The 144,179-nt window shown below is 36.8% G+C and overlaps 1 protein-coding gene, 1 long non-coding RNA gene, 3 other non-coding genes and 1 pseudogene across 9 annotated transcripts; all 6 read left to right on the forward strand.

The window, feature by feature from the left end:
* Positions 1-24,659: 24,659 nt before the first annotated feature.
* Positions 24,660-28,871, forward strand: LOC136232172 (uncharacterized). Of its 5 annotated transcripts, none has more exons than XR_010690356.1 (6): positions 24,660-24,775; positions 25,018-25,171; positions 26,311-26,448; positions 26,711-26,776; positions 26,873-26,953; positions 27,133-28,549. XR_010690356.1 is itself a non-coding variant. In XM_066021212.1 (6 exons), the coding sequence occupies exons 4-6, from the start codon at positions 26,884-26,886 to the stop codon at positions 28,649-28,651; spliced, it is 516 nt and encodes a 171-aa protein (XP_065877284.1). In that variant the 5' UTR covers positions 24,782-25,171; positions 26,311-26,448; positions 26,711-26,776; positions 26,873-26,883; the 3' UTR covers positions 28,652-28,871. The 5 variants fall into 5 exon arrangements, 2 of the variants coding, with proteins under 2 accessions (XP_065877284.1, XP_065877283.1); XR_010690357.1 differs by having other exon boundaries at positions 25,129-25,171; XM_066021212.1 differs by lacking the exon at positions 24,660-24,775 and adding an exon at positions 28,645-28,871 and having other exon boundaries at positions 24,782-25,171; positions 27,133-27,571.
* Positions 28,872-39,105: 10,234 nt separating this feature from the next.
* On the forward strand, positions 39,106-39,212 carry LOC136234291 (small nucleolar RNA R71). The gene has a single exon (XR_010691182.1). It is a non-coding gene; the product is annotated as a small nucleolar RNA R71 (small nucleolar RNA).
* A 7,838-nt stretch (positions 39,213-47,050) lies between these two features.
* On the forward strand, positions 47,051-47,157 carry LOC136234281 (small nucleolar RNA R71). Its single transcript, XR_010691172.1, has one exon. It is a non-coding gene; the product is annotated as a small nucleolar RNA R71 (small nucleolar RNA).
* A 7,838-nt stretch (positions 47,158-54,995) lies between these two features.
* Positions 54,996-55,102, forward strand: LOC136234282 (small nucleolar RNA R71). Its single transcript, XR_010691173.1, has one exon. It is a non-coding gene; the product is annotated as a small nucleolar RNA R71 (small nucleolar RNA).
* Positions 55,103-57,714: 2,612 nt separating this feature from the next.
* On the forward strand, positions 57,715-71,321 carry LOC136232171 (uncharacterized; annotated as a pseudogene).
* A 4,854-nt stretch (positions 71,322-76,175) lies between these two features.
* LOC136233569 (uncharacterized) lies at positions 76,176-79,441 on the forward strand. Its single transcript, XR_010690901.1, has 4 exons — positions 76,176-77,453; positions 77,536-77,594; positions 77,796-78,276; positions 79,243-79,441. It is a non-coding gene; the product is annotated as an uncharacterized lncRNA (long non-coding RNA).
* The last annotated feature ends 64,738 nt before the right edge of the window (positions 79,442-144,179 follow it).

The following is a 144,179-nucleotide window of genomic DNA, read 5'->3' on the forward strand; positions in this document are numbered from 1 at the left end:
TTGCATGTGTTGCATTCACGAAAACGGTTTTCGAAAAAGCACACACGTCACTCTCAAAATGGCAAAGTAGGGGCAACTGTAGACACTGGGGTCGGAGGATCGATGAAGAAAAATTATAGAAAAGGATCTAAATCAGTCGATTAAAATAAATGATGATTCAATAAAAATAATAAATAAAAACGTCGTTCGAAGGAACCGTGGAGGCCGGCTTGATCGAATTCGGAAATCAAATCGAGATGACGGGCGAATCGGTTCCGCGAATGAAATCTTAAATCGTCTCGCCTAATTCGGGGTATTTCATACCATTTTCTTATTAATTTTATTATTAATAAAATCTCGGGTCGATAAGGGTTTTGTTTTAGTATTCGAAAAATCCAAAAAAGTAAAAAGATTGATTTTATACATATATACATATTTAGTTTTTATATACATTAAATATATAATTAGTTTTTTACTCTATTTTAATCGTTTAGGACGTATGGGTATAATAGTTATTTTCCTTATACATATATGTATATGTTTACTAAGTATTTTCCATCCTTTGGGTATATATATATATCTATACTTAGATATTATAGGATAAATGATTTTTGGGTTGATATGGTGACTTTATGGTTGCATTTTAGTGGTCGGAGATATTAAGGGATTAAGTCAAAAAGGGAAAATAAGATAGTAAGTAAGGAAATGTTAATTTAGTTTTTCCTAATAAAAAACATTTTAAATACTTCCAACTATAATTAAAAGTTTTGATTTCCTTTTTTTTTTATCTTCAAACAAATTCCAAAAATCTCACGTTTTGAAACCTTAGTCCATTCCAACAGTGGACTAGGCGAACATGTAAATAAAAAGGTTTCCTTAATTAAAGTTTTTTTTCTTAAATGTTTTTCCTAATGCAAATAAAAGAGGTTTTAGACTTGATTTCCCTTTCAAAATGATTTTGTATAAAATAACCGACTTGTATGCTTGATCACGTTTTCATGTAAATGTTTCTTTTTTTCTTACTTCACGTTTTAAAAACGCTTAAGTCGTTCCAACGTGACTTAAGCGAGAAGCATGTAAATTAACGGGGTTTTGAAACGTGCCTAAATCGTCCCAACGACGATTAAGGCACGAACCATGTAAATAAATAGTTTTTTTTAGAGAGATTAGCTTAGACTTGATGTATATAGCTTAGGAGAATGTTCTTTTGTTGTAATCTTCATACTTATTCCTCTTCTTCTCTTCCCCCTCTAACATATATTAATTCACAAAATGGGTGATTCTTTAATAAAATGGCTTTCAATAATATATGCTCAAAACGGTTTTCAAAACGAGAAAGAAAATGTTTCAAATGAATTTTAAACTTAAGGAAATATGTGATTAGTCCGTTAGCGCCTAAGGTGTTAAGTAGGAGGCCGGTGGTTCAGAACCGGGCGATGTCGAGGTGTCTAGTAGCCTTTCTTCGGAAAGGAGCTAGCCTTCTCGGCTCGTACCCAATTTTCCGAACCCTCATTAGTCTCCCGCAAGGGATCGGTGTTCATTTCCCATCCGTGGGTGGTGACTCTTCCATACTCCGAGCTCCAGTCCTGCCGAGTATCTTGGTTCCTAGATTGGTTGCTTTCGACGCTAATCACAACATTGTCGTCAACAGTGTCTACCCCTCGAGTCCTCCGGGCGAGGCCTAGCACCTATGATAGCTCCCTATTTTATAGCGTTTTTAGGGTTGTTTTAGATTGTTTTCGCTTTGTTTCCATTCGATTTCAGTATCATTTTGTTAGTTTTTAGTTAAATTCAGCATTTTCCGTTATTTATGGCATTTTCGGTATTTTTAGGGATTTTCAGGACTATTTGAGCATTTTCGAACCAGACCCAAGCCTTTTAGAGCATTTCCGGACTATTCAGAGACCGTTGGAGCACTTTTGGGATTCGTCAGGGACAATTAGAGCATATTTCGGAAGCCCAGTGACCAAAACGGATAAAAATCGGAAGTTTTACCCCATTCTGGCGGCTGTCTCATTGAGACACTTATATGTCTCGTCGAGACAGGTCCTCGTCTCGACGAGACACTGTCTGTCTCGACGAGACAAGGTGGGGAAAGGCGTAAAAATGCCTTTCCCTTTCCGAAATCTCGAATTATTAACCTGGAAACCTTTTTTTAAGTGTACGAAATGTCTATTGTACCCTCGGGAGACCTAGGGTTTCGCCCTATCTCTATAAATAGAGAGCTACTCTCAGTTCTTCAGGGGATTAGACAATTAGATTTTTACTAGCTTTCAGTACATTATTTTCCAGCTTTAAATTCAGTTTTAGTTGTAGGTTAGCTTTATTTTCAATTGAAGGACAAGCTCAATGGGTGGAGGATCTACCCTTGTTTACATTGTAATCAGATGAACGGGTTCTAGAATTTCTTTCTCATTCCCTTTTAACTTTATTTACATTTAATCAAGAATGTCTTCAATTATTCGTATTTGCATCTTAAATATGATTAGTTTGTCTATGAACTAATCCCCATCCAATCTAGGATGGGGATGAAATTGGCTAAATGAATATGTATGATTAGGACTTAGGGTTTATTGTATTCGCTCTTGATTCATCAGATTATGCATGCTTAATGCCTAGATAATGCCAGGAATAGGATTATTGCTAAAATGAGACTCGATGACGATGAACTAGCCTGTTCTGTATATAATTGTGCCTAATGCCTATAAACCTGACATAGATAGGATTATAGATAGATAAGAACCCAACCACGGAATTGTCTATACTGAATCTGTGTTAATCTAACCTCGCTAGAGACCACTAGGAGTGTGGCTAAGTGACTGGGCTACGGCTTTAGTCTTAATTGTCAAAGAAACTAATGCTTTGCATGACCTAGGGTATATGCCTAATCAAGCCATCACCCGAATGCATGTGAATAGGTTAGATGGATATTGATCACATTTGTCTTTCTTGTGAGGACAATTACCAACAATCACTAGTAGAACATAAACCCGAAGTCCTAAAACTCATACTTAGGAGTTAACCAATGAATTCCCAATCCTAGGTTGTACCCTCCACTGAATCACAATCCACCCTACGACTTGTTCTGTTTATTGCTTTCTTTAGACAGCTATTTATTTTATTTGTTTCACAACCAACTTGTTATCAACTCCGCTAAATAGATAGATTTACCCTTCTAATCTGCTAATTAGGATAATAGTCTTTGTGGTTCGATCTCGTGCTTAACACAATATTACTTGTTGCCATAGGATACACTTGTCCTATTAACTGCTATATATTTTACGAGCATCAACCTACACTTGTCCATATTGCTCTTATCAATTCTTAGGCACGAGAGTTGCTTCGATTGCATGTTGTTCCATCCCGAGCTTAGGGACGTAGAGATTGAAAGGCTAATTGGTTATCGACCTATGAGCGTTCACATCCAACCGAAGACTGTCATCACGTTTGGCAGAAGCGCGAGGGCCTCTGACAGTTATGGACATTGAGAGGTACGCTAGGTGCTTTGTCATAACATTGCTGTATACTATCCTTTTTCTGTATGGGTAGTCCAGGTTTGGTGCTGTCTATCCTGCCTACTTTATCTGACTTGGATGCAGTGGCATCACTTAATTGGGATAGACCTGCTTTAGCCCATCTATTTCACAAGCTAGACATTTGCATCCGTGATGCCTTAAGGGAGCTCAAGGGCATGGGTGTCCTTGTTCAGGTCAGATTCCTAGACCTTGATTGATTGATTCTGACTATTCTCTTGTAAGTGAGTTGACACACATATTTATTTTTCGCATATTTGGGCTTATGAGCATGGGTTGGTACCATCGCCCATATTGAGTAGGCGTGTTGCCGCTACTCCAGTTCTAGGAGGGTATCTTAGATTTAGCTGGACTTGGACTGTGGACTTCTTGGTAGATGGTATCAGAAACTATTTAGCTGCACTGACCTGGGATCAGGTACACAAGGAAATGAACTTGTTAGTTTAAAGTAAATTCACTAGTTTGAGTGCTTACCCTTTTTCTCGTGTATGATAGGTGCATGAATCCCCCTAGGGGAATGAGGTTGGCTAGAATGCTGACATGAGGAAGGCCTCCCGGTTGAGCATCCGGAGATTCGTAGTTGAGTGCCTATTGATTTGGGTATATTATTTGGGAGATAGAGTATGTTGCTGCTAGTAAGAGGGACTTATTGGGTGCTTCACTCATTTGCCTCCGCCTGCGGAGACGCTTTATATTGCATGCTACACTGAGGACCCGACCTTTGCAGAGCTAATCAGGGGAGAACGTGTGACTGAGCATGTGGAGGGTGACTATCCCACCTTTATTGATGTGTTCCTACACTGGACTCTAGTTCGTCGTGGGGATGATGGCTATGTCCCCGAGGCACTTTCGCAGGTATGAGTGGTTTACTTGTGTTGCATTCTATCTGCTTGAGTGAATGCATTGTTGATACTTTGGGTGTTGTAGTCATAGCGTAGGATCATAGTCGAGTAGTCTGTTCAGAGTGCTGAAGTGGAGCCTTCATCCGGGCCTTCTGTAGTTGCTTATGCCTCCATCTCAGGTGCGTGTGCCCCTAGAAGAGATACTATGATCGGTGAGTTAACCGAGCATTTTCATTCTGGCATATTACTCTCACGTGCTGATGGTACGTATAGTACCATGGAGTATCCTCTAAAGCTGTCATAGCAGCTATCCTTTGACCCATCGACCACCACTCGTGTAAGTTTAATTCCTTCATAATTTGGTTTTCAATCATTAATTAGGTCGTTTAAGATGTTGATGTTGTGATATTTGTGTATAAATATACCCCCCAAGCTACTAGTGTTAGGATGACCCATCTCATCCGAGGGATAGAACATCGGCTTCAGAAGGACAATGCCTTGTTCTCGATAAGCCTATTTGACATGTTAGTAGATGTATGCGCGGATGCATGTATCTATATCTTAATGACTCTTTTGTATACAAGACGCATGATGCTCTGTCTAGGAGACAGTTGTAGACACTAGAGTCGGAACCCTATGATGAAAACCTTTTAAAGATGATTGGAAATATGATCGAAAATGGATCACGGAAAACTCCGTCGTTAAAAAGTCAAAGTCAACCCCTTCCCATTCAAAACCAAAATTTTCAGAGCATCAAATTGAATTTTAGGATATCTTAGTGAGTCATCCTCCAAGATTGTCATAACGCACTTTTCCGAGGTCAATTCGAAGGTCTAACAAAGAATCTGTGACTAGTTGAAGTTTTCGGATGAAATTGAGGATAAAATGGGCAATAACCTTAGTTCAGGTCAATTTTAGCCTTAGGCCAAGATATAAAAATGTATGTCTCATCAAAACAAGTATAATGGCACAAGAATCGTCAAAATCAGATATAAAAAAGGTCGAATTTTGTATTAAAAACGACAGCTCGCGTTCCGTCGGTAATCTGCCCCTCTCCTCTTTTAGGTTTCGCTGGAAACCTTTTTCTTTTTTGTTAAAAATGTTGAAAAATCCTATTTAGCCCTGCCTCATTTAATTAATTCCAAAATTAATCCTCAAACCTAATATTCATCTATAAATAGCAGCTCTTTAGATTAGTTTAGGGGGACGAAAATATACTGATAAATAGCTGAAACTCTACCAAAACACTCTGAATAAATTCTAGTTTTTTACATTCATTACCCGTGTTTTATTATTTGTGATTTTTCCAATCATCCCACAATCTAGATAAAGGTTTCTGAGGGACAAATCATGTCTATTATTTAATTTTTTGCATTATAAAATATTGATTGTTCATCCTTTTTTCTTATTTTCTTTTTCATTGTTGATTTTTATTGTCAATAGGCTGTTAAATATATTTTCTGTATATATTTGATTCCTAAATTGATTTAATCTAACCCTAAAACAATGATTTACCAGTTAAATCATTTGTTTTTTAGCCTTTTTATTTACTCCAATTAATTTGCTCTTTTTATACTTTTATTTTTGAATCTAATATTAATAATATTACAAGTTAATATTATTGATCTAATTGGTTCTTTTTGTTCAGAACGATGATTTGGGATAAACGAACCAACTCGAGATAAATATCTCACAATCGTTTAAGTGCCAATAGTTATAATAAAACTTTCTTTTCTATTTATTTTTATCCCTAACATAGTAACTTTATTTTTATTAACTTTTAATTTATAACCTAATAACTTTATTTATATTCTCTTTTAATTTCTTACCTAATAACTTTATTTCTATTCTCTTTTAATTCCTAATCTAATAACTTTATTTTTATTTAATTTAATTTCTAACCTGATAACTTTTTTATTTTATTCGTTTTAGTCCTTAATTTAGAACTTATTGTTTTATTTATTTTAGTCCCTAATTTAGAACTTCTTGTTTTATTCATTTTAGTCCCTAATTTAGAACTTTATCTTTTATTCACTTTGGTCCTTAATTTAAAGTTTTCCTCTTTCTTTCAATTAGGTCCCTAAATAAACTTTTTAAGTTTATTTAATTTAGTCATTTGTCCATTTTTACACCATAATTAATTATATATCTATGTTATTTCTTTCTAACCTTCTATTTTGGTGGATATGAGTATGTGAGAATATTGTTTTGGTGCGGAGTGAAGACCCGGGAATCCCCGGATGTAGTTATATTTAATTTTGTACCTATTTCATTGCTTTTGGGTTGTAATATTTTGTTGTGTTATTTGATTTCGTGTATAAATATGTAATATGACATAAAAATGATTTTTTCCAAACAAATCAAGCATTCAAAATGAATTTAAAAAGCCTAAAAGAGTTATTAATAGCTTGGGTGTATTTAGAAATGCTAAGTGGGAGGCCGGTGGGTTCATCTGACAATTTTGGGGGTGCTTAATGTTGAAACACATTTCCACAATGATTTTGATTTGACAAAATTATTTAAATTAGATTTAAATCCATATGATAAAATATTCCAACACATTAAATTTAAATGCTTTGATTTATTTATTACTAATGTGTTTGTTCAATGTTGAGTGTTTAATTAATAAGTATTAAAAGACATTAAAGACCAAGGCCCAAAAGCCCACAAGAGAATGTCAAAGCCCAAGTCAACTGATCCAAGCTACTTGAAGAACACGGCCCAACACGAAGAAGGATCCAGAAGCCTTCCCAACTACTTCATGCTGAAGCTGCTAAGTCGAACAGATAGAAGACAGGTTAGCAGTTGACCTGAACAACTTGGAGATAAAGCTATTCCACTTTGGGAAATATTCAGACGACGTAGAAAGCTGTCTAGAAGACTTTACCATAAGTAGAGAGACAATCTGACGCTTACCGACCAGAAGTACCTGATACCTGAATCAGACAGAAAAGGCAACGTTCTCATTGGCCGAAGACACTGAGTACTGACGAGTGAAAACGACAGCAAGCCGTTTCCCTCCAACGGTTATTTTGAAATTCGAAATAACTGGAGCCTCAGATGTCACTATAAATAGGCCTCTCATTTGCTTCATTCGATGCAGATCTTCACCAAGTCGAAATGCTGAGCAAATTGCTACTTGAAGTTCTATGTCAAACCAAAGCAAAGAAATCTTACACCCACTCTCATTTTGTGTAAAAGTCTAGATTGTAAAATCATCTAAAGTCTTCTTTGTATTTAGAACAAATCTTTATCATTTATAGAGATTAGAAGGAGATACTGAGTTGCTCGATTATAGCACTCAGTGGTAGAAATAGTACTGGGTATAGGATATAGAGGAAGATACTCTGTATACTCACTGACTATATTGTAAAAGGTTTGTGCTCTACCCGAAAGAGCTCAGTAGTGGATTAAAGCTCATAAGGATTCCGAGGACTCAACGCAGGCAGGAGGCCGAACCAGGATAAATCTACTGAGTAACATTTTCTAACTCTTAACTCCTTATCTGCTTGCTTTGAACTGTGCCTAGCAAAACGCTAAAATATATATATATATATATATATATATATATATATATAATATAAAATAGTAACGATGTAGTTGAGGTGTCGACTCCTCGATTTTTATTGATTAAAAATATTATTAATTATTTATCTCTTTCTTATATCTTTTGCTAATATTAATGAAAAAAAAATCCAACTTCAATAAACTACTTTCCTAGATAATATCTAATTTCAGGCATTATGTAACTATCTACAAGATTTATATAATTATTTAATATGTATAATTACTAAAGCTTTTTCTAAGAGATAACTACTATTACTTTTCTTAAGAGATAATTATTAATGTTGTAAATTAGATTTTCACAAAACTACTCATTTGTGAAAACAATTCTTTTTCTAAAAGATAATTACTAATGTTTTTTTTAAGAGATAATTACTAATGTACGTAAATTAGATTTTCACAAATGAGTAGTTTGAATTGTAATTAATTCGAATTGGCCCAACATCTCTTTCAATTAAAATTAAATTTGAATTGTAATTAATTCGAATGGTAATTAAACCAATAACAATAACAGATTATATTATTCAACTCTTTTCCAATTGGGATTCTAACTCCTCTTTTAATTAGTTCAATTTACACATTCCGTTCAACCTTTCTTTGAGGTAAACTCTAAATTTTCTCTCACCTTAATCAAACTAAGTATGACCAGTTTGCTCGAATCAACTTGAATAACTTTGTAATTTCTTGGCAATTCAATGTGACTATTATTTTGCGTTGTTAATTTTATGTGTTTTATTTTCTTTCAGGTAAACTTTAGCTTTTCTCTCGGTCTCTCTCTTCCTTTCTGGTACACGATATGTATAATAATATTGTCCTAAATATTATAAATATTCCTTTCGGGTGCATATTCTCATGAGCAGCTTTTGTTATGTTTTTAAGTATGGCTGCAATTTTGTAGGATGGCTAGAACATACGATTTTCTTAAAAATATTACGGATGCCAAAGATAAATGGAAAATAAAAGTTAGAATCATGAGACTATGGAAAGTGCCACCGAGATTCACCAATAAATATCATTCTATCGAGATGATATTATTAGATGAAAAGGTATTGAAATTTTATATTTTATATTTAATTTTTCATTCAATTCATGAATTTTGATCCTTATTTTATTAAATATTTTGTAGGATACAACAATTGAGGCAAAAATTAAACCAGATTTATTTATGAAATTTGACAAAGTTTTGGAAGAGCACAAAACATATGTTCTTGAGTACTTCAATGTTGCAAAAAATAATGGAGACTACAAAGCAACTAAACATTCATTTAAACTGAATTTTTTGTACAAAACATGTGTCACGAAACATGAATGTACAACCATTAAAAAGAATTTGTTTGATTTCACGTCAATTGAAGACATCATGTCCAATTCTACCGATCAAGCATTTTTAGTTGGTAAGTATGTAATTTATTAATGCTATATTATCATCTAATTATAGCTTTTGAAAATAGTTATATTTTGGTGTAGATGTAATCGGAGAGGTAAAACAAATTCAAGATATTGTAGAAACTAAAAGAGATGAAAAGATTGGCTATAGACTCTCTTTTACATTGTTAGATGCTGGGTGAGTTAAAATATATATTTATCTCTTATATTTAATTTTTTTTTAATTCTACCATAAACATATTTTTTCTCTACATGGTAGAGAAAATCGAATCAATTGTACTATATGGGATGACTTTGCTCTAAACTTAAAAGCATATATTACTACGGCTAATCCTCCATATGTGATCATTTTGCAGCATGCCAAGATTAAAAAGTTTGGAGGTAAAATAATATTATTATATTTTATTATAATTTTTGCATTTAATATGTTTATGGTAAATTCTATGGCTACTTTGTTGGAAAACAAAGTAGTTATACTTTGTTTTAGTATCAAATAGTATTTGGACATGTGTTAATTAAAATTATATTAATTAAAATTAATAAAAAAGGTAACCTGCTATAGCAGGTAATATTTAATTATGGGAATTTTAAAGATTATTAATTACAAGGTAAATAATATATGAGTCCCTATATTTTAATTTAATTACTATTTAGTTATTATATGTTAATAATACACTATTCAGTCCTTAATTTTAGCTCAATTCAACAGTTTAGTCCCTTATAAAGGGACTAATCTGTTCACTAATTTAAAATTTTAAGTGATAAAACTGTTGATCAAAATAAAAAATCAGAACTAAACAATAAATTATTAAAATACGAGAAATAAACAATATGTTAGATATTTAACATAGGGACTGATAAAATAAAAGATTTACGTAAAATTCATAGGTTTTACGTAAAACTCTATTTTCACAAGGTTTGTGAATTTTTTTTCTCCTAAATAAAAAAGGTTACGTAAATTATCTAAAAATAAAAGATTTATGTAAAGTTCAAAGGTTTTACGTAAAACTCCAATTTTCACATGCTTTGTAGATTTTTTCTCCTAAAATAACAAGGTTACGTAAATTTAGTCAAACCTTACGTAAATTATGTCAAAAAATAAAATATTTACGTAAAATTCATAGGTTTTACATAAAACTCTATTTTCACAAGGTTTGTGAATTTATTTCTTCTAAAATAAAAAGATTACGTAAATTTAGTCAAACTATACTTAAATTATATCTAAAAATAAAAGATTTACGTAAAGTTCAAAGTTTTTAGGTAAAACTCTAATTATCACAAGGTTTGTGGATTTTTTCTCCTAAAATAACAAGGTTACGTAAATTTAGTCAAACCTTACGTAAATTATGTTTAAAAATAAAAGATTTACGTAAAATTCATAGGTTTTACGTAAAACTTTATTTTCACAAGGTTTGTGAATTTTTTTCTCCTAAAATAAAAAGGTAACGTAAATATAGTAAAACTATACGTAAATTATATCTAAAAATAAAAGATTTACGTAAAGTTCAATGGTTTTACCTAAAACTCCAATTTCCACAAGGTTTGTAGATTTTTTTCTCCTAAAGTAAAAGGGTTACGTAAATTTAGTCAAACCTTACGTAAATTATGTCTAAAAATAAAACATTTACGTAAAATTCATAGGTTTTACGTAAAACTCTATTTTGACAAGGTTTGTGAATTTTTTTCTCCTAAATAAAAAAGGTTACGTAAATTTAGTCAAAATATACGTAAATTATATCTAAAAATAAAAGATTTACGTAAAGTTCAAGGGTTTTACGTAAAACTCTAATTTTCACAAGATTTGTGGATTTTTCATCCTATAATAACAAGGTTACGTAAATTATGTCCAACTTTATGTAATTTATGTAAAAAAAAAGATTTACATAAAATTCATAGGTTTTATGTAAAACTCTACTTTCACAAGGTTTGTGAATTTTTTTTCTCCTAAATAAAAAAGGTTACGTAATTTTAGTCAAACTATACGTAAATTATATATAAAAATAAAAGATTTACGTAAAGTTCAAAAGTTTTACGTAAAACTCCAATTTTCACAAGCTTTGTAGATTTTTTCTCCTAAAATAACAAGATTACGTAAATTTAGTCAAACCTTACGTAAATTATGTCAAATAATAAAAGATTTACGTAAAATTCATAGGTTTTACGTAAAACTCTATTTTCATAAGGTTTGTGAATTTTTTTTTCTTAAAATAAAAGATTACGTAAATTTAGTCAAACTATACGTAAATTATATCTAAAAATAAAAGATTTACGTAAAGTTCAAAGGTTTTACGTAAAACTCCAATTTTCACAAGCTTTGTAGATTTTTTCTCCTAAAATAACAAGGTTACATAAATTTAGTCAAACCTTACGTAAATTATGTCAAATAATAAAAGATTTACGTAAAATTCATAGGTTTTACGTAAAACTCTACTTTCACAAGGTTTGTGAATTTTTTTTCTCCTAAATAAAAAAGGTTACGTAAATTTAGTCAAATTATACGTAAATTATATCTAAAATAAAAGATTTACCTAAACTTTAAAGGTTTTACGTAAAACTCTAATTTTCACAAGTTTTGTGGATTTTTTCTCATAAAATAACAAGGTTCCGTAAATTATGTCCCACTTTACGTGATTTATGTCAAAAAATAAAAGATTTACGTAAAATTCATAGGTTTTACGTAAACTCTATTTTCACAACGTTTGTTAATTCTTTTCTCCTAAAATAAAAAGGTTACGTAAATTTAGTCAAACTATACGTAAATTATAACTAAAAATAAAAGATTTACGTAAAGTTCAAAGATTTTACGTAAAACTCTAATTTTCACAAGGTTTGTGGATTTTTTCTCCGAACATAACAAAGTTACGTAAATTATGTCCAACTTTACGTAATTTATGTCAAAAAAATAAAAGATTTATGTAAAATTCATAGGTTTTACTTAAAATCTATTTTCACAAGGTTTGTGAATTTTTTTTCTCCCAAAATAAAAAGGTTACGTAAATTTAGTCAAACTATATGTAAATTATATCTAAAAAGAAAAGATTTACGTAAAGTTCAAATGTTTTATGTAAAACTCTAATTTTCACAAGGTTTGTGGATTTTTTCTCCTAAAATAACAAGGTTACGTAAATTTAGTCAAACCTTACGTAAATTATATTTAAAATAAAAGATTTACGTAAAATTCATAGGTTTTACGTAAAACACTATTTTCACAAGGTTTGTGAATTTTTTTCTCCTAAAATAAAAAGGTTACGTAAATTTAGTCAAACTATACGTAAATTATATCTAAACATAAAAGATTTACATAAAGTCCAAAGGTTTTACGTAAAACTCTAATTTTCACAAGTTTTGTGGATTTTTTCTCATAATATAACAAGGTTACGTAAATTTAGTCAAACCTTACGTAAATTATGTCAAAAAATAAAAGATTTAAGTAAAATTCATAGGTTTTACGTAAAACTATATTTTCACAAAGTTTGTGAATTTTTTTTCTTAAAATAAAAAGTTACGTAAATTTAGTCAAACCTTACGTAAATTATATATAAAAATAAAAGATTTACGTAAAATTCATAGGCTTTACGTAAAACTCTATTTTCACAAGGTTTGTGAATTTTTTTCTCCTAAAATAAAAGATTACGTAAATTTAGTCAAACTATACGTAAATTATATCTAAAAATAAAAGATTTACGTAAAGTTCAAAGGTTTTACGTAAAACTCTAATTTTCACAAGGTTTGTGGATTTTTCATCCTATAATAACAAGGTGACGTAAATTATGTCCAACTCTATGTAATTTATGTCAAAAAAAAAGATTTACGTAAAATTCATATGTTTTACGTAAAACTCTACTTTCACAAGGTTTGTGAATTTTTTTTCCCCTAAATAAAAAAGGTTACGTAAATTTAATCAAATTATATGTAAATTATATCTAAAATAAAAGATTTACGTAAACTTTAAAGGTTTTACGTAAAACTCTAATTTTCACAAGTTTTGTGGATTTTTTCTCATAAAATAACAAGGTTGCGTAAATTATGTCCCACTTTACGTAATTTATGTCAAAAAATAAAAGATTTACGTAAAATTCATAGGTTTTACGTAAACTCTATTTTCACAAAGTTTGTTAATTCTTTTCTCCTAAAATAAAAAGGTTACGTAAATTTAGTCAAACTATACGTAAATTATAAATAAAAATAAAAGATTTACGTAAAGTTCAAAGGTTTTACGTAAAACTCTAATTTTTACAAGGTTTGTGGATTTTTTCTCATAAAATAACAAGGTTACGTAAATTTAGTCAAATCTTACGTAAATTATGTCAAAAAATAAAAGATTTACGTAAAATTCATAGGTTTTACATAAAACTCGATATTCACAAGGTTTGTGAATTGTTTTTCTTAAAATAAAAGGTTACGTAAATTTAGTCAAACTATATGTAAATTATATCTAAAAATAAAATATTTACGTAAAACTCTAATTTTCACAAGGTTTGTGGATTTTTCATCCTATAATAACAAGGTTACGTAAATTATGTCCAACTTTATGTAATTTATGTCAAAAAATAAAATTTACGTAAAATTCATAGGTTTTACGTAAAACTCTACTTTCACAAGGTTTGTGAATTTTTTTCTCCTAAAATAAAAAGATTACGTAAATTTAGTCAAACTATACGTAAATTATATCTAAAAATAAAAGATTTACGTAAAGTTCAAAGTTTTTAGGTAAAACTCTAATTTTCACAAGGTTTGTGGATTTTTTCTCCTGAAATAACAAGGCTACGTAAATTTAGTCAAACCTTACGTAAATTATGTCTAAAAATAAAAGATTTACGTAAAATTCATAGGTTTTACGTAAAACTCTATTTTCAAAAGGTTTGTGAATTTTATTCTCCTAAAATAAAAAGGTAACGAAAATTTACTAAAACTATATGTAAATTATATCTAAAAATAAAAGATTTACGTAAAGTTCAACGGTTTTACGTAAAACTCTAATTTTCACAAGGTTTGTAGATTTTTTCTCCTAAAGTAAAAGGGTTACGTAAATTTAGTCAAACCTTACGTAAATTATGTCTAAAAATAAAACATTTACGTAAAATTCATAGGTTTTACGTAAAACTCTACTGTCACAAGGTTTGTGAATTTTTTTTCTCCTAAATAAAAAAGGTTACGTAATTTTAGTCAAACTATACGTAAATTATATGTAAAAATAAAAGATTTACGCAAAGTTCAAAGGTTTTACGTAAAACTTCAATTTTCACAAGCTTTGTAGATTTTTTCTCCTAAAATAACAAGGTTACGTAAATTTAGTCAAACCTTACGTAAATTATGTCAAATAATAAAAGATTTACGTAAAATTCATATGTTTGACGTAAAACTCTATATGCACAAGGTTTGTGAATTTTTTTTCTTCAAATAAAAGATTACGTAAATTTAGTCAAACTATATGTAAATTATATCTAAAAATAAAAGATTTATGTAAAGTTCAAAGGTTTTACGTAAAACTCTAATTTTCACAAGATTTGTGGATTTTTCATCCTATAATAACAAGGTTACGTAAATTATGTCAAACTTTATGTAATTTATGTTAAAAAAAAAGATTTACGTAAAATTCATAGGTTTTACGTAAAACTCTACTTTCACAAGGTTTGTAAATTTTTTTTCTCCTAAATAAAAAAGGTTACGCAATTTTAGTCAAACTATACGTAAATTATATATAAAAATAAAAGATTTACGTAAAGTTCAAAGGTTTTACGTAAAACTCCAATTTTCACAAGCTTTGTATATTTTTTCTCCTAACATAACAAGGTTACATAAATTTAGTCAAACCTTACGTAAATTATGTAAAATAATAAAATATTTACGTAAAATTCATTGGTTTTACGTAAAACTCTATTTTCATAAAGTTTGTGAATTTTTTTTTCTTAAAATAAAAGATTACGTAAATTTAGTCAAACTATACGTAAATTATATCTAAAAATAAAAGATTTACGTAAAGTTCAAAGCTTTTACGTAAAACTCTAATTTTCACAAGATTTGTGGATTTTTCATCCTATAATAACAAGGTTACGTAAATTATGTCCAACTTTATGTAATTTATGTAAAAAAAAAGATTTAGGTAAAATTCATAGGTTTTATGTAAAACTCTACTTTCACAAGGTTCGTGAATTTTTTTCTCCTAAAATTAGAAAGGTTGTGTAAATTTAGTTAAACTATACGTAAATTATATCTAAAAATAAAATATTTACATAAAGTTCAAAGGTTTTACGTAAAGTTCAAAGGTTTTACGTAAAACTCTAATTTTCACAAGGTTTGTGGATTTTTCATATGTCCAACTTTATGTAATTTATGTCAAAAAAAAAGATTTACGTAAAATTGATAGGTTTTACGTAAAACTCTATTTTCATAAGGTTTGTGAATTTTTTTTCTCCTAAAATAAAAAGGTAACATAAATTTAGTCAAACTATACGTAAATTATATCTAAAAATAAAATATTTACGTAAAGTTCAAAGATTTTACGTAAAACTCTAATTTTCACAAGGTTTGTGGATTTTTTTCTCCGAACATAACAAAGTTACGTAAATTATGTCCAACTTTACGTAATTTATGTCAAAAAAATAAAAGATTTATGTAAAATTCATAGGTTTTACTTAAAATCTATTTTCACAAGGTTTGTGAATTTTTTTCTCCCAAAATAAAAAGGTTACGTAAATTTAGTCAAACTATATGTAAATTATATCTAAAAAGAAAAGATTTACGTAAAGTTCAAATGTTTTATGTAAAACTCTAATTTTCACAAGGTTTGTGGATTTTTTCTCCTAAAATAACAAGGTTACGTAAATTTAGTCAAACCTTACGTAAATTATATCTAAAAATAAAAGATTTATATAAAATTCATAGGTTTTACGTAAAACTCTATTTTCACAAGGTTTGTGAATTTTTTTCTCCTAAAATAAAAAGGTTACGTAAATTTAGTCATACTATAAGTAAATTATATCTAAAAATAAAAGATTTACGTAAAGTCCAAAGGTTTTACGTAAAACTCTAATTTTCACAAGTTTTGTGGATTTTTTCTCATAATATAACAAGGTTACGTAAATTTAGTCAAACCTTACGTAAATTATGTCAAAAAATAAAAGATTTAAGTAAAATTCATAGGTTTTACGTAAAACTCTATTTTCACAAAGTTTGTGAATTTTTTTTTCTTAAAATAAAAGGTTACGTAAATTTAGTCAAACCTTACGTAAATTATATCTAAAAATAAATGATTTACGTAAAATTCATAGGTTTTACGTAAAACTCTAATTTTAACAAGGTTTGTGGATTTTTCTCCTAAAGTAAAAGGGTTACGTAAATTTAGTCAAATCTTTACCTAAATTATGTCTAAAAATAAAAGATTTACGTAAAATTCATAGGTTTTACGTAAAACTCTATTTTCACAAGGTTTGTGAATTTTTTTCTCCTAAAATAAAAAGGTTACGTAAATTTAGTCAAACTATACGTCAATTATAGCTAAAAATAAAAGATTTACGTAAAGTTCAAATGTTTTATGTAAAATTCTAATTTTCACAAGGTTTGTGGATTTTTTCTCCTAAAATAACAAGGTTACGTAAATTTAGTTAAACCTTACGTAAATTATGTCTAAAAATAAAAGATTTATGTAAAATTCATAGGTTTTACATAAAACTCTATTTTCACAAGGTTTGTGAATTTTTTTCTCCTAAAATAAAAAGGTTACGTAAATTTAGTCAAACTATACGTAAATTATATGTAAAAATAAAATATTTACGTAGAGTTCAAAGGTTTTACGTAAAACTCCAATTTTCACAAGGTTTGTGGATTTTTTCTCCTAAAATAACAAGGTTACGTAAATTTAGTCAAACCTTACGTAATTTATGTCAAAAAATAAAAGATTTACGTAAAATTCATAGATTTTACATAAAACTCTATTTTGACAACGTTTGTTAATTTTTTTCTCCTAAAATAAAAAGGTTACGTAAATTTAGTCAAACCTTACGTAATTTATGTCCAACTTTACGTAATTTATGTCAAAAAATAAAAGATTTATGTAAAATTCATAGGTTTTACGTAAAATCTATTTTCACAAGGTTTGTGAATTTTTTTCTCCTAAAATAAAAATGTGACGTAAATTTAGTCAAACTATACGTAAATTATATCTAAAAATAAAAAATTTACGTAAAGTTCAAATGTTTTATGTAAAACTCTAATTTTCACAAGGTTTGTGGATTTTTTCTCCTAAAATAACAAAGTTACGCAATTTTAGTCAAACCTTACGTAAATTATATCTAAAAATAAAAGATTTACGTAAAATTCATAGGTTTTACGTAAAACTCTATTTTCACAAGGTTTGTGAATTTTTTCTCCTAAAATAAAAAGGTTACGTAAATTTACTCAAACTATACGTAAATTATATCTAAAAAATAAAAGATTTACGTAAAGTTCAAAGGTTTTACGTAAAACTCTAATTTTCACAAGGTTTGTCGATTTTTCATCCTAAAATAACAAGGTTACGTAAATTTAGTCAAACCTTACGTAAATTATGTCTATAAATAAAAGATTTACGTAAAATTCATAGGTTTTACGTAAAACTCTATTTTCACAAGGTTTGTGAATTTTTTTCTCCTAAAATAAAAAGGTTACGTAAAACTACAATTTTCACAAGGTTTGTGGATTTTTCATCCTAAAATTCATAGGTTTTACGTAATATTCTAGTTAAGTTAATAGTGGAAAAATTGCCATTAAGGGCCATTTGCATCAACCATTGGCCGATGCAAAAGCCCTCGATGTAAATGCGTTCGCATCGGCCGTTGATCGATGCAAATGATGTAGCATTTGGCTCACATTTTTTAAAGGACCGACGCAAATGTTGTAGCATTTGCATCGCAATTTTTAAAGGGCCGACACAAATGACTTTTTTTTTGACAGAATTTGTGACGGATTTTTGTAAATAGTAAAATATTTAAATTTGTATTGAATGGAGCTCTATATAGACAATAATATCATCAGCTTACAAGAAACATAAAATTTAAATTTTTGACCAATGCATTTGTGAAGCACATGAGCGATATTCACCTATATTCTGGAATTGACAAAAATGCCTCGAGTAGGAACTCCAACAGGACAAAAATCCTAGAATAGAATTACGTTACTGAAATTTTCATTGTAGTTTTTGTCTTGTAGTTACTGAAAAAATAGTAAACAATTAACCAAACAAAGCTTCAGTAAACAAATTCTGCAAGAGAAGTGGAAGACCTTTTTATCCTTGTATTAAAAAAAATGAAGTTGAAATTATGTTCTTGTGTGATTTTTTTATATGCAATCAAGAGAAACGTTATCCACACAAACTCCTATTATACAAGATATAATTGAAACTGCTTATAAGCATATTTTTCCTGCATAAATCATCTATGTTTGTATTGCCTTGTAGCATTCAAGGCTACACAATGGCAGCTTCTGACTTCGAATCCCGATATTTGTATGGATTACTACAGAATGGCCCGACACCTTTCTCCCGGGGCGGATAGCTGGAAGATCCAATTCGCATCAAAAATATATTAATCAGGGATGAGAACATGTATAAAAAAAAGGTAGATGTGTACATCTAGTACCAATGTCTATCGTAGTATGTAACCAAATCCAATAGATCACGAATAATATTGTCACGATTTAGCATTTATTATATTTTTATTTTAGAGAAACGGAGAAGTGGAATTTTCGACAGTAGGAAAATGTTCAAGATGCATTATATGATACCTGAGCTATTTCTTCTTGCGGTTTCTTCATTTTATGGTCACGCTTCTTCCTAGTGGATTCTTGTCCCAGAATTTTTCTGATTGCCTCAGCCTACAGATGCGGTAAAGTTTCTCTGAGTTTGCAATAGTGCGAAAGGAATAATACACATAAAAAGTAATAGCAAAAAGTGTATAAACCTTTGATTCTCTAGCTGCCTTCTCGACTTGCAGCTATTGTAACTACCCAATCATTTTGAAAATCACTACCTGACCATAAACAAACATGCAGCTATTGTACCCAAACATGCAATTTTCCACCATAGGCAGCCCATCAACCCTGAAAAGTGTTTCCTATATCTTTATGTGTCATTACAATTCTAAAACTTGTAATGGTAATTCTTTCTATACTAAAAGAAAAAGAATTGAAAATGAATAGATGAATTGGGAGACCTATTTTTGTAGTATGAAAACATGCATGGAAATAGACTAAAATTTTAGGATAATCACTAACTAGATTAGATGTTCACTTGACATATACTTAATATGAAACCACCGAAAATCTTAATCTAATTGACTACATGTAGAACTAACATCATCCATCTATTAAATTGTGGTCTCCTATAAGAGAAATGAGTCCTCTTGGCGATATACTAAATACTGAAAAACCAAAAGTAACTTGACTCGATACCTGCCAATACAATCTCAGTGCACATCGATGCTGATATGAAAGGAATCTGGATTATCGTATAAGGTTTAATAAGTTTGAGCAGCACTTAACTTCAGGCATTCTTCAATAGAACCTCAATTTAATTTCATATAAATGAATCATCCATTACTGTATTGTTTCTCTGGAGAATTTTCTCAAACTCTAATATTTCGTATAAATGGAGCCTTTCTGATCCAGTTGCTGAGCTTCATGGGATTGGTATAGTAGCCTCATCAGTTGGTCCTATGTCTTTGTTTTGCCTTGCTACTTCTCCTACAAGAAGTGTATTGATTTCGACCATGATTCTTTCAACATCGTATCTTGTTATGTCAAAGTTCGTTACGACATTAACTCCCTGAAATTTTATTGATGCTGCATCATAAGCTCCAGCTGCTTCCTCTTGAGTGCCTAATCAGAAAATCACATGTCAAACTCTTCAATTAAATGTCGAGCTTTATGTATATATTAAAAGAACAAGAGATGGTCATAGGTAGAATGTGAAAGTAATTTTCAATCTAATGAATCTCGGACTGATCAATCTGAAAAATAAAGTAATTTGAGAAGGCTGAATGTTCCTAGACATGAGTAAGAAAACCATAAATAAAAAAAATGGATCTAAACCATTTTTAGCAGCCATGCTACAAGTTAAAGAATGAAGAATTGATTTTGGTCTATTAGGCGGAAGGACTTAGTAAGTATGATAACCAATGACCAATGTATAATCTAAGATATGGTATACATTATGAATGTGATATAGACTAAGATCAATTGACATAAATATTATTTAGACTAATAACATCAGAAAATTCATACATGAACTTGATATTAGAACAAATGAAGCCAACTTGATAGCTGATTGAGACATTTTAGATTACTTAGTCATGCGACTTTTGCAAATAGAGGGATAAGAAGAAAATAATTTGAGCAAATATTTACATAATAACACAAAGACCAATCGTAGATTCTCATGTACATATATTTACATACGAACTACATAGCTCAAATAGATTGAATTAATAGTTTACGCCATATCAATGTCATATTACATTAAAAGAGCAAATGTTGATATTAGTCTATTATATTCGGTGGAAACTTGCTAGTAAAGGGAAAATGTCATAAAAAAAAGAGACTACATATAAATGACCAAACAACAAAATAAATAGAAGGATTTAGCTTTCTAAAAGCACCACGCGTTCCGCGCGCTCACGGTTTCCAGGACGCGCAGAGCGTGCGATCTTTTCGTTTTTGATTCCTTGGCTCGTCGTGCACCGGGGTTTTGTTAGGAGGCCTCGGACGGAGGTTTCCGTAGGTGAACCTGCGGAAGGATCATTGTCGAAACTTGCACAGCAGAACGACTAGCGGACGTGTTTGCAGAACGGGGGTTGGTGCGGGATCCGTCCGGCATCCGCCCCCACCCCCACGGAGGCGCGGGATACGGGTGCGGGCTCTCCGCATCAGTTGCGAATCCATATATCTCAGTTGCAAAACAAAATAGCTAAATTGAGAAAGAATTGTATTTGGGTGTTGCAACAGGTGAATGTTGTACATTTTGTGACCATAATTTATCTTTTTTTTTTCTTTCTAAAAAATCAAGATATATTAACAGAATGCTTAAACTTGACTAACATAAGCAAATCCAAAGACAAAGCAAAATCAAGACAAAAATTACAATCTACCAAAGAAAAGAAAGTGATGTAATTTTTCTACTGGTCCTAGTATGATCTACTAAAATAAGGAGTGTAATTGAACATTCAATTTCATTACAAATGAAGCCCCTACATTTTAAATTAATTGCTCACCTATGATTTTTTCTGTTGGAGTACGAGATGACTCAAAAGGGCCTTTTTCTGGCTGAAACTTTGCTTCAACCTCCAGTCGCGGTGGTATTCATTGTCGAACCCTCTTTATTCCGGCGAATTTCTTCCTAGGAGGGGTAAAAGCTTTGGTTCTAAAGATTGATGGAAGATGAAGATGGGGTTCCAAAACTTGATAATTACTGGAGTTTTGGCGCTGAAGTCGAACGTAGAAGATGGAGATGTTTGGCGGTAGAGTTGAATGTTGAAGATGGAGGTGTAGAGGAGAGGAAGAAACAAAAGGTCAGTTAGAGAGGAAGAGGCGTGGCAATAAAAATTGAAGAGAAAAGTCTTAAGACTGGAAGAAAAGGTAACCAGTAAAATCTACTGAATACGTTTAGAATAATTGAATGGTTTATATTAAGTCTAACTGTGATGGACGGTAAATTAGGCAAAGTAACTCTTACTTTGTTTCTCAACAAAGTAATTGTAGCCTGCACCTATGTTTATATATATAATTAAATAAGTTTATTCGAAATCTAATTAAATAAGTTTATTCTTAGATGCATTAAAAATATCCAATACGCTTTATCAGACAAGACTTCTACACAATGATCATATTGATGAGATTGTCACATTTAAACAAAGGTGGCTTTTTAGTTTTCCAATTTAAATGTTTATTTTTATTCCCATTCCCATTTAAACTTATCGCTAACAAAATTTATTCGAAATTATTTTTGGAACATATATTGAACAGCTTAAAGGAGGATAGATATGACTCATCCATAATAAGTCATTTTTCTACCAGCAATATCAGCACTACAACTAATGATTTCCAATTGTCCGGTGTAAGAAAAACTTTGAGCAATATATTGGATTCCACTGAGGTATATACTATAAATTAAATTTGATTAGTTTTTATTTCAAACTATTATAGTTTTAATAGTATATTTATAAATTTAAAAATGATAATAAAAAGTTCAATCTATTGATATATAAAAAAATTGTAGAAATTTTGTGAAAAATTAATGAATTTCGGTTTTTACCATTACTATTCCATGTTATTTTATACTACTAAATTTGGTTTTTATTACATGTAGGAGTGTATTTGTGTTGTAATGGCAATTGTGCATAACATTGAGACAACATACGGTTGGTATTATATATCATGCAGTAAATGCCGAAAGAAAGTTAAGATAGAAGATGACAAATATTGGTGCGGTAAATGCGGAACAGTTGTTAAATTCGTTATCCCGAGGTAAGTTGGATATAAAAATACAAACAATTGAATTCTCTCTTAAAAATCTATCTTTCTTTGCTAATAAAAAAGTAGAACTTAGACAAAAGCTACGATAATTTGTGATATGCATATCTAATACCAAATAAAATAAATTTATAGGTACAAGATTCAATTTTGTGTTGTTGATGATAGTTCAAGTGCTAGCTTTGTTTTGTTTGATCATGAGGCTGCCCAGTTGATTGGAAAAAGTGCTTTAGATCTCATTTCGAGCCAAACAAAGGTATTATGTATTGTATTAGATTTTACTTTGAATGATATAATCTAATTTTTGCTTCTCAATGGATTTAGGATGATGATCCTGAAGTTTATCCGGAAGCCTTGAACATTTTTTTGGATAACAAATATGTTTTCAAGATTGAAATCACTAAATTCAATCTCAAAGAAGGATTCTCAACATATAGGATTGTTAAAATGTCCAACGACACTGGAATAATACAAGCATTCAGTATAGATGGTGATGATAATATTGTGAGTCTAATTTTAAAGTTAAAAAGTGAAAATTTCAATTTCAATTCTTTTACTTATCAATGGGTTATTAGGTTGACAAAATATTTCATTATTCGTCCAATTAACTATAATTTGTTTGTTGTGAATTAAGGAATCTATTGGTGGTGTATGCGATGAAGAAAACAGTTTAGTAACATCGACTACTTCAAACGGAAAGCGAACTATTGACGTTGGAATAAATGATGAGACTATTTATATCGAAGATGGATTTTCCACCAGTAAAGTGTCGCTGAAAAAAATCAAAATTGAAGAGGATGCTTGATGGATTTAGTTTTGTTTTTTGTTTTTTTTAAGAAATTCATTTAGTTTTCCGGATGTTACTTTTTCTTTTACAATAGTTTTTATTTTCATTTTTATGAAATATTTTGAATGAATGAGTTTCTTTATTAAATAGTTGAGAATTTTAAACATAAAAAAAAACTGTTAAATTTTGTTAGAATTTTAAATAAAATTTAAAATCGGCTAGGTTCCATCATAACATATGTTTGTATTTTTTTAAGGGTTAAGGTGTAAAAATACTCTAATATTTTGGATCAGGGGTAATTTTATTCATAACATCTAAAATGGTGCAATTTTTTTCCTAATATTGGTAGCCAAGAGCAATTTTGCCCATAACATTGATAAGTTTGGTCAATTTTACCAACATAAGGGATAAAATTGCACCATTTTAGACGTTAGTGGTAAAATTGCTCTTAACTTCTAAAGTTATGGATAAAATTGCTTTTAACCTCTAATGTTAGGGTTAAAATTGCATAATTTTAGACGTTAGGGGTAAACTTGCTCCTGACCCAAAATGTTAGGGGTATTTTTACACCTTAACCCTTTCTTTAATTATTTGTACCCATAGAAAAAGGTATAATATCCATTTGGATCCCTAAACTACGACTTCAATGTCGATTAAAACCTTAAATTATTAAAACCATCAATCAGATCCCTAAACTATAAAAAAAAAAAACAACACTCCATTCTAAAAAAACTGTTAAATTGTGTTACGATTTTAAATAAAGTTTAAAATTTTATATGGATTCAATTACAAAACATTTATATTTATTTAATTAATTTTACAAAAAAACAAATGAAATATTTAATTTATTTATTTAGAAGGAATCAAACACTTATTTTTAATTAATTGTGCTATGGATAATGAAAAAGTACATTATCAATATTTGCTTAGCAAAGCACATTAATAGATAGGTTCTACGAAAGTGTATAATTTATCCATATATAACAACTTCTTTATTTTAATATTATTAAATATAAATTTTATTAAGACTTCCAGCACAAGTACAATCTCTAAATGGTAATCAATTAGAACTCTACCTCATACAATTACTTCTCCGATCCAGCCACTAACTCATCCTCTTTAAATACATTTGTTTTTTAATTTTTTTAAAACAATTTGAAGCTCTAGCTCTGCATCTGTTTCAGGTATTCTCAAAGTTTTTTCTCAGCCTCTCTCATGGATTATTTTGTTGACTCTATATTTCTATCTCTTGCTCTCACTTCCTTAATTAATTATTGTTCTTCAATTTTGGAAGAAAGATCTTTGATCTGTTCTCTCTTCTCTTCCTATTAATTACCCTTTTATTTTCATCCTTTAGTTCTTCCCTTTTTAATTAGTAATTCCCCCAATCTTTGCTTAATTTTCGCAATTTCCTAATCAAACTTAGGGCTTCAGCAGTTGAGTGAAGCTCTGGATAAGAGAAAAAAACAGTGTTCTAATCTTCGTCTTCCTCAATTTGATCGTTCTTTTTTTCTGTTTTTCTCTACAACAATGGCAGAGAAAGTATCAGTGGAGTCTGTGGGAGAGTTTTTACCGAGAAGGTAAAGTTTATCCCTAGTGCATGCCTCAAAAATACACACTTTTCATGAAAACCCCCAATTTTCCATCTCAACCGCCTGCTTCATCTTTTCCAATGGCGGGGTTGAATTTATTTAGTAATATGACAAAAATACTAGATGGCGTAATTAGTGGGTTAATTTCATCTTTTTTAATTCAATTTCACCCCATCTTTTTAATTCAATTGTTTATTTGATCATGGTTAAGACACACTTTAATATTTGAATTGTTACATAAAGATTGATTTGGACTAAATTGAATTTTTATATCAATTTTAAGAGTCAATTTGAACCTTTATTAAAAAGAATGAATAAAGTGCCAATTTTAACTCCTAATATTTCAACAGAAGTGCAAATTAACTCCTATTATTTCAATATAATTACAAACTTAACTATAATGTTTTAAGAAAAATCAATTTAAACCCTGTTCAAATAATACCATATGGATAATAACAAAAAAAAATACAATGGGTTAATAATAAAAACTGTTAAATTTTTTTACGATATTAAAAAAAGTTTCAAATTTGCTATAGGTTCGATTACAAAAAAAATGTATTTCTTTAATTAATTTTACCTATAAAATTATTAGTGTGGTCTGGGATATACTACAAGTAGATAGCTTACTTTATTGATTTTGATAATATCAAGAATATACCATTACTATTATAAATAATATAAAATTATATTCCTAAAAGGAACCAAGTATTTCTAGCGTAATATACACTTTTTCAATAATCCATTTAGTCTTCTATATGTTAATATTAGAAATAATATAAAAATCATATTCCTATAAGGAATCAAACACTTCATTTAAGTTCGAATTTATTTATAATTTTGTTCCACATTCTTAAATTCTAATTTTTTATTCTGTTATTGATCGCTAATATTATAGTTACTTTTTGGTTTTCTGATTTGATTTATAAGATCCTTAATTCTATTTAATTTAATTTAAATACATTTTTTATCTAGACATTTTTATAATATTCATACTTAAAAAACTTAAGTCTAATAAAACCGAAACATTTAATTTTTATTCTGAATGCTTTATTGTAATATTCTTAATTCTATTTTACTTTATTGATATATTACCACTATTGATATAAACTTTAACGTGGTTTATATAGATGGATGAAAATAATCCTAATTTTAATTTGGGCAATGAATTGGGTTCACAAGCACGTCTAGCAAGGTTGAAAAGGAAGAACAAAATGATTGAAGACGATTTCCTAATAAGCTTCCAAGGTCCCATGGTGTTGGTGGAGGTAATTTTTAATCATTGAATTATTTGTTACCAATCATTAAATATTTTTTATTTTTTCAACTCATATAATTTGAACAATAGTATGTTGAATAAATATGTAGAAAAATAAAATATTCAAATCAATCAAATAGTTTTTTTATCTTGGTATATTTTTAGAGTCACTACAATTTTTAAGGATCTCATAAATTTTAAAATTTACAAATAAAAAAATGATTAAAATAATATTTATCTCTTAAAATTTTAACGTGATAATTCCAATGCAGCTTACAGTAGTAATCATATTGACGAAAATAATAACAGAAGATTTCACCTTCAAGACAGTGCTAATGGTAAAAAGTGTATATATATATATATATATATATACATGTATAGATATCGATTGAGTAATAAAATTTTTTTATATTAATTATGATTTTTTTTTGCAGTTTCCTCTATAATGAACTCAACATTTGAACAAGTTATTGATGGTAACAATATAATGCTCAATGATCTACAAAATAATAATGGTATAAAATTTGATGTTATAAATTAATTTATGATCTATTAACTAACACATAATTTGGTTTTAGACTTGATAAAATTTTATTATTCTATGATTAAATTTTTATTGTTGTGTTCTATTATTAGTTTAGATTAATATAATTATTATTATATTTTATTTTATTTTTTACCTTTTCCAATTTAGATGTTTTGGATATGGGCGATCCAGATTTTGCATGTTCATTTTGTGGTGCACTAATGTGGTATCAAGAACGAATTCACAAGGATCGAAATAGTGCTACGCCTTTATTTTCACTTTGTTGTGGTGCTGGTAAAGTCAAAATTCCATTTCTGAAAGATCCACCTGCTACGTTAAAAAATCTACTATTTCGGGTTGATAGTAGAAGTAATAATTTCTTAGAGAATATTCGGAGTTATAATATGATGTTCTCATTTACCTCAATGGGTGGTAAGATCGATACATCTGTGAATAATGGAAATGGTCCTTACGTATTTAGACTTCATGGCCAAAATTGTCATATGATTGGAAGTCTCATGCCAGAATCTGGATCAAATCTGAAGTTTGCACAACTGTATATTTATGATTCAGAAAATGAGGTTTCAAACAGAGCCGGCGCTATAAGGTATCCTGTTATATTATTTTTTATTTTTGTAAGTAATTTATGGTTTTATTCACCAAATAATATATAAGTGTATTTTTAAATATTTTTTTGGCACTTCACTGTTGAGCGATTTCCGTAAGTGCACGGTATACGCTTGTAGTAATAAAAGATATCGATCCCACGGGGAATGTTTTTTAACAAAACTTATTTACAATCGGTTAAAATTACTTTAAGGTTTATAATATGGAAAAAATCGTTTAATCGGTTTTGGTTTTGAAATTGCTAGAATAAGAGTTAGATTAGAATGTGAAGATGTTAGAAAATATCTGATTAAAAATAAATTTGCAAAACAGGAACGTTTTAGTACTTTAGAAAAGTAAACAAGTATATTCGTTTGCATTAAGCAAAGAAAACAACTTTAAACTTTGTATGAATTATAAAGATGAAATAAATGACGGAACCTCTAATTAATTGGCTTTGAACGCGACAAAACCCTTATCCGGGATAATTGCCCTTAATCAAATTAAAACTCTACCGAGATAATAATTTGCTTAAGTGTTCAACAAAGTTTCCTTGTAAAGATTTTGGATTAAATACGTTTTAATGAAAACACCAGCAGTCACTTTAGTGGATTGGTTACCATAAGTGCTGCATAAAAATCTATCGAATAGAACGGACTTTATTAGATGAAATATAAATTGATACAAGTTTACAGAGAACATGGAGCATTGAATTCTTCGACGGCGTGCAAGTGAACGGGTTGTCAATCCTTTCCTTGGGTTTCGTTAGAGTTTGTCAGGCTCAGGGGCGAATCCTCTACTCAATCTTCTCGCTGAATCTTCGTAATAGAGACTGGGTCGGTCCACTACCAAAATGTAAACTAAACTGGAACAATGTCTAAACGCTACTGAATTTGTTATTATTTTGTAAACAATGTGTGTACATCATATTGCTTTTGAACAGAATCGAAATCTAACTCCTGAATCACTTGATTCGGAATTTCTGCATAAATTCTACACTAATCTCTTTCTTCTACACATATAACATTCTATATCATTGTTATCTTCAACTCTCCATCAACTCTTTATTTATAGATGTTGAAGAGTCTTGATTGAAGTGTCGTGTCCGTTGTGAAGGATCGTGTCCACTGCGAAAGGACGTCTTTATCCACCCGAACGATCGCGTTTCGTCGAAAACGAAAGTGTGTAACTAGGCTCTAAAATCTCCTGCTCGTACCGAGAATTATTAAATTCTCTACCGAGAATGGGGGAGCATCAATTGTACTTCGGACGAAGGGAAAAATGGCTGACGGACGCGTGTCGCGACCGTGAATAGCGGGGGCCGCGGTCACGGCACGAAGCTTTTTCGGTTTTTCAGCTTTCGTTCATGTCCTCGATTTAGCGTTATTAATTTCTGTCGTCTTTGACTCCTTTTGTAGGGCTTTTCTTCTATTTTTGAGCTCTTTTTACTCATATTTGGATTTTACCAAATATTTATGTACCTTGCACGAAAGAAACATATTCGAGAGTAAAAGTATTCTAAATAGGTATGAATAGCATAAATTCGTAGCAATATTGATGTAATTATTGATGATATTTTAGGTATATTTTGGGCTTAACAAATCTCCACACTTAATCTTTTGCTAGTCCCGAGCAAAATTTCACTGAATTTATTTTTTAACTAATCTCGTTATGAAAATAAAACATATATCTTGGTATTTATCTCTTAAATTAGTTAAGCCGAAAAGACTAACTTCGCATGACAAATTTATACGCAAAATATCAAACTAACTTAGTATAAATACGATATATCATTCGTCTTGTATTTCCAATTTTGAATTGAAGCATTCGGGACAATGTAAGCACGCATGTTTTTGAGTCTTTCATCTCAAGGCATTTCAAAGCACAAAATTTTCTTTCCCAAACCTAAACTAATATATAAGATATATTAAAATGAATAAGTACTTGTTTTTATTTGCTTGGTTACGCCCGAAATAAGGGTGGTTTCAACCGTAACCTTATACGTATTTTATTGCTTTGTGTTTGCTTAAGAGGTACCGACCATGCCATGGGTGGACGCAATCGTTACTTTAAACTTATACACGCTTATTATTATTTTTTAAACGTTCCTTCCATACCTCGATTGTGATAAGGGTGGTCGCAACCGTGGCCAAAAGTAAACGGTACTTAATTTTCTTCCCTTTCATATCTCGATTGTGATAAGGGTGGTCTCAATCGTGGCCAAAAGTTAAGAATTCAACTAATTGATTAATTAATATGAAACATGAAATTGTAACTTGGGAAAAAGAAAAATAGCACATTCATCCTATATTGACTTTAAAATTCAACATGTATTATGGCTAAAGTTTCCTTAAAAACTTCAATTGGTGTTAATGTAAGACGAAATCAAACCGAGCTAAAATTGTTAGTTCAATTTAATGCCTATAAACCTAATTGAAAATTTAAAATAAGATTTATTCTATCATGAATTACATGATATAAAAATAGAAATTGAATAAAGAATTTTTTTACTTAAATACATTCACTCGAGACAATTTTCTTAAAATCGTAACGGAGATTTGTAAAAAAAATTTGAAAAATAGTACCCGTATAGAAATATTATTTCTAACGATAATAATAACCTAAACAAATAATCATATTAACTTATGATTAATTTATGAACATATGAAAAATGAAAAATGTGTTGCAATATATTAGTGTTGTAAAATAAAATGTGTTGCATTTATTTGTTTGCAAAATAATATTTTCGTAGCATTTATTCGTATATATGGAAATGATATATGTATATCTCCTCCCACACTTAAATTGGACCATGTCCTCATTGGTGCAAAAATGGAGAAAACATAACAAATAAATACGAAATAAGGCATACGAAACAAAGATTGAAATTGTAGGAAATGAAACATTCAACATAAAATTAAAAATAGAAAATGTACCAAACATAAGAAAATGAAAATTGTACCAAATATAACAAGATAAAAATAAAATGAAAGGAAAACAACCTAAGCTTGAGGTGGTGAATCGGGAGGTGTAGGTGACGTCTCCACATTGCGGCGCCGGAAAAAGGAAAACATCCGATGCCGAGTCGAACGATGTTCACGCCTCAAAAGGTTGAGGTTGTCATTCATCACCATATTGTTGTCAACCAAATCATCAATTCTTAAATTCATTTGACGATTGTTGGAATTGATTTGGTCCAAAATCCTCCGCAAATCTACCGGATCATCCTCCGCTTGAGGTGCTTGGGGTTGTGCTTGAGCCGGTGGTTCATCTTCCTCTCCTTCCGCATCTCCGCCGCCTTCGGTACCTACAAATTGAGAACTTGAAGCGCCACCACCCATAGTGCCACGAAGATGGGCAATTCGGGTAGCATATGAAATAAAGACGGGAGGTCCTTGGGGAAGCAATAAATGAGCTCGCTCAAGAGCCGAGATGTCCAAAAGCGGAACATACCCACGGTAGGTGGACATGTCATAGTCGGCCAATTCACCCCGAGCTCCCAACACAATACCGGTGATAAAATTACAAAGAGGGATTTGAATGGTACTAGCCCTCGAAGCACGGAACAAATTATCAAATATTATGCCAATGCTATCAATCCGCAAGCCTTTGAGCAAACTATCCAAAACATATAAATCCCGAACCTGAACCTTAGAACTCTCAACACGACCAAACAAGGAGAAACTCAAAAACTTGTGAAAGAAGAACACACAATTGTCCTTAATCAACTTGCTTGAAGTGTTTTTTGAATTAAAATAATCTTGGTCCGAAAGAGTTTGCCAAACCGCATCATTATCAAAATCTTTAGGCTTATCATAAAAATCAGAAGTAGGGAAACCAAACATATTTCCCATTGCTTCATAGTTAATGGTGTAAGGTATACCATTATTCCTAAAAGAAATTGAAGTTTTCTTCTTGTTCATGGACAAAGTGACCAAAAATTCCACCACATATTCATTAATACGCGGAAAACGCATATTAACGAACGCTTGCCAACCCAATGCTTCAATAAAGGCATCAATTCGAGTAGAGAAATTTAATGCTCTTACCGAATGGAAGTCTAAGAAGTGCATATCAACAAATTGGCGGTCGGTCTTGAGAAAAATGTTTGAAACAAGCGGCTTCTTCCTCCGAATAGATGTCAAAATAAGCTCCACATTGAACCCGAAGGCGATTAGCTTCCGTAACGGCGGGCTTGTTACCAACACGCTTAGTCCTAACCATGGTGATTGTGTTTTGTGTGTTTAGGGTTTGAGAAGAAGAAGAAGAAGAAGAAATTGAGAGAGAAAGCAAAGCTTGAAGATGAGTTTGGGGGTTTGGAATATGGGATTGATTGAATAGAAAAGAGGATAGAAATTGGAGTGAATAAATTGGGAAGACAAAAAGTAGATTTTTGGGGAAGAGTTTAGAGTAAGGGATTGGGTAAAAATAGAGGTGATGTGAGGTTTGTGTAAGAGGTAGGTTTATATAGTGTTGTATAGGTAGGTGAATAGGTAGAATAGGAATAGGAATAGGCAAAATTTAGAGTTAAAATCGGATTGAAAAGGGCAAAAGATATGCGTGTCGCGACCGCGAATGGCAAAGCCACGGCCGCGGTACGCGAATTTCAGGCAATATTCGCCTTGAAATCTTGCCAAAGTTGCTGCTCATACCGAGAATTAATAAATTCTCGGTAGAGAATTGGTAAAAATGCCTATTTTGGTGCCTTTTGACATGGTTTATGTAATTTTTGTTGAGAAAATGGTTCCTGAACTTAATATGATGTGTTCCTGCACTTAAAACTTAAATAAATGTCATTAATTCCAAGGAAAACCAAAGGTTTTACCTTAATAAATTGAATTAAAGTATAATAAATTGATTTATGAGTAATTAATGAAACTTAAATGTTCATTTATGCATATAAGTTAAGAGAACCATATTAAATGCATAATAAGTGCATGGTAATACATATTTAATACATGAATTGAATTGATTAAATGATAACTTAATTCATTAAAAATAAATTGAGTTACAAAGTGGATTAAATGTGGATATACGTGTGGAAAAATAGAAAACCATATTTGTTCAAGTGAATCCTTTTTATCTTAATTTGATTATGAAAAATTAGAAAGTACCCATATGAAATATGCTAAGTATAGATTATGGATCAAATGGATAAAAATTAAGAATTGAACTAAATAAGATTTTTATTATCGTAACATATGTACAAATAATGAAAACAAACCAATAATTAAAACAAAACAAAACATATACAAAAAAAATAAAAAATGAAAAACAGAAACTATTCTACATATTCATCCCTATCTAACGGGATATTTCTGGCCTTAATACGATCAATTTGAAACTGCACGAAAGTTTCACGTTCTGGTGCAGACAAAAATTGAGGCCCTGCTCGAAAGACACGTTTCACAAGTCCTTCGTGCTCGAGAAATTCATACTCAATTGTTGGGAAGAATTCATCATCACTCCAGGGAACATCAATGGTACCCTTTGAACCGAGAATTATTCCACATATTATATTGCCGAACCCAATCTTCTTATCGTTGGATCGAGAAGCGGCGACAAGACCTTCCATCAGAATTTTGGAAGAATCCACTGCATTGCCCTGGAATATATCTCCAAGAACATACAAATCTGTGTCACAGACCACACTACTGAATGTGCGCCCGAATAAACTGTGACACAGAAATTTGTGTAGATACAACATGGAGTTGGAGCGAAAAGAGTGATTATAGGCGAGTTTTGAATTGAATCGCCAGAATCCAGTGAGCATTCTCCAAATGTCCGAGGATGTCATGTCTCGTCCAGGATGACGTTTGATTGTATCCCTCGGGGGAAAACCAAACCAAGCATGCAACTCGGGATAGCCGAAAGTGAAGATTTTGCCTTCTCGACGAAAACTGAGACGTACTCGTCGTTTATTAGTAAAACGCACGGTACAGAAGAATTCGAGTATCCAGTCGCCTATTATTGGAAATCGCATTTGGGCGAATTTTGTCCACCCTAGGCGCTCCATATAGCGGCTCATGTCATCAGAAATGCCTAATTGGCTATTAAGAAATTCATCCATATACAACATTCCGGTGAAGAATTTGTAACGGTGATTCCAATAACGCCTACCTTCATCGTGATTGAAGATAGGAAAAGGCGCCCCATATCGCTTGGATAAGTCTGGGCGTTTGTTGATTGAGGCAGCATTGTGCCTAGGTGATTTGTATTTGGTAGGCATGGTGCAAAGTTAGTGTTATTTTAGCAAAGGACGGTGTTTGCGAAGAAAATCAGAGTTCTGACAAAGATGAAAAGAATTGTAACAGAACCTGAATCCTCTAAGACTAATTTATAAGAGTTTAAGATGAAAAGAGGTATCGTTTTAATTATGAAAAGGTATAAATTGCACCTTTCGGGAATGAAAAAACTTAATGTTTCAATTGCCAAGAGGTTCGTCGAAAGGGTGAGAGTGTTTCAGACTTGATAGTGCAGAAAACACGTGTGTCGCGACCGCGAATGGCAAAGCCGCGGTCGCGACACGCTGATTTCCTTGCGGAAATCAGGCATCAAAGCTACCTTCTGATTCACGGTAGAGAATTTAAAAATTCTCGGTATGAACAGAGAAATCCGAACCTGTTTGTGACATTCTTAAATAAAGGGATTCTCGGCAGGGAATTCTAAATTCACGGCAGAGAATTGCCTGAAACTTCAAATTCATCTTAATTTCCTAAAAATTAAATCTAAAATCATGAAATATAAATATTTTATGTATTTAAATCATAACATAAAGTCATCTAATTATAAAAATGGAATTTTGGAAAAAATAAAAATAAAATAAAATAAAATAAAATAAACAAAATCATAAAAACAATAAAATAAAATAAACTGTGTAAAATAAACTGAATAATTCATATATCAGATAATCTTGTTACGAATTCAATTCCTAGTTGGGAAATATTTTCGTAATAGATTTTACATCGATTACCATTAACTTTGAATCGAACTCCGGTAGGACCTTCCAGTTCTAAAGAACCGTAATCGAATGTTTTGACGACTAAATATGGTCCTAACCATCTGGACTTAAGTTTTCCTGGAAATAAACGAAGTCGTGAATTAAATAACAACACTTTATCCCCAACATTAAAGTGTTTGACTTTAATTTTGGAATCATGCCATTTTTTCACTTTTTCTTTATAAATCTTTGCATTTTCTTAAGATAGATGACGTAACTCATCTAACTCATTCAAATGGAGCAAACGTTTCTTACCTGCTTGTCGTAAATCAAAATTTAGTTCTCTAATAGCCCAATAAGCTTTATGTTCTAATTCGACTAGCAAATGACATGCCTTACCATACACTAAACGGTACGGAGTCATTCCTATTGGCGTTTTAAATGCAGTACGGTATGCCCATAGCGCATTATTGAGTTTAGAAGACCAATCTTTTCTAGAAGATGAAACTGTTTTCTCGAGAATCCATTTGAGTTCTCTGTTTGATATCTCCGCCTGACCATTTGACTGAGGATGGTACGGCGTTGATACGCGGTGGCGTACTCCATATTTTTTCATAAGTGTTTCAAAACTCTTGTTTATAAAATGAGTACCGCCATCACTAACGATAGCTCTTGGACAACCAAATCTACAAAATATATCGTCAAGAAAATTAACGACAACTTTAGAATCGTTCGTCGGGGTTGCAATTGCTTCAACCCACTTCGAAACATAATCAACGGCGACTAGTATGTAAGTTTTACCATTGGAAGGGGGAAAAGGTCCCATGAAATCTATTCCCCATATATCGAAGACTTCAACTTCTAATAAGGTTGTGAGGGGCATCTCATCTTTCCTTCCTAGATTTCCTGTTCTTTGGCACTTATCACAACGAGTAATAAATGAACGGACGTCCTTAAACATCGTAGGCCAAAAGAAACCGCTTTCAAATATTCTAGCAGCTGTCTTGTTAACTCCATTATGTCCTCCATAAGAACTAGAATGGCATTCCGACATTATGGATTCGTATTCATTTTCACCAACGCATCTCCTAATTATCCCGTCACCACAAGTCTTGAACAAAAAGGGATCTTCCCAAAAATATTGTTTAATATCGAAGAAAAATTTCTTCTTTTGCTGGAAATCTAATCCTTCCGGAACAATATTGGCTGCAAGATAATTAGCAATATCTGCATACCATGGTGACATGGCACTTTTTATTTGATAGAGGTGTTCATCAGGGAAATCATCTCGTATACCGGTAGTTTCACCTATAGGACCGTTTTCATCTTCAAGTCTCGATAAATGATCGGCGACAAGGTTTTCAACTCCCTTTTTGTCTTTTATTTCTATATCAAATTCTTGCAACAATAAAACCCATCTAATTAGACGTGGTTTTGCATCCTTTTTAGCAAATAAATATCTTAATGCTGCATGATCAGTATAAATAATAACTTTTGAACCTAATAAATATGACCTAAACTTGTCACATGCAAAAACTACGGCTAACATTTCTTTTTCTGTTGTGGTGTAGTTTAATTGTGCACCGGAAAGTGTGTGACTTGCATAATAAATGACATGAAGTTTCTTATCTTTCCTTTGACCTAAAACACATCCGACAGCTAAGTCACTTGCATCACACATAATTTCAAATGGTAGATCACAATCAGGTTTAGCAATAATAGGTGCACTGACTAAAGCTGTTTTCAATGTTTCGAACGCTTTAACACATTCTTCGTTAAAATCAAAGGTTGAATCTTTCATGAGTAAATTAGTAAGTGGTTTGAAAATTACAGAATTTTTTTTAATAAATCTTCTGTAAAAACCAGTATGTCCTAAGAATGATCTTACTCCCTTAACAGTAGTTGGAGGGGGTAATTTCTCTATTACTGAGGTTTTTGCTCTATCTACTTCTAATCCTTTTTCAGATATTTTGTGACCTAAAACAATTCCTTCGTCAACCATGAAATGACATTTTTCCCAGTTTAATACCAAATTTGTTTCTTCACACCTAGACAAAACTTTATCCAAATTTTCTAGGCACGAATCAAAAGAATCTCCATAAACTGAAAAATCGTCCATAAAAACTTCCATGATATCTTCAATGAAATCATTAAAAATTGCAGTCATACAACGTTGAAATGTTGCAGGTGCGTTACATAGACCAAAGGCCATTCTTCTATATGCAAATGTTCCGTAAGGACATGTGAAGGTTGTTTTATCTTGGTCATCCGAGTAAATGTATATTTGAAAGAATCCGGAGTAACCATCAAGAAAACAGTAGAAAGCATGACCAGCTATCCTTTCGATCATTTGATCAATGAAAGGAAGAGGAAAATGATCTTTCCTAGTTGCTTTATTTAGATTTCTATAATCTATACAAACCCTCCAACCAGTGGTGGTTCGCGTAGGTATTAATTCACCTTCTTCATTCCTTACAACTGTTATGCCTCCCTTTTTAGGTACACAATGGATAGGACTAACCTATTCACTATCCGAAATAGGATAAATGATTCCATTGTCAAGAAGTTTAGTAATCTCATTTTTTACTACTTCTTTCATGTTCGGATTTAGGCGTCTTTGCCTATCCGCTTTAGGTGGCTTATCTTCTTCTAAATGAATTCTATGCATCACAATACTTGGATTAATACCTTTTAAGTCAGAAATTTGCCAACCCATGCTTCCTATCCTATTTCTAACAACTTCTTTCAATTTCTCTTCTTGGACTTGTGTTAGTTTGTTAGAGATAATAATAGGTAGAGAATCGCCTTCGCCTAAGAAAGCGTACCTCAAATGACTTGGTAATTCTTTAAGTTCTAATTTAGGTGGAACTACAATTGAAGGCGGAACTGGTCCATCTTCACGAATCAAAGGTTCTGGGTCCTTATCTTCTAGTTCCTCACTCATTATAGGTTCTATTATTTCTTCTTTTTGAACAATGTCATTTACACATTCTTCAATTAAATCAAGTTTCATACAAGCAAAATCTTCCATAGGATATTTCATTGCTTGGTTCATATCAAACTCAATCTTATCATCTCCTATTTGTAAAACTACTTTCCCTTCCGACACATCAACTAGAGCACGTCCCGTGTTCATGAACGGTCTACCAAAGATTAGCGGACAATTTACATCATAAGCAAAATCTAAAATAACGAAATCGGTAGGAAAAATAAATTTGTCAACTTTAACTAAAACATCCTCAATTATACCGTATGGTCTTTTAGTGTTTGATCCGCTAATTGCAAAACCATATTGGTACGTTTGATGTCTTCTTCTAAGCCTAACTTATTAAAAATAGATAATGGCATCAAGTTAATGCTTGCTCCTAAATCACAGAGACAACTGGAAAATTCAATATCTCTCAATTTACACGGAATGGTAAAACATCCGGGATCCTTGAGTTTTGTGGGCAAATTTGCTTGACACAATCGAACTACAATCTTCAGTTAGTGAAATGGATGAAATTCCTTCCCAACTGATTTTCTTTGAAATTAAATCTTTGAGGAATTTTCCATAATTGGGAATTTGCGTAATCGCATCCATAAATGTCAAATTAATATGCAAATTTTTAAGTTTGTCTAAAAATGTTAAAAGTTGTTTATCATAGTCCTTGTTGCGGACTTTGTGTGGAAAAGGTGGTTTGGGTACAAAAGTTTTTTTACTAGAGTCAATTGGTGCATCTTTTTGTTTTAATGTATCTTCTTTGGGCTTTGGTAAATCAGTTCCAGGTAAAGTCGAATTTCCGGGCATTTCCGGGCCTAAGTAATTTTTCCCTGAACGAAGAGTGATAGCCTTAACATGCTCTTTCGGATTTTCTTCCGTACGGCTTGGAAGACTTCCCTCTTTGCGGGATGGAATTGATTTAGCGAGTTGTCCAATTTGAATCTCCAAATTATGGATGCTAGATGATTGGTTTTTAATAAGCTGATCGAATTTATTCTCGATCCGTTTAAAACCATCGTCGTGATTACTTATTTTTCCGCTCATCGCATCAATGAATTTGTCGATTTTAGAAGATAAAGTGCTAATCGAATCTCTTGATTGATTTTGATAATTAGTAGTACGATTTTGATTAGCATTAGCATTATTATTGTCTCTCCAGTTAAAGTTAGGATGATTTCTCCATCCAGGATTATATGTATTGGAATAAGGGTTATTAGTTTGGTTTTGTCCTTGGACAAAATTTACCTGTTCAATTTCACTCATACCTTCGTAATCCACATCTGTTTGGATTGGTTGACCATTAGGATCACACGGTGCCATAAACCTATCAATTTTGTGCGATAAGGCAGAAAATTGGGCTTGCAACATCGCTACTGGATCAAGGTTCACTATACCTTGAACTGATTATGTTGTTGAGGATGATGGTTTCACTACTGGTATGTGTCCACGTTTCGCGGGCCACATACTGTTGTTGATTGCCATTTCCTCTAAAAGTTCTCTTGCTTGGGCAGATGTTTTCTTCATGAATAACCCTCCAGACATAGCGTCCAATGAACCTCTAGTTGTAGGATTTAGTCCATTATAAAATGTTTGCATTAAAAGTTCAGCGGGCAATTGGTGGTGTGGGCATAAACGTTGAAGTTCTTTAAAACGTTCCCAAGCCTCATAAAGAGTTTCATTATCATTTTGAGAAAAAGATGTTAACTCTTTAATGACTCTTGCGGTTTTTGCTAAAGGAATTTTTTTTGATAAAAATGCTTGGGCTAATTGCTCCCAAGTCTCAATTGATGCGGCTGACATAGAAGTTAACCACTCTTTGTCTCGATCCTTCAAAGTAAAAGGAAAAAGGCGAAGTTTGATTGCTTCTGCAGTTACATCAGTAATTTTAAAAGTGTCACAAATTTCTAAGAAATTTGTCAAATGGGTATTACGATTTTCGTTAGGTAACCCGTAAAACGTTACATTATTTTGCAACATATTCATTAATACGCGGAAAACGCATATTAACGAACGCTTGCCAACCCAATGCTTCAATAAAGGCATCAATTCGAGTAGAGAAATTTAATGCTCTTACCGAATGGAAGTCTAAGAAGTGCATATCAACAAATTGGCGGTCGGTCTTGAGAAAAATGTTTGAAACAAGCGGCTTCTTCCTCCGAATAGATGTCAAAATAAGCTCCACATTGAACCCGAAGGCGATTAGCTTCCGTAACGGCGGGCTTGTTACCAACACGCTTAGTCCTAACCATGGTGATTGTGTTTTGTGTGTTTAGGGTTTGAGAAGAAGAAGAAGAAGAAGAAGAAATTGAGAGAGAAAGCAAAGCTTGAAGATGAGTTTGGGGGTTTGGAATATGGGATTGATTGAATAGAAAAGAGGATAGAAATTGGAGTGAATAAATTGGGAAGACAAAAAGTAGATTTTTGGGGAAGAGTTTAGAGTAAGGGATTGGGTAAAAATAGAGGTGATGTGAGGTTTGTGTAAGAGGTAGGTTTATATAGTGTTGTATAGGTAGGTGAATAGGTAGAATAGGAATAGGAATAGGCAAAATTTAGAGTTAAAATCGGATTGAAAAGGGCAAAAGATATGCGTGTCGCGACCGCGAATGGCAAAGCCACGGCCGCGGCACGCGAATTTCAGGCAATATTCGCCTTGAAATCTTGCCAAAGTTGCTGCTCATACCGAGAATTAATAAATTCTCGGTAGAGAATTGGTAAAAATGCCTATTTTGGTGCCTTTTGACATGGTTTATGTAATTTTTGTTGAGAAAATGGTTCCTGAACTTAATATGATGTGTTCCTGCACTTAAAACTTAAATAAATGTCATTAATTCCAAGGAAAACCAAAGGTTTTACCTTAATAAATTGAATTAAAGTATAATAAATTGATTTATGAGTAATTAATGAAACTTAAATGTTCATTTATGCATATAAGTTAAGAGAACCATATTAAATGCATAATAAGTGCATGGTAATACATATTTAATACATGAATTGAATTGATTAAATGATAACTTAATTCATTAAAAATAAATTGAGTTACAAAGTGGATTAAATGTGGATATACGTGTGGAAAAATAGAAAACCATATTTGTTCAAGTGAATCCTTTTTATCTTAATTTGATTATGAAAAATTAGAAAGTACCCATATGAAATATGCTAAGTATAGATTATGGATCAAATGGATAAAAATTAAGAATTGAACTAAATAAGATTTTTATTATCGTAACATATGTACAAATAATGAAAACAAACCAATAATTAAAACAAAACAAAACATATACAAAAAAAATAAAAAATGAAAAACAGAAACTATTCTACATATTCATCCCTATCTAACGGGATATTTCTGGCCTTAATACGATCAATTTGAAACTGCACGAAAGTTTCACGTTCTGGTGCAGACAAAAATTGAGGCCCTGCTCGAAAGACACGTTTCACAAGTCCTTCGTGCTCGAGAAATTCATACTCAATTGTTGGGAAGAATTCATCATCACTCCAGGGAACATCAATGGTACCCTTTGAACCGAGAATTATTCCACATATTATATTGCCGAACCCAATCTTCTTATCTTTGGATCGAGAAGCGGCGACAAGACCTTCCATCAGAATTTTGGAAGAATCCACTGCATTGCCCTGGAATATATCTCCAAGAACATACAAATCTGTGTCACAGACCACACTACTGAATGTGCGCCCGAATAAACTGTGACACAGAAATTTGTGTAGATACAGCATGGAGTTGGAGCGAAAAGAGTGATTATAGGCGAGTTTTGAATTGAATCGCCAGAATCCAGTGAGCATTCTCCAAATGTCCGAGGATGTCATGTCTCGTCCAGGATGACGTTTGATTGTATCCCTCGGGGGAAAACCAAACCAAGCATGCAACTCGGGATAGCCGAAAGTGAAGATTTTGCCTTCTCGACGAAAACTGAGACGTACTCGTCGTTTATTAGTAAAACGCACGGTACAGAAGAATTCGAGTATCCAGTCGCCTATTATTGGAAATCGCATTTGGGCGAATTTTGTCCACCCTAGGCGCTCCATATAGCGGCTCATGTCATCAGAAATGCCTAATTGGCTATTAAGAAATTCATCCATATACAACATTCCGGTGAAGAATTTGTAACGGTGATTCCAATAACGCCTACCTTCATCGTGATTGAAGATAGGAAAAGGCGCCCCATATCGCTTGGATAAGTCTGGGCGTTTGTTGATTGAGGCAGCATTGTGCCTAGGTGATTTGTATTTGGTAGGCATGGTGCAAAGTTAGTGTTATTTTAGCAAAGGACGGTGTTTGCGAAGAAAATCAGAGTTCTGACAAAGATGAAAAGAATTGTAACAGAACTTGAATCCTCTAAGACTAATTTATAAGAGTTTAAGATGAAAAGAGGTATCGTTTTAATTATGAAAAGGTATAAATTGCACCTTTCGGGAATGAAAAAACTTAATGTTTCAATTGCCAAGAGGTTCGTCGAAAGGGTGAGAGTGTTTCAGACTTGATAGTGCAGAAAACACGCGTGTCGCGACCGCGAATGGCAAAGCCGCGGTCGCGACACGCTGATTTCCTTGCGGAAATCAGGCATCAAAGCTACCTTCTGATTCACGGTAGAGAATTTAAAAATTCTCGGTATGAACAGAGAAATCCGAACCTGTTTGTGACATTCTTAAATAAAGGGATTCTCGGCAGGGAATTCTAAATTCACGGCAGAGAATTGCCAGAAACTTCAAATTCATCTTAATTTCCTAAAAATAAATCTAAAATCATGAAATATAAATATTTTATGCATTTAAATCATAACATAAAGTCATCTAATTATAAAAATGGAATTTTGGAAAAAATAAAAATAAAATAAAATAAAATAAACAAAATCATAAAAACAATAAAATAAAATAAACTGTGTAAAATAAACTGAATAATTCATATATCAGATAATCTTGTTACGAATTCAATTCCTAGTTGGGAAATATTTTCGTAATAGATTTTACATCGATTACCATTAACTTTGAATCAAACTCCGGTAGGACCTTCCAGTTCTAAAGAACCGTAATCGAATGTTTTGACGACTAAATATGGTCCTAACCATCTGGACTTAAGTTTTCCTGGAAATAAACGAAGTCGTGAATTAAATAACAACACTTTATCCCCAACATTAAAGTGTTTGACTTTAATTTTGGAATCATGCCATTTTTTCACTTTTTCTTTATAAATCTTTGCATTTTCTTAAGATAGATGACGTAACTCATCTAACTCATTCAAATGGAGCAAACGTTTCTTACCTGCTTGTCGTAAATCAAAATTTAGTTCTCTAATAGCCCAATAGGCTTTATGTTCTAATTCGACTAGCAAATGACATGCCTTACCATACACTAAACGGTACGGAGTCATTCCTATTGGCGTTTTAAATGCAGTACGGTATGCCCATAGCGCATTATTGAGTTTAGAAGACCAATCTTTTCTAGAAGATGAAACTGTTTTCTCGAGAATCCATTTGAGTTCTCTGTTTGATATCTCCGCCTGACCATTTGACTGAGGATGGTACGGCGTTGATACGCGGTGGCGTACTCCATATTTTTTCATAAGTGTTTCAAAACTCTTGTTTATAAAATGAGTACCGCCATCACTAACGATAGCTCTTGGACAACCAAATCTACAAAATATATCGTCAAGAAAATTAAAGACAACTTTAGAATCGTTTGTCGGGGTTGCAATTGCTTCAACCCACTTCGAAACATAATCAACGGCGACTAGTATGTAAGTTTTACCATTGGAAGGGGGAAAAGGTCCCATGAAATCTATTCCCCATATATCGAAGACTTCAACTTCTAATAAGGTTGTGAGGGGCATCTCATCTTTCCTTCCTAGATTTCCTGTTCTTTGGCACTTATCACAACGAGTAATAAATGAACGGACGTCCTTAAACATCGTAGGCCAAAAGAAACCGCTTTCAAATATTCTAGCAGCTGTCTTGTTAACTCCATTATGTCCTCCATAAGAACTAGAATGGCATTCCGACATTATGGATTCGTATTCATTTTCACCAACGCATCTCCTAATTATCCCGTCACCACAAGTCTTGAACAAAAAGGGATCTTCCCAAAAATATTGTTTAATATCGAAGAAAAATTTCTTCTTTTGCTGGAAATCTAATCCTTCCGGAACAATATTGGCTGCAAGATAATTAGCAATATCTGCATACCATGGTGACATGGCACTTTTTATTTGATAGAGGTGTTCATCAGGGAAATCATCTCGTATACCGGTAGTTTCACCTATAGGACCGTTTTCATCTTCAAGTCTCGATAAATGATCGGCGACAAGGTTTTCAACTCCCTTTTTGTCTTTTATTTCTATATCAAATTCTTGCAACAATAAAACCCATCTAATTAGACGTGGTTTTGCATCCTTTTTAGCAAATAAATATCTTAATGCTGCATGATCAGTATAAATAATAACTTTTGAACCTAATAAATATGACCTAAACTTGTCACATGCAAAAACTACGGCTAACATTTCTTTTTCTGTTGTGGTGTAGTTTAATTGTGCACCGGAAAGTGTGTGACTTGCATAATAAATGACATGAAGTTTCTTATCTTTCCTTTGACCTAAAACACATCCGACAGCTAAGTCACTTGCATCACACATAATTTCAAATGGTAGATCACAATCGGGTTTAGCAATAATAGGTGCACTGACTAAAGCTGTTTTCAATGTTTCGAACGCTTTAACACATTCTTCGTTAAAATCAAAGGTTGAATCTTTCATGAGTAAATTAGTAAGTGGTTTGAAAATTACAGAATTTTTTTTAATAAATCTTCTGTAAAAACCAGCATGTCCTAAGAATGATCTTACTCCCTTAACAGTAGTTGGAGGGGGTAATTTCTCTATTACTGAGGTTTTTGCTCTATCTACTTCTAATCCTTTTTCAGATATTTTGTGACCTAAAACAATTCCTTCGTCAACCATGAAATGACATTTTTCCCAGTTTAATACCAAATTTGTTTCTTCACACCTAGACAAAACTTTATCCAAATTTTCTAGGCACGAATCAAAAGAATCTCCATAAACTGAAAAATCGTCCATAAAAACTTCCATGATATCTTCAATGAAATCATTAAAAATTACAGTCATACAACGTTGAAATGTTGCAGGTGCGTTACATAGACCAAAGGGCATTCTTCTATATGCAAATGTTCCGTAAGGACATGTGAAGGTTGTTTTATCTTGGTCATCCGGGTAAATGTATATTTGAAAGAATCCGGAGTAACCATCAAGAAAACAGTAGAAAGCATGACCAGCTATCCTTTCGATCATTTGATCAATGAAAGGAAGAGGAAAATGATCTTTCCTAGTTGCTTTATTTAGATTTCTATAATCTATACAAACCCTCCAACCAGTGGTGGTTCGCGTAGGTATTAATTCACCTTCTTCATTCCTTACAACTGTTATGCCTCCCTTTTTAGGTACACAATGGATAGGACTAACCTATTCACTATCCGAAATAGGATAAATGATTCCATTGTCAAGAAGTTTAGTAATCTCATTTTTTACTACTTCTTTCATGTTCGGATTTAGGCGTCTTTGCCTATCCGCTTTAGGTGGCTTATCTTCTTCTAAATGAATTCTATGCATCACAATACTTGGATTAATACCTTTTAAGTCAGAAATTTGCCAACCCATGCTTCCTATCCTATTTCTAACAACTTCTTTCAATTTCTCTTCTTGGACTTGTGTTAGTTTGTTAGAGATAATAATAGGTAGAGAATCGCCTTCGCCTAAGAAAGCGTACCTCAAATGACTTGGTAATTCTTTAAGTTCTAATTTAGGTGGAACTACAATTGAAGGCGGAACTGGTCCATCTTCACGAATCAAAGGTTCTGGGTCCTTATCTTCTAGTTCCTCACTCATTATAGGTTCTATTATTTCTTCTTTTTGAACAATGTCATTTACACATTCTTCAATTAAATCAAGTTTCATACAAGCAAAATCTTCCATAGGATATTTCATTGCTTGGTTCATATCAAACTCAATCTTATCATCTCCTATTTGTAAAACTACTTTCCCTTCCGACACATCAACTAGAGCACGTCCCGTGTTCATGAACGGTCTACCAAAGATTAGCGGACAATTTACATCATAAGCAAAATCTAAAATAACGAAATCGGTAGGAAAAATAAATTTGTCAACTTTAACTAAAACAGCCTCAATTATACCGTATGGTCTTTTAGTGTTTGATCCGCTAATTGCAAAACCATATTGGTACGTTTGATGTCTTCTTCTAAGCCTAACTTATTAAAAATAGATAATGGCATCAAGTTAATGCTTGCTCCTAAATCACAGAGACAACTGGAAAATTCAATATCTCTCAATTTACACGGAATGGTAAAACATCCGGGATCCTTGAGTTTTGTGGGCAAATTTGCTTGACACAATCGAACTACAATCTTCAGTTAGTGAAATGGATGAAATTCCTTCCCAACTGATTTTCTTTGAAATTAAATCTTTGAGGAATTTTCCATAATTGGGAATTTGCGTAATCGCATCCATAAATGTCAAATTAATATGCAAATTTTTAAGTTTGTCTAAAAATGTTAAAAGTTGTTTATCATAGTCCTTGTTGCGGACTTTGTGTGGAAAAGGTGGTTTGGGTACAAAAGTTTTTTTACTAGAGTCAATTGGTGCATCTTTTTGTTTTAATGTATCTTCTTTGGGCTTTGGTAAATCAGTTCCAGGTAAAGTCGAATTTCCGGGCATTTCCGGGCCTAAGTAATTTTTCCCTGAACGAAGAGTGATAGCCTTAACATGCTCTTTCGGATTTTCTTCCGTACGGCTTGGAAGACTTCCCTCTTTGCGGGATGGAATTGATTTAGCGAGTTGTCCAATTTGAATCTCCAAATTATGGATGCTAGATGATTGGTTTTTAATAAGCTGATCGAATTTATTCTCGATCCGTTTAAAACCATCGTCGTGATTACTTATTTTTCCGCTCATCGCATCAATGAATTTGTCGATTTTAGAAGATAAAGTGCTAATCGAATCTCTTGATTGATTTTGATAATTAGTAGTACGATTTTGATTAGCATTAGCATTATTATTGTCTCTCCAGTTAAAGTTAGGATGATTTCTCCATCCAGGATTATATGTATTGGAATAAGGGTTATTAGTTTGGTTTTGTCCTTGGACAAAATTTACCTGTTCAATTTCACTCATACCTTCGTAATCCACATCTGTTTGGATTGGTTGACCATTAGGATCACACGGTGCCATAAACCTATCAATTTTGTGCGATAAGGCAGAAAATTGGGCTTGCAACATCGCTACTGGATCAAGGTTCACTATACCTTTAACTGATGATGTTGTTGAGGATGATGGTTTCACTACTGGTATGTGTCCACGTTCCGCGGGCCACATACTGTTGTTGATTGCCATTTCCTCTAAAAGTTCTCTTGCTTGGGCAGATGTTTTCTTCATGAATAACCCTCCAGACATAGCGTCCAATGAACCTCTAGTTGTAGGATTTAGTCCATTATAAAATGTTTGCATTAAAAGTTCAGCGGGCAATTGGTGGTGTGGGCATAAACATTGAAGTTCTTTAAAACGTTCCCAAGCCTCATAAAGAGTTTCATTATCATTTTGAGAAAAAGATGTTAACTCTTTAATGACTCTTGCGGTTTTTGCTAAAGGAAATTTTTTTGATAAAAATGCTTGGGCTAATTGCTCCCAAGTCTCAATTGATGCGGCTGGCATAGAAGTTAACCACTCTTTGTCTCGATCCTTCAAAGTAAAAGGAAAAAGGCGAAGTTTGATTGCTTCTGCAGTTACATCAGTAATTTTAAAAGTGTCACAAATTTCTAAGAAATTTGTCAAATGGGTATTACGATTTTCGTTAGGTAACCCGTAAAACGTTACATTATTTTGCAACATATTCATTAATACGCGGAAAACGCATATTAACGAACGCTTGCCAACCCAATGCTTCAATAAAGGCATCAATTCGAGTAGAGAAATTTAATGCTCTTACCGAATGGAAGTCTAAGAAGTGCATATCAACAAATTGGCGGTCGGTCTTGAGAAAAATGTTTGAAACAAGCGGCTTCTTCCTCCGAATAGATGTCAAAATAAGCTCCACATTGAACCCGAAGGCGATTAGCTTCCGTAACGGCGGGCTTGTTACCAACACGCTTAGTCCTAACTATGGTGATTGTGTTTTGTGTGTTTAGGGTTTGAGAAGAAGAAGAAGAAGAAGAAGAAATTGAGAGAGAAAGCAAAGCTTGAAGATGAGTTTGGGGGTTTGGAATATGGGATTGATTGAATAGAAAAGAGGATAGAAATTGGAGTGAATAAATTGGGAAGACAAAAAGTAGATTTTTGGGGAAGAGTTTAGAGTAAGGGATTGGGTAAAAATAGAGGTGATGTGAGGTTTGTGTAAGAGGTAGGTTTATATAGTGTTGTATAGGTAGGTGAATAGGTAGAATAGGAATAGGAATAGGCAAAATTTAGAGTTAAAATCGGATTGAAAAGGGCAAAAGATATGCGTGTCGCGACCGCGAATGGCAAAGCCACGGCCGCGGCACGCGAATTTCAGGCAATATTCGCCTTGAAATCTTGCCAAAGTTGCTGCTCATACCGAGAATTAATAAATTCTCGGTAGAGAATTGGTAAAAATGCCTATTTTGGTGCCTTTTGACATGGTTTATGTAATTTTTGTTGAGAAAATGGTTCCTGAACTTAATATGATGTGTTCCTGCACTTAAAACTTAAATAAATGTCATTAATTCCAAGGAAAACCAAAGGTTTTACCTTAATAAATTGAATTAAAGTATAATAAATTGATTTATGAGTAATTAATGAAACTTAAATGTTCATTTATGCATATAAGTTAAGAGAACCATATTAAATGCATAATAAGTGCATGGTAATACATATTTAATACATGAATTGAATTGATTAAATGATAACTTAATTCATTAAAAATAAATTGAGTTACAAAGTGGATTAAATGTGGATATACGTGTGGAAAAATAGAAAACCATATTTGTTCAAGTGAATCCTTTTTATCTTAATTTGATTATGAAAAATTAGAAAGTACCCATATGAAATATGCTAAGTATAGATTATGGATCAAATGGATAAAAATTAAGAATTGAACTAAATAAGATTTTTATTATCGTAACATATGTACAAATAATGAAAACAAACCAATAATTAAAACAAAACAAAACATATACAAAAAAAATAAAAAATGAAAAACAGAAACTATTCTACATATTCATCCCTATCTAACGGGATATTTCTGGCCTTAATACGATCAATTTGAAACTGCACGAAAGTTTCACGTTCTGGTGCAGACAAAAATTGAGGCCCTGCTCGAAAGACACGTTTCACAAGTCCTTCGTGCTCGAGAAATTCATACTCAATTGTTGGGAAGAATTCATCATCACTCCAGGGAACATCAATGGTACCCTTTGAACCGAGAATTATTCCACATATTATATTGCCGAACCCAATCTTCTTATCGTTGGATCGAGAAGCGGCGACAAGACCTTCCATCAGAATTTTGGAAGAATCCACTGCATTGCCCTGGAATATATCTCCAAGAACATACAAATCTGTGTCACAGACCACACTACTGAATGTGCGCCCGAATAAACTGTGACACAGAAATTTGTGTAGATACAGCATGGAGTTGGAGCGAAAAGAGTGATTATAGGCGAGTTTTGAATTGAATCGCCAGAATCCAGTGAGCATTCTCCAAATGTCCGAGGATGTCATGTCTCGTCTAGGATGACGTTTGATTGTATCCCTCGGGGGAAAACCAAACCAAGCATGCAACTCGGGATAGCCGAAAGTGAAGATTTTGCCTTCTCGACGAAAACTGAGACGTACTCGTCGTTTATTAGTAAAACGCACGGTACAGAAGAATTCGAGTATCCAGTCGCCTATTATTGGAAATCGCATTTGGGCGAATTTTGTCCACCCTAGGCGCTCCATATAGCGGCTCATGTCATCAGAAATGCCTAATTGGCTATTAAGAAATTCATCCATATACAACATTCCGGTGAAGAATTTGTAACGGTGATTCCAATAACGCCTACCTTCATCGTGATTGAAGATAGGAAAAGGCGCCCCATATCGCTTGGATAAGTCTGGGCGTTTGTTGATTGAGGCAGCATTGTGCCTAGGTGATTTGTATTTGGTAGGCATGGTGCAAAGTTAGTGTTATTTTAGCAAAGGACGGTGTTTGCGAAGAAAATCAGAGTTCTGACAAAGATGAAAAGAATTGTAACAGAACTTGAATCCTCTAAGACTAATTTATAAGAGTTTAAGATGAAAAGAGGTATCGTTTTAATTATGAAAAGGTATAAATTGCACCTTTCGGGAATGAAAAAACTTAATGTTTCAATTGCCAAGAGGTTCGTCGAAAGGGTGAGAGTGTTTCAGACTTGATAGTGCAGAAAACACGCGTGTCGCGACCGCGAATGGCAAAGCCGCGGTCGCGACACGCTGATTTCCTTGCGGAAATCAGGCATCAAAGCTACCTTCTGATTCACGGTAGAGAATTTAAAAATTCTCGGTATGAACAGAGAAATCCGAACCTGTTTGTGACATTCTTAAATAAAGGGATTCTCGGCAGGGAATTCTAAATTCACGGCAGAGAATTGCCTGAAACTTCAAATTCATCTTAATTTCCTAAAAATAAATCTAAAATCATGAAATATAAATATTTTATGCATTTAAATCATAACATAAAGTCATCTAATTATAAAAATGGAATTTTGGAAAAAATAAAAATAAAATAAAATAAAATAAACAAAATCATAAAAACAATAAAATAAAATAAACTGTGTAAAATAAACTGAATAATTCATATATCAGATAATCTTGTTACGAATTCAATTCCTAGTTGGGAAATATTTTCGTAATAGATTTTACATCGATTACCATTAACTTTGAATCGAACTCCGGTAGGACCTTCCAGTTCTAAAGAACCGTAATCGAATGTTTTGACGACTAAATATGGTCCTAACCATCTGGACTTAAGTTTTCCTGGAAATAAACGAAGTCGTGAATTAAATAACAACACTTTATCCCCAACATTAAAGTGTTTGACTTTAATTTTGGAATCATGCCATTTTTTCACTTTTTCTTTATAAATCTTTGCATTTTCTTAAGATAGATGACGTAACTCATCTAACTCATTCAAATGGAGCAAACGTTTCTTACCTGCTTGTCGTAAATCAAAATTTAGTTCTCTAATAGCCCAATAGGCTTTATGTTCTAATTCGACTAGCAAATGACATGCCTTACCATACACTAAACGGTACGGAGTCATTCCTATTGGCGTTTTAAATGCAGTACGGTATGCCCATAGCGCATTATTGAGTTTAGAAGACCAATCTTTTCTAGAAGATGAAACTGTTTTCTCGAGAATCCATTTGAGTTCTCTGTTTGATATCTCCGCCTGACCATTTGACTGAGGATGGTACGGCGTTGATACGCGGTGGCGTACTCCATATTTTTTCATAAGTGTTTCAAAACTCTTGTTTATAAAATGAGTACCGCCATCACTAACGATAGCTCTTGGACAACCAAATCTACAAAATATATCGTCAAGAAAATTAAAGACAACTTTAGAATCGTTTGTCGGGGTTGCAATTGCTTCAACCCACTTCGAAACATAATCAACGGCGACTAGTATGTAAGTTTTACCATTGGAAGGGGGAAAAGGTCCCATGAAATCTATTCCCCATATATCGAAGACTTCAACTTCTAATAAGGTTGTGAGGGGCATCTCATCTTTCCTTCCTAGATTTCCTGTTCTTTGGCACTTATCACAACGAGTAATAAATGAACGGACGTCCTTAAACATCGTAGGCCAAAAGAAACCGCTTTCAAATATTCTAGCAGCTGTCTTGTTAACTCCATTATGTCCTCCATAAGAACTAGAATGGCATTCCGACATTATGGATTCGTATTCATTTTCACCAACGCATCTCCTAATTATCCCGTCACCACAAGTCTTGAACAAAAAGGGATCTTCCCAAAAATATTGTTTAATATCGAAGAAAAATTTCTTCTTTTGCTGGAAATCTAATCCTTCCGGAACAATATTGGCTGTAAGATAATTAGCAATATCTGCATACCATGGTGACATGGCACTTTTTATTTGATAGAGGTGTTCATCAGGGAAATCATCTCGTATACCGGTAGTTTCACCTATAGGACCGTTTTCATCTTCAAGTCTCGATAAATGATCGGCGACAAGGTTTTCAACTCCCTTTTTGTCTTTTATTTCTATATCAAATTCTTGCAACAATAAAACCCATCTAATTAGACGTGGTTTTGCATCCTTTTTAGCAAATAAATATCTTAATGCTGCATGATCAGTATAAATAATAACTTTTGAACCTAATAAATATGACCTAAACTTGTCACATGCAAAAACTACGGCTAACATTTCTTTTTCTGTTGTGGTGTAGTTTAATTGTGCACCGGAAAGTGTGTGACTTGCATAATAAATGACATGAAGTTTCTTATCTTTCCTTTGACCTAAAACACATCCGACAGCTAAGTCACTTGCATCACACATAATTTCAAATGGTAGATCACAATCGGGTTTAGCAATAATAGGTGCACTGACTAAAGCTGTTTTCAATGTTTCGAACGCTTTAACACATTCTTCGTTAAAATCAAAGGTTGAATCTTTCATGAGTAAATTAGTAAGTGGTTTGAAAATTACAGAATTTTTTTTAATAAATCTTCTGTAAAAACCAGCATGTCCTAAGAATGATCTTACTCCCTTAACAGTAGTTGGAGGGGGTAATTTCTCTATTACTGAGGTTTTTGCTCTATCTACTTCTAATCCTTTTTCAGATATTTTGTGACCTAAAACAATTCCTTCGTCAACCATGAAATGACATTTTTCCCAGTTTAATACCAAATTTGTTTCTTCACACCTAGACAAAACTTTATCCAAATTTTCTAGGCACGAATCAAAAGAATCTCCATAAACTGAAAAATCGTCCATAAAAACTTCCATGATATCTTCAATGAAATCATTAAAAATTACAGTCATACAACGTTGAAATGTTGCAGGTGCGTTACATAGACCAAAGGGCATTCTTCTATATGCAAATGTTCCGTAAGGACATGTGAAGGTTGTTTTATCTTGGTCATCCGGGTAAATGTATATTTGAAAGAATCCGGAGTAACCATCAAGAAAACAGTAGAAAGCATGACCAGCTATCCTTTCGATCATTTGATCAATGAAAGGAAGAGGAAAATGATCTTTCCTAGTTGCTTTATTTAGATTTCTATAATCTATACAAACCCTCCAACCAGTGGTGGTTCGCGTAGGTATTAATTCACCTTCTTCATTCCTTACAACTGTTATGCCTCCCTTTTTAGGTACACAATGGATAGGACTAACCTATTCACTATCCGAAATAGGATAAATGATTCCATTGTCAAGAAGTTTAGTAATCTCATTTTTTACTACTTCTTTCATGTTCGGATTTAGGCGTCTTTGCCTATCCGCTTTAGGTGGCTTATCTTCTTCTAAATGAATTCTATGCATCACAATACTTGGATTAATACCTTTTAAGTCAGAAATTTGCCAACCCATGCTTCCTATCCTATTTCTAACAACTTCTTTCAATTTCTCTTCTTGGACTTGTGTTAGTTTGTTAGAGATAATAATAGGTAGAGAATCGCCTTCGCCTAAGAAAGCGTACCTCAAATGACTTGGTAATTCTTTAAGTTCTAATTTAGGTGGAACTACAATTGAAGGCGGAACTGGTCCATCTTCACGAATCAAAGGTTCTGGGTCCTTATCTTCTAGTTCCTCACTCATTATAGGTTCTATTATTTCTTCTTTTTGAACAATGTCATTTACACATTCTTCAATTAAATCAAGTTTCATACAAGCAAAATCTTCCATAGGATATTTCATCGCTTGGTTCATATCAAACTCAATCTTATCATCTCCTATTTGTAAAACTACTTTCCCTTCCGACACATCAACTAGAGCACGTCCCGTGTTCATGAACGGTCTACCAAAGATTAGCGGACAATTTACATCATAAGCAAAATCTAAAATAACGAAATCGGTAGGAAAAATAAATTTGTCAACTTTAACTAAAACATCCTCAATTATACCGTATGGTCTTTTAGTGTTTGATCCGCTAATTGCAAAACCATATTGGTACGTTTGATGTCTTCTTCTAAGCCTAACTTATTAAAAATAGATAATGGCATCAAGTTAATGCTTGCTCCTAAATCACAGAGACAACTGGAAAATTCAATATCTCCCAATTTACACGGAATGGTAAAACATCCGGGATCCTTGAGTTTTGTGGGCAAATTTGCTTGACACAATCGAACTACAATCTTCAGTTAGTGAAATGGATGAAATTCCTTCCCAACTGATTTTCTTTGAAATTAAATCTTTGAGGAATTTTCCATAATTGGGAATTTGCGTAATCGCATCCATAAATGTCAAATTAATATGCAAATTTTTAAGTTTGTCTAAAAATGTTAAAAGTTGTTTATCATAGTCCTTGTTGCGGACTTTGTGTGGAAAAGGTGGTTTGGGTACAAAAGTTTTTTTACTAGAGTCAATTGGTGCATCTTTTTGTTTTAATGTATCTTCTTTGGGCTTTGGTAAATCAGTTCCAGGTAAAGTCGAATTTCCGGGCATTTCCGGGCCTAAGTAATTTTTCCCTGAACGAAGAGTGATAGCCTTAACATGCTCTTTCGGATTTTCTTCCGTACGGCTTGGAAGACTTCCCTCTTTGCGGGATGGAATTGATTTAGCGAGTTGTCCAATTTGAATCTCCAAATTATGGATGCTAGATGATTGGTTTTTAATAAGCTGATCGAATTTATTCTCGATCCGTTTAAAACCATCGTCGTGATTACTTATTTTTCCGCTCATCGCATCAATGAATTTGTCGATTTTAGAAGATAAAGTGCTAATCGAATCTCTTGATTGATTTTGATAATTAGTAGTACGATTTTGATTAGCATTAGCATTATTATTGTCTCTCCAGTTAAAGTTAGGATGATTTCTCCATCCAGGATTATATGTATTGGAATAAGGGTTATTAGTTTGGTTTTGTCCTTGGACAAAATTTACCTGTTCAATTTCACTCATACCTTCGTAATCCACATCTGTTTGGATTGGTTGACCATTAGGATCACACGGTGCCATAAACCTATCAATTTTGTGCGATAAGGCAGAAAATTGGGCTTGCAACATCGCTACTGGATCAAGGTTCACTATACCTTTAACTGATGATGTTGTTGAGGATGATGGTTTCACTACTGGTATGTGTCCACGTTCCGCGGGCCACATACTGTTGTTGATTGCCATTTCCTCTAAAAGTTCTCTTGCTTGGGCAGATGTTTTCTTCATGAATAACCCTCCAGACATAGCGTCCAATGAACCTCTAGTTGTAGGATTTAGTCCATTATAAAATGTTTGCATTAAAAGTTCAGCGGGCAATTGGTGGTGTGGGCATAAACATTGAAGTTCTTTAAAACGTTCCCAAGCCTCATAAAGAGTTTCATTATCATTTTGAGAAAAAGATGTTAACTCTTTAATGACTCTTGCGGTTTTTGCTAAAGGAAATTTTTTTGATAAAAATGCTTGGGCTAATTGCTCCCAAGTCTCAATTGATGCGGCTGGCATAGAAGTTAACCACTCTTTGTCTCGATCCTTCAAAGTAAAAGGAAAAAGGCGAAGTTTGATTGCTTCTGCAGTTACATCAGTAATTTTAAAAGTGTCACAAATTTCTAAGAAATTTGTCAAATGGGTATTACGATTTTCGTTAGGTAACCCGTAAAACGTTACATTATTTTGCAACATATTAAGCAACGCAGGCTTAATTTCAAAATGATGTGCATTAATTTGGGGTCTAACTATACTGTTTGTTACACCGGCCACTCCTGGCCTAGCGTAATCCATAAGTGTGGCCATAACTTCTGGCTCGGTAATTTTAGTTTTTATTGGGGTTTGGTTTTTCTTTTTCTTTTCTTTCTTGTTCTTTTTAAGAGTTCTTTCAATTTCTGGGTCAATAGGATCTGGTGACTGCCCGAACTTCGAGAACTGCGCATGAACTTGAAATTTCGCACGAACCGAAACTACCTATAAAACAGAATTTGAAAAATAAATATGTTAGTAATTGAAAATAAATAAAATGTAAAAGTTTGAATAAGTATGAATAAACCTAGATTCGTAATAAAACACGAAAAATTTAAAATTTTGTCAAAAATTTTGGCACTCCCCGGCAACGGCGCCAAAAACTTGTTGAGCGATTTCCGCAAGTGCACGGTATACGCTTGTAGTAATAAAAGATATCGATCCCACAGGGAATGTTTTTTAACAAAACTTATTTACAATCGGTTAAAATTACTTTAAGGTTTATAATATGGAAAAAATCGTTTAATCGGTTTTGGTTTTGAAATTGCTAGAATAAGAGTTAGATTAGAATGTGAAGATGTTAGAAAATATCTGATTAAAAATGAATTTGCAAAACAGGAACGTTTTAGTACTTTAGAAAAGTAAACAAGTATATTCGTTTGCATTAAACAAAGAAAACAACTTTAAACTTTGTATGAATTATAAAGATGAAATAAATGACGGAACCTCTAATTAATTGGCTTTGAACGCGACAAAACCCTTATCCGGGATAATTTCCCTTAATCAAATTAAAACTCTACCGAGATAATAATTTGCTTAAGTGTTCAACAAAGTTTCCTTGTAAAGATTTTGGATTAAATACGTTTTAATGAAAACACCAGCAGTCACTTTAGTGGATTGGTTACCATAAGTGCTGCATAAAAATCTATCGAATAGAACAGACTTTATTAGATGAAATATAAATTGATACAAGTTTACAGAGAACATGGAGCATTGAATTCTTCGACGGCGTGCAAGTGAACGGGTTGTCAATCCTTTCTTTGGGTTTCGTTAGAGTTTGTCAGGCTCAGGGGCGAATCCTCTACTCAATCTTCTCGCTGAATCTTCGTAATAGAGACTGGGTCGGTCCACTACCAAAATGTAAACTAAACTGGAACAATGTCTAAACGCTACTGAATTTGTTATTATTTTGTAAACAATGTGTGTACATCATATTGCTTTTGAACAGAATCGAAATCTAACTTCTAAATCACTTGATTCGGAATTTCTGCATAAATTCTACACTAATCTCTTTCTTCTACACATATAACATTCTATATCATTATTATCTTCAACTCTCCATCAACTCTTTATTTATAGATGTTGAAGAGTCTTGATTGAAGTGTCGTGTCCATTGTGAAGGATCGTGTCCGCTGCGAAAGGACGTCTTTATCCACCCGAACGATTGCGTTTCGTCGAAAACGAAAGTGTGTAACTAGGCTCTAAAATCTCCTGCTCGTACCGAGAATTATTAAATTCTCTACCGAGAATGGGGGAGCATCAATTGTACTTCGGACGAAGGGAAAAATGGCTGATGGACACGTGTCGCGACCGTGAATAGCGGGGGCCGCGGTCGCGGCACGAAGCTTTTTCGGTTTTTCAGCTTTCGTTCGTGTCCTCGATTTAGCGTTATTAATTTCTGTCGTCTTTGACTCCTTTTGTAGGGCTTTTCTTCTATTTTTGAGCTCTTTTTACTCTTATTTGGATTTTACCAAATATTTATGTACCTTGCACGAAAGAAACATATTCGAGAGTAAAAGTATTCTAAATAGGTATGAATAGCAGAAATTCGTAGCAATATTGATGTAATTATTGATGATATTTTAGGTATATTTTGGGCTTAACATTCACGAAGTACTATGACAAATTTTGATCATTCTATAATTCATGACTTGAAAGAAATGCTTGATGATAATAATGCTTTGGTTCAATCATTTAGATTGGCTAGAGATAGAATGTCTACTCAAGAATGTAGAGAATTGAAGTTAAGGTTGATTGGAGGCAGAAAATCGGATGGACGAAGGTACAATATGGCCACTGCTTCAGAAGTAGCTGGTTTAATTATTGGTGACATTGACAGTACAAATAACTTCAGAGACATAATCGTTGAGACCAAGACTGGTATGCTGAAATGCATCAATGAGTTGCATCCTTCTTATCTCCCAATGCAATATCCTTTGCTTTTCCCACGTGGTGAAGATGGTTTCAGAAAGGACATTCCGTTCAGTGAATCAAAAAAGGGAAAAAGGGAAACTATAAGCATGCGTCAATTTTTTTGCTTTAGAATACAACAGAGAAATAATGAACCAGCAACCATTTTAAGTTCAAAGAAGTTATTTCAACAGTTTATAGTTGATGCTTATACAATGATTGAGGCAGAAAGATTATCATACATCAGACATAACCAAAAGAATCTTAGGGCAGAATTATACAAAGGATTAACTGAAGCAGTATTGAGAGGGGAGGCAAATCCATCATCGGCTGGTAAAAGGATTATCTTACCATCATCTTATACAGGTGGTGCAAGGTGTGTTTTGTTGAAACTCATATTGCAAACATTTTTTTAAGACATGTAAATAATATAAGTCACACGCACCTTGATAATTTTATTATAATAAATTTGTGACAACTTTTTGATAACTTGCCGGATTTGATTTGATGATCCTCGTCTTAGTTACCTGCAAAACAAAACCGGAGACAAGATATCCGGGAAAACTCTCCGACGATCAAGTCAGTTTTGTGTGGAATTTAGTAGATCGATAATCGTATTGAGGAAAAGAAATGTGAACTTACCCCTCTTTTGGCTTTCTTATCTCTTTTATAAGCCTTTCTAGGTAACCGCCGAGGGCGGTTACTCTTTCTGTGCCACGTCCTCTACGTGGCCACAAACGTGGTCTCGTTTGTTTGAGTGGGTGGTTTAGTGCCTTGTTAGGATTTCGGGGCGGTTAGCCTCCTCCTTTATTAGGAGCCCATTTAATCTTGAACCGTGGGCTTAAGTTTAGGTTGGGCCCGTGTTTATGATTCGGCCCGGTTGGCTTCGCGGATCATCACATGCCTCCCCCCTAGTTTGACAAGAGCCCTTTAGGGTCTTTTCATATGTTTTAGGCAACTCTTCATCTTTGTCTGGGTATTCAAAATTCGAAAGTGGTCTTTTCGTTTTCTGTCATTTCCTCTCCGGCATCAACTCTTTTGCGTTCGTTTTTCTCTGCATTCTTTCTCACATGTAAGTTTCCCTTTCTGTAACTTGTAACTCGTTCAACTATTTTCTTTCTGTTCGTTCCTCTTACCGATATGTCGAACCCTGAGCTTGATTTCACCCCCTTCGACGAAAATTACAATCGCGAGGTGTCTCATGAGGTTGATGAGATGATTGATGAAGTTTCAACTAGCTCTCCCAGGTCTGATTCTCATCCCGTCGAGTTTCTCCATCTGGCGAATACGACTGATGAGGGCCTAGGTTTCGACCCTAGGAAGTTGATTCCACCACCTATCCCAACTCTCCGCTTATTACCGAAGAAGGATAGGTCGGGAAGCTTAGTTTGCCGCGAGACGATTGACGACTTGCGGGAGCAGTATCCCTGGCTTCAAGGCCTGGAAACAAGCATTCCCGGGGAAAATAGAGGTCCCGGCGACTTCCCAAAGGGGTATTTTACCATTTTTGTCGCCCAAATTATCTGCGGTTTCACGTATCCGCTGGGGGATGAGATTGCTTCTATCCTTGGTGGTTATGGAATCGCACCTGGACAACTGCACCCTAATGGATGGGCCTACTTGTCCCTGGATAAATTTTTGGCAGATTGTCTAGAGGTCCCCTTCTCGCTCAAGATCTTCTCCAAGCTTCATCACTTCAAAAGTTCGGGGGAGTATTTTACCTTCATCCGACAGAGCGGTTACTACGGCTTTGACGAGAAGTCGAACAAAATCCGCGAGTGGGATAAGTCTTATTTCTTCATCAAGTTTAATGAAGAGAATCCAAATTTTCTTCGCCGCTGGGGTCGACCTAATGTAAAGAGTTTGAACTTTGGTTATCCGAGCAAGGAAGAATCCGCCATTATAAAATTCTTGAAGAACACTCCCCCTTTCATATGGACGTATGATCAGGCATTCCATATGTTAAGGAGCCGAGTGGCGATTGCCTATCGCGAGGGAGATCATGTTGTCTATATCCCTTATCGCGTTTTCGTACAAGGTATTGTTAGTTTATTTCCCTTTTGATGAATTCTTTTAACCCTTTGCAGGGGTGACCCTTTATCCCAACTCGCTGCAGATCGAGAGGCGAAAGCTTTGGCGAGGAGGAAGAGACGGCTGGCAGAAGCGACCTCTTCCGCAGGGGCGAATCCATCTGTGGGGGCGTCTCTTTCTGTCGAGGCAACTTGTACTGCCCTTGTTTTCGTGCCACCGGACCCCGTTTCTGAGGACCTTACATTAAATCGGAAACGGAAGAACAATGCGGATGTAGAGTCTTCCCGCCCTAAGAAGAAAAACACTTCAGTGATCTTGCCTGTTGGAGGTACGCCCGTATCCTCCCCATCAAAGGAAAAGTACTGCACTCCCATCCACGAGGTATTATAGTTTTGCCTTCTTTATTTTCCCGTTTCTCGGTTTCTTTACTTTTCGCCTCATCGTATTCTCCTGACCCTTTTCCTTACGCATTCGCAGCCGATCCCCGATATAAGCGGATGGTGGACTAGAACCTTTGGTAAGGCTGTGAGCTTTTCTTGTAAGGACATTGTTTCGTCTATAGGCAATGTCCTTGGACGACTCCCATCTGCCTCTCGCATCCGCGAAAAGGTGCCGCTTCCAACTGCCATGGAGGGAATTGAGAAGCGTGCCATAGAGGTATACTGTTTTTCACTCATGTTCTATCTTTCAAATATACGCTTCTTTTTCCTCTTTCATTCATGTATCGCCTAATGTGCAGATTATCAATTTCGCTGAGGGTGCCCTCTGTAGGGATGCTGAAAGTGCGAGAGAGCTGGAACACCTTGGTACCGAATTGGCGACTCAGAAGTCGCTTCTCGATGACGCTCAAAACCAAGTGAAGACTCTCGAGGGTGCCTGTCAAAAGGCCGTCGGCGAGAGGGAGGAAGCTCTTAAATTACTTCAGGCGAAATCCAATGAGCTTCAGAAAGTAATTGATGACCTGAATTCGTCCAAGGAAGCCTTGGAGATGCAAAAGAAGAAGACGGAGGAGACCATATCTGAAGATAGCTCCCGTATCTACTGGTATGGAGAGCGAATCCATGCAGCTTATGAACATGGGAATCCAGAGCTAGTACTCAACCGCCCCAAAGTTTCCATCCCTGAAAAGGATTTAGCTGAAAAATGGGACAAGTTGGAGGCGGAGGATGCTGACATGGATGAGGTACTTCTCCTTGACTGGCAGAGTCCCAATGACTCTCCAACCAGCCGCGAGATCCCAAATCAGAACGTAGAAGAAGGGGCACCACAAGATGTTTCTCACGTTGAACAAGAGGTACCTCGCTCTGATGCGGTTACTGATCTGATTGTTGGGGATTCGCTTGAAGCAGATCACCCCACTGGAGAAGATGAAGGAGCCGCTGAAGGCGAAGGGCACCCCACTGGAGAAGATGAAGGAGCCGCTGAAGGCGAAGGGGGCAATAGAGGCGAAGGAGAAGGAACTGTAGTATAATTTTATTTATATCTGAACTGTTGTATGTAACAAACTGCCAGTATATATATCAATCGAGCGACTTTGCTTTCTTCACCTGCCGCTTTTCATATATGTGCAATTGCTGTTTTATTCTTCGTTGCCTTAATGCCGGTTATTTTCGTATGCGACCCTTGCCTTTTGCCGACTTCATACTTGTAATTTTTCGTAGTTAGTTTTGTTTTTATTAGGGTGGCCAGACCCTTTTTGCAATTTTTGAGTACTCGTTTATTCGCTTAATTTTATGCCTTATAATTTTTCTTTCAAATAATCATAAGATTAACCATAAGGTTTTGCGAATGATGCGTAATCATGCATCCGCCTTTCTTTTGTAGGCAACACATTTATGTGTTTAAGATTAACCATAGGGTTTTGCGAATGATGCATAATGCATCCGCCTTTCTGTTGTAGACAACACATTTATGTGTTTAAATTTATCAGTTTCAAAAGGACCTGCATTCAATTGTAACATATTGAATGATTGTAACCGTTGTAATGTCTTTATTTTTCTTTTGAAGAAAAAAGACTTTTCATTACATGGATACATAAATTGTGTGGGATCCAAGCCTCATTAAAACCTTTTATCAGAAAACCCAGTGGGAAAAAACTCATAAAAGGAAAAAGAGTACTCGTCATTTCCCTGAACTACTTGGCCTGTTTATATAGGCGTAGGTTCTCTAGATTCCAGGTGCGCGTGAGCTTTTTGCCGCTCATTTCTTCTATTTCAAAAGTTGATGGTCCCAACTTCTTGGATACCCTGTAAGGTCCGATCCAGTTGACGCCTAATTTTCCTTTGCCTTCTCTGGACTGTATTTTATCTGCTTTTTTCAAGACCAAGTCGCTCTCATTGATTATCACCTTTCGCACCCTTCTGTCATGATACTTCTTGATTCTATTGCGATATACTGCCATTCGCATGTAAGCTTTTTCTCTTCGTTCTTCAACAGAATCCAATGCATCGCTAATGTTGATAGGATTTTGGGTGTCGCAGTAATAAATTACCCGATCTGTAGGCGAATGGATTTCAACAGGTAGGACTGCTTCGGCTCCATAAACCAGCAAGAAGGGTGTTTCGCCTGTTGCTACCTTTACAGAAGTTCTATATGCCCATAACATATGAGGTATCTCATCCGCCCAACCTGTTTTCTTATCACCTAGTCGCTTCTTGATTCCCTGAATTATGGCCCTGTTGGTAACCTCTGTCATACCATTCGATTGGGGATGATTTACGGAGGAAAAATGATTCTTGATCCCCATGCTTTCGCAATATGCTTTGAATTTGACACAGTTGAACTGGGTACCGTTGTCGGTTATAAGCGTTTATGGGATTCCAAACCGCATGATAATGTTCTCTCGTAAGAACTCGATCATTCGCTCAGGTGTTTGAGCGGTTACTGCCTCTGCTTCTACCCATTTGCTGAAGTGGTCAACTGCGACTACCAAGTACTTCCTCTTCCTTGTTGTTTCTGGGAATGGCCCCACTATATCAATCCCCCATGTTGCGAATGGCCACGCCGTCATTATAGTTACTTGTTCGGCTCCTGGGACATGCTTTTCATTAGCATGGATTTGACAGCTGTGACATTCCGCTACCATTTTCTGGGAATCTTCCACCACCTTCGGCCAATAATATCCCATCAACTTGACTTTTCTTACCAACGCCGTGGATGCTTCATGCGCACCACAAATTCCTTCATGGAGTTCTCTCAGCACGTAATCTCCTTCATTGCGGCTAATACATTTTAACCATGGACATGTATATGACTTCCTGTATAAAGTCCCATCCCGAATTGAGTATCTCGCCGACTGCCCGATTAGCTTTCTGGATAAACTTTTATCAACCGGCAAATCTCCATGTTCCAGATATTGGCGGATGGGCATCCGCTAATCTTCATCATCTTCTAGCCCTTCGATGACCATAATCTGTTCGGCTTCGAATGCTGGTGACGACCTTATTTCCAAATTACATGCTTTTTGATTCCATGGGTCTCTACTCGCCGCTGCTTTTGCCAACTCATCAGCCTTTGTGTTCTGGCCTCTTGGAACATGCACCATCTCCCAGACGATTCCTTTATGTGTTAACTCCTGCGTCAATCTACCGACAACCTGATGGTATTTGACCAGATCTTCCTGTTTCACCAGATAATTTTTTGTGATCTGATTTATCATGAGTTTAGAGTCGCTGTAGATTACCACTCTTTCTGGCATAAGTTCATTAAGCAACTTCAATCCGCATATCATTGCTTCATATTCCGCGGCATTGTTGGTAGTTTTGAATGTTAACTTTGCCGCATAGTACATGCGAATAACATCCGGACCCTTGATGACGACTCCCAGTCCAGCTCCATCTGTGGATAATGCCCCATCTGTGAACATACTCCATTCTTCTTTTTGTGCTTTTGGACATTCGTCTTCATCCCACGTGAACTCATTCACGAAATCGGCAAGTACTTGACTTTTTAGAGCTGGTCTTCCTTCGTAACGAATATCGAACTCTCCCAAGCGAATTGACCATTCCATCAATCGCCCGGATGCATCAGGTTTCTGCTGTACCTTTCGCATTGGAATTCCAGTTCTCACAATGATAGTATGCGCCTGGAAGTATGGCTTCAACCTAGCCGCCGTGGTTATCACCGCGAGGGCCATTTTATCTAACCTCGAATATCGAAGTTCTGCATCCTTTAAGACTTTACTCACGTAGTACACCGGATATTGTTGCCCTTCTTCTTCCCGCACCATTACAGTGCATATCGCCGTGCTGGTGACGGATACATAAAGAAATAAATCTTCTCCATCCTCTGGCTTGCTCATTAAGGGCGGATAACATAGTAATCGCTTTATCCCCTCGAATGCTTCTTGACAATCTGGTGTCCATTCAAAGGACTTAGATTTTTTGATGGCATTGTAGAAAGGTAGACATCTCCTAGCTGAGCATGATATGAATCGCCCTAATGCCACCAACCGCCCATTGAGTCTCTGTACTTCTCTGATGCTCCTTGGCGTCTTCATCTCCATCACTGCTTTAACCTTCTCAGGATTCGCCTCAACTCCTTTGCCACTAACAATGAAACCCAGGAACTTCCCTGCTCTCGCTCCAAATGTGCATTTCTCCGGGTTCAATTTGAGGCCATATTTGATCAGCACCTCCAGGATTTCTTTAATATCCTGCGGATGGTCTTGCATCTTCTTGCTTTTAATGAGCATGTCGTCTACATAGATCGAGAAGTTCTCGCCTGATTTGTCTGAAAAGATCTTGTTCATCATCCGTTGATATGTTGCTCCTGCATTTTTCAGTCCAAAGGGCATCACCTTGAAGCAATAAGTTGCCTGATGAGTTATGAATGACGTCTTGATCTCGTCCGCCTTCTCCATTGGTATCTGGTGGTAACTGGATTTCACATCGGTGAATGATAAAGCTTCAAATCCCGCAGTCCCATCTACCAATATGTCAATGTTAGGTAGCGGATACATATCCTTCGGACAAGCTTTATTCAGATCTTTGAAGTCTACGCACATTCTGTACGTTCCATTCGGCTTTTTGACTAGCACCACATTGGCTAGCCACTCCGGATAAGCGACCTCTCGAATTGCATCTGATTTTAGCAAATCCGCCACTGCTTTTTCAATCGCCTTCTACCGCTCTGGAGCATGTCCTCTCTTTTTCTGTCGCACTGGGGTTGCACTTTTGTCCACATTCAAACGATGTGTTGCTATTTCTGGACTTAGCCCTTTCAGCACTTCATCTGGAGCGGCGAATGACGACTCGCATTGGATCAACACCTCGGTAATGGCTTTCTTCGTTTCCTCTGGAAGTCCTGCCGCTATCCTTACTTTCTTGTCATTTGAAATGGCGAATAGTTCTGTTTCTCCTAACGCTTCAGCCGACAACTTCTCATCAACTTTATCTTCTTCATCTGGCTTTGTTTTAAGTGACAATGTATAAGCTTGTTGAGATATAAGTTGATTACCCTTAACAATGACTCGCCCTTGGTGTGTTGGCAAATGTAATGTCAAATGCTTCATTGAAATGAGCGACTCCGTTTCCGACAGGAACGGACGCCCCAGAATTATATTATAGGCCAATGGGAGATCAACAATTGCGAATTCTAGATCACCTCTCCATTTTAGATTCTTATCGCCCATTTCTGTCTCCAACACCACCTGTCCACTTGTTTGAGATGATTGACCTCCAAAACTAGTTACATCCATGAACGTATGTTCTACTCGCTCGTCGTTAATTCCCAACTGGTTGAATGCAGTTCGAGTAATAACATTGCAAGAACTGCCTGTATCAATAAGGACCCGCTTGACGTCCCATCCTTCAATGGCCACCGTAATCACCAACGCATCCGCATGCGGCTCCGTGATTCGCGCAAATGAATAATTGAGGGCATCCCCCCTACCCGTGTTGCTTTTTCGCTGTTCACGGCGAGCCCTTTTCGTTGGAGGCTCATAGATCCCGCCTGCTATTACGTTAATCACTCCTTTTTTCTGCTTCTTTTCTGGTCTTGCTTCTATCTCACGTGGGAGTGTTGCTTTTTCATCAATCGTTTCTTTTCTAACGAATTGACTCAGTTTTCCTCTCTCAATCAGCTTTTCAATCTCCCTCTTCAATTCGTAGCAATCATTCGTGTCATGGCCGTTCAATCTGTGGAACCTGCAGTATTTGTTAGGATATCGCCCCAAACTGGTTCGACCTTTCGCCTCAGGAAACTGCACATCCTTCTTCAGGGGGTTTTTTTCAATCCAAAGTAACACCTCATGGCGAGTCGTGTTCAATGGTGTTTGATATCCCCCCCCCCTGAAAGGAGCGATCGCCTTTCCGAACAAAATTACCCTTAGATTGGGTTTGATTTTGATGGCGCCGATTGTCCGAAGTGGATCTAGCCGCATCTCTCTCTCGCCGGGTTTGAGCTCTATGTTCCCTTTTAACATCATCCACCTCCATGAATTCCTTTGCTATCTTCATGAGTTCGGCCACTGTGCGTGGCTTGTTGCGGATGATTTCCTCCCGCATGCTCCAATCTGTGGTTCCATCCGCCATTATGTTGCGAATGCTCACGATATCTGGGTTCTGCAACCGCACCAGAATATCGTTGAATGCTACAACAAATTCCCTTAGGGAATTATAATTTCTCTGTTTGATCTCTTTCAGCTGCCTATCCGTCACATCTGCCGCTTTACAGCCCACGAATTTTGCACAGAAATCACGACTGTACTGAGTCCAGTTGTGAATGGATTCGGTGGGTAGAGATCGGAACCAATCGGATGCTGCTCCACCCAAAGTGATCGAGAACAATCGACAAATTATGCTTTCGCTTGCTCCTGCAACATCCATTAACTCTCTATAGTTCCTGACATGCGCCTCAGGGTCAGAATTTGGATCCCCATAGTATTTAGGTATCGCCGGTGCTTTTATTCTGTGATATGGAATAAATTCCCGCAACGATGGGGCAAAAGGCGAATCACTCTGCACCACCGCTCTCGCCCTAGGGGTGTACCCCATTCGCTCCATCATGCTTCGCAGTTGATCTTCCAATTCAGTATTGGGTTCCCGCCGAACTTCTTCCATCCGCTGCTGGTGAATTCTGGGTGATATCCACCTGCCATACTGTGTCGACACTTGTTCTCGCTGTGGGTCTAACCGCTGTCCAGTTATGGGATCAAAATTCCAAGTGTGCTCTCGCCCAGACACATTCGCTCCAGATGTCATCAACTCTGAATGTCTGTGAACAGAGGGCTCCGTTTGTTGTAGCGGAAAAATTCCTTGCATTCCTGACATCGGTTGGGATGTTTGCCAGGTCGGATGGACCGTCATGTTAGGATCTTGGTGCGAGTAGTTGCTTGGATGGCTATGTGGTGTCATGCGACTACTCTGACCCACTCGATTCGTCTCTCGAGATGACTGCGGAAGCGTAGATACGGCAGGAATAGTCGATGGTTGTGTCGAAGTGACAACGGGTTCTTATGGGGCAGCCGCTATAGCGGTATTGTGATCTGCGATTGCAGTTAATAAACTAATCATTCGATCTCCAGCCGCTTGGCTTATATTCGTAGCCAAGACCTGTCCTGCCATTTGCACAAACTCACTATTCGACATCTCCATCTCAGTTTGCACTTGGACCTCCAATAATGGACTCAACTGTCCTGAAGGATTCGTCGAGCTAGGTATCACAGGCTGTGTACTCGCAGGCTGCGAACTCACAGTCCGTGGACCTCTTGAGTTCATACTAGTTGATCTGGTTGTAACTCCGGTTGTTCGTGATGGCTCTGACATGTTCTTGGTGTACCTTTAACCAGATGTTGGTAAAAAAGGTCCACGTTCACCGCACCAATGATAACTTGCCGGATTTGATTTGATGATCCTCGTCGTAGTTACCTGCAAAACAAAACCGGAGACAGGATCTCCGGGAAAACTCTCCGACGATCAAGTCAGTTTTGTGTGGAATTTAGTAGATCGATAATCGTATTGAGGAAAAGAAATGTGAACTTACCCCTCTTTTGGCTTTCTTATCTCTTTTATAAGCCTTTCTAGGTAACCGCCGAGGGCGGTTACTCTTTCTGTGCCACGTCCTCTACGTGGCCACAAACGTGGTCTCGTTTGTTTAAGTGGGTGGTTTAGTGCCTTGTTAGGATTTCGGGACGGTTAGCCTCCTCCTTTATTAGGAGCCCATTTAATCTTGAACCGTGGGCTTAAGTTTAGGTTGGGCCCGTGTTTATGATTCGGCCCGGTTGGCTTCGCGGATCATCACTTTTGTTTTGTTTTATTAAGGTACATGATACAAAACTATCAAGATGCGATGGCGATATGTAGATGGACTGGATATCCTGATATTTTCATCACTTTCACATGTAATTCTAAGTGGCCAGAAATACAAAGATTTGTTGATAAAACATGTCTCAGACCTGAGGACAGACCTGATATAATATCCAGAGTTTTCAAAATGAAGCTAGATAGGTTTGTTCGTGATATAAAAACAGATAAAATATTTGGGAGGGTGAAAGCACGTATGTATCCTCAACTTTTTTTCATCAAAATATTTTCTAAGTGGATATTTTATATATACTATATTAATTTAATTTATTATTGCAGTTATGTATACAATAGAGTTCCAGAAACGTGGTCTCCCTCATGCACATATATTGTTGTTTTTGCACTCAAAAGACAAACATCCATCTGGAAAAGATATTGATAAGATAATTTCAGCTGAGATTCCGGATGAAGAGGAGAATCCTAACTTATATGAGACTGTGAAAAACTTCATGATACATGGTCCTTGTGGTGCTTCAAATAAAAATTCACCATGTATGAATGAAGGGAAATGTTCAAAACGATTCCCCAAAAATTTTATCGAGGAGACAACTGTTGATGAAGAAGGATATCCTTTGTATAGAAGAAGAGATAACGGAAGAATTGTTGAGAAAAATAAAATTCTTCTTGACAACAGATTTGTTGTTCCTTATAACACTCAATTGTTGTTGTTGAAATATAACGCACATATAAATGTTGAGTGGTGCAATCAACACAGGGCCATCAAATATTTGTTCAAGTACATAAATAAAGGAAATAATCGTATAACTACATCATTTTATCAGTTGAATGGATATGGTGATAATGGAGAACTTGATGAAGTGAAAATGTATTACGATTGCAGATACATTTCTCCGTGTGAGGCGGCTTGGAGAATATTTGGGTTTAATATTAATCATCGTGAGCTTGCAGTGGAAAGACTTAGCTTTCATCTTCCAGATGAGCAAAGTATTATATTTCATGATGATGACCCTATTGATGATGTTGTAAAAAAAGGTGGCGAAGACAGTACTATGTTTCAACAATGGATGAAGGCAAATGAGCAATATCCTGAGGCTAGAGAATTAACTTATGTAGAATTTCCAAATAAGATTGTGTGGAAAGAAGTTGAACAGAATATTGAATCATCTAGAGCTAAAAAGAAGATAAAAAAAATGGTGCCCAAGGCAGCGAGGTATGAGTGTTGGAAGAATATTTTATGTTCATCCAGGAGTTGGTGAATTATACTATCTGAGGATTTTGTTGAATATTGTGAAAGGTCCAACAAAATACGATGACATCAAAACTGTAAATGGTGTATTACATCCAACTTTCAAGGATGCATGTTTCGCATTGGGACTACTAGATGATGACAAGGAGTACGTCGATGCAATAATAGAAGCATCTTTTTGGGGAACAGGTCATTATCTACGATCATTATTTACTACATTATTGTTTTCAAACTGTATTTCAAGGCTTGAGAACGTTTGGAATCACACATGACATCTTTTATCTGAAGATATTCTTCATCGCCAACGTAAAATGATCAATGATCAAGGTAATAAATTATTAATTTCAAATATATTTATCCAATATTGTTAATTTCAACTTTTAATGCTCAAAATTTAATATGTTTTTGTGCAACTTAATATTCAATCGATTTTTATATTATCTTATTCTACCATATTATCTTATTTTTTCTTGGAACAAATTAATAATCTTATTTTTTTCCTTTGTATTTACAGATCTACAAATGACAGATGAGCAGTTGATGAACTATGCACTTGCTGAAATTGAGAAACTTCTCAAGAGAAGTGGGAGAAGCTTAAGAGAATTTCCTACTTTACCATTTCCAGATTTATCATTAGTTGAGGAGGGAAGAAATAGGCTTCTTCATGATGAACTTAGTTACAATAGAGTTTTATTGGCAGAAGAAAGTCAAAAGTTGATTCCGTTGTTAAATGATGATCAAAGAATGGTGTTCGAAACTATCATGGATGCAGTGAAAAAAAATGATGGAGGGGTCTTTTTTGTTTATGGATATGGAGGTACTGGAAAGACGTTCATATGGAGAACATTATCATCTATTCTAAGATCCAAAGGTGATATTGTTCTCACGGTAGCTTCAAGTGGAATAGCTTCTCTTCTTATGCCTGGTGGCAGAACTGCTCATTCCAGGTTTGGTATTCCATTAGTAATAAATGAAGAGTCCACTTGCAATATTAAGCAAGGAAGTCCATTAGCTGAGTTAATTGTTAAAGCTCAGCTTATTATATGGGATGAAGCACCAATGGTTCATAAACACTGTTTCGAAGCATTAGATAGAACTCTAAGAGATATTTTGAGATTCGAGAGGCCTAATAGCTTGAATTTGCCATTTGGTGGAAAAGTCATCGTTTTTGGTGGAGATTTCCGACAAATATTACCCGTTATCCCAAAAGGCAGTAGACAAAATATAGTTTCAGCTTCTCTCAATTCTTCTTACTTATGGAGTTACTGTAAAGTGCTTAAGTTAAACAAGAATATGAGGCTTCAGACTGGTGATTCCGACATTGATTATAATGAATTAAGGTCATTTTCTGAATGGATGTTAAGCATTGGAAATGGAACAATTGGTGGAGAAAATGATGGTGAAGTTACATTTGATGTACCTAATGATATCCTAATCGAAGTTACTGAAAATCCTATTGGAGCAATTGTTGATAGCACATATCCCAATTTGTTGCAAAAATGTCAAGATGCGGGATATTTACAAGAGCGTGCAATTCTTGCGCCTACATTGGATATTGTGAATAAAGTAAATGATCATATTTTGGCTACATGGCCAGGTGAAGAAGTAGCTTATCTAAGTTCTGATACTATATGCAAAGTTGAAAATCAGTTTGATAGTCATGAGGATGTTTATACTCCAGAATTTTTAAATACTATTAAATCTTCTGGTTTGCCAAATCATCAATTGATATTGAAGATTGGTGTACCTGTGATGTTACTTCGTAATATAGATCAAACTTCTGGATTGTGTAATGGTACTCGATTGGTAGTCACTCAATTGGGAAAACATGTCATTGAAGCAAAAGTAATTACTGTTTGCAATATAGGCCACAAGGTTTTCATTCCTCGACTTGCTCTGACTCCTTCGGATATCAGATTGTCATTTAAATTCTAAAGAAGACAATATCCTTTAGCAGTTTGTTTTGCAATGACAATAAATAAAAGTCAAGGGCAATCACTTTCACATGTTGGTTTATATCTACCCCGTTCAGTTTTTAGTCATGGTCAGATGTATGTTGCAGTATCTAGAGTCAAAAAGTAAAAGTTGATTGAAGATTCTTATTTGCGACGATAAAGATAGGACATGTAATCATACTCAAAATGTTGTATTCAAAGAGATTTTTAATAATTTATAGTGAATTATTATAATAAAATTAGTTGTAAACTACATATTCATACATATTTTTATATTATTTACTTATATTTAATATATTTAAAAATATGTTATGTACCGTGCATCGCACGGGTGCAAGACTAGTATATATATATAGGAGAGATCATGTGTGACACATTGCTTATGGTGCGACAAGCTTTATTGTGTGACAAAAACCAATTTTGTAATTAACCAAAAGGAGGTGGCAAATTTGTAAATAAAAAGAAAGAGAAAATTGTTTTATTTTTTTTCTTTAAAATGCATTTTTCCAACTTTTCCAACCTCGTTTTTCAAAAAATTTTATACCGTTGGACTCGTCTTAATTAAACGGTCATTTTAAGATCCATGAAGCTCAAGTAAAAAAAATTCCGGTGAACGGAATCCGGGTGTGCGTTTTCCGGCAAGCACAAAAGTGTCCATAAAATTCTCAAAAAATTCCATAAAATGTAAACCATTATTCTAAGAAACTTTAATTATTGGGTTGAAGCGAGATTTCTTACGGTTTAGTCCCAATAAAACTTTTTCCTTAATTTTATCCATTTTACATGCTTCAACAATTTGTTGGGTAAAAACTGTAAGGAATCTCGCTTTGAGCCAAGAATTAAAGTTTCTTAAAATAATGGTTTACATGTTTTGAAATTTTTTGATAATTTTCTGGATACTTTTTTTGTCCTACTTACGTTGTTCCAAATCAATATACCATTTGTTCCAACATAATACTTATATTGTTCCAATAGAAAATTGTTTTATTTCTTTTCTTTAAAATACATTTTTCTGACATTTCTAACCTCGTTTTTCGAAAATTTTTATACTATTAGACTCGTCTAAATTAGACAGTCATTTTAAGATCCCTGAAGTTCAAGTAAAAAAAGTTCTGGTGAACGGAATCCGAGTTGACGTTTTCTAGCAAGAAAAAAAGTGCCCAGAAATTTCTAAAAAAATTCCAAAAAATGTAAAACATTATTCTAAGAAACTTTAATTCTTGGGTCAAAGTGGGATTTCTTACGGTTTAGTCCCAATAAAACTTGTTCCTTAATTTTATCAATTTTACATGCTTCAACAATTTATTGGGTCAAAATTGTAAGGAATTTCGCTTTGAGCCAAGAATTAAAGTTTCTTAAAATGATGTTTTACATGTTTTCGAAAGTTTTGATAATTTTCTGGCCATGTTTTTTGTCCTACTTACATTGTTCCAAATCAGTGTATCATTTGTTCCAAATCAGTGTACCATTTGTTCCAACATAATACTTGTATTTTTCCAACAGAAAATGTTTTATTTCTTTTCTTTAAAATACATTTTCCTGATATTTCTAACCTTGTTTTTAGAAAAATTTTATACTCTTAGACTCGTCTAAATTAGACGGTCATTTTAAGATCCCTGAAGCTCAAGTAAAAAAAATTCCAGTGAACGGAATCCGGGTGAGCGTTTTCTGGCGAGAAACAAAGTACCCAGAAAATTCTCAAAAAATTCCAGAAAATGTAAAACATTATTCTAAGAAACTTTAATTCTTGGGTTGAAGCGGGATTTCTTACGGTATAGTCCCAATAAATTGTTGAAGCATGCAAAATGGATAAAATTAAGGAAAACGTTTTATTGGGACTAAACCGTAAGAAATCCTATTTCGACCCAAGAATTAAAGTTTCTTAGAATAATGTTTTACATTTTCTGAAATTTTTTGAGAATTTTCTGGGCACTTTTTTTCTCACCGAAAAACGCCCACCCGGATTCCGTTCACCGAAATTTTTTTTACTTGAGCTTCAGGGATCTTAAAATGACCGTCTAATTTAGACGAGTCTAATAGTATAAAAATTTTCGAAAAACAATATTAGAGATGTCGGGAAAATGTATTTTAAAGAAAAGAAATAAAACAATTTTCTCTATCATCTCTTTCATTTTATTTACCAATTTGCCATCTTGCCCTTTTTAATTATCATCAAAACTACGTAGTTTTGTTATGTCACACAATAAGCTCATTGTCACAACTTAAACCATTGTCACGCTGTATCTCACCCCTATATATATATACTGAGTTGTGTGACTTGAGTACTAAGTTCAGGAATAGACTTCAGTGCTATCTCCTGACTCAACATTAGAAGCAGCCTTAGTTACCAATTAACTAAAGCTGTCTCGGATCTTACTCAGCACCACTGTGCTAAACGACTAAGTGAAAAAACTTAGATCGAAAAAAAAGCCAGCTTAAAGAGAAAAATTTTAAATAGTTCCTTAACCCCCCTGGAACTAATTCTCACATTACACGGGACCAACAAGTGGTATCAAAGCAAGTAGCTTAACGCACAAGATAAAACTATCTTGAGCTGATCCCTGTTATGGTTGCAAACAGCACTCGTTTCCTTCCTGGAAATGAAACAACTCAGATACTACCTGAGGGTTTATATATCACTATGCCTCCACTATTCTTCGAGTCAAACTATACCTTTTAGAAGAACATGATGAAGAATTTCATTCAGGCAACAAACATGAGTGCATGGCTAGCAATAGTTCAAGGCCCGTTTGTTCATTATAAAACTATTGACAACATAAGAGTTGTCAAGGAATAGGCAAAGTGGACTGAGGATGACCTCAAAAAATTGCAAAACCACGCCTCGGCTATAAATATGCTTCATTATGCTATAGATGCTGTAGAGTACAATAAGATTTCAGGTTGTGAGTCAGCACAAGAAATCTGGAAGAAGCTTGAGGTCACCTACGAGGGAACCGACAAGGTCAAAGAATCAAAGGTGAACCAATAAATGAGGCTGTATGAGCTGTTCGAGATGAACGAGGTGAAGGCATCTCTAAGATGAACTCAAGATTCACCAACATAATCAACGAGCTCAAGAGACTTGGCAAGAACTTCTCTAAAGAGGAGCAAGTCAATAAAATACTAAGGAGTCTCCCCAAGAGCTGGCAAGTAAAGAAAACTACCGTTGAGGAAGCTCAAGCCCAGACCACCTACAAGTATGATGAGCTCATTGGATCTCCACTGACTCATGAGATCTCAATGGAGAACTTCAAGGTCAAGGAAAAGTCTGAGGACAAGAAGTAGAAGTCTCTTGTCATGAAAGCAGACTCCGTTGACGACAGCTCGTCAGATGATGAAGAAATGACCATGTTCACCAGAAAAATGAAAAGGCTGTTCCGGAAGAATGACAAATATGGCAAGAAGCCGTTCCGGAAGTATGATAAGTACAAATCTGAGCACAACGAGAACAAAGGCAGAAAAGAGAGCTCAAAGCCGATCACCTGTTTTGAGGGTCATCAGCCTGGCCATATCAAGTCAAACTGCCCTACTCTCAAAAAGGATAAAAGGAACGGCAAGAAGGCAATGGTGGCCACCTGGAGTGATAATGACGAGTCATCATCCTCTGAAGCCGGTGCCACTGAGTCATCAAACATCTGCTTCATGGCTGATGAGCTTGCTGAGCCTTGTGTTTCTGAGAAGGGTGAACCCTCCTACGCATCAGACAATGATGAACAAGCCACTGAGGTAATATCTCTTCATGTGCTTAGGAGTGAAATGATAAATGCACTAAGTGATCTTTACTCACTGGTCAAAAGGTGTAACAAACAGGTAAAGGCACTCAGTAAGCGGTGTGATGAGATCAAAGAGGTCAAACTCAGTGACTTTTGACATCTCATCCATGAAAATACCAGGCAAGATGAGAATCTCAAAATCATGCATAGGTTTGTCACTGAGATCCAATCAGATTCTAAGAAACTAAAAAGGACATCACATCTATTTAGAACCAACTCAGGGTTCCGAATAAGAGAAATTCCCATCAGAATGCTCAGTACCAGGGTACTAGTTAGCGAAGATGGAATCCCCAGCAAAATGTCCAGTGTGACTTTTTTGGGAAGAAAGACCACACTACAAAAGTGTGTTGCCACTGAGTGAAGTACAATGTATTACATGCTGAGCCTAACAAAAGAGGACCTAAAAAGATTTGGGTACCTAACACTATGTCATTTTCCCTTTCACATGACACAATGTAGATGACAGACATTTGTTTTCATGTCGTCTGAATATTTTTCGTAATAGTATTTTAACTCTATGTCATCTGATGACGTAATAAAAATGCGCTCGATTCTCAGACGACGTTACGATTACCAGCTTCTGTCATCCCAAAAGAACGCAATTTTGATGGAAAAGTCACTTAACCATAAGACGACACTGCGAATAAATGACTGTCATTGTTGCGAGTAAAAAAAATCTAAAATTTTCTAACTTTCGCGGGCGGCGGAGCAAAAAGTATCCAAAAATTTAACGCGCGCCCAAAACTCAAAATATACCATTTCACCCCTCTTCTCTTTTCTCTCTCTTTATATTGTTCTCTCCTCTTTCATTGTTCTCTTTTTCTCTTAGAAAACCTAAAAATATCGATGTAATCTTCTCTGTAAACTTGCTCGTAGCTTGCTTCTTCAATTCTTCACGAGTTCATCTTGTGACACTCTCTTAGCCCTTGTTTGGGAGGAGGTTAATGGGAGTAAATGGGAGTAATGGAAGGTTAAGTATTGAGTTAACCTTGTTTGGGAGTTATTTTTGAGAGTAAATGGAGGTTAATAGGGTTAAATGTTTACTTCCTCTAACCTCCAAACTCTAACCTCCAAATTGGGGGTTAATGGGAGTGACGTAAACTTTTTTAAAATTTCTTGTCTCTGCAGAGTAAATTTAACATTCCTTCCCCTCCATATTTAAACTCCCAAACAAGGTTAAACATTTAACCTCATTTACATCCTATAAACTCCCAAACAAGGTTAATTGTTAACTTTCCGTTCCATCACTTCCCTTCCCTTTCCATTACCTCATTTAACTCTCCCCTCCGTTAACCTCCAAACTCCCAAACAAAGGCTTACTTTCATTTGTATTTTTTTAATATGTGTTCTTATCACTTGTGTTTCTTTTGCTGGAGCAGTTGTAGTCGGAGTTGGAGGAGATTGAAATCCAAATCTGCAATTAGCTTAGTTGAAGTTTCTAGGTTAAGGCTAGTGTTTAACTTTTTTCTTTTATAGTTCTATTTCATAAGTAATTTGGGGATTAGGGTTTTTCTTTTATAGTTCTATTTCATAAGTAATTTGGGGCTTAGGGTTTTATTGTGCAGTTATACCCAATATCTCATGTATATGTTAAAACTCAATTTATTCCCTTTTACTTACCTCTGCTATTGCAGAACCAACTTTGGATCGATCGTAAGATAATAATCTCAACTGTGGATTCGAGTACCTTTATGTTTCTTGCTTCTAGCTTTTTCCATTGAATTTTTTCCTGTTGCACCTTAATGTCTGCAAACATGAATCTGTATCTTATTGATGAAAGTAGAGTGCACATATTTTTACTTGTCCCTGTAGCTGGTATTTTGGGATTATACTGCCACATAGGTTCTGATATTGGAGTATATACCAGGTTTCTACTGAAACTGATATGTCTGTTTACATGTACATCCCGTTCTTTATGATTTTACACCATGGTAGACATTATATTTCTGACTATTTTGCAGCATTTTAGACATCTTAATAACTGTGTTAACTTGTATCAGAAATGGAACTATCATAGAAGGCATGGGCTCTAATCCTTTAACTAAGAGGTCTCAACTTTGAGTCCTAGGGCTGGCAGGAGGCTTTCTCATATTTAAGCTCCACCTATGTGTTTCCTCCTATGATGCTGCAGTCTCTGCTGTTGCTTTATAAATCCAGTTCCAGCCACCTTGTGCGTCATACCAACATGACAAACATTGCCTTTGCAATGTTATTATTGTTACTGACATTCTTATTTTAAATTTACACAAATTTAAGTTGTTAGCTTTGTGCCTTTAGCACTCATTGTGCATGTATTTTTGTGTTTGGGTATAAGAGTTACTGCCTTGATGGTCTATAGTTTATATAAAGCCTTGAAGGTCTAATTAGTTATAAGTTAGGATTGATCATTCCCTTTTATGGAAACCATCACGTATAATTGTTGTTCTTCAGAGGAGGGCATCATTAGCTGAAGAGCAGTTGATTCGTGGCAGGACAAAGCTGAGGTTTTACTTGTAGTCTGATTAATTTGGTATAATCTAATACAATTCTTGAAACCTATTGCAGGAATCATGTAAAGAAGTTAAAGACTTGAAACCTCAGGTGATTTCATGTTGAGACTCTGTATAATTGATTTAGTGGATGCGATATTACTTTTTCAATTGTTACTGTCTCTTGGCTATAGGTTGTCTTTCTTGGGTTATGTCCTGAGCAGCTGATGTGCTTACTTCTCAAAATTTAGAGGTATGTATCATTTCTTACTTCATTAGTAACAATCATTCATCTGTCTTACCTCTATTCTATTGATGACTAAGAATGGCAGAGATAACTTTGCAAAGGAATTAGACCCAGAATTTCATTTGATTCAAGGTGTAAAATGTGAGTGCAAAGTCCATGATATAATGTATATGTATAATGGAGTTGGTCATTTTTCTAAAACTGCAGGAGAAGAGCTATAATCCTACCACTGACAGAACAAGTGATTCTCACCATATGAATTTAGAAGATTACAATCCCATTGATCCAGTTCCGATTTCAAAGGCATCCATAAAACTGGACCGACCAATTGAACATGGCACTCCTCTTTGAGTTGGAGTTTCTTTTAGTGCTTCTCTCTGCAAGTTTTCTTACACGGCCCAGAATCAATCTTTTTTCTTCCGCTTTTGTGAACCGCTTTATACTTTGCAAGACTAGTCCTTCCCTTGTCTGATTATATATTGTTATTCAATCAAGTGGGTTAATTTTACTAATTATGAATTAATTTGTGTTAAATTTGAAGCAACATTACAGGGAGGCCTTTTCAGAATTTGATGCTGAAGTTGTAGCCAAACTGACTGAAAAGAAGATAATATCAATTAGTGCTGAGTATGGAATAGATATAAGCCAAGTTTGAGGAGTTGTCGACAACTCTAATAGAATTCTGCAGGTATCTAATTGATTTTCTCAGTTTATCACTATCTATTATTATTATTGAACTCAACCACAATTGTATCCTTTGCCCACTTAACAAGTCACCCGCTGCATTCGAAGAATGAGCTCTACTTTCCTTCATCAAAGTTGAAGTCTTTTGAGTTTGGATTTTGTTTTGATTGCATCTGATCTGATATTAAAACTGTTTGAATAAGTGGTTACTATTTCTACGCTTATAGTTGATGTTGCTTTTTTCTGGATATAATGTGGCTGTCTTTGATTGCTTGACTGTTTTCATTTACTTGCTTTTATTTTTTAGATCAGTACCAACTGGTTCTTTTTCAGTTTGGTCTGATTTGGTGGAGCTGAACGTAATCTTAGAAAAGTGATGTTTCGGTGGTACGAGGAATGCTATCTATTTGGCATCACAACACTTGAACTGGCCGACTCATTGTCTTTTACGAGAATGATTATTTTTGTTTTCAGTGATTTGGGGTTTTGCCTTATCTTTCGGAACCACAAAACTATTGTCGAATCAGAAAATGCTTGGTGATTGTTTTTGTAGTAATTTTATTCCATGGAGGATAACCCATATTTTATCCATATAGAGGAATCTCTCTTTATGGATACTTATCCTATCAATTAACAAGAATGAGAAACTGTAAAAGAAAACCTAACTACAGATTCCTTTATATAGCCAAAAAATATAATGACTAGTAAAGGGAAAAGACCTATCTACCCTTTCTATTATTTTAAATCCTAGATAATCTTATTAGCCCCCCTCAAACTGGACTGTATATGGAATGTACACCCAATTTGTTAAGTAAAACAGAAAAAGTCTTAATTGGTAATGGGTTGGTGAAGATGTCTGCAATCTGCTGTCTAGTAGAAACAGGCAGAGGTTTTATGATTTTTGCTAAAAATTTCTCTCGAACAAAATGGCAGTCTAAGTCTATGTGCTTGGTCATTTCATGGAATGTAGAATTCTTGACAATGTGTAAAGCTGAGGCATTGTCACAAAAAAGAGGAATAGCCCTTGGATGAGGAATCTGTAAGGCTTGAAAAATGTACAGCAACCATTGTAGTTCACCCGTAGCCGCTGACATTGCGCGATATTCAGCTTCAGTGCTTGATTTGGAGACCGTAGCTTGCTTTTTGCTTTTCCAACTAATCAATGATTGTCCAAGAAAGACCGTGAATCCAGTGATTGATCGTCTAGTGTCCAAGCAAGTAGCCCAATCTGCATCAGAAAATGCTTGCAAAAATATGTCAGAATCTGAGGAATAAAATAAACCTTTTCTCGGATCCTTTTTTAAATAATGCAAGATTCTATTTGCTGCCTGTTGATGTATATCAGTTGGTTTACTAAAAAATTGACTAAGAGTGTGAACAACAAATGTGATATCTGGTCTAGTATTAGTAAGGTAAATTAATCTTCCTATTAATCTTCTATAAGCAGTAGGATCTGCTAAAAGTGTGCCCCCCTTCTTTTGTTAATCTAAGGGTAGATTCCATAGGAGTAGAAGCAGGCTTAGCTGCTAATAAACCAACATCATTCAAAATATCAATAGTATATTTTCTTTGTGAAATATTAATACCATGTTTAGTCCTTGCAACTTCAAGACCCAAAAAATACTTTAACTCACCAAGATATTTTATTTTGAATTCAACATCCATCAAATGTCTAATGTTATTGATTTCTTCTAAATCTGTCCCTGTCAATATAATATCATCTACATAGATTAACAAAATAAATGACAACCCCATGTATGCTTGGTGAACAAAGAATGATCAGCCAATGACTGTTTATAACCATGCTGAAAAAGAAAAGTGGACAAGCGAGCAAACCACTGTCTACTTGCTTGCTTAAGACCATATAAAGATTTATTTAGCTTACAAACTAATCCAGGCTTTGGTAATTTTAATCCCTGAGGTGGAAGCATATAAACCTCTTCATCTAAGTAACCATGCAGGAAAGCATTGTTAACATCGCATTGGTATAATTTCCATTGTTTTATTGCTGCTATAGCTAGAACAAGCCTCACTGTTGTTAATTTAACAACAGGGGAAAAAGTATCTATGTAATTTAATCCTTCTATTTGAGTATAGCCCTTTGCAAGTAATCTAGCTTTATACCTTTCAAGAGTACCATCACTCTTCAATTTCACTTTGTAAACCCATAAACTCCCAATTGTTTGTTTTCCTTTAGGTAATTCTGTCAAAGTCCAAGTTTGATTACTATCTAATGCATCTAGTTCAGTTGCCATTGCATTCCTCCAACATTCATACTTTTCTGCCTCTCTATAATTTTTAGGTTCATCTATAATAGTAGCATTCATCACATAGTGTTTATAAGAGGGTGTTAATTTGCTATAATCAAGATACTGAGACAAAGGATACTTAACAGAACTTTGTGACTGAACTGAAGATTTACAAATATCAGAATCACTTTGTAAAGTGGCCTGATTACATAGAAAATCTTGTAAATAAGAAGGGACTTGCTTTTATCTAGTGGATCTCCTAACAGACTGAACATTATCTAATAAAGGTAATGGAGTATTAAGAGAATTATCAAATGAATGAGATTCCATTGATGATTCATGATCAGATTCATTAAAATTATGAACCTGATTATGATCCTGAGAAAAATGAAGATCCTCATTGCTAACATTAGGACTTAGTAAAGACCGTGATAAGCCTAAGCCTTCATTAACTAGACTAGTGTCCTTATTAATATTAACCTCATTGTCATTAGAAGATTTATCTATAGTTAAATCACTAATGTTCAAATCTCGAGTAAACTCACAGGTCAAAAGAGGAAAATTCCAAGCATTTAAAGTCCTAGTTTTATCAGCATAAGGGAATATGTTCTCAAAAAATTTAACATCACGAGAAATAGTATAACTATTACTCTCTAGATCAAAGACCTTATATCCTTTCACATGAGCTTTATATCCTAGAAATATACAAGGTCTGGCCCTGACATCAAACTTTGCTTTGTAACCCTTCAAATTAGAAATGTAAACCAATGAACCAAATACTCTTAAATTTGAATAATTAGGCTCAGTCTTATTCAGCAAATGATAAGGTGTCGTATTATTAAGCAAAGGCGTAGGTAACATATTAATAAGATAAACAACATGTAATATGCAATCTGCCCAAAAACTCAAAGGTAAAGATGCATGAAAACGTAAAGACCTAGCTACATTTAATATGTGTTGATGTTTCCTCTCCACAACACTATTCTGCTGTGGAGAGTATATGGACAAGAGAATTGATGAATAATTCCCTTAACTAAACAGAAATCCTCCAATTTTAACTCTGGAGCATTGTCTGTTCTTAACATTTTAATAGGAACAGCAAAATGAATAAGAACATATTGATAAAACCCCTCTAAACATTTAGTTGCTTGAGCTTTGTTTCTCAAAAGAAATACCCAAGTATATCTAGTAAAATCATCAATAACGGTTAAAAAATATCTATATCCGGCATGTGAAACAGTGTCAAAAGGTCCCCACACATCAGCATCAACTAAATCAAATGCATTAAGAGTCTTAGTGACACTATCAGGAAAAGGAAGCCTTTTCATTTTTGATAGGGGACAAACAGTACAATCAAAAGAAGTATTCTTGTAATAAGGAATTACACTTGTAAATTTATTCATCAAACTGAATTTAGAAATAGGCATATGACCCAACCTAAAATGCCAAAGTTGTTCATCAGAAAAAGAAGTTTGTGTAACTGAATTTACATCAGAAACAATTTTATTGAAATCAAAATTACAACAACTTGAATTCAACACATAGAGGCCTTTATCATAATCAGCTGAACCAATCATCTGTTGATGATTGCTGGTTCTTATCTGACAAACACCAGGAAGAAAGACACAAGTAAGTTGATTATTCTCAACTAACTTACTAACAGAAACAATATTAAAGCTAAAGTTTGGAATATAAAAGACATTTGATAAAATCAATGCATCAGATAACTTTACATCCCCAACAGTATCAACATGTATAGTTTGATTATTAGGCAACCTAACAATAATATTCATAGCATTTCTAACTTTGTGAAAAACATTCAAATTATTGGTTATATGATCAGTGGCTCCTGAATCCAATATCCATGAAACAATATCACTAGAAGGCATTTTAACACAATTAGAAACAATAGATGTACCTCCTTCATCATGAGTAGTGATGACACTATTGACATTATGAGAATCAAATTGTTGTGGCTCATGTAGCATTGCCATCAATCTATTGACCTGTCCTGGATTCAACTGCAAACCAGAAAAATTAGACTAAATTTGTACAGGAACAACATCACCTTGAGCAGCACATTGATTTGTTGAATCAGACACGGCAGCAGCAACATTAGCATGTCCTGAACTCTGCCCTGGACCTGAACCTTTCTTAGTGAATTTAAAACCTTGAGGAAAACCATGCTTTTTATAGCACTGGTCTATAGTATTCCCTGGTTTGTCACAATAGCTACAAATTGGCCCTTTCTTCTTAGCATCATACTTATATCCTTTAGAAAGATTGATAGAAGATTCCATTAATGGCATAGTTTGACCAGTTAATTGTCTTTCCTGTTGAAGTACCAATGAGAAAACAGTGGTAATCTCTGGTAAGGGATGAATCAACAAGATTTGTGACTTGATTGGTGCAAATTCTGCATTCAATCCTTTAAGAAATTTGATCACATAATCTTCCTCTTGATACTTTTTAGCTTTTAGCAATACAGAAGCACAAGAACATAAAGGAGCACAAGAACAAACAGATAATGGCCTAAAATTGATAGGCTCCTCCCAAACAGACATCTGTCGAGTGAAATATTCTGTCACAGAACTTGAACCTTGAACAGAAGAATAAAATTCATCTTGTAATTCTGAGATTTTCAAAGCATCTCCCTGAGAAAAGCGTGCCTTAAGATTTTTCCATACATCACTGCTATTGTCAAACCACAGAATACTCTTAGCAATTGAAGGAGACAAAGATCGTGAAATCCATGAGAAGACCATAGTATTACAACGCTCCCAGGCTACTCTAGCATTATCACCTAAAGGCGGTGGAGGTAAAGATCCATCGACAAAAACAATTTTGTTTTTAGCCTTTAAGGCTCTTTCCATTTCACGACTCCATGAATGAAAATTGTTACCATCAAGAACTTGAGAGACCATAGTAAGACCTGTATTTTCATTAGGATGCAAGTAAAAATGACTAGATGGATTTTGAGAAGAATCGGTAAAATTACCGTTGCTAGATGTAAAATTCTGATTCAGCGGTGGATTTTGAGTGTTCTCTCGAGATAGCTCTGCAGGCATGGTGATAGAACCCTAGAAAACCAAAATCTGAAGAAAGAATATTAAAGATTGTAAAGACCAGAGATCGAATCAGAAAGAAAATGAATGAAATAGTTTGAAGACTCAATCTATAAAATTGAAACAAAGAAGAACTTTCTTTGCCGGAACGATTTCAACAAAAAAAAATCTGTTGAGAAGAGAGATGAAATGAAGAGAAATCAAAAGAGATCGATTTGCGGAAATATTTGCTCTGATACCATATCAATTAACAAGAATGAGAAACTGATAAACTTTCATTAAAAGAAAACCTAACTACAGATTCCTTTATATAGCCAAAAAATATAATGACTAGTAAAGGGAAAAGACCTATCTACCCTTTCTATTATTTTAAATCCTAGATAATCTTATTATATCCATTTCATGTTTATTTATTTACTTGAGCTTTTGTAGGGACTCTTCTCATGGATTCTAGGTCAATGATAGATATGATAGAGGCTTCCTCAGGAGTCCATTTTTCTGGGTTTCACATGGATGGTTTGGAATCGAGAAATATAGAGACAGGACAACCAACAACCTCTTCAACTGAGAGCATGTATAAACAACCTTTTGTAATTGGTAAGTCGTCTTGTTTCTAAGGTTTTCCCATATAAGCAAGCCATGTGAATCTCTGAGATGAGTTGCTATTTTAGTTCGTAGCTATCAGTATAAATTTTGAAAAATATTATACTCTGGAATGATAGTTTTAGATTTATTTTTTAAATTCACCTAGTAATCTAAAATGAGCATTTGAGGAATGTCATTTTATGTGTTCAAAGTTCAAACAATTTTATTCATCACGGGGCTTCTTGGCTATTAATCCAACTATCCAAGCATGGATATACAATAGCAAAAAAAGATAGGAAAGCTTGTGAAGAGCATTTATCTTTGCTTTGAATTGTATGTTTTTTGGTTGAGTGCATTGGTTGTTGTTCTGATTTTATCATGACATCGAAGTAGCATCTGTTTATTTGGAATTTTTGATTTGAGAAGTATTTGTTTTTGGGAACAGGAGTCGCTGGAGTGATTCTGATGTCTAAGTGTGACTAATTCTTTCCTTTCAATTATAATAAATTGTCCAATTAGCTGTTCTACTGATCTTAACGCGGTTTACCTTGTTTAGCATTGTCACTGAGCTTACTCGAGGTGATCGGAGAAAGTTATACTCTAATTTTATATGCATTGATTGAAATTTCTCTTAAGTTGATCCATTGATGAAATTGCAGCTTGGCTCAAGAGGAAAACAAGTTCATTAGCAGAACCTGATGTGTTTGCACTTATTAACCACCTCTACAAGAGAATAAATTCGATTCAAGTCAGAACCCGATGTGTTTTCACTTATTAACCTGCTCCTTTGCTCTTTATATCTATTTCACTTTGAGTTGTTTCCTTAGTCGTCTTGTCAAACTATATATCGCAAGCATGAACTTATAAGTTGTTTGATTAGCAAGAATATCAAATTATTCACTATATGAACCTGTTGGTTTCCTTGCTGGCCATATTTCAAGCATCTATCTTTATACTTTGAAGATCAACACTCAATTAACTTATGTGTTTTATGTTGTAGGGAGCAAAGGGATGGAAGAAAACCTGCAAAGAATGAGCATAACAAGTCATGAGATTCAAGGTTTAGATGTTTAGGCTTCTTATATAGTTAAATGTTAGCTTTGTAATGAGAAACCTTTGGTTAGGATTGTGATCTTCAGATATGTACATAGATGTTTAGGCTTCTTATATAGTTAAATGTTAGCTTTGTAATGAGAAACCTTTGGTTAGGATTGTGATCTTCAGATATGTACATATTCATTGTTATATATAAAGGTTATTTGCATATTATTTGCAATCTTCTTTGATTATATATACAGGTTTATGAAAGAGGTAAAAAAACAATGACAAAATTCTTATGGCGTAATGTCATCTTACTTTCTATCTAACGATACAGAACTGATAACAAACTGACATACTAATTATGTTCTAATGACATAATTTAATACAAATTATATCATGTGAATTACGTTATGATGACAGTCGAGAAAACAAAAACTGTCATAACATTAACATAACACCTCCATTCTAACTTAATATTTTGACAGATTATTTAAAAATGGTGTCATGAGAACATATATTCCGTGACAGTTGTTATTAGATAATCCGTATATAAGTAGTGGTCAGATGACATGTCGCTATTTGTTCCCTGTCATGTGAGGCCATTACGGATGACAGAAAGTTCCGTCATCTGAAGCATTAACAGATGACAGCGAGCCCTGTGACATTTTATATCTTGCGGGATGACGGTTTTTAACCGTCATCTAAAGGGTTTTTTGGCATAGTGTAAAAGTAACTAGTTATATTACAGGTAGGCCTGAGGTGTGCTGAGAAGTCAAAACTGTGGTACATTGACAACGCATGCTCAAGGCATATGACGGGTGATGAAACTCAGTTCATCACACTTGTGCACAAACATGGAGGAAAGATGACTTTTGGAGACAACAAGAGAGGTAAAATAGTTGGGTTAGAAACGGTTGGTGGTAACCCTAATATTGAGTCAGTCTCCCTAGTTAGAGGACTTGAATATAACCTACTGAGCGTAGCTCAGCTGTGTGACAGCGATAGGAAAGTTATATTCGATGCCTCTGGATGTCAAATAATCGAGGACAAAACTAATGAGTTAATTTTAACTGCCGCTCGTATTGATAATGTCCTTATGCTGAATCTAGAAAAGAAATTTTCAAAAGATATATGCTTAGTCTCAAAGGAAGAAAATTCTTGGCTATGACATATGAGACTTGGTCATATAAGCATGGACCTCCTGACCAAATTAGCAAGAAAGCAATTAGTTGAGGGACTGTCCAAACTTAAGTTTGAAAATGATCAATTATGCAATGCTTGTCAGTATGGAAAACAAACTAGAAAATCTTTTCAAAGCAAAAACATTGTCACAACCAAGCGTCCATTAGAGTTACTACACTTGGATCTCTTCAGACCAGTCCAGCCGCTGAGCTTGGGTGGTAGAAGATTTTCCTTAGTTATTGTAGATGACTTTTCTCGGTATACTTGGGTCATCTTACTCAGTAGCAAGGATGAAACATTTGAGATGTTTTCAACACTGTGTAGAAAAATTGAAAATGATAAAGACCTGAAAATCGCTCATATCCGAAGTGATAATAGTGGAGAATTCAAAAACCAACTGTTTGATAAATTTTGTGAAGCCAGCGGCATTGACCATAATTTTTCTGCTCCTAGGACTCCTTAACAAAATGGGGTAGTTGAAAGGAAGAATAGAACTCTGGTTGAAATGGCCATGACAATGCTGAGTGAAAATAGGCTTCCGAAATATTTTTGGGGAGAAGCTGTTAACACAACAGGCTATATACTCAATAGGGCTCTAGTTAGACCTATAGTAAGGAAAACCCCATATGAACTTTGGAAAGGACGAAAACCTAACATAAGTTATTTTCGTGCCTTTGGTTATAAATGCTTCATTTTAAATACTAAAGACAATCTTGCAAAGTTTGATTCAAAGGCTGATGAAGCCATCTTTTTAGGCTATTCAACAAATAGCAAAGCATATAGAATTTTCAACAAACGAACTCAAGTTTTAGAAGAGTTTGTCCATATTGAGTTCGATGAAGCTAACCCTGTAGAGAAGGTCAATCAGACAACTGAAGATGATCCCGGTCCAGCACTTGCTGAGCTGAGCACAACCACTGAGTCACTCCCTCAAGGACTAACTTAAGGTAAAAACGAAACCGAAATCATTTTCACTGACCAATCTACAACTGCAGACCTTGTTGAAACACAAGACACTAAAGACATTACACTACCGAGAGAGATCAGAATCCCAATAGGACATTCTAAAAGCAACATTCCCGATGCTGGTGAGAATCACCTTATGACAAGAAATCAACTCAGGAGGTACCTCGGCAACGTAGCTTTCATCTCAATTCTGGAACTAAAGAACTTTTCAGAAGCTGAGAACGATGAATTCTGGATGAGTGCAATACAAGAGGAGCTTGACCAATTCAGAAGGAATGAGGTTTGGGATCTAGTACCACATCCGCAAAGTCAGAAGACAATAGGAATAAGATGGGTCTTCCGCAACAAACTTGATGAGCAAGGAAATGTTGTGAGGAAAAAAGCAAGACTCGTTGCTCAAGGCTACAATCAGCAGGAAGGTATTGATTACGTTGAGACCTTTGCCCCAGTGGCAAGGCTATAAACTATTAGAATAATGTGTGCCTATGCAAGCTTTATGAATTTTAAACTGTTTCAAATGGATGTCAAAAGTGCATGTTTAAACGAAGTTATAAATGAGGAGGTATATGTAAATTGCTCCAGGGTTTGAGGATCCAAAATTCCCAAACCACGTTTATAAGCTCAAGAAGGCTCTGTATGGTTTAAAACAAGCACCATGTGCTTGGTATGAACGATTAACAAGCTTTCTGCTGACCAGAAATTATGTCAGGGGAAAAGCTGATACAACCTTATTTATAAAGAAAAAGGGTAAGGATACCCTACTGCCACAAATTTACGTTGATGACATTATATTTGGTGCTACTAATGAGTCTCTTTGCAAAGAATTTAGTAAACAAATGCAAACTGAGTTTGAAATGTCTATGATGGGGCAATGTTTTAAAAACCGGACCGGCCATCGAACCGGTGCGATAAAGGGTTTAGGGGTCAATGGGTTCAATCGGTTGACTCGGACTGGTTGAACCGGATGACGTCATAAATAATATACATAAAAAAATATTAAATATATATGTATATAATAAATAAAAAGTTGGGCCAAACCACCAAAATGTTAAAATTATTGACATTCTTTTTTTTCATCACTATATAACTCTATATAAATATATTACCAAACTAGATTTAAGTTAAAAGGTAAAAAAGAAAACTTTTCATGGCTCTTTGTAGTTAATGGATATAATGTAGCAGGCCTTTTTTCGGCTATTTAAAAAAAAAAGAAAACAAAAAAATGAATATCACCCATCCCACATCGGAAGTTTGAAATTAAAGTGGTGAGTTAGTGGCCTATTTATAGGCTAGTGTTGAACGCACAGCAGTAGTGGAATGATTTTAGTAAAGGCTGTTAACCTTTGAACTAAATTGCCTATTCCATTTTTTTTTACAGTGAATAAATTTTTTTTATAATAAAAACCGGGGTTAAACCGGTTTACTGGGTTGATTCCGGTTCACCGGTTTTCCCCGGTTCAGATGGGGTCACTGATGTTGACCCTATTGTTATATAACCGGACCGGTGTTCTGTCCGGTTCACGGTTGAACCGGTTCGACCGGTTGGTCCAGTTTGGTTTTTAAAACCATGGATGGGAGAACTCAACTTTTTTCTTGGACTTCAAATCAAGCAAGGAAAGAATGGTATCTTTATCAGCCAAACTAAATATGCAAGGAAATATTGAAGGCACTGACACTGTCATCTCTACCGACGAAAATGGTAAGTCAGTAGACAGTAAGTTATACCGAGGTATGATTGGCTTTCTACTCTATCTTACGACAAATAGGCCAGATATTCAGTTCTCAGTATGTTACTGTGCTAGATATCAAGCTAATCCTAAGGAATCTCATTACATAGCTGTAAAAAGAATCCTTAGATATTTGTAAGGCTCAGTAAATGCAGGTTTATGGCATCCCAATACTGCTGAGTTCACACTCCTTGGATACACTGATGCTGACTATGGACGAGACAAACTGGAATGAAAAAGTACCTCAAGAGGATGTCACTTTCTTAGAAACAGTCTTGTATCTTAGTTCAGTAAGAAGCAATCATCAGTAGCCCTGTCAACCACTGAGGCCGAGTACATTACTGCTGGAAGCTGTGTTGCCCAAGTTCTTTGGATCAAGCAACAACTGGATGACTATGGAGTTAAAACGAAAACAATTGAGGTTAAATGTGACAACAAAAGTGCCATTGACTTATCAAAGAATCCAATCCAGCACAGCAGCATGAAGCATGTCAGCATAAGGCATCACTTCATCAAAGATCATGTACTCAAGGGTGAGATCAAACTGACATATGTCCCAACGGATGAGCAGATTGCTGATATCTTCACGAAGCCACTGGTTCGTGAGCAGTTCTGCATACTAAGAGAAGTCATCGATATGTTTAATCCTCTTCAATAACTCTAAGTGTAAACTATGCTGAGTGATAAAATTGTTTTGCATGCTTTGTGATAATACTGAATAGACGTTCTAGGGTTTGTACGCGTACTAGAGTAGTGACTAGGATGATGTAAGCAATCATCATTAGGGAACCATGTGCCGTAATTAGCAGTAAATGTCAGGTTAATTACCCTGAGTGGTTTAAATTCCCACCGTTTACATTGACTTATCCCATCACATCCTACCGGCTATAAATAGTGGAGCGTTTTTACCCCATTCTCTTTTACGCTTGAAATTCGCACTATTCATTCTCTCTCTCAAATCCCATTCTCTTTCTGGAAATCCTCAAGAACTCGAAGAACACCATGTCTTCTGAACGAACCTCTTCCAATATAACAGAATCGTATGAGGATAGATCCTCTGACATTAACCCCTCCCCAGCGGAGGATGAACAACAACTAGACTACGATGACTCCCTTGAGCATCAGTCCGTTCATGGCCAACATAATCAGGTCATGGCTGAAGCAAGCATATTGGAGCAACCTGAACAAACACAGCCTGTTGAGTCATCTAGACCTAAGAAGAAGAAAACCAAGAAATCTAAAGAACGAACATTCTACCTAGCATATGAGATGCTGGAGGATCCCAAGGTTCATATCTCACGGTTCTTCTCACCTGAATTCGTTAAGACAACTGAGCCATTTTGCAAGTGGATTGCTGACAATGGTTGGGAAACCCTCTTTGGACTGCCTGGAACCACTTATCCAGCACTTGTTACTGAGTTCTATTAAAACCTTCAGATTGATGAAGATGACATTGACTACATGGTGAGCTCAGTAAAGGGGACCGCAATCACCATCACCTCAATGTACCTTGTTGACCTGTTGAATCTGAAAGCCGATGGCATTAAGCTTCGAAGAGTGGGAGATGAAAAAGACCTTGACAAGGAATACTGTAAGCCGAAAGGCTTTGTCGGTGAAGTTGCAAAAACTTCTCTCTCTCAACCTCAATGTCAGGCTCATTACATCCTGACCAATTTTCCTTTCCCTAAGGTGAATGCCACAACATCTGCCTCAAACTTTGAGCAATGTTTCGTTTGGCACATGCTGGAAAAGAACCCCTTGAACATGCATGTCTTCTTGATCGACACATTTCAATGGAGCAATGGATAACTCAGGATGGGCTCACTGATCACAGCCATCCTTGCTGACCACAAGGTGACCCTTGAGAAGGAAGTTAGTGAAGTTGGCATGCGATCACTGCTGAGATTCTCAACAGTCTCAAACACAACATACCACAAGTGCCTAAGAACAAGAAAGTTGAGTTTGCTCAAGGTACTGAAGATGCCCAACCTAGCAAGGGGAAGAAAAGAAAGGCTGAAGTGTCTAAGGCACCTTTGGCTAAATCTCTTAAGGCAGCAACTAAAAAGGTCAGAGTTTTATCAAGTAACTCTGAGCCAACGCCTGTTGAGACACCTCAGAAAAGAGCTACCACTGATGATCTCCCTGAGGATGATCAACCTCTGAGGAAGAAGACTACCTTCAGGGTTAAGGGCTTAACTCCACCACCGCTGGCTTTTGCTGTTCCTGAGGATTCCCATTTCCTTAAAACACAAGGAGTAGCTGCTGAGGAAACTCCAGTTACAACCTTTGCTCCGGAACAACAAGCCCCTGCTGCCTCCTCTATTCCTTCCTCTACTGAGCCAATAACTGATGTTAGACAAGGTGCCGAACGGCCTCGCCCGGGCGGACCGGGGGGTGGACACCTCATGGCGACGTAAGCGGTGATTGGCGCCGAAAGCAACCAATCGTGGAATCAAGCTGCTCGGCAGGACCGGAGCTCGGAGTATGGAAGAGTCGCCACCCACGAATGGGAAAATGAACACCGATCCCTTGCGGGAGACCGGTGAGGGTTCGGGAAACTTAGGTACGAGCCGAGAAGGCTAGCTCCTTTCCGGAGAAAGGCTACTAGGCACCCCGACATCGCCCGGTTATGAACCACCGGCATCCTACTCAGCGTGTTAGGCGATAACGGACTAATCACATATTTCTTTAAGTTTAAAATTCATTTGAAATCTTTTCTTTCTCGCTTTGAAAACCGTTTTGAGCATGTTATTGAAAGCCATTTTAGTAAAGAATCACCCATTTTGCATAAATTTAAAGTATACAGGAGAGAGAGGGGGAGAAGAGAGAATTGATTTATTCACAGTGTGATTTTATGCTTTAGACTATACACTAACTCTAAGCTAATCTCACTCCCTGAAAAACGAGTTTATTTACATGGTTCGTACCTTAATCGCCGTTGGAACGATTTAGGTACGTTTCAAAACCCCGTTAATTTACATGACATCGACTCGAATCGCCGTTGGAACGACTCGAGCGTTTGAAACCGTTTGAACAAGAAGTTTTAACCAAAAACGTGATTAAGCATACAAGTTCATTCATTTTGTATAAAACTGTTTAGTTAGGAAAACGATTCAAAACTTCATTATTTACAATGAAAACGATTTTAATTACAAGGTTCACTTAATCCGTCGTTGGAACGAATTAAGGTTTTAAAACGTGATGTTTTAGGAAATCGTTTGAAATGATGAAAAACCTTTCAAATTGAAATCTCTTTTTGTGGTTTATTTTCCCATTTTTCACTCAATTAACCTTCATTTTAACATAATCACAACAATTAACAAATTAAGCCCAAATTCACCCAACCAAATACATTTGAAATATATACATATATACAAAAAGGGTAATAATACTTATTAAAACAAAATAGAGAAGATAATATATATTAATGGGTAGAAATAGTGATGAAAATAATATTAGATATAATACACTTTTTTATCTTAATTAAAAACATGTAAAAACGATGAACAAGGTTCATAAATAAGAAAATAACTTTTAACTCCAAATAGTTTTTACATAATAAATATATAGAAAATAACCCCCAAATGTACATCTAAATATTAATACTTAAAATAGTGTTTAATGAATCCAAAAATATTTATTAATTAATTACCCCAAAAGGCCCAAATAAATAATCCCCAAAATAATCACTAATATAGCTCAAATAGACTTAAAGAAATATATATATATATATATATATATATATATATAATTTTACAAAGCTAACTTAGTATAAATGATATTTAAATAGGAAAATAACTATTATACTATACCTAATAAGTAGATTATTATTAAAAATAGTTAGGAAAACAAAAAGCATAAAGACTATATTTAATGTTCTAATATACCCCTATATACATATATGACCTCCAATTTAACCTAAATATATCTATAAACACAAATAATGTACTAATAGCCCATAAACCCCCAAAATCATTTATCAATTAGTTATTTCAAAAAAACCAAACAAGCAAAACCTATATATATATATATATATATATATATATGTAATTTTTATAAAAGCAAATTTAGTGTAAATGATACTTAAAGGGACAATAAATAGATATATAATGAACATTTATTAGTTATATACTTCCAAAATAATTTTAATAAATATATTACATAATTATATACATATATATACAAGTATAAATGTCAAAAAGTTAAGAAAGGAGGATTAAAAAGACATTTTTTCGGATTCCAGCAGCTTTACCGACGGAAAATCCGTCGGTAAACTGCTTTTAGTAACAGAAAAGACAGAATTACAGAAACAGCCCCAAATTTCCAGATTTATTAAAAAACTTTAGATCTAATCTATTCTATCATTTTTGACCTCCGAACTACCCAAATCGGGTCATAGTCTATAACGGAGACTCCCAAAACGATGTTTATTTTAAAACGTTAATTAAAACATTTTCTAAATCTAGATCTACAACGTTTTAGTCCCGAACTACCCCTAAATGGGGTCACGGTTCGTATTGGGACATAAAACGAGGTTTTTATTTTAGATCCAAACTCAAGTATTTGTAGAATGAAAACAAAAAATTAATTTGACAAATCTAAACAATAAAAGTGCAATAAAAGAGTAAATAAAGCGATCTACATAACCAAAATGCAATAAAAGAATTAAATGGGTCTAGTTCCTCGGATTATTACCTCTTCAATCGGTAGTGGGGATCCAAATCAAGTCGATTGATTGTGTTTTGAGTCGGTTTTTTGTGTTTTTGGGAGATTTCGGGTCTCGTTGAATTTTTCCAGGGGTTCGGGTCCAATTTTCTCCTCTTTTAATGCCATGGGACTCCATCCTATTTATAGGCATATGGAGCCCCAAACATAATTTATTTTTGGCTCCAAGCCAACTTGGAGCCAAAGATAAGCTAAATGAGCTTAGGGAATTTCATGGAAATTTCCTAACCATCATTAGCTTTATTATTTATAATTATTTTATTTTTACTTTTATTTTTTAATGATTATTATTGTTTTATTTTTTTTTTATTTTTTTTTTAAAAAATAAATTAAACAAAGCACTTGGCTTTGGCCAAGTGCAGCGAAATTGCACTTGGCCAAGGCCAAGTGCTATTGGGCTGGGCCTGGCGGCCCAGCCCCGTCACGGGCCGTCCAACGGCCCGTGACGGAAAAAAGCGGCCCCCGATGGGGCCGCGTTTATATATATATAATAAAAAAAATATTTAAACAAACAAAATGCACCTAATGTTAACGAAACAATAACGATTTTCATCGAAAATGATTTTTGTCAAAATCGATTTTATAAAATCGATCCCTTTACAAAACTATCTATATTTTTGGATTGCTCGAATACCAAAACAAAACCCTTATCGACCCGAGATTTTATTAATAATAAAATTAATAAGAAAAGGGCATGAAATATCCCGAACTCGGCGAGACGATTTAAGATTTCATTCGCGGAACCAATTCGCCCGTCATCTCGATTCGATTTCCGAAGTCGATCAAACCGGTCTCCACGGTTCCTTTGAACAACGTTTTTTTATTTATTATTTTTATTGACTCATATTTTAATCGACTGATTCAGATCCCTTTTTATAATTTTTCTTCATCGGTCCTCCGACCCCGGTGTCTACAGTTGCCCCTACTTTTCTATTTTTGACAGTGACGTGTGTGCTTTTTCGAAAACCATTTTCGTAAATTCAACACATGCAATGCGAAATATATTAAAGTAAAAGACACCTATAGAGTGGGAGGAGAAATACCTAATCTCCATGTCGCAAGTTCCTATCTTGTCTTCAATCTTCACTTTGGCTGTCCCGTCCTTGCCTCTGAATCGGCTGCCGGCGAATGCTCCTTCTGGGGCCCCTAGTCTCTAAATCGACCGCAGGTAAAATGGCTCTTTCTAGCAACCATAGTCTAAATCGACCGCAGGTAAATGGCTTTTTCTTGCGACCCTAGTCTAAATCGACCGCAGGTAAATAGCTTTTTCTAGCGACCCTAGTCTAAATCGGCCGCAGGTAAATGGCTTTTTCTAGCGACCCTAGTCTTCATATCGACCGCAGGTAAAGTTGCTTTTTCTAGCGACCCTAGTCTTTATCTCGACCGCAGGTAAAGTTGCTTTTTCTAGCGACCCTAGTCTTTATCTCGACCGCAGGTAAAGTTACTTTTTCTAACGACCCTAGTCTTTATCTCGACCGCAGGTAAAGTTGCTTTTTCTAGCGACCCTAGTCTTTATCTCGACCGCAGGTAAAGTTGCTTTTTCTAGCGACCCTAGTCTTTATCTCGACCGCAGGTAAAGTTGCTTTTTCTAGCGACCCTAGTCTTTATCTTGACCGCAGGTAAAGTTGCTTTTTCTAGCGACCCTAGTCTTTATCTCGACCGCAGGTACTCTTTCGTTTTGAAATTAATCATTCAACCCTAATCTCCACATCGATCGTAGGCGTCCTTTCGTTTGCGTATCTCCACATCCATCGTTCGACCCTAATCTCTACATCAATCGCAGGCGTTTTCATGTATTGCAGACCTCCAAATCGAACATCCGGCCCTAATCTATACATCGATCGCAGGCGTCCTTTCATTTGCATATCTCCAAATCCATCGTTCGACCCTAATCTCTACATCGATCGCAGGCGTTTCCTTGTATTGCAGATCTCCAAACCGAACATCTGACCCTAATCTATACATCGATCGCAGGCGTTTGCTTGTTTCGCATATCTCCAAATTAACCGTTCGACCTTAATCTCTACATCGATCGTAGGTGCTCTTCGTTGATGATAGTTGGGCTTTATCACTCGTCCGAGAGTTGGAATTGAGACCTTGTCCAAGAGGTTTTGACCGCAGTCACTTTGATATTTGGGCTTTATCACTCGCCCGAGAGTTTATGACTGCAGTCGCTTCATGCCGTAGACTGGAGTCCGTAGCGGGGCCTGTGCCCATTGATAATGTCGTAGACCGCAGTCCGTAGCGGGGACTGTGCCCATTGATAATGCCATAGACCGCAGTCCGTAGCGGGGCCTGTGCCCATTGATAATACCGTAGACCGCAGTCCGTAGCAGGGCCTGTGCCCATTGATGATGTCATAGACCGCAGTCCGTAGCGGGGCCTGTGCCCATTGATAATGTCGTAGACCGCAGTCCGTAGCGGGGCCTGTGCCCATAGATCGAATCCTAATTTGCCTATCGAAGCCTACCTAGACTTGCACAAATTTCGTGGAGCTATCCAAGTATTTCTGCGTGCGGCTTGACTTAAGTCATACCCATCATCTGGTGAGTATTGTATAACCTAGTGTAGTGATATGTATGCACATGATTATGAATGAATGTATATATATTTTCTCTTTTTTTTCTTTCTCCTTTTTTACATTGCTTCCCTCCTATTTTTCTTTACAGGGAGGCCTCCATTCTATGGGCCGAAGAGTACAGGAGGGCGTGGCGGCCGGGCGAGGAGAGTCACTACGGAATGATGACGCTCAGATCATACATCGTTATCGAGAGATGGAGGATGAGTGCTCCAGCTGGGAGGAGCGAGGCCGGGCAACCGAGGAGAGGAGCCGTGTGGATATAGAGGTCCAGCGAGCTACTGAGGAGAGTTTGCAGATTGCGGTAAAGGGTCATCGGGTTGCCGAGGAGGCCTTAGCCGAGGAGTGGGCACCTTACTTCAGAGGCTTTGATTCGCTTGAGGGCTTTTGGGGCTTTGGGGTTCCTCCTCCTTGATAGTCCCGTCATTGTTTTGGTTTACGACTTTATTAGTACTACCGTGATGTATAGTGGGTATATGTGAAAAAGATGTTTGTGTAGGCTTTTTATTTGGTGGTGGGGAAAAGAAATGTATAACTCATGACTTGTAATACCATGCATTCAGTCGATCATAATCATTTCAAACATTCTCTTCGAATACATTCATGCCTTTATTTATTTACAAGCAACAGAAATACTTAGCCACTTACACATTATTTCCATAATTGCTCAAGATATAACTACTGTTACCAGGACCCGCCTTTTTTCGGTTTTCAGGTCCCAGCGATTTTTCAACTCTCCTTTCATTATCCCAGAATTTTCAAATGAGCGCCCTCTTGGGTTTTCACTCATTGGGATGTCCCTTATTGTTGCATAGATCGCCCTTTGCGGGTTTTCAACCTATCGGGAATTTTTATTTCTTTTTTTTTTTTTTTTTACGAAAAGTATTTCTTGAGCCTATCCAGATTGGTAGGTTCGGAGAACTCCATGCCGTCCATAGTAGCAAGCTTCACCGCCCCCTTGCTCAGGATCTTCTTCACAAAGAACGGTCCTTCCCAGTTTGGCCTAAACTTGCCCCTAGGGTTAGTGTGCGTCATTCGGATCTGTTTCAGCACCATATCCCCTTCTTTGATAGGGCTGGCCTTGACCTTTTTGTTGAAGGCCCGTGCCATCCTTCTTTGATATAACTTCACATGGTAAAGAGCCTCCATCCTTTTTTCGTCCACCAACTCCAACTGTTCATATCGCTTCTTCACCCATTCCGTCTCGGGAATCTCTGCTTCTACTGCGATTCTCAACGATCGCTTTTCAACCTCAATTGGGAGAACGACCTCTGCCCCATATACCAAAGAGAATGGTGTTGCCCCAGTAGACGTTCTAACCGTCGTGCGATAAGCCCATAAAGCGAGCGGAAGTTGCTCGTTCCAATTCCGATGCGACTCCACTGTCTTTACGAGAATCCTCTTAAGGTTCTTATTTGCGGCTTCTACTGCCCCATTAGCCTGCAGACAGTATGGAGAAGATCTATGATGCTCGATATTGTACTCCTAGGAAAGACTTTTTACTTCTCCTTGAAACTGGACCCCATTGCCCGTGATCATGTGATGAGGCACCCCGAACCTGGTGATTAGATGCTTTTCAATAAACTTCCTCATCTGCTTTGATCCCATCTTACTAAACGATTCTGCCTCTACCCACTTGGTGCGGTAATTAATGGCAACTGCGATGAACTTGTGTCCATTAGATGCATTAGGCCTCACATCACCGATGATATCAATGCCCTAAGCTGCAAACGGCCAAATGGGTGCCAACACGTGCAGTTCCATAGCTGGCAGGTGATTATAATCGCCGTGGATTTGACAATCGGGGCATTTCTTCACACATTCATTGCAATCTCTTTCCATGGTGAGCCAATAGAAACCTTGCCTTACAATTTTCTTTGCTAGCACTGCTCCTCCCATGTGGGCTCCACAAATTCTTGAGTGCACTGACTCCATCGCTTCACGGGCTTCTCCCTCGTCCAAGCACCTCAATTGTAAACCATCGGCGTGTCTTTTGTAAAGCAAGTCATTGTGGATGACAAATTGCTGAGCTAACCTTCTGATCACAGCCTGATCCCTAAGTTCTGATTCTGCCGGGTATGTTCCACTTTTCATGAAGTTTACGATATCGAAATACCAAGGCCTTTCATCTGCCCCTAACAGCATTACATCTTCGTAGCATGGTTTGTGAGACCTCCTCAATACCAAAGGCTTTGAGGGAAGGTTCCAGGGATTATCCCATACCGACACCAAAGTGGCCAAAGCATCCGCTGCCTGATTCTGTGCTCGAGGAATGTGATAAAAACGACACTCGCTGAATCTCTGCGCCAATCCCTCCAACTGGTCTAGGTATGGACGCAACCTTTCCTCCCTTACTTCCCAGTTTCCCTGCGCTTGTTCGATAATCAGTTTTGAGTCGCCCCAGATTTCAACATATGATGCTCCCAGTGCTGCTAACGACTCTAACCCATAGATGCACGCTTCATATTCGGCCATATTATTGGTGAGAGGGAAGGATAACTTCTTTGCCATTGGGACCCTTTCCCCTTCTGGTGAGATAAGTAGCACTCCTACTCCGGCTCTATTTGAGTTAACCGCTCCATCGAAGAACATTTTCCACGGTATAACTTCTATGGCGTTCAAGTGCTCATCGGGGAAATCATAGTTTATCTCTTCCTCTTCCGCATTTAGAGGCTGATTGGCCAGAAATTCCGCTACGGCTCTTCCCTTAATAACCTTTTTCGTTACATATTCGATGTCAAATTCGGACAAGAGCAACAACCATCGGGCTAGCTTCCCTGTTAGAGACGGAGTTCGGTACAGATACTTCACAGGATCCATCCGGGAAATAATGATCACTTTGTAAGATTGAAAATAGTGCCGTAGTTTCTTTGTTAACCATACTACCGCCACGCACGTCTTTTCGATCATGTTATACTTAAGCTCGTATTCCAGGAACTTCTTACTCAGATAATACACCGCGTGCTCCACACCGGTGTCCCCTTCTTGGGCCAGCATTGCCCCTTTAGATCGCTCTTCGATTGCTACATAGAGGAGAAGCGGTTTTCCAAGTTTAGGCGGTCTCAGAACCGGCGGATTAGACAAGTAGTTCCGGACATTCTCTAAGGCTTGCTGACACTTATCATTCCAAATCGTGGGTTGATCTTTCCGTAGTAACTTAAAGATCGGCTCGCAGATTGCAGTGAGTCTTGCTATGAACCGACTGATATACTGAACTTGCCCCAGAAACCCTCTCACCTCTTTCTCATTCTTTGGTGCCGGCATTTCCCGTATGGCCTTCACTTTGTCGGGATCTACTTCAATTCCCTTATTTCCGATTACATAGCCTAAGATTTTCCCCGATGAAATGCCGAAGAAGCACTTATTCGGGTTCAACCTTAGTTTGAATTCTACAATTTGGGCTAAAAACTTCTCGAGTGCAGTGAAATGCCCCTCTCTCGTCTCCGACTTGACCATCATGTCATCCACATAAACCTCTACCTCTTTGTGTATCATATCATGGAACAGTGCCGTAGCCATTCGCTGGTAAGTTGCCCCGGCATTTTTCAAACCAAACGGCATCACCCTATAGCAGTATGTTCCCCACTCAGTTGTGAACGAGGTTTTTGCTTTGTGTTTCTCGGCTATCTGAACTTGCATGTAGCCCATGAAACCGTCCACATTCGTGTGTAAGATGCTCGATGCTGCACTGTCGATTAACACGTCGATATGAGGCAACACGAATTCATCTTTGGGGCACGCCTTGTTAAGATCTCTATAATCGACGCACATTCTTACTTTGCCGTCCTTCTTTGCGATGGGCACTACATTCGCGACCCAAGGGGGATAGTCGATTACTTCGATGAACCCTGCTTCTAACTGCTTCTTCACTTCTTCTTTGATCTTATCTGCCCATTCCGGTCTCATGCGTCGAAGTTTCTGTTTCACGGGCTTAGCATCGGGGTATGTTGGAATACGGTGGGTTACGATTGATTGATCAATTCCTGGCATGTCTTCGTATGTCCAAGCAAACACTATTTCGTATTTTTTAATTATTCTCTCAAATTCTTTCCTCTCTTCAATAGTTAATTCTTGAGCAATTTGTATAAGTTTAGGATTTTCATCCGTGCCAAGATTGAAAGTTGACATTTCTATTGTATTGATTTCAAATGTAGGCATGTTATATGAATGAGAATGTATGGAATGATCACGATCAACATCAAGCAAGTAAGCAAAATCAGAATTCATTTCATTGATAGTGTTGGCGAGTACATCATCGGATTCAAATAGAGCGGTAATACAATTGTCATCAATGGGGTTCTCGGGTTTCTCATAAACTTTGGAGGTACTGGGCTCATCCACCACTCCCACAGTGGCTTCCATACTGATGACCTGCTCCTCGGCATTCAAATCTAACATCATGATCTCCTCGACGAAGCAGCTTGCCTTTCCTTTGCCCCAGTCGGTAACATCATTGAAGATCTCGAAACTTGGCAGAATCTTTCATTCGGTGCTAGTCCATGACTCAGGAGCTCCCAAATAAACCTTCATGTGACCCTCATTCACAAAATACTTCTTTAGGCCCACCTTTCCTTCACCACCTGTGTTGGACGGACCTCCCAGTTCATACCCCAAGCCCCTGCGGGTTTTCTGACTCTTGAAGTCCGGAAATTCTGGCAACCCTTGATGGTGTGCTCCCAAGCCCATACCGGGGATGAAACCCCCTTTCATCATCTTCACCACATCGGTGGTCATGCTAGACTCGTAGGTCCCAGAAACTTGGAATCCGGAGAAAAGCTGAGGCTCAATTCCCAATGCCACCACCGAACTCAATTTCTCAGCTCTGATTGTTACTATCTCCTCCCCGAAGGGGAATTTGATCATTTGGTGGAGCGTGGAGGGCACACCTCCCAACTTATGGAACCATGGACGTCCCAACAACACGGCAAACGTCACTAGTATATCCAGCACCGTGAATTCAGTTTCTTCCTCATGCGGCCCCACTTTCAGCTTAGCCTTAAAAACTCCTTCAATGTGCCTACGGCTATCATCATAGGCCCTGATCACGGTTTCCGAGGCAGTCAAATCTCCTCTTTCTACTCCCAACTTGGACAAAAGTTTCAGTGGACAAACATTAATGGCCGATCCATCATCGACCATCACATAGCTAGTCTTCTTCCCGTTAATTTCAGCTCGGATGTACAAAGGCTTGTTGTGAGCCTTCCCCTCTTCTAGGAGATCTTCGTCAGTGAACGTGATTTCGGTCTTCTTCCGGGCCATAATTGCCCCTACTAACGCTGCCGGCTCAGTATCGGTAGAAATAACCAAATTCTGCAGCTCTTTCATCAGATTTTCACGGTGGTACTTGGAATGGCATAGGACTTCCCACACCGTAGACTTAGCTTGTGTTTTCTTCAACTGCTCAAGGACTTGGTCATCTGGCTTGGGAGCCGATCCTTCCCCTATCTCAGTCTCAACCACAGGTGCCTTTCCCTCGGCCACTCGACCTGATCTTGTCATGACGGTGATTTCCGGCTCATCATCAGATGCATCCCAAATATTGATAGGAATCCTCCGATCAGTATCCTCCTCATCCGAGGAACTTTTCCAAATGTCCACAATCATCAGATCCATTACGTGAGGAACGTTTGAATTCAAATAAAAGGGATCCGCTGATCCATACAAAGCCCAACCTATCAAAACATCATAATCCCTGAGGGATACTCTGCTCATCCTCCTTGCCGCCAACGGAATTGTGCCTCTCTATATGCACATGAGCTGCACCTTATCACTCATCGTTTCACGACACTACTCGTAGCGGTGCCTCCACCTCCTAGCGTAATCCACAAATGGTTCCTCGGGGAATTGCCTGATCCTATCTAGATCTTCCAGGGATCCCGTCCATGGAACATACATCTCATATCTCGCCACAAAAGCATCCCTAAGCGGTATCCAATGACCCATTTCCTCCTCTGATAGGCCTTGGTGCCACAACAAGGCTTCTCCCACGAGGGTTTCCGGGAAATGTTCATGTAATTCACATTGAGGGAACCCGGCGTCATACATATGGTTGCGGAATAACCTTGCATGCTCAATAGGATCCCGGTATCCACCATACCTAGGCATTGATAACACCGCTTCAGGTGTCTCATAGGAGGGCGAGTCCGGTGTTTGTTCCGCAAGCATCCATACTGTATACTCTTTGATAAACCTCTTCGTCATCGCGGCCCAATCGCGCTTAATATGTATTGGGAGAGACATATACCACATCAGCGGCTCCCCCATTAGTGAATTGCAAAACAGGCTAGTGATCTCTTCTTCCTTAAAACCCAAAGGCCCCATGGCCGACAAGTAGAAGTGAAGATGTTCCATCGGATCCTTGTTGCCATTATACTTACTGACCCTCGGTAGCGGACGCTTGATAGGTCCAATCTGCATCGCAAAGCGCTCTGCGGTCCTGTCCTTAGCTCTCTGGTACTTTTCTAGGAATAAATCTGACAACCGTTCCCAATCATGCTTGCAGGAGTCGGGCAACGAGTGGAACCATCCCAAAGGCTCGCCTATTAACGAATGGTGGAACCACTGAGCAATCTCGTCCACCCCGAAGGATTCAACAAATATATTCACGCAAGTGCACATCGGGATTCTCTCTAGACTTAATTCTGGCATAATAGTTCGAAACGACCCTTCCCCGGTCTCTTTGGCACTATCCTCATCATACGGTGCTCCACCGTCCAACCCTTCATCCATCGGTTCGCCCTCCGGTTCTTTACCAAGGAAGGACACATATAGACCATTTCCTACATTGCTCTTTTCAACGGAGTCCAACAACTCCTCTTCATTTTCCCTGAAGGATTCCACAACCATGCTTTCATTCAGCCCAACTCCTATCACGCTCACCCTATGATTAGGCAGTGGATTGCGCCTAGTGGAAGGGTTTGCTGACGAAGGATCAACTATCTTCTTCTCCTTAATCAAATCTTGGATCTCATGCTTTATCCTCTCGCAATTCTCAATAGTGTGCCCATAATTACTATGGAACTCGCAGTATCCCCTTGCCTGTATTTGCTGAGTAGGCGGAGCTTTGTTATAAGGAGTAAGAGCTTTCAACAACCCCTTTTTCTGCAATCGTTCGAAAACTTTTGCGTAGGTCTGATCAAATTTGGCGAACCGCCTCTTTTCGATAGCATTAAGATCAAGCACTTTCACTGCTGCAGATTCTGCATTTGCACTTGGCCCTTCGGTACTATATCCCGACTTCATCCACTTGGTATAAGCTTTCTTCGGTTCTCCGTCTCCCTCAACTGTCAAGGCGCATCTATACATCTGATTGAAATCGGTAAAAGGCATATACCGCAGCTCATTCTTAATATACGGCAATGTGTTACCAACTACCATTCGGATCTGATCCTGCTCAAGCGGCTTCTGCTTTATAACCGCGGCCTTGGCCCTCCATCTCCTCACAAAATCAAAAAAAGATTCCTCGGCTTGCTGCTTAGTGCTCTCTAGCTCCTTCAGAGTAACCTCAAGCATAGTGTTGAAACTATACTGAGCGATAAATGACTTTGACAACTCCTTCCAATCTCTTTTCGTAACCATCGGCAACGCATGGAACCATATGAGGGCAGCCCCCTCCAGATAAGTATTAAATAGCCCCAGGACTTGATCCCCAATCAGGATCGTGTGCTTCATTACTGCGACATACTGATTCATGTGGGTGGTAGGATCCCCAGTTCCGTCAAACTTTTTCATGTTAGGAAGTCGAAACTTCAAAGGCAAAGCAGTTGCTGACAAACAATTCTTCAAATTATAAAAGTCCTGACTTCCGGAGCTTCCCCCACGCAGATCCTGCACCTCCTGAGTGATGTGCTGCTTCCACTCCTCTTCCTTAGCCTTCTCTTTCTCGAGCTGTTTCCGGATATAGTCCTGATAGTCATCCTCGTTCCCAAAGCGGGGACCAGTGTCTACCTCATTCTAAGCGCGTTTACTTCCACTCTTGTTATCCTTCAATGCCAGCTCAGCTAGTTGGGCCAAAATTGCGGCCAACTGATCGTTAATGTTGTTCACAGAGTTTTCCAATTCGGCCACCTTTTCGTCGGTCGCAGACATACTGACAGAAGACTGAGTATACTCGAACGAAGATGATTCAGACGTTACAACTGCTGATTCGGAACTGACGATCCGTAACTGATCAAACTGTCTGACTAGCCGATTACTCTCGCGGAACCACAACCGCTTAATGATGAAGTCTGCGTGAACGGCATCCATTAGTATGTATGCATGATTTTATATGCATGATTCGTGGTGTGTGCGTTTATTTATTTACGGATATATAAGATAAGAAGATCAAACGTTAGTCTAATTACACGTATCACAACATCTCTCTTCCACCCTTATTCCTCCACACACTCGATGGTCCAAGTCTCTTTCCTAGGATTTTGGTTTGGGGCTCACATTGCGGTCCAGGGGACGCGTGATGCCGTCGATTATTGCGGAAAAAGTAAATCATCCATCAGACAATACAGTTCGTTTTGACGTATCCACATCCAGTGACTAAGATATCGACCAAATGGATTGTTCTTTCGAATAACTCGTCTTTTGTTATTTCGCGAGACGCATTCGTTCGGGTTTTGATTCCCTTTTGAGCGTATCTCGGATTTAGACGCAGTACGAGTTATTCTTCTGGTTCAATCGTTCGTTATTGACAATGACTCGTTCCCTTTTATTCGCATGGGTTCATGTCTCGATTTTTGGATTACAACGGGATCTTTTTGGATCTATCGAGAGACGTAACCACGTGTTTATTTAGTGATGAAAGCACTTTTTATTTTAAGGAACGGACTCATCGCGTAACGTGTTTGTTTTTAACGTCAAGAATCCGTTTGCTCGTTTTGGCTACATGAGAAGACAGCGAGTCTTATTTGAGCGCACGGTAATCTTTCGGCTAGCAACAATTCTTTATTTCTTCCAATTTACGGGATATATCATCCTAGCGTGGTTATAGAAAGTCAACGTTTCGTTGAATCGCATGCTTATTCGAAACAGGGATATTACCGTTCTTTTTCATTTAGGAACGAGTTAAGCAAACACGCAGATCGGGCCATATTTCTTGTAGTTTTGGTAACGGTCGAAATGATCGAGCCATTAGTCAAGCCCACAGTCTCGTCCATATGGCGCAATTATGCAGTTTAGCTTAATTCGGCTTTATGATTTTAAACGGCGTATATACCGGCTTGAGGCACGTATTTAACGGCATTGGTTCATTTTCTTTAACTACCCTCGGGATGGATATACATCGTAGATACAGAATGACTTTGGTCGTTTGTTTATTTTCTTTTATTTTCTTTAGTCACTTTTGCGGATACATCCATTTCTCTTAAGAACAACACAAGGCGTAACGTAAGAGTTTGTCTTTTATTCGGAAGGGACGGGCCATGTTTGCAAAACTCTTTACGTTACAACGGGGTCGTTCAAAACAGAAATGTTCTTTGTTTTCGTTTCGTCATAATTTCGTTTTATCCCAACGTATTTAAAGAATGTGAATAACGGCTATCGTTAATATAATCTTTTGAATCGAGATATAACTATCCTTAACATCAAAATGATTTGTATTAATACGTGCTTACATCATAACGTATTTCCTGAACATGTGCCTTCTTCGGGACACGAAAAGGGACCAGGCGGGTCGCACAAGTTCATTCGTACGAGATGACTAAGTCGTCTTTAGTTCGAATCGTTTCGATGTTTTGGGATAGTTTGTATATCGGTTTAAGAGTATATATTAACGTATCATTTCATTTTCTTTACATATTTTAGGATTAGACACGTATCATGGCAATTTGAAAACACGAACTGATTCATTTATCACATCAAAAATAGTAACGGGTAATCCTATGGCAACTTTTAAGGCTACTATATGCTGACACGGCTGATCGCGGGACCTCACAGGACCGCACAAATTCGCCCCTAACGAATGGATGGGGACCCTTTGGCGCCTTACTGTTAGGGGGAACTTACACTAGCCTCTTTCGAGCGACGAATGGACTCTCGCTAGAGGTTTCGCGAAAATTACCCAAAAGGTTTGCAATAATGCGTATGAATGCATATGAAAAGAAATAATACGATCCGTCCCCGTTAAGGGCTTAATACACACCTTCCGGAATCAAATTTCTCGCTTCCCCAGCAGAGTCGCCACTTGTTAGACAAGGTGCCGAACGGCCTCGCCCGGGCGGACCAGGGGGTGGACACCTCATGGCGACGTAAGCGGTGATTGGCGCCGAAAGCAACCAATCGTGGAATCAAGCTGCTCGGTAGGACCGAAGCTCGGAGTATGGAAGAGTCGTCATCCACGAATGGGAAAATGAACACCGATCCCTTGCGGAAGACCGGTGAGGGTTCGGGAAACTTAGGTACGAGCCGAGAAGGCTAGCTCCTTTCCGGAGAAATGCTACTAGGCACCCCGACATCGCCCGGTTATGAACCACCGGCCTCCTACTCAGCGTGTTAGGCGATAACGGACTAATCGCATATTTTTTTAAGTTTAAAATTCATTTGAAACCTTTTCTTTCTCGCTTTGAAAACCGTTTTGAGCATGTTATTGAAAGCCATTTTAGTAAAGAATCACCCATTTTGCATAAATTTAAAGTATACAGGAGAGAGAGGGGGAGAAGAGAGAATTGATTTATTCACAGTGTGATTTTATGCTTTAGACTATACAATAACTCTAAGCTAATCTCACTCCCCGAAAAACGAGTTTATTTACATGGTTCGTACCTTAATCGCCGTTGGAACGATTTAGGTACGTTTCAAAACCCTGTTAATTTACATGACATCAACTCGAATCGCCGTTGGAACGACTCGAGCGTTTGAAAACGTTTGAACAAGAAGTTTTAACCAAAAACGTGATTAAGGATACAAGTTCATTCATTTTGTATAAAACTGTTTAGTTAGGAAAACGATTCAAAACTTCATTATTTACAATGAAAACGATTTTAATTACAAGGTTCACTTAATCCGTCGTTGGAACGAATTAAGGTTTTAAAACGTGATGTTTTAGGAAATCGTTTGAAATGATGAAAAACCTTTTATTTACACTTTAAGAATATCTAGAAAAACTTTAGTTTGAATAACCAAATTGAAATCTCTTTTTGTGGTTTATTTTCCCATTTTTCACTCAATTAACCTTCATTTTAACATAATCACAACAATTAACAAATTAAGCCCAAATTCACCCAACTAAATACATTTGAAATATATACATATATACAAAAAGGGTAATAATACTTATTAAAACAAAATAGAGAAGATAATATATATTAATGGGTAGAAATAGTGATGAAAATAATATTAGATATAATACACTTTTTTATCTTAATTAAAAACATGTAAAAACGATGAACAAGGTTCATAAATAAGAAAATAACTTTTAACTCCAAATAGTTTTTACATAATAAATATATAGAAAATAACCCCCAAATGTACATCTAAATATTAATACTTAAAATAGTGTTTAATGAATCCAAAAATATTTATTAATTAATTACCCCAAAAGGCCCAAATAAACAATCCCCAAAATAATCACTAATATAGCTCAAATAGACTTAAAGAAATATATATATATATATATATATATATATATATATATATATATATAATTTTACAAAGCTAACTTAGTATAAATGATATTTAAATAGGAAAATAACTATTATACTATACCTAATAAGTAGATTATTATTAAAAATAGTTAGGAAAACAAAAAGCATAAAGACTATATTTAATGTTCTAATATACCCCTATATACATATATGACCTCCAATTTAACCCAAATATATCTATAAACACAAATAATGTACTAATAGCCCATAAACCCCAAAAATCATTTATCAATTAGTTATTTCAAAAAAACCAAACAAGCAAAACCTATATATATATATATATATATACATGTAATTTTTATAAAAGCTAATTTAGTGTAAATGATACTTAAAGGGACAATAAATAGATATATAATGAACATTTATTAGTTATATACTTCCAAAATAATTTTAATAAATATATTACATAATTATATACATATATATACAAGTATAAATGTCAAAAAGTTAAGAAAGGGGGATTAAAAAGACATTTTTTCGGATTCCAGCAGCTTTACCGACGGAAAATCCGTCGGTAAACTGCTTTTAGTAACAGAAAAGATAGAATTACAGAAATAGCCCCAAACTTTCCAGATTTATTAAAAAGCTTTAGATCTAATCTATTCTATCATTTTTGGCCTCCGAACTACCCAAATCGGGTCATAGTCTATAACGGAGACTCCCAAAACGATGTTTATTTTAAAACGTTAATTAAAACATTTTCTAAATCTAGATCTACAACGTTTTAGTCCCGAACTACCCCTAAATGGGGTCACGGTTCGTATTGGGATATAAAACGAGGTTTTTATTTTAAATCCAAACTCAAGTATTTGTAGAATGAAAACAAAAAATTAATTTGACAAATCTAAACAATAAAAGTGCAATAAAAGAGTAAATAAAGAGATCTACATAACCAAAATGCAATAAAAGAATTAAATGGGTCTAGTTCCTCGGATTATTACCTCTTCAATCGGTAATGGGGATCCAAATCAAGTCGATTGAGTCGGTTTTTTTGTGTTTTTGGGAGATTTCGGGTCTCGTTGAATTTTTCCAGGGGTTCTGGTCCAATTTTCTCCTCTTTTAATGCCTTGGGACTCCATCCTATTTATAGGCATATGGAGCCCCAAACATAATTTATTTTTGGCTACAAGCCAACTTGGAGCCAAAGATAAGCTAAATGAGTTTAGGGAATTTCATGGAAATTTCCTAACCATCATTAGCTTTATTATTATTTTATTTTTACTTTTCTTTTTTAATGATTATTATTGTTTTATTTTTATTTTTATTTTTTTAAAAAATAAATTAAACAAAGCACTTGGCTCCCCATATGGCTATTCCACATCAACTGAAAATGAGAGACCTTTATGCAACATCTCTCTAAAGATTTTCGCCCCTGAAATAGGGGATTGGTTGATCGGAAAGCTCAGGCAGGAGTAGGACATTCCATAAAAATATTTCTGGTGTACGGGGCTTTGTAATGTCCGTTGGAAAAGGGGCCCGAGTTGGTATAAGACACACTATAGGGGGGAAGGACTATCCTCCCCGGGACTTGATACTAGGATTAGCCTAGGATATCCCCTTCTCCCCCACTGCCAATGTTAGGATGTTGAGGGTGTAATATGGTTGCCTTATAATTAATAAAAGCCCACGTGCATTATTCATATATCGTGTTCCTTTCTGTATGATGTTGCTTACTGTGATATGTGACTGGTGTGGATTGTCTGTATGTTATTACTGTGATGCTTGCCCCTTTTATCTAATGGATATATGGCTTGTTCCTAACCCGTACATGTGCCTATTGCAGATCTTGTAAGGTGTGACTCTTGGCTGGCTTAGCTTTCGGGGAAGAAGCAAGCGCCACACGGTGTCAAGTAGTTGGCCCCGTGAATCTATGATTTTAGAAAAGATGCTATCTTATGATATTTTCAATCTCGCTAGCGAGGAAAGAGTTTGCAGTCCAAGTCCAGCCGTTGCTTGGTTGCCCCATCCTCAGACTTGAATTGCAGTCTGCCTTGAAGGCTCGGTGGAGGTAAGGACCTGGGATCACTTCCTTTCATGGGTTCGCCTCCTTGGCTCGTTGCTATTGGGCTGGGCCGTGACGGAAAAAAGCGGCCCCCGACGGGGCCGCGTTTATATATATATAATAAAAAAATATTTAAACAAACAAAATACACCTAATGTTAACCAAACAATAACGATTTTCATCGGAAATGATTTTTGTCAAAATCGATTTTATAAAATTAACTTTTACAAAATCGATCCCTTTACAAAACTATCTATATTTTTGGATTGCTCGAATACCAAAACAAAACCCTTATCGACCCGAGATTTTATTAATAATAAAATTAATAAGAAAAGGGCATGAAATATCCCGAACTCGGCGAGACGATTTAAGATTTCATTCGCGGAACCAATTCGCCCGTCATCTCGATTCGATTTCCGAAGTCGATCAAACCGGTCTCCACGGTTCCTTTGAACAACGTTTTTTTATTTATTATTTTTATTGACTCATATTTTAATCGACTGATTCGGATCCCTTTTTATAATTTTTCTTCATCGGTCCTCCGACCCCGGTGTCTACAGTTGCCCCTACTTTTCTATTTTTGACAGTGACGTGTGTGCTTTTTCGAAAACCATTTTCGTAAATTCAACACATGCAATGCGAAATATATTAAAGTAAAAGACACCTATAGAGTGGGAGGAGAAATACCTGATCTCCATGTCGCAAGTTCCTATCTTGTCTTCAATCTTCACTTTGGCTGTCCCGTCCTTGCCTCTGAATCGGCTGCCGGCGAATGCTCCTTCTGGGGCCCCTAGTCTCTAAATCGATCGCAGGTAAAATGGCTCTTTCTAGCAACCCTAGTCTAAATCGACCGCAGGTAAATGGCTTTTTCTAGCGACCCTAGTCTAAATCGACCGCAGGTAAATAGCTTTTTCTAGCGACCCTAGTCTAAATCGACCGCATGTCAATGGCTTTTTCTAGCGACCCTAGTCTTCACATCGACCGCAGGTAAAGTTTCTTTTTCTAGCGACCCTAGTCTTTATCTCGACCGCAGGTAAAGTTGCTTTTTCTAGCGACCCTAGTCTTTATCTCGACCGCAGGTACTCTTTCGTTTTGAAATTAATCATTCAACCCTAATCTCCACATCGATCGCAGGTGTCCTTTCGTTTGCGTATCTCCACATCCATCGTTCGACCCTAATCTCTACATCGATCGCAGGCGTTTTCATGTATTGCAGACCTCCAAATCAAACATCCGACCCTAATCTATACATCGATCGTAGGCGTCCTTTCATTTGCATATCTCCAAATCCATCGTTCGACCCTAATCTCTACATCGATCGCATGCGTTTCCTTGTATTGCAGATCTCCAAACCGAACATCTGACCCTAATCTATACATCGATCGCAGGCGTTTGCTTGTTTCGCATATCTCCAAATTAACCGTTCGACCTTAATCTCTACATCGATCGCAGGTGCTCTTCGTTGATGATAGCTGGGCTTTATCACTCGTCCGAGAGTTGGAATTGAGACCTCGTCCAAGAGGTTTTGACCACAGTCGCTTTGATATTTGGGCTTTATCACTCGTCCGAGAGTTTGTGACTGCAACCGCTTCATGCCATAGACTGGAGTCCGTAGCGGGGCCTGTGCCCATTGATAATGCCGTAGATCGCAGTCCGTAGTGGGGCCTGTGCCCATTGATAATGCCATAGACCGCAGTCCGTAGTGGGGCCTGTGCCCATTGATAATGCCGTAGACCGTAGTCCGTAGCAGGGCCTGTGCCCATTAATGATGCCATAGACCGCAGTCCGTAGCGGGGCCTGTGCCCATTGATAATGTCGTAGACCGCAGTCCGTAGCGGGGCCTGTGCCCATAGATCGAATCCTAATTTGCCTATCGAAGCCTGCCTAGACTTGCACAAATTTCGTGGAGCTATCCAAGTATTTCTGCGTGCGGCTTGACTTAAGTCACGCCCATCATCTGGTGAGTATTGTATAACCTAGTGTAGTGATATGTATGCACATGATTATGAATGAATGTATATATATTTTCTCTTTTTTTTTCTTTCTCCTTTTTTACATTGCTTCCCTCCTATTTTTCTTTACAGGGAGGCCTCCATTCTATGGGCCGAAGAGTACAGGAGGGCGTGGCGGCCGGGCGAGGAGAGTCACTACAGAATGATGACGCTCAGATCATACATCGTTATCGAGAGATGGAGGATGAGTGCTCCAGCTGGGAGGAGCGAGGCCGGGCAACCGAGGAGAGGAGCCGTGTGGATATAGAGGTCCAGCGAGCTACTGAGGAGAGTTTGTGGATTGCGGTAAAGGGTCATCGGGTTGTCGAGGAGGCCTTAGCCGAGGAGTGGGCACCTTACTTCAAAGGCTTTGATTCGCTTGAGGGCTTTTGGGACTTTGGGGTTCCTCCTTCTTGATAGTCCCGTCATTGTTTTGGTTTACGACTTTATTAGTACTACCGTGATGTATAGTGGGTATATGTGAAAAAGATGTTTGTGTAGGCTTTTTATTTGGTGGTGGGGAAAAGAAATGTATAACTCATGACTTGTAATACCATGCATTCAGTCGATCATAATCATTTCAAACATTCTCTTCGAATACATTCATGCCTTTATTTATTTACAAGCAACAGAAATACTTAGCCACTTACACATTATTTCCATAATTGCTCAAGATATAACTTGGCTGCTGGAGAGCGGCTTGAAGGTGAAGGAATACGAGCTTCTAAGAAGGAACTATCTGCTCAGCAATCCGAAATTCCTTCCTTCAAATCACCTAACTCCATTCCTACTGCCTCTCCTAAACACCACAAACATCATCATCGAGTCAGTAAAGAAAAGAGATACAAGAAGTCAAATAGAAGACCTAAGCTTCATCTTCTTAATGATGACTCACCTCCTCACCAAGACTCTGTTGACCCTAACAACATTGACTTCATCTTCTTCACACCCAACATTCCTCTTCCTAAGCAACCAGCTCAGCAAAAACAAGCCCCTATTTCTACAACTCAGGAACAAGCCGTCTCCGAACCCAACTTGGGCCCTCAATCATCCAACACTGCTGCTCCTACTATCCACTCAACTGAGCCAGTGCTTGATGCAACTACTGCTCAACCCTCTACCGAGCAAGTAATTAAAGAAACACCTGCTCTGAATCAATCTACTACTGAGCAAGTGATTAACTTGGCTGCTGCTACATCCACTTCCAATCCTGAGCAGACAGTACCCGAGTCCTCTACCGTTGCTGCTAACGCTTCCAACACTGAGCAAGCACGCACTGACTCTCCAACTCTTATCCAACAACCTTCCAATCTCAATCAATCATCTGGAATGGACAAGGAACAGGCCACAAAGACTTCCATGGGCAATGAAGATGCTGGCCAAGAACCACTATCCTTCCTCAATGCCACTGAGTCTGGGCAAAAGATTATATACTCTGCTTTTGTCCTAGTCAATGACATGAACAAGTCTCAAGCCACCACTTCTGCTGCCCTAGTGCTGTTGCAGCTGGTCAACTTCTTCCTTCTTCTTCTTCTGGACCAAGTTCTGATGCTGGAAAAAAAGGGGAGAAAGAAAAGGGAAAGGCTAATGAAGATCAAAGGAGTCGTTCTACTGAACAAGGAACTCAATAGCAACACTCCACTTCCACTGCCCAAAACCTCAGCAACAAGGAACCTCACAGCAACCTCGAAAACCTAATCAAGTCCAATACAACACAAAATAGATAGACCTTTTAGTCTAGCGACTTAGATCTTTTTTTATGTGTGTTGGAACATATTATTGTTGTGCTTACTTGCTTGTTGTGTTATATATATGAGAACTCATCTTTCACATACCATGTGTTAATTAAATACTCTGTCTATACTTCAATTGCTTAAGTCTCTAACTGCCATGTTGAATTTATCTTGATCATTCTCATAATGTCTATCACTTTAAAAATCATTGAACAAATAACTCAACTTAAGAACATAAAATTTATACAAGTATAAGCCACTGAGTAACTCCACTCAGCAACCTTTGATTAACTCAGTACATCTTCAACTCTGATAACTGAACTCTTCTAAAAGAATCCATTCAACAAGTATCAGAACTGAGTGAAGTTAAGATGTTCTTAATACTGACCTACTTCTGACCTTTGAACTCAGTCTTACTTGATTGAACCTTGAAATGTTTCAAGTAAAGCTAAGTTAGTAGTCCAACCCTTATGGGGGAGAATTCAGAAGTTAAGGAAAGGTCAACAGTCATGGGGGAGCTCAACACTGAGTTCCTAATTTAATATTTTTGCCAACATCAAAATGGGGGAGTTTATTGAAACACATTTCCACAATGATTTTGATTTGACAAAATTATTTAAATTAGATTTAAATTCCTATGATAAAATATTCCAACACATTAAATTTAAATGCTTTGATTTATTTATTGCTAATGTGTTTGTTCAATGTTGAGTGTTTAATTAATAAGTATTAAAAGACATTAAAGACCAAGGCCCAAAAGCCCACAAGAGAATGTCAAAGCCAAAGTCAACTAATCCAAGCTACTTGAAGCACACGACCCAGCACGAAGAAGGATCCAGAAGCCTTCCCAACTGCTTCACGCTGAAGCTGCTGAGTCGAACGGATAGAAGGCAGGTCAGCAGTTGACCTGAACAACTTAGAGACAAAGCTATTCCACTTTGGGAAATATTCAGATGTCACAAAAAGCCGTCTAGAAGACTTTACCATAAGTAGAGAGACAATCTGATGCTTACTGACCAGAAGTACCTGATACCTGAATCAGACAAAAAAGGCAACATTCTCATTGGCTGAAGACACTGAGTACTGACGAGTGAAAGCGACAGCAAGCCGTTTCCCTCCAACAGTTATTTTGAAATTCGAAATAACTGGAGCCTCAGATGTCACTATAAATAGGCCTCTCATTTGCTTCATTCGATGCAGATCTTCACCAAGTCGAAACGCTGAGCAAATTGCTACTTGAAGTTCTATGCCAAAGTAGAGCAAAGAAATCTTACACTCACTCTCATTTTGTGTAAAAGTCTAGATTGTAAAACCATCTAAAGTGTTCTTTATATTTAGAACAAATCTTTATCATTTCTAGAGATTAGAAGGAGATACTGAGTTGCTCAGTTATAGCACTCAGTCGTAGATATAGTACTGGGTATAGGATATAGAGGAAGGTACTCTATATACTCACTGACTATTGTAAGACGTTTGTGCTCTACCTGAAAGAGCTCAGTAGTGGATTAAAGCTTAGAAGGATTCTGGGGACTGGACGTAGGCAAGAGGCCGAACCAGGATAAATCTACTGAGTAACATTTTCTAACTCTTAACTCCTTATCTGCTTGCTTTGAACTGTGCCTAGTAAAATGCTAAAAAATATATATACTGAGTTGTGTGACTTGAGTACTAAGTTCAAGAATAGACTTCAGTGCTGTCTCCTGACTCAATGTGAGAAGCAGCCTTAGTTACCAATTAACTAAAGCTGCCTCTAATCTTACTCAGCACCACTGTGCTAAACGACTAAGTGAAAAACCTTAGATCGAAAAAGAAAGTCAGCTTAAAGAGAAAAATTTTAAATAGTTCCTTAACCCCCTTTTGGAACTAATTATCACATTACACGGGACCAACACTTAATATTTCCTTTCGAGGAGGTATTAACCTTCTCCAAGCATACCTAACTTCCCGAACCCACTTGCTTCCCGCAAGGAATCTCAGCAACATTCTCGGACCTAAAATCTGGGTGGCTACTCTTTCTCCGACACCGACCCTGTTGAGCTAGTCATTTTCTCTATTGGACCTTGAGTCCAAACAACACTGTAGTAGTCATGACAGACCTCCCGTGGGTGAGAGCTTATCGAGGTAGGCTTCATCTATAGTGGCGACTCTGCTGGGGATGTAGAGAAGTTGATTTCGAAAAGCAATTTCTTCTATACATTTGGAACTATTCTTACTCTCTTTTAAGCGCACATAGCATTTGCTTAAAATCAAGAAAACCCTTTTGGGCAATTCTCATGAAAGTGCTTTAAGATCCATTCGATACTTGGAGATTACCTAATGTCAATGCCCCCTTGTAAAACATTTTGGACTATTCTAACTGTTAGGGTTTATGTCCTATAGACAATTGTTTTAGGATATAAATATTAATGAATAAATTGTTTATTTAATCATTTGTTTAATCAGATATATAGCATTAAACTGTAACTATATATAAAGGCACAAATCTTTCATAAAGAAAGTAACCCTAAGTTTATTTAAGTAGTTATAAAGTGTTCATACAAGCATGAAGTGAGACTGTACTTTATAATAGACCAATAGACTTAAAGTCAAGTCAAGTAATATGTTATAGGGGTTGGCATATTACTATTGAGACTTGCATGTAACAATGTTTTCTGTCGAGACAGAAAGCTGATCTCACAAGCTTTAGATATTCAGATATCTAGACAGTTACATGGATCCGGTGAAGGAGTTCATTAGGATTGGGACCCGACTTGAGATAACAGAATGGATTGATTTATCTAATGTGTCAACTGTTCATCTCATTGGTATTAGTAGGTATAACTAATCCTCAGACTCAAACATTTGTTAATTAGTGATTCTGGATTATGGAGTCTGATACTTTGATTCTATGCGAGCACGATCCAACAGGTGAGAGCCTGGGGTGTGTGAGAGCAGGGTTGGGTATCACACAAAGTAATTGCAGAGTAGTTAATGTCAGATTGAGTATTCGTCACTCCCGATAAGTGGGAGATATATCCAAATGGCCACTTGTGGTGAATTGACTGAAATCCTTGCAAGGTGATAGAGTTAAGAGTAGAAATGAACATTTCACTTAACTTATTTTTCAGAGTGAATTCAACCTGTACAAGTAAAACCGGACTTTTCGTTATATGTAACCTTGACACGTTTTATGGTTATAAGGAATTGACCGACAGGATATAGTTGATGAAGGATCGTATTATACTGTACCTAATACGGAAAGGTTAACGTCAGTTATCAACCCGACTTCTTAATTGCTGGGGGAATATCATAGGTTCTGCTAGTAACAGCTCGCAACGGTATTCCGTTATATATATGTTGAATTAATCGTGATGAATTAATCTCAAACGATATATATGGCTAGTGGCAATAAAGAACCTAATGGGTCGCATATGGGACTTGGAACCAGAGGACGAAAATGTAATTAGTGAGACACTAACATAGTGGGTCGAAATTTGTAATAATGTTAGGGATAATTAATTTGATTTAATAATTGTAATTAGATTATGATTATAAATTAAATTAAAGTATTATCTGATAATATTAATTAGAAGTTTTATGTGATTGAAACTCTAATTAATTATCCCTAACAATAATTAAATTATTAATTTGATTAATAATATTATCTAGATATAATTAGTTATTATTTAGATAATAATAAAGTGTTTATTTAATTATCTAATTAGTAATCCTATTCCGAATAAGATTCTAATTAATTAATTACCTAACACAACTAGGATTAGGGGTTTGAGAAGTCTATAAATAGACTCCCTAGCCTACATATTTCGCCCAACACAATAAGGAGGCAAGAGGAACCGTTCCGAAACCGTCTCGACTAATTACAATCTTTCTTACTCTCTTTTTGATCTCGTATCGATTTCTGTTAGAGGCAATTATTGCGATTGCTATTATTAAGGTTGATTACTGATTAGTTATTCTTTTCTGTGTTGTTTGTTTTGTTGTTCTCATGAAAGAAGAAAAGACAAACAAAAGGAGAAATTCGTTTTGCTCCTCCTACATCAGGCCAGTTCACATTTTCGCAGATTCCCAGAGATTGAACCGTCGGATCGTCACGATTTTTTGACAATAGCTTCTAGACATATTCTTCCTTGTTTTCACCATTGGGATTTTCATTCGGAGGTCTGGAAGGTCTGTTCTGGTAAGGGGCAGATTCGTTGACAGATTCTATTCTTTTGAAGTTGTGGGCACTTCGTTTGCAACGGTAGATAGATCGTCATAAAGGTATTTCGTTCTATCCCTTTTTATATGAAATAACAATTAACAGATGTTGGAAAGGGGAAATAGATAAAATTTTATTATTCAGCTGCGCCTAGGCTTGTCTATTTTCCTTCACTAACTCCACTCGAAAGGATCAGTTTGATCTTTTTGCAATGGTCCCCACGTCTCAAACCAAACCTCATATAATGGCGTTAGCTACTTCCCCTAGGATAAATCATGACCCTAATAATGATTTGAGTTTCCATTGTATTTTGGCCTTTGTTTGTCTTTTGTCATAGCCTATAACATACCTAGAATTTCATACCCCTTTCAAAGAGATTTTACTTCTTTGTTCAAACCCGAAAGAGGAAGAAAAATTCTAATTTAGTATGACTTCTTCTAAAAGAAACTAAGTAGTCTCTTTAACCATGGTTTACACTAGACACAAAAGTTTCATATTCCAAAAAGAGATTTTACCTCTTTGGTTAGAAAGGGAAAAATGAAATCTAAGGTTGGTATGAACCATGATTCAAAGAGACCACTTTGACATCTTTTGTTCAAGTCATGTCATATTAGAATTGAAATTTGAGTTTGCTATAATCTATGTCAAAATAATAGGGTTTCGTGTCTTTTAGTATAGTGTGTACTACATGCAAAGGCTCCATTTACTCAAAAGAGCTTTTCACCTCTTTCAAATCAAAATGGTATTGGAGGCCAAGGTTGGTACAATATATAGTAAACGAAACGAACATGTCATTTAAGATAGTATGTGTCATACTTGAAGCGAAAGAAAACCTAGTAGAGATTTTAACTCTATCTTAAGGGTACTCGCAAAACTAAAGTTGACATAACCTATTTTAAAGGACATCGACCTATCTAGGACGACCTTTGCTATATCCAAGTTTGGGAAATCAAGGAGGCTTAAAACTCGAAATGATGAAACAAGTGAATTCTACAGACTAGATTGGTATAGTTTGTCCTAAATAAGACCCTAACTGTTGAGATAGTCCACGTCGTATCCCATAGTCCCACGGGACCTAAAAAACTAATATGGTCTATCCTAAAGGTGAATTAAAGGCCAACCTTATATGATGATTGATTACATTACTTTGAGAGTTATGCATGTCGTCGGTTTCGTGCATCCCCCGTTGATGCAAAACAAACTAAAACCAAAAATCCTAGGAGAGGACCTAAACCACTATGTGTATGGGAGGAATAAGGTTGGAAGGATTAATGTTGTGATACATGCTATTTGTGATTGCCATTAACCGTTTGTTCATTTTGCTTCCTTTTATTTTCAGCACATACCACCAAAGCATGCATTATAAAGTCATTTCATGCATCATCTATACATTAACCATTTGTATTGTAACAGCCATCCACTAGATGAAACTTGTTCAGACAAAATCCAATAACCAATGGCAACTTTACCCATATCAATGAGCGGTTTAACACCTTAGAGGACCAAATGAAAGTTATGGTTGCATGAGTTCATGTCGCTCTAAATGAACAGAAAACAACGGTAAAAAGTATGATAAAGATGCACATAGATGCTCTATTAGCCAGGTTTAGAACTTGTCAGGAGTCTTGGCCCAAGTGGTCGAAAAAGAAACATCTCCCCTACAACCGATGGAGAACAGTTTGGGGGTTGAGGCTCAGAAAAATGAGGGAAGAACTCAGCTCGAGGACATGATAAAAGTTTTCATGGACATTACACAATCTCTAGTTCACGACCAGTTGGATAATGAATATCTCGATTAGGATGTCTCGCCTCAAGGGAAGAATCTACCTGACTTGAAGCAGTTCAATGGAAAAGGAGGTCCTATGGATCATGTCCTCCAGTATATGACATCAATGCATGATGCTTCCTTCAATAGGGAAGAAATCATTGACCTTTTTAGCTTATCCTTGAATGGCTCTGCATTTGCTTGGTACCACTCATTACCATTATCCATAAGGAAGGATTGGAATCTCATGATTCAAGTATTTTTGGATCAATATGCTCACAAGTTTGAATCCAGAATAAGCTTGGCAGAATTAGAGAGTATAAAAAAAACCAAGAGAGCTCTTCCTAGAATTTGTGGGAAGATGGAGAGCCAAAGCATCCATGGTAGAAAGCAAGATAGGGGAGATGGAGCAAGTGCAAATGGTCATTCGGAACTCATTGCCCTTCATTAAGAATGTCATTCAACATGCTTACATACCAGGTTTCAAAGAATTGTGTGAATGGGCAAGTGCATCCTGAAATGGAGTACATGAGTCACAAAGGTAAGGAGAAAGTCACAAACCCCGCCATTGTAGCACCATCCAATAAGAGGAAATTTTCAGCTCTTAACCAGCCCTTGTCTGAAGTTTTGAAAAGACTAGAAAATAAGAACTTATTGCAGCCTCTGACCCCAATTGACTTTCAGGAGGTACCTTTACCAGTGGTTAGGGGGTATTGTGACTTCCATCAGGTATTTGGACATAGAACAGATAACTTCCCCCACCTCAAGCACGAGATACAAGACCTGTTGGACAAAGGAAAGATCACTCTTCAGGAAATCTCCAAACCCCATACTAGGAGGAATCTTTTCTCTACTTATTCAATTTTATTGATCAACTCAATGGTAATAGAAAAAGAGGTCCTCAATTCCTTTGAAGAATGTATTATCCCCCCAGCCAATGGAGCTTTGATAGAGGAAGGTGATTGGATAGGCCAGAACATGCAGAAATTGACTAAAGGGCAACTGGAAATGGTGCTTGATATTTTCAACAAAGTACGCGTTGTTGGGGTTTAGTGTCCTATAGACAATTGTTCTAGGATATAAACTAAATATGAATGAAGTGTTCTTTATGTCATTTTTTTTTTAATAAGATATGGTTTCATAACTGTATAAAGGCAACCCCTTTTAAAGAACTAAATAAGTCTAATAAAATGAAATCCCTAAGTTTGTTTAAAGTGATTGTAAAGTGTTCATACAAGCATGAAGTGAGACGAAACTTTATAATAACCTAATAAACTTAAAACCACCCCAAGTCAAGTAATATGTTTAGGATTGACATATCAATGTTGAGACTTGCATGTAACAATGTTTTCTGTCAAGACAGTGAGCTGATCTCACAAGCTTCAGATATACAGATAATCTGGACAGTTGCATGGATCCAATGAAAGGGAGTTCATTAGGATTGGGGACCTGACTTGAGATAACAGGATGGGTAGATTCATCCTTGTCACCTGTTCATCTCATTGGTATTAATAAGTATAAGTAATCCTCAGACTCAAAGGAATGTTAATTGGTGATTCTGGATTATGGAATGTGATGCTTTGATCCTGTTGTAACACGATCCATAACAGAGATGACTTTGGGGTGTGAACGGCAGACGTTGGGTATCACAGGAAGTAATTGCAGGATAATTATACATTGGATTGAGCATTTGTCACTCCCGATAAATGGGAGATACGTCCAAGGATCGCTTGTGGAAGACTTGACTCTAAATCCTTGCAAGGTGATAGCTTAAGACTTGAAATACAGATTTCACTTAACCTATCTAATTGGAGTTGACTGGCCTGTACAAGTAAAACGAACGTCTCGCTATATGTGACTTGACATTATCCATAGTCATAAGATTCAGTTCAAGGATGTAGTTGATAAAGGATAGAATTATACTGTAACTGATACGGAAAGGTCAACGACAGAATCAACTTGTCTTCTTATAGCTCTGGGGGAATGTTTCGGATTTGCTAATCACATTTCGCGTACTCATTCCGTTATGCAAAGATTAAATATAATTCTGTGAAAATTAATTTAATAGTTGCATACGGCTAGAAGCAATAAGAACCTAATGGGTCACACATAAGACTTGGAGCCCAAAAGAGAAACATATGTTAATTAATTGATGGAAGCCCAACTGAGTCCGCTAAGGCCCGGTTAGTGGGGGGGCGATTTTATGTATGATAAATACATAAATATTTGATTTGATTTTAACAATTCTAATTAGATTATAATTGTGAATTAAATTAATTAAAGGATAAATAAGTTAGGAGTTTTAATGAGATTAAATTGCTCCTATTATTATTATCCTATAAGGTTATTATTATTATCTTTATATTTAAGATATAATTGTAAATAATAAATAAGAATTATATTCCGAATTAAATTCTTATTCAGTAACCTAATTCTATCTAACTAGGGTTTAGATACAAGAGAATATAAATACCCCCTACATGTAATTTTCGAAACACACATAGACAAACCGGGAGAGAGAATTTCGACCCACAGTATTGAGGACGAGATTATCTACCGCTTCCTTCCGTTCAATTGATTTTCATCTCTTTCTCTTATTCCTTGATCTTGTGTTGATTTATTAGAGACAATCTATTCTTGATTGTTTTATATGGTTGATATCTAACTTGATTTTGGATTGTGTTTTTGTCTTGTGCTCGGGAACTCGAAGTAAGAGTTGTGGGCACTTCGATTGCAACAGTAGATAGAACATCAAAAGGTATTTCCTTCTATCCCTCTTTATATGAAATAACGATTAACAGATCTTGGGTTAATGGAAAAAGGTTAAAATTTTTTATATTTCCGCTGCCAAACGTTTGCCTATTTTCCTTCAGTGGTATCAGAGCCTGCGTTAAATCCGTTATTTCATATATGAAAATTTAGAAGTTTTTCAATCAGATTGAATAAATATTTATAGTTAGGTTAATTAACAAATCTATTTTGATTAATTAGTTCTAAAGATAAATAAGTTTTAATTAATTATTAATTAAAATAGTTTATGCATATGTTCCTAATTATTTTGGTTGATAATCATTATAACAAAATCTATTAGTTTTATAGTTAGATTGATAAAAGTTAATTTTATTGATTCTAAAGATAAAACGGAAAATCTATAATAGGTTTTCTTATTTTCTGAAAATCGTTTTAAAACCGTTTTAAAACTTATATATATATATATAATTATAAAAAAAATGGACAGCAGCTCAGGTCGCGCCTCACGGCGCAACCCGGCCGCTGTCCTGCAGTTGCTGCCTCGCGGCTAGCCGCCGTTGCCTCGCAGTAAGGCTGCTGCCAAACGGCAGCAGCCGCGTCCTCGGGCCCATCCCGAAACCCACGTATTTTAAAATCATTTTAAAATAGTTTTAAATATATATATATATATTTCAGAAATTAATAGTTTTCTGTTTTGATTATCGAATGAATGAATTTATTTAAAATTTTGTTTTACCTATTTATAAATCAAAAGTATTAAATGAATTGAAATCAAAATAATTGGGACATGCATAAATAAAGTTTTGTATAGTTGTATTAATCTAAAAGGTTAATATAGAAGATACGAAACTATTAGAATTAAAATTGGATGAAAGTTCATTGATGAGTTAATGTGATTAACCTAAATATTACATAAAGTATTTTATGTAATCAACCAATTAAATTTATTTAATTGAGTCTATGCATGTTTGGAGTTATGGACATATTTGGACCCTCTTTTTTAGTCTTTTGGTATTTTTGAAATAGGGCCTGCGAGTACTGCCTTTCTACTACCTATTGTAATTTCTCCTCTCATCTAATTCCCTTCAAGTTAATTGAAGTTTTCTTTAGTAGTATAGAAATTAATATGTAATTTCAAGGCGCCATGGAGAAGACAGAGGACCTAAAGAGAAATATGTAATAGTTAGTATTTCCCTAGGTTTGGCCTTTTATTCCGTCTCTGGCTCGACGGAATAATTTAGATGATATGTCCATAACACCAATGTATGTGTCTGATGTATGCTAAATCAAATCAAGACTAAGTTAGATTATGAGACTTAAAATAAAAATCCCTCACTAATTAAAAGTTAAGTAAATAAGTAAGTTATTAAAATCGGTTGCCCCTCCCTAATATTATAATTCAGCCGGCAGTACTGGGGGCCTTTGGGTTGTTGAGCAAACTCAAGCTCGGGGTCTTATGGTAATACGTGAATTATTGAAAATCAACTTTTCATGAATATGGGGTAATACTTAAATTAGATTATAATAATTGGATGAGCAAACCCATGTTATCATAAACTAATGGGCAATATGGTTGGGATTAATATGAATAGCATATTAGTTACTAATGTGGTTATAACCCAATAACCTAGGAATCACATCAAAGATGTGATTGATTACATGAATCTACCTAACAAATGAGACTAGCTTGTTGAGCAAACTCAAGGTGAAATCTCAGGAGTTAGGATCCTAGCTCACTAAAGGATTTGCGAAGTTCTTCGAATTAATATGGAGGGCTATTAATTTGGCAAAATAGTGGGAGCAATCTAAAATGAACTAAAAGACCTATAATTTTAGATTGATGTATTTTAAGGCAAATGAATAACGTACGTTTACTCTTTCTCACTCTCAGGTTTAAATTAAAACACTCCTAAAATCATGACTAAAACCAATCTGCAAAATATACTTACCGATAACAAGTTGAACGGTTCAAACTTCACCGACTGGTTTCGTAACCTCAAAATCGTTTTGAAGTTCGATAAGATAGGGTATGTACTTGATACAACGATACCTCATATCCCAGCCGATGATGCTCCCATCGAAGAGATTAATGCTTACCAGAAGCACAAAGCTGATGACGATCATGCGGGATGCATCATACTTGCATCGATGACACCGGAATTGCAAAGGCAACATGAGGAAATGGATGTCTATTCCATCATCATGCACCTAAAAGAATTGTTTGAGAAACAAACTAGGTGCGAACGCTACGAGATATCAAAATTGCTATATCGTTGCAGGATGCAAGAGGGCACATCTGTGATGACACATTGTGTCAAGATGATTGGCTATATTACCAAGCTTTCTAGTATTGGATTCGCGATGGATAACGAACTAAGCATAGACTTAATTCTTCAATCCCTCCTAGAGAGTTATTCACAGTTCATCATGAACTACCAGATGAATGACTTGCAAACCTCTCTTGAAGATCTTGCAAATATGCTCAAGTCAGTTGAGCCCAATATGAAGAAAGACAAGGCAATACCGGCTCTTGTCATAGAGGGATCAAAGAAGAGGAAGGGGAATTTTCCCAATCCTAAACATCCCAAGAAAGGCAAGAGGGCCATGCCCACTAGAGCTAAGGGAAAGGAAGTGAAGAAGCCCAAGGGAGAGTGCCACTTCTGTGGTAAAGACGGGCATTGGAGAAGGAACTGCAAGGAGTACCTAGCCTCCCTCAAGAAGGGAAATGACGGTGCTTCAACATCTGGTATGTTTTATATTGAAATAAATACAATTTCACAGTCTGAATCTTGGGTACTTGATACCGGATGCGGATCTCATATTTGTACAAATATGCAGGAACTAAATCGGACTAAGGAATTGAAGAAAGGAAGCATAAACTTGCGAGTAGGAAATGGAGCAAGAGTTGCCGCCCTCGCTGTTGGAGATTATGCTTTAAGCTTGCCCTTTGGGCTTGTAATAGAATTGGGGAACTGTTTGTATGTTCCAGAAATGTCCAGAAACATTATTTTTATTAGCCGTCTTGTTGACGACGGTTTTCATATTTCAATAAAAGACAAACATTGCGAGTTTCATAGAGATGGGATTTTCTATTTTTCAGGAATATCACAAAATGGGATTTATGTGCTAGATGACAAAATTTCTGTTTTCGCAATTGATACCAAAAGACATAAGCTAGATAATTCGACTTACTTGTGGCATTGTCGTTTAGGCCATATAAACAAAAGACGCATGCTTAAGCTACATCAAGATGGGCTTATAGATTCAATTGATTCTGAATCATTGGAAACATGCAAAGCATGTTTAAAAGGTAAAATGACAAAGACACCCTTTAGCAATAAAGGTGAGCATGTATCAGACATTCTAGGATTAATACATTCAGATGCATGCGGTCCTATGTCAGTCCAAGCAAGAGGAGGATTCAGATACTTTATAAGATTCATAGACGACCATACTAGATATGGTTATGTTTACTTAATGAAGCACAAGTCCGAAGCTTTTGAGAAATTCAAATGCTTCAAGAATGAAGTAGAAATCAATTAGGAAAGAAAATAAAGATACTTCGATCCGATCGAGGTGGCTAATATCTTTCAGATGATTTTCTGAATTATCTAACTGAATGTGGGATATGCTCACAATGGACACCTCCCTATACACCACAACACAATGGTGTATCCGAAAGGAGGAACCGTACCTTACTAGATATGGTACGATCTATGATGAGCATATCGTTACTTCCAAAGACATTCTGGGGCTATGCCTTAGAAACTGCCCTTTTCACCCTAAATCGAGTACCAACTAAATCCGCTAATTCCACACCATATGAATTGTTCGTTGGTAGGTGTTAGACGAGGTGCCGCGGCCTAATCTCCCGGGCGGACCGGGGGGTGGACACCTCATGGCGACGTAAGCGGTGATTGGCGCCAAAAGCAACCAATCGTGGAATCAAGCTGCTCGGCAGGACCGGAGCTCGGAGTATGGAAGAGTCGCCACCCACGAATGGGAAAATGAACACCGATCCCTTGCGGGAGACCGGTGAGGGTTCGGGAAACTTAGGTACGAGCCGAGAAGGCTAGCTCCTTTCCGGAGAAAGGCTACTAGGCACCCCGACATCGCCCGGTTATGAACCACCGGCCTCCTACTCAGCGTGTTAGGCGATAACGGACTAATCGCATATTTCTTTAAGTTTAAAATTCATTTGAAACCTTTTTCTTTCTCGTTTTGAAAACTGTTTTGAGCATATATTATTGAAAAGCCACTTTGATAAAGAATCACCCATTTTGCATAAATTTATAAAAGAGAGAGGGGGAGAAGGAAGAATTGATTTATTTACTATGTGTCTTATGCTTCGATTCATACGTTAGCTCTATACTAAACTCACTTCCCGAAAACGAGTTTATTTACATGGTTCATACCTTAATCGCCGTTGGAACGATTAGGTACGTTTCAAAACCCCGGTGATTTACATGGCGCCTACTTGAATCGCCGTTGGAACGACTCAAGCGTTTGAAGACGTGGAATAAAGAATTTTAACCCGAAAACGTGGTTAGGCATACAAGTCAATTTATTTTGTACAAATCATTTAAGAAAACGATTCAAAACTTCATCATTTACAATGAAAAACGATTTTAATTACAAGGCTCGCTTAACCCGTCGTTGGAACGGATTAAGGTTTTAAAACGTGATGATTTTAAGAAATGGTTTAAACCGCGAACCGGGGTTGAACCGCGAACCGGTGTTGAACCAGTGAACCGGATTGACCCTGGTTTTTTGCCATTTTTTGAAAAACATATTGAATTAAGGAAAAAATTTAAAAATTAGGTAGAGAACAACCTCTTTAATAATTGGTGTTAATTAATTTAATTTTAATCTTAATATTGTGTTAAACTATGGGTTTGATTTTAGATGTGTGAATTTTTAATTAATGTGTTAAATTAAGGATTGGTTACCGATGTGTGAATTTTTATATTATTTGTATGAATTTTTAATTTTTAATTAATATGTTAACTTAAGAATTGTTTATTATATGTATGAAATTTTTAATTTTATGTTCAATGAAACATCATTTTATTTTTTATATATATATTTATTTATTTTTTTATCCGGTTGAACCATTTCGGTTGAACCTATTGAACCTTGAACCAGTTGTCTCACCGGTTCAACGTCCGGTCCGGTTTTCAAAACATTGATTAACCCTTAACATTATCATAATCACAACAATAAATCAACTTAACCAAAATTTACCCAATCAAATGCATTTGAAAGAATATACATATAAGTAGGAAAATAGAGGAATATATATAAATACATATGTATACAAAAATAAGTAATAATATCCATTAAAATACAATAGAGAAAACATTATACAAAAATAAGTAAAAATGGTGATGTAAATGTTAATAAGTATAATGAATTCTTATTCTAATAAAAAACATAAAAAAAATGAATAGGGTTTATAGATAAGAAATTAGTATTTAGTTCCCCCCAAAATGATATATGATGAATATATATAGAAAATAATCTCAAAGATTCCCAAAACACTCAAATATGTCTAGTTTAAGTGAAATAAAAAGAAAAGTCTATATATATACATATACTTTATTAAGTCCAATTAATGAAAAATAATTTATAAACACATTAAATAACAATATGTATAAAGTATTTAAAAATAACTTGAAAGTAAATATTACATAAATATACATATATATATAAAGGACCAAAAGCTTAAAAGTTGAGAAAGAGGGACCAAAACAGTATTTTTTACATTTCAGCAGCTTTACCGACGGAAAATCCGTCGGTAAACAGCCTTTAGTGACAGAAAACGGAAAATTACAGAACTGCTCCAACTGTTTCCAGATTTATTCGAAAGCTTTAAATCAAGTCTAATTCAATCGTTTTGGATCTCCGAACTACCAAAAAATGGATCATAGTCTATAACGGAGTTTCCTAAAACGATGTTTTTATTTTAAAACGTTATTCGGAAATATCTTTTTAAAAACTTATAATTACAACGTTTTTAACACCCGAACTACCTTTTAATCGGATCACGGTTCATATTGGGATATCAAGACGAGGTTTTTTTATTTAAAAACAAAACCGAACGTTTATCTAATACGAGACGAAAACTAAATAAATACGAAAAATTAAATAAAACGTGATAAATAAATAAATAAATAAAATTATAAAATTATAACATAAAAATAAATAAAGAAAATAAAATAAATAAAATAAAATAAATAAAACGAGTCTAGTCCTCGGATAATACCTTAAGTTCGGTATTGACGGTTGAAGTCGGTTGATTCCACGAATCGTGCTTTTCCGATGTTTTTTGTGTTTTTGGTAAAATTTTAACTTTTGGAAAATTTGGATTTTTTTGAAGAAAAAATATTTTCTCCAAAAAATTGACTCTCTCTCTCTCTAAAAATGTTTAGAGTGAGAAAGCTCCAAGAAAATCCCCCCCTCTAATGCATTGGGATCCGTGCCTTAAATAGGCAACGGATCCCGGAATCTTTTGGGCGACGCCCAACTAAGGTTGGGCGTCGCCCAAAAGAGGTTGGGCTATCACCCAACCTGGTTGGGCGGACGCCCAACCTATGTTGGGCGTACGCCCAACTGACGTTGGGCGTTCGCCCAACAATCGTTGGGCGTCCGCCCAACGTCGTTGGGCGTGCGCCCAGCGAACGTTGGGCGTGCGCCCAGCGAACGTTGGGCGTTTGCCCGACGATCGTCGGGCGCTCGCCCAACGACTGTCGGGGGAGCGTGCCCGACGGTCGTCGGGCGTCCCGCGGGCGCTGAGCGCACGCCCTGCGCTGCCAGGCGTGCGTCCGACTGCCGTTGGACACACGTCGGCTGCCGCTAGGCGTTCGCACCACGTCGCGGAGCGTCCACGAGCCGTCTACTCAACGACTGCGACCCGTTGACTCACCGCTTTGCTACTATACATTTTTCTCTTTTCCTTTCAAAATTTTTCCGGAATCAACCGCTTCGACTGCTTTGTTAAAGGTTTTCGTCACAGGTCCTCCGACTCGGTGTCTACAGTTGCCCCTACTTTCCTATTTTGACAGTGATGTGTGTGTTTTGAAAACGTCTTTTGCTAACGCAACACATGCAATGTAAAAGATATAAAAGTAAGAGACACGTAAAGAGTAGGAGGAAGAATACATGACCTTTGCGCTGCGCGTTCCGGCGTCATTCTCGATTCTTTCCGTCCTTGCCTTTGAATCGGCTGCCGGCGGATGTTCTTCTTACGGACCCTAGCCTAAGTGGACTGCGGGTAAAAGTGGTTCAAAAGCTACCCTAGTCTACGACTGTGGGTAAAATGGCTCAAAAGCCACCCCGGTTTACTACCGTGGGTCAAATGGCTCAAGAGCAACCCTGGTCCACGACCGCGGGTGAAAATGGCTCAAAAGCAACCCTAGTCTACGACTGTGGGTAAAATGGCTCAAAAGCGACCCCGGTCTACTACCGTGGGTCAAATGGCTCAAAAGCAACCCTAGTCCACGACCGCGGGTGAAAATGGCTCAAAAGCAACCCTAGTCTACGACTGTGGGTAAAATTGCTCTTTCCAGCTACCCTAGTTTCTAAATCAACCGCAGGTAAAATTGCTCTTTCTAGCTACCCTAGTCTCTAAATCAACCGCAGGTAAAATTGCTCTTTCTAGCTACCCTAGTTTCTAAATCAATCGCAGGTAAAATTGCTCTTTCCAGCTACCCTAGTCTCTACATCAACCGCAGGTAAAATTTCTCTTTCCAGCTACCCTAGTCTTTATCTCGACCGCAGGTAAAGTTGCTTTTTCTAGTGACCCTAGTCTTTATCTCGACCACAGGTAAAGTTGCTTTTTCTAGCGACCCTAGTCTTTATCTCGACCGCAGGTACTCTTTCGTTTTGCATATTTCAAAATCAATCGTTCAACCCTAATCTATACATCGATCGTGGGTGTCCTCTCGTTTAGCATATCTTTAAATTAACCGTTCAACCCTAATCTATACATCGATCGCGGGCATCCTCTCGTTTTGCATACCTCAAAATCCTAATCTCTACATCGATCGCAGGCGTTTTCTTGTATCGTAGATCTCCAAATCGAACATTCGACCCTAATCTATACATCGATCGCAGGCGTCCTTTCATTTGCACATCTCCAAACCAACCGTTCGACCCTAATCTCTACACCGATTGCAGGCGTCCTTTGTTGATGATAGCTGGGCTTTATCACTCGTCCGAGAGTTTTTTACCGCAGTCGCTTTGATATTTGGGCTTTATCACTCGTCCGAGAGTTTTTGACCGCAGTCGCTTCGATATTTGGGCTTTACCACTCGTCCAAGAGTTTGTGACCGCAGTCGCTTTGATATTTAGGCTTTATCACTCGTTCGAGAGTTTGTGACCGTAGTCGCTTTGATATTTGGGTTTTATCACTCGTCCGAGAGTTTGTGACCGCAGTCGCTTTGATATTCAGGCTTTATCACTCATCTGAGATTTTGTGACCGCAGTCGCTTCTTTTTACCAGGATCGTCTGCGTTTGATCGGAGTCGATGATGCCGTAGACTGAAGTCCGTAGCAGGGCCTGTGCCCATTGATGATGCCGTAGACCGTAGTCCGTAGCGGGGCCTGTGCCCATTGATCGAATTTTAATTTACCTATCGGAGCCTGCCTAAACTCACACGGATTTCTTGGAGCTATCCGCGTATTTCTGCATGCGGCTTGACTTGAGTCACGCCCATTACCTGGTGAATATTTTTATGGTATGACCTAGTGTAGTGATATGTATGCACATGATTATGAATGAATATTTTTCTCTCTTTTTCTCTTCTTCTTTTTTTTTATACATTGCTTCCCTCCATTCTATTGACCGAAGGTTACAGGAGAACGTGGCGATTGGGCAAGGGGAGCGGCTACTGGATGCTGATGCTCAGATCGGACGTCGTTGTCGGGATAGGGAGAATGAGCGCTCCAACTGGGAGGAGCGAGGCCGAGCAGCCGAGGAGAGGATTCGTGTGGATATAAAAGCCCAGCGAGCTGCTGAGGGGAGTTTGCGGATTGCGGTGGAGAGCCGCCGAGTTGTCAGGGAGCGGGAACCTTACTTCGGAGGCTTTGATTCGTTTGAGGGCTTTTGGGACTTTGGGATTCCTTCTCATTAATAGTCCCGTCATTATTTCGGTTTACAACTTTATTAGTACTACCATGATGTACGGCGGGTATATGTGAAAAAGATATTTGGGTGTGCTTTTTATTTGGTGGTGGGGAAAAGAAATGTATAACTCATGACTTGCAATACCATGCATTCAGTCGATCATAATAATTCCAATCATTCTCTTCAAATATATTCATGGCTTTATTTATTTACAAACAACAGAAATACTTAGCCGCTTATACATTATTTTTATAATTGCTCAAGATATAACTACTGTTACCAGGACCCGCCTTTTTTCGGTTTTCAGATCCCAGCGATTTTTCAACTCTCCTTTTATTATCCCGGAATTTTCAAATGAGCGCCCTCTTGGGTTTTCACTCATTGGGATGTCCCTTATTGTTGCATAGATCGCCCTTTGCGGGTTTTCAATCTATCGGGAATTTTTATTTTCTTTTATTTTCTTTTTTTTTTACGAAAAGTATTGCTTAAGCCTATCCAGGTTGGTAGGTTCGGAGAACTCCATGCCGTCCATAGTAGCAAGCTTCACCGCCCCCTTGCTCAGGATCTTCTTCACGAAGAACGGTCCTTCCCAGTTTGGCCTAAACTTGCCCCTAGGGTTAGTGTGCGTCATTCGGATCTGTTTCAGCACCATATCCCCTTCTTTGATAGGGCTGGCCTTGACCTTTTTATTGAAGGCCCGGGCCATCCTTCTTTGATATAACTGCACATGGTAAAGAGCCTCCATCCTTTTCTCGTCCACCAACGCCAACTGTTCATGTCGCTTCTTCACCCATTCCGTCTCGGGAATCTCTGCTTCTACTGCGATTCTCAACGATCGTTTTTCAATCTCAATTGGCAGGACTGCTTCTGCCCCATACACTAAGGAGAACGGCGTTGCCCCAGTTGATGTTCTAACCGTCGTGCGATAAGCCCATAAAGCGAGCGGAAGCTGCTCGTGCCCATTCCGGTGTGATTCTACTGTCTTTACGAGGATCCTTTTAAGGTTCTTATTAGCCGCTTCTACTGCGCCATTAGCCTGGGGACGATATGGAGAAGACCTGTGATGTTCAATACCATATTCTTGGAAGAGACTTCTCACTTCTCCTTGAAACTGGACCCCATTATCTATGATTATATGATGAGGCACTCCGAACCTGGTGATCAAGTGCTTTTCAATGAACTTCCTCATCTGTTTAGACCCCAACTTGCTAAATGATTCTGCCTCTACCCATTTGGTGAAATAATCAATAGCGACTGCGATGAATTTGTGCCCGTTCGAAGCATTAGGCCTCACCTCTCCGATGATATCAATGCCCCAAGCCACAAATGGCCAAATGGGTGCTAACACGTGCAGTTCCATAGCTGGTAAATGATTATAATCTCCGTGGATTTGACAAACGTGGCATTTCTTCGCACATTCGTTACAATCTCTTTCCATGGTGACCTAGTAGAAGCCTTGCCTTATGATTTTCTTTGCTAACGCCGCTCCTCCCATATGGGCTCCGCAAATTCCCGAGTGTACTGATTCCATTGCCTCGCGGGCTTCTCCCGCATCCAAGCACCTCAGTTGTAACCCATCGGTGTGCCTCTTGTAAAGCAAGTCGTTGTGGATGACGAACTGCTGAGCTAACCTTCTAATCACAGCTTGATCCCTCAGTTCCGACTCTTCCGGGTATGTTCCACTCTTCATAAAGTTTACGATATCGAAATACCACGACTTTTCATCTGCCCCCAATAGCATTACATCTTCGTAGCATGGTTTGTGAGATCTCTTCAATACCAACGGCTTCGAGGCAAGGTTCCGGGGATTGTTCCAAACTGACACTAAAGTGGCCAAAGCATCTGCTGCCTGGTTTTGTGCTCGAGGAATATGATAAAAAACGACATTCATTGAATCTTTGTGCCAACCCTTCTAGCTGGTCTAGGTATGGACGTAATCTTTCTTCCCTTACTTCCCAGTTTCCTTGTGCATGCTCGATGATCAGCTTTGAGTCGCCCCAGATTTCCACATACGATGCTCCCAATATCGTTAGCGACTCTAACCCATAGATGCACGCTTCATATTCGGCCATATTATTGGTGAGAGGGAAGGATAACTTCTTTGCCATTGGGATCCTTTCTCCTTCTGGTGAGATAAGTAGCACCCCTACTCCGGCCCCATTCGAATTAACTGCTCCATCGAAGAACATTTTCCATGGTATGACTTCTATTGCGTTCAAGTGCTCATCGGGGAAATCATAGTTTATCTCTTCCTCTTCTGCGTTCAGAGGTTGGTTGGCCAGAAATTCTGCTACGGCCCTCCCCTTGATAACCTTCTTCGTTACATATTCAATATCAAACTCAGACAAAAGCAATAACCATCGGGCTAGCTTCCCTGTTAGAGACGGAGTTCGGTACAGATACCTCACGGGATCCATCCGGGAAATAATGATCACTTTATACGATTGAAAATAGTGCCGTAGTTTCTTTGTTAGCCATACTACTGCCACACACGTCTTTTCGATCATGTTATACTTAAGTTCGTACTCCAGGAACTTCTTACTCAGATAATATACCGCGTGCTCCACACCGGTGTCTCCTTTTTGGGCCAACATTGCCCCAATAGATTGCTCCTCGATCGCCACATAGAGGAGAAGCGGTTTTCCCAGTTTAGGCGGTCTCAGAACTGGCGGATTAGACAAATAGTTCCGAGCACTCTCTAATTCTTGCTGGCACTTATCATTCCAAACCGTGGGTTGATTTTTCCGTAGCAGCTTAAAGATCGGCTCGCAGATCGCAGTGAGTCGTGCTATGAACCGACTGATATACTGAACCTGTCCCAGAAATCCTCTCACTTCTTTCTCATTCTTTGGTGCCGGCATTTCCTGTATGGCCTTCACTTTATCGGGATCTACCTCGATTCCCTTGTTACTGATCACATAGCCTAAGATCTTCCCCGATGAAACGCCAAAGAAGCACTTCTTCGGGTTCAACCTCAGCTTGAATTCTGCAATTCGGGCCAAAAACTTCTCGAGTGCAGCGAAATGCCCCTCTCTTGTCTCCGACTTGACCATCATGTCATCCACATAAACTTCTACCTCCTTGTGTATCATATCATGGAACAGTGTTGTAGCCATTCGCTGGTAAGTTGCCCCGGCATTTTTCAAACCAAACGGCATCACCCTGTAGCAGTACGTTCCCCACTCAGTTGTGAACGAGGTTTTGGCTTTGTGCTTTTCGGCCATCTGAACTTTCATGTAGCCCATGAAATCGTCTACATTCGTGTGTAAGACGCTCGATGTTGCACTGTCGATCAACACGTCAATATGAGGCAACGCGAATTCATCTTTGGGGCACGCCTTGTTAAGATCTCTATAATCGACGCACATTCTCACTTTGCCGTCACATTTGCGACCCAAGGGGGATAGTCGATTACTTCGATGAACCCTGCTTCTAACTGCTTCTTCACTTCCTCTCTGATCTTATCTGCCCATTCCGGTCTCATGCGTCGGAGTTTCTGCTTTACGGGCTTCGCGTCGGGGTATGTTGGAATACGGTGAGTTACGATTGATTGATCAATTCCCGGCATGTCTTCGTATGTCCAAGCAAACACTATTTTGTATTTTTTAATTATTCTCTCAAATTCTTTCCTCTCTTCAATAGTTAATTCTTGAGCAATTTGTATAAGTTTAGGATTTTCATCCGTGCCAAGATTGAAAGTTGACATTTCTATTGCATTGATTTCAAATGTAGGCATGTTATATGAATGAGAATGCATGGAATGATCATGATCAACATCAAGCAAGTAAGCAAAATCAGAATTCATTTCATTGATAGTGTTGGCGAGTACATCGTCAGATTCAAATAAAGCAATAATACAATTTTCATCATCGGGGTTCTCAGGTTTCTCATAAGCTTTGGAGGTGCTGGGCTCGTCCACCGCTCCCGCAGTTGCTTCAATAGTAATGACCTGCTCCTCGGCATTCAAATCTAACATCATAATCTCCTCGACGAAGCAGCTTGCCTTTCCTTTGCCCCAGTCGGCAACATCATTGAAGATCTCAAAACCTGGCAGAATCTTTCCTTCGGTGCTAGTCCATGACTCGGGAGTCCCTGAATAAGCCTTTCTGTGCCCCTCATTCACAAAGTACTTCTTTAGGCCCACTTTTCCTTCACCCCCTGTGTTGGACGGACCTCCCAGCTCATATCCTAAACCCCTCCGGGTTTTCTGGCTCTTGAAATCCGGAAATTCTGGCAACCCTTGATGGTGTACTCCCAAGCCCATACCGGGGATGAAACCCCCCTTCATCATCTTCACCACATCGGTGGTCATGATAGACTCGTAAATCCCAGAAACTTGGAATCCGGAGAAAAGCTGAGGCTCAATTCCCAATGCCGCCACCGAGCTTAATTTTTCTGCTCTGATCGTCACTATCTCCTCCCCGAAGGGGAATTTGATCATTTGGTGGAGCATGGAGGGCACACCTCCTAACTTGTGGAACCATGGGCGTCCCAACAATACAGCAAAGGTTACCGGGATATCCAACACCGTGAACTCTGTTTCTTCTTCATGTGGCCCCACTTTCAGCTTGGCCTTAAAAACTCCTTCGATGTGCCTACGGCTATCATCATAAGCCCTGATTACAGTTTCCGAGGCCGTCAGGTCTCCTCTTTCTACTCCCAATTTAGACAAGAGTTTCAGTGGGCAAACATTAATGGCCGATCCATCATCGACCATCACACAGCTAGTCTTCTTCCCGTTAATCTCAGCTCGGATGTACAAAGGCTTGTTGTGAGCCTTCCCCTCTTCTGGGAGATCCTCGTTAGTAATCGTGATTTCGGTTTTCTTTCGAGCCATAATTGCCCCCACTAACGCTGCCGGCTCAGTATCGGTAGAAATAACCAAATTCTGCAGTTCTTTCATCAGATTTTCATGGTGGTACTTGGAATGGCATAGGACTTCCCACACCGTGGACTTAGCTTGTGTTTTCTTCAACTGCTCGAGGACTTGGTCATCTGGCTTGGGAGCCGATCCTTCTCCTATCTCAGTGTCCACCATAGGTGCCTTTCCCTCGGCCACTCGACCTGATCTTGTCATGACGGCGATTTCCGGCTCATCATCAGATTCATCCCAGATATTGATAGGAATCCTCCGATTAGCATCCTCCTCGTCCGAAGAACTTTCCCAAATGTCTACAATCATTAGATCCATTACGTGAGGGACGTTCGGATTGAAATAGAAGGGATCCGCTGATCCATACAAAGCCCAGCCTATCAAATCATCATAATCCCGGAGGGACACTCTACTCATCCTTCTTGCCGCCAACGGAATAGCGCCTCTCTGTATGCACATAAGCTGCACCTTATCACTCATTGTTTCATGACATTGCTCATAGCGGTGCCTCAACCTCCTAACATAATCCACGAATGGTTCCTCGTGGAATTGCCTGATCCTATCCAGATCCTCCAGGGATCCCGTCCATGGAACATACATCTCATATCTCGCCACAAAGGCATCCCTAAGCGGTATCCAATGACCCATTTCCTCCTCTGATAGGCCTTGGTGCCAAAACAAGGCTTCTCCCATGAGGGTTCCCGGGAAATGTTCATGTAATTCACATTGAGGGAACCCGACGTCGTACATATGGTTGCGGAATATCCTCGCATGCTCAATAGGATCACGGTATCCCCCATACCTAGGCATTGCTAACACTGCCTCGGGTGTTTCATAAGAGGGTGAGTCCGGGGTTTGCTCTGCCAGCATCCATACCGTATACTCTTTGATAAACCTCTTTGTCATTGCCGCCCAATCGGTCTTGACATGCATCGGAAGTGACATATACCACATCAACGGCTCACCCATCAATGAATTACAGAATAAACTGGTGATCTCTTCTTCCTTAAAGCCCAAAGGCCCCATGGTCGACAAGTAGAAGTGAAGGTGTTCCATGGGATCTTTGTTGCCATTGTACTTACTGACCCTCGGTAGCGGACGCTTGATAGGTCCGATCTTCATCGCGAAGCGCTCTGCAGTCCTGTCTTCAGCTCTTTGGTACTTTTCTAGAAATAAATCTGACAATCGATCCCAATCATGCTTGCAAGAGTCGGGTAATGAGTGGAACCACCCCAAAGGCTCGCCTATCAGCGAATGATGGAACCACTGAGCAATCTCGTCCACCCCGAAGGATTCAACAAACATATCACGCATATATTCACACAAGTGCACATCGGGATTCTCCCCGCCACTAAACAGACCCAATTCTGGCACAATAGTTCGAGACGACCCTTCTCCGGTCTCTTCTGCACTATCTTCATCATACGGTGCTCCACCGTCCAAACCTTCATCCATCGGTTCACCTTCCTGTTCCTCGCCAAGGAAGGACACATATAGACCATTTCCTACATTGCTCTTTTCGTCGGAGTCCAACAACTCCTCTTCGTTTTCCTCGAAGGATTCCATCACTACACTTTCTTCCAGACCGACTCCGATCATGCTCACCCTATGATTAGGCAATGGATTACGCCTAGTGGAAGGGTTTGCTGACGAAGGATCAGCTATCTTCTTCTCCTCAATCAAATCTTGGATCTCGTGCTTCAACCTCTCACAGTTCTCAATAGTATGCCCATAATTGCTGTGGAATTCGCAGTATCCCCTAGCTTGTATCTGTGGAGAAGGTGGAGCTTTTTTATACGGAGTAAGAGCTTTCAGCAACCCCTTTTTCTGCAATCGTTCGAAGACTTTTGCGTAGGTCTAATCAAATTTGGCGAACTGCCTCTTTTCGATAGCATTAAGATCAAGCGCTTTCACTGCTGCAGATTCTGCACTCGCACTTGGCCCTCCGGCACTATATCTCGACTTCGTCCACTTGGTATACGCCTTTTTCGGTTCTCCATCCCCCTCAACTGTCAAGGCGCAGCTATACATCTGATTGAAATCGGTAAAGGGCATATACCGCAGCTCATTCTTAATATATGGCAATGTGTTGCCCACTACCATTCGGATCTGGTCCTACTCAAGCGGCTTCTGTTTCATGACCGCGGCCTTGGCCCTCCACCTCCTTACAAAATCGGAAAAGGATTCCCCAGTCTGCTGCTTAGTGCTCTCAAGTTCCTTCAAAGTGACCTCAAGCATGGTGTTGAAGCTATACTGATCGATGAATGACTTCGCTAACTCTTTCCAATCCCTCTTCGTCACCATTGGCAATGCATGAAACCATGTGAGGACAGCCCCCTCCAGATAAGTGTTAAACAGCCCTAGGACTTGATCCTCAGTCAGGATCATGTGCTTCATCACAGCAACATACTGATTCATGTGGGCAGTGGGATCTCTAGTTCCATCGAACTTTTTCATGTCAGGGAGCCGGAATTTCAAAGGCAAAGCCGTTGCCGATAAACAATTCTTCAAGTTATAAAAGTCTTGACTCCTGGAACTTCCCCCACGTAGATCCTGCACCTCCTGAGTGATGTGTTGCTTCCACTCCTCCTCCTTAGCTTTCTCTTTCTCCAGCTGCTTTCGGATATAATCCTGATAGTCATCCTCATTCCCAAAGCGAGGACCATCGTTCACCTCATTCTCAGAGTTCTTACTGCCACTTTTGTCATCTTTCATGGCCAACTTAGCTATCTGGGCCACTATCGCGGCTAACTGCTCATTAATGTTGTTCATAGAGTTTTCCAATCCGGTCACCTTTTCATCGGTCACAGACATGCTGACGGAAGAATGAGTATGCCCGGATGAAGACGAATCAGAAGCCACAATTGCTGATTCAGAACTGTCAATTTGTAGATGAAAAAAAAACTGCCTGACTAGCCGACTGCTCTCTCGGTACCACAACCGCTTAATGATGACGTCTGCGTGAATGGTATCCATTAGTATGTATGCATGATTTTATATGCATGATTCGTGGTGTGTGCGTTTATTATTTACGGATATATAAGATAAGAAGAACAAACGTTAGTCTAATTACACGTATCACAGCATCTCTCTTCCACCCTTATTCCTCCACCCACTCGATGGTCCAAGTCTCTTTCCTAGGATTTTGGTTTGGGGCTCACATTGTGGTCCAGGGGACGCGTGATGCCGTCGATTATTGCAGAAAAGTAAATCATTCATCAGACAATACAGTTTGTTTTAACGTATCAGCGTTTGGTGACTAAGATATCGACCAAATGGATTGTTCTATCGGAATAACCCGTCTTTTGTCATTTTGCGAGACGCATTAGCTCGGGTTTTGACTCCCTTTGAGCGCATCTCGGTTTTTAGACGTGGTACGAGTTATTCTTTTAGTCCAATCGTTCATTATTGACAATGATTCGTTCCCTTTTATTCGCGTGGGTTTGTGTCTCGATTTTTGGATTACGACGGGATCTTTTGGGATCTATCGAGAGACGTAACCGCATGCTTATTCAGTGATGAAAGCACTTTTTATTTTAAGGAACGGACTCATCGCGTAACGTGTTTGTTTCTAGCGTTAAGAACCCGTTTGCCCTTTTTGGCTATGTGAAAAGACGGCGAGTCTTATTTGAGCGCACGGTACTCTTTCGGCTAACAACTCTCTATTCCAATCTACGGGATATATCACCTTAGCGTGGTTATAGAAAATCAACGTTTCGTTGAATCGCATGTTTATTCGAAGCAGGGATATTACCGTCCTTGTCACTTTGGCATGAACTGAACAAACACGCAGGTCGGGCCATATTTCTTATAGTTTTGGTAATGGTCGAAATGATCGAGCCATTAGTCAAATCCACAGTCTCGACCACATGGCGCAATTATGCGGTTTGGTTTAATTCGACTTTGTGTTTTTTAAGTGGCGTATATACCAGTTCGAGACATGTATTTAACGACATTGGTTCATTTTCTTTAACTACCCTCGGGATGGATATATATCGTAGATACAGAATGACTTTGGTCGTTTGTCTATCTTTGCTTTTCTTTTATTTTCTTAGTCACTTTTGCGGACACGTCCGTTTCTCTTAAGAACGACACAAGGCATAACGTAAGAGCTCGTCTTTTATTCGGAAGGGACGGGCCACGTTTGCGAAACTCTTTACGTTACAACGGGGTCATTCAAAATAGAAATGTTCTTTGTTTTCGTTTCGTCATAATCTCGTTCCATCCCAACCTATTTAAAGAATGTGAATAACGGCTACTGTTAATATAGTCTTTTGAATCGAGATATAACTATCCATAATACCAAACCAATTCGTACTAATACGTGCTTACGTCATAACGTATTTCCTGAACATGTGCCTTCTTCGGGACACGGAAAGGGACCAGGCGGGTCGCACAAGTTCATTCATACGAGATGACTAAGTCGTCTTTAGTTCGAATCGTTTCGACGTTTTGGGGTAGTTTGTATATCGGTCTAAGAGTATATATTAACGTATCGTTTCATTTTCTTTACATGTTTTAGGATTAGACACGTATCATGGCAATTTGAAAACACGAACTGATTCATTCATCACATCAAAAATGGTAACGGGTAATCCTATGACAACTTCTAAAGCTACTATATGCTGACACGGCTGATCACGGGACCTCACAGGACCGCACAAATTCGCCCCTAACGAATGGATGGGGACCCTTTGGCGCCTTACTGTAAGGGGGAACTTACACTGGCCTCTTTCGAGCGACGAATGGACTCTCGCTAGAGGTTTCGCGGAAATTACCCAAAAGGTTTGCAATAATGCTTATGAATGCATACAAAAAGAAATAATACGATCCGTCCCCGTTAAGGGCTTAATACACGCCTTCCGGAATCAAATTTCTCGCTTCCCCAGCAGAGTCGCCACTTGTTAGACGAGGTGCCGCGGCCTAATCTCTCGGGCGGATCGGGGGGTGGACACCTCATGGCGACGTAAGCGGTGATTGGCGCCGAAAGCAACCAATCGTGGAATCAAGCTGCTCGGCAGGACCGGAGCTCGGAGTATGGAAGAGTCGCCACCCACGAATGGGAAAATGAACAGCAGACGTTGGGTATCACAAGAAGTAATTGCAGGATAATTATACATTGGATTGAGCATTTGTCACTCCCGATAAATGGGAGATACGTCCAAGGATCGCTTGTGGAAGACTTCACTCTAAATCCTTGCAAGGTGATAGCTTAAGACTTGAAATACAGATTTCACTTAACCTATCTAATTGGAGTTGACTGGCCTGTACAAGTAAAACGAATGTCTCGCTATATGTGACTTGACATTATCCATAGTCATAAGATTCAGTTCAAGGATGTAGTTGATAAAGAATCGAATTATACTGTAACTGATACGGAAAGGTCAACGACAGAATCAACTTGTCTTCTTATAGCTCTGGGGGAATGTTTCGGATTTGCTAATCACATTTCGCGTACTCATTCCGTTATGCAAAGATTAAATATAATTCTGTGAAAATTAATTTAATAGTTGCATACGGCTAGAAGCAATAAGAACCTAATGGGTCACACATAAGACTTGGAGCCCAAAAGAGAAACATATGTTAATTAATTGATGGAAGCCCAACTGAGTCCGCTAAGGCCCGGTTAGTGGGGGGGCGATTTTATGTATGATAAATACATAAATATTTAATTTGATTTTAACAATTCTAATTAGATTATAATTGTGAATTAAATTAATTAAAGGATAAATAAGTTAGGAGTTTTAATGAGATTAAATTGCTCTTATTATTATTATCCTATAAGGTTATTATTATTATCTTTATATTTAAGATATAATTGTAAATAATAAATAAGAATTATATTCCGAATTAAATTCTTATTCAGTAACCTAATTCTATCTAACTAGAGTTTAGATACAAGAGAATATAAATACCCCCTACATGTAATTTTCGAAACACACATAGACAAACCGGGAGAGAGAATTTCGACCCACAGTATTGAGGACGAGATTATCTACCACTTCCTTCCGTTCAATTGATTTTTATCTCTTTCTCTTATTCCTTGATCTTGTGTTGATTTATTAGAGACAATCTATTCTTGATTGTTTTATACGGTTGATATCTAACTTGATTTTGGATTGTGTTTTTGTCTTGTGCTCGGGAACTCGAAGTAAGAGTTGTGGGCACTTCGATTGCAACAGTAGATAGAACATCAAAAGGTATTTCCTTCTATCCCTCTTTATATGAAATAACGATTAACAGATCTTGGGTTAATGGAAAAAGGTTAAAAAATTTTATATTTCCGCTGCCAAACGTTTGCCTATTTTCCTTCAGTGGTATCAGAGCCTGCGTTAAATCCGTTATTTCATATATGAAAATTTAGAAGTTTTTCAATCAGATTGAATAAATATTTATAGTTAGGTTAATTAACAAATCTATTTTGATTAATTAGTTCTAAAGATAAATAAGTTTTAATTAATTGTTAATTAAAATAATTTATGCATATGTGCCTAATTATTTTGGTTGATAATCATTATAACAAAATCTATTAGTTTTATAGTTAGATTGATAAAAGTTAATTTTATTGATTCTAAAGATAAAACGGAAAATCTATAATAGGTTTTCTTGTTTTCTGAAAATCGTTTTAAAACCGTTTTAAAACTGATATATATATATATATATATATAATTATAAAAAAAATGGACAGCAGCTCGGGTCGCGCCTCACGGCGCAACCCGGCCGCTGTCCTGCAGTTGCTGCCACGAGGCAGCGGCGGGGCCTGGCGCAGTAGGGCTGCTGCCAAACGGCAGCAGCCGCGTCCTCGGGCCCGTCCCGAAACCCACGTATTTTTAAATCGTTTTAAAATAGTTTTAAATATATATATATATATATATATATATTTCAGAAATTAATAGTTTTCTGTTTTGATTATCGAATGAATGAATTTATTTAAAAGTTTGTTTTACCTATTTGTAAATCAAAAGTATTAAATGAATTGAAATCAAAATAATTGGGACATGCATAAATAAAGTTTTGTATAGTTGTATTAATCTAAAAGGTTAATATAGAAGATACGAAACTATTAGAATTAAAATTGGATGAAAGTTAATTGATGAGTTAATGTGATTAACCTAAATATTACATAAAGTATTTTATGTAATCAATCAATTAAATTTATTTAATTGAGTCTATGCATGTTTGGAGTTATGGACATATTTGGACCCTCTTTTTTAGTCTTTTGGTATTTTTGAAATAGGGCCTGCGAGTCCTGCCTTTCTACTACCTATTGTAATTTCTCCTCTCATCTAATTCCCTTCAAGTTAATTGAAGTTTTCTTTAGTAGTATAGAAATTAATATGTAATTTCAAGGCGCCATGGAGAAGACGGAGGACCTAAAGATAAATATGTAATAGTTAGTATTTCCCTAGGTTTGGCCTTTTATTCCGTCTTTGGCTCGACGGAATAATTTAGATGATATGTCCATAACACCAATGTATGTGTCTGATGTATGCTAAAGCAAATCAAGACTAAGTTAGATTATGAGACTTAAAATAAAAATCCCTCACTAATTAAAAGTTAAGTAAATAAGTAAGTTATTAAAATCGGTTGCCCCTCCCTAATATTATAATTCAGCCGGCAGTACTGGGGGCCTTTGGGTTGTTGAGCAAACTCAAGCTCGGGGTCTTATGGTAATACGTGAATTATTGAAAATCAACTTTTCATGAATATGGGGTA

This window comes from Euphorbia lathyris, chromosome 6 (assembly GCF_963576675.1).
Source record: "Euphorbia lathyris chromosome 6, ddEupLath1.1, whole genome shotgun sequence".
NCBI lineage: Eukaryota > Viridiplantae > Streptophyta > Magnoliopsida > Malpighiales > Euphorbiaceae > Euphorbia > Euphorbia lathyris.

Excerpts from the sequence above, each read along its gene's own strand:
- LOC136232172 (XM_066021211.1), top strand. The coding sequence starts at position 26,884 with ATGAACTCAACATTTGAACAAGTTATTGATGGTAACAATATAATGCTC. Across the intron at positions 26,954-27,132 it reads TGATCTACAAAATAATAATG|ATGTTTTGGATATGGGCGAT; the intron begins GTATAAAATTTG and ends TTTCCAATTTAG. Across the intron at positions 27,572-28,265 it reads AACAGAGCCGGCGCTATAAG|AGAACATGGAGCATTGAATT; the intron begins GTATCCTGTTAT and ends ACAAGTTTACAG.